Source organism: Borostomias antarcticus (assembly GCF_949987555.1).
Source record: "Borostomias antarcticus genome assembly, chromosome: 28".
NCBI classification, from domain to species: domain Eukaryota; kingdom Metazoa; phylum Chordata; class Actinopteri; order Stomiiformes; family Stomiidae; genus Borostomias; species Borostomias antarcticus.
Window position 1 is genome coordinate 4,848,548 of NC_140261.1, and position 106,399 is coordinate 4,954,946.

Genomic DNA, 106,399 nt, shown 5'->3' on the forward strand with positions numbered 1-106,399 from the left:
AGAACTGCAACAACACAACGTATTGGTTACCAAAATGCCAGAGAATGCTGTTTCAGTCATACTGTGATAAGATCTTCACTCCGAGAGGAACATAACGTTACACTAATCAGTTATCACAATCAAGTATTTCAGAGTGCCATGTAATAAGTTACGTTAGATGCTGTAGTGTGGAGATAGCGTTAGGTCTGGCTATGCAGACTCCAAGAAAGATAACGATAGCTAGTTGGCTAGCTTACCGGTCTAGTAGAAAAGTAACCATGTCACCATGCGACTTTATCCCATGAAACTCCATAAACTCCGTCCAACGAGAAAAAGCTGGCCCGATATTTATCCGACTTTTGCTCCTTCTTCGGTCACTGAGCTTTTGAGATTCATATTGACGGTTCGCCGGGGTTCAGGCGGAGAAGCAGCACGACAAAACTCGACCATTTTACCAAACGTTTAGCTGAAAAGAGTGAGCGGAAGTGGACGGAAAAGCTGCCGTTTTATAGTCGCACACACACTTGATGCTAACCAACATCTATAATGCTGCTAATTCATGGAAGTACGTTTGCTGGCTACTGCTAATCTCACAGTGGTGAAGCTAGAACAGTACCTGGCAACCCAGTGCGCAGTACCAACTCTGTAATACTATTGGCTGGTATGATATCAACAGTGTCATTGTCGGGCCATCAAAATTTCATAATGTAATAATTTCAGACAAAATATAATTTTTTATGGACAAGCAATACTTTTACTCTGCAGCCTTCGCAAAGCCCTATGGATGTATTATTTTTTTATATTTTAATCCACATATTACATATTATACCTTTAAGATATACTGTTAAAAAAGGGGGAGGCACAAATGCAATATACGTAGCTTACTATATAGGCCTACAGAATGTAGTGTGGTGAGTATGGGTGAGTGTGTGTGGCCTACAGTGTGTGTTTAGAGGGTAGTGTGGTGGATGAGCGGTGTTATCTACAGTGTGTGTAGTGTGTGTGGCGTTGAGGTATGTGGAACAATCAGAGGTTGTGCGGAAGTGGCGCAGGGGGTCAGTGTTGCCAACTTCTCTCTAAGGGAAGTAGCTGTTGATAGCACTCCCAAAAGTAGCTAGAAGTATATCTATGGCTAGAAGTACCTGGATGACGTAGGCCTAGTCAACTACTGTAATTAGCATAATATCCAATTCTGAAAAAGGCAAAATGAATAGAAAAGTCTGGCCAGGTAGTTTACAAATCAATTATTTACGTATTTACAAACGTATTTTTGTTGCCATATAACTATAACTTTTGCTTTTTTTCTTTTATTTTTCTTTATAGATATGCAGTGGCCTAATGAATGTAGATCTACAAACTATTTACATATTTGCTGCGGGGCTGCTATCTAGTCAGACCGGTCAGACCATAGCCTACCTCCATGAGTCAGACTGGTCGCTTTGCTGTGTGAGTGGTTACCCACTGAGCAAAGACACGTCTAAAAGACGTCTTTTAGATGTCTTTTTTGACTTTTTCGGACGTCCAAAGACATCCAATTAGGAGCCAGAATGAATGTTTTTTTTACGTTCAGATATTGAACCCGTTTTGCACGTCCACAGACGTCTTAGAGGGGTCCAAGCCAGACGTTTGAATATTGAGGGGTCCAGCAGACGAACACACGGGGTTCAGGACCGACGGACGTTATTAAGACATGATCTGAACGTCTCCCTGACGCAGTCGCGTAGCTGTGGGTGGGCCCGGGTGGGCCTGGGCCCACCCACATGCACGTCTGGCCCACCCACAGCCAATCAGCGCGTCACAGCGATTTTGACTTTCCTGACTGCTCCCGCGCTCCTTCTCAGCCAGTAGGCTACTCATCCGGAAAATAAAAGGTGAATTACATGATCAGCCGGATACATATTATGCTATTCTTGCAGATGAATGTAAAGACCTCTCCAGAGAACTGGTGGCTGTCTGTGTTCGATACGCGGTGGAGTTCCAGGTCTGGTTCAGTCAATAAGGTTTTGAGTCTTTTTGATGCAATATTAGAAACGCTTGCCGAATGTAGTGAGAGCACTGGTCAGACGAAAATCGAGGCTGACTCTCTCTTACAACAAATCCAGAACAAGAAATTTGTATTTCTTCTTGTAACATTTAATCTGTTGTTTGAAATGAGTGACTTCGCCACCAAGGGCCTGCAATCCGCCACTTTATCTATAACAGATTGCATACATCTAATCGAGGGACTTAAGGAGAGCTTCACTGCATGCAGGGATAATTCCAAAAATGACTTGGACAAAGTAATGAAACTGACGGATGATTTGCTGTTGAAATATGACATTATGAACTGGGACGTCACTGCCTCCCGAAAGAGGAAGATGCCAGCCAGGTTGGGTGACTCTCATGTGGAATCGACAATGGGCAAAGCTACCGCTGTGAGGGACAACTCTGATTTGAGAAGATTATATAATGACATCTTGGACAGGCAGATAATGGAGCTAGACACTCGTTTCCAAGCAGACTCATATGGGCTGATGAAAGCCGCAGCGGCCTGCATGCCCAGTTCCGAGACATTTGGCGAGTTGGCAGCAATACAGTCACCCAGTGCCCACTTTGGAATAACAGTGGAGGCTGCAGAACACACTGTTTTTGTACAGCAGCTAAAGAGAAAGGAGAAAGATGGCAGGCTCTTTCCATCACTCATGGAAGTTGTCGACACCTGCCCAAGTGACATATTTCCAAATATGAATTGTCTGCTGAGGGCACTTATATCTACCGATGACCAGTTGCTCTGTGGATAGACTATTTTCTACAGTCAATCGAATCAAGACAGACAACAGAGCATCGACGGTGACTGGCCGTCTGAATAGTTTATCGCTCCTGTCATTTGAAAGGGAACTGGCAGAGTCTTTGCAGCATGACGAGATCATCTCAGTGTTCAATACCAAGCCCCGTCGTCTCCTGCTGTGATCATCAAAAAGGTAGGCTAATTCACATTTCACTAATTTGTAATTGTAATGAAGCCTAGCTATTTGGTGCGTCAATATAATATAAGTGTTTATATTTTTTACTTTTTATTTGGGTGTTATTTGGATTTGACACACAGCTGTTGTCTGCTCGATCATGCCTTTAGATTACAAGTGCTCTGGCCGCCGTTCCAGTCATGTGGATGTCAAGGATAAACCTGAGGCCGCCGAGACTGTGTAGGCTATTCTGTGGCCGCCGAGCCAGTCATGTGGATGTCAGTTTTAAACACATTCTGAGGCCGCCGTGCCGATGTTTTTGTTTTCACTGCTAGCTTATGCTTATGATTAATTAGTGCATTAAAAAATAAATAAAATAATGAATGAAGTTTCAGCTCAGACCCCACGCTTAATGAGTCTCCCCCTGGCCCACCTACATTTCTCCAGGCCCACCCACACAATAATTCCTGGCTACGCCACTGCCCTGACGTTGTGTGTTTGCTGGGATATCACAAATACAGACACAAGACAATACAAAACAAGAATCACACAAAACAAAACGTCATACACATCAACTTTAAAACGAGTAAACCAATTGTTACCTTGGCCTTTGCATTGCTGTCGTGAAGATTGAAGATACTCTTTGAAATATAAAAGCCTATTCACCCCAAAAACAAACTAGCAAATTGTGAATTTGTTCATAATTTGTCATTGCTATTAAATGATTCGCCGAAGGGTTTAGTGCCATGTTGTCCCTTCAGCATGTGATGAGGTGACGTAGGCTACATTGCCACGCCCACTTTGCCCACTCGACCAATCACCTGAGGGGATCCAGTTTAAAAAGGGCCGCGGCGTTCAAACCAAAACACAACAGAGAGAATAAGACGGTAAGTTACGAATCAAAGGCTTCTTACTTAACTTCGCTAGCTAATAATAATGGCCTTCAGAGACCGTGAAGTTGAGCTATATGTTAGGAGAAAGGGAGAGGAATGCTACTGGCCAGAGGGAACTAGTAGGTGATCATCTGTTTGTATGCTAGCAGAGACTAGCTAGCATAGCTAACGTGAGTTAACAATTTCTCCAAGGGGGATTCGCTTTTTTGGTTTCTAGCTCGTCTCCAACAGTGACTGGAATTGGCTTAACAGTGTAATTGTGTCAAGATAACGTTAATGTTTGCACCTAATGTTTCTATTTTTGGCAGGACAAACGTAATGGCTTCTATAATATTTGCTGAGAGAGAGAACGCAAGTCTCCATGCTCCTGCGTTGAAGATGAGAGGGCGGCTGCAGTCTGCTCCAGGTAATTGGCTAGATGCAATACTGCATATGCTCTCCCATAGCTGGGTTAATGGTTTAAATGCAGTGTTCTTACTAACCTGTTCATGCATGCATGCAGAAATGTTGAAGACCCCCATGACTGGCAAGAAGTTACATACCCCAATGCTGTCAAATCGTAAGGCTTTGGGGGCTATCAACAAGATCAACTTGACTCCATCAATTAGTGGGCATGAGAAGAAACTGCCAGAGACACAGGTAAGAAGCTGTGTATCATAGACCTAGTCCCAAACCAACCCGTCTGTGCACTCTGATAGAAGACTGCAGAATTATGTAGTAATGGGATAAGGAATGCAATTCTAAACCAGAGGGCTAAGTTTGAACCATGCTCATGACAATCATAAGTGTAGGTTTTGTACAGACTGATACTCGTGTGTCATCTTCAGCAGGAAACAAAAAGTAAAACTGCTCTCCAGAACAAAGTGGACGAATACCCGGATATTGAGAGGTTTATACCTTATGACCCACTAGGTAATAACTACTTTTTATGTCAGTTTTTCATTCTTTATTCAGGTCTCTGATAACTACTTGCTAACATTTATTTCTTGTTAATATGGTTCTAGAGTTTGAGAACTATGTTGTCCCTGAGGATGTGGTTCGTCTGAGTCACCTTGCTCTGCCAAGGTTGGCATGCTTCCCACCAACACCCTGTCTACCTGAGGAGGAGGATTTCAAAATGATCGAGATGTACCCACTACTGTCTCCAGTGAAGAACCCACAACGTTCAGGTATTTGTCACTCCTATGGAATTGTCTCCTGTGTGTTAGGATTCTAAAATGTGGAATGGGCCATGAGAGGGACAAGACACTGTTGTAAAGATTAGATACTTTTTTGATCCCAAGGGGGAAATTGTTACAGTAGTAAGGAAACCGAAAACTTCATTAAATCATCTGATTTACACATCCTGAAATCAACAAGTGATGTAAAGATGACAAACAAAACTGATTTCACATTTTGTTTCTATCTTTCCCCCCTCAGCAAACGGTTGTGCTTCAGAATTGGACTCCTTCCTTAAAACTATCAATGAGTTGACGGTCGAATTGCCTCCAGAATTTGACAATGACTACTAGTAGGCTACTGCCTTGGATGTGTGTAATTAATGCTGTTTTTATATAAAGTTGAGTTTTACTTTATTAAAAGGTTTTCCCCCCAAAGACGATTGTTATATTGGATGGACTGGATTATATTAGACACTTGGAAGTTTGACAGCAATTTGCAATTAGTACTGTTTTTATGTAAAGTTGAGTTTCTTTATTAAAGGTTTTTCCCCCGAATGACTGGATTATCTGTTTTATTGGATGGACTGGATTATATTAGACACTTGGAAGTTTGACAGCAATTTGCAGACCAAACATTTAATGAGTCACCACGATTTTCATGGAATGTTAATATTCAAAACAAAGTTGCAGTTCACTTGGACCAAGAAGTTGTTTCTCTTGTGACCGAGACGTTAAATCGAGGTGGATTAGGTTATAGGCATGAGTGTGAAGGACCAGTAGAGTCACATGTTAATTTTCTGTTTACTCAGTGATTAGACTTGAACTTTGTATCAGTTACCCAAGTTGAAGCACTGGGGAGGAGACAGGGTGAGAATAGGAAGTGAAAATGAGTCTAGAGGAACTTCAGTTTGTTACGGAAAATGGAGATGGACGTTTGGTGTTGATCTGATGTCTTGGAAAGCCGTTGTGTAAACTAGGTTACTGAGGATATTATAAATTGACAAGCAACTTGTGGTTTTTGGTTTCATCAGGTGCAAGCCGACTGCTACGTGCGCACCTTGGCACACGTAGCCTACCTGGACGGTAGGTGAGGGCGGACAAATGCTAACCACTGTTTGAGCACTGTCGCTATTGCGTTCTTCCAACGTGTGTAGGGAAAAGTGAATTGTGTCACTGACCAATATTGTAATTTACTCTAGTAACTGATGGGATAAACAGCCTACTGTTTTTACAAGGGAAAGGGATCATGTTATATTTTGTTCCTTTTACAGAAATGGGCTACAGAATGATCTCAATACTGCAGGGGTGAGGGAAGATAAGCATTTCCTTGTTTATAACATCCCATTGACATCCCATTGATGTCCAGGGGAGTTGTCTAAGTGGAGGAAACGATAAAAAATAAAAGTTGAAACTCAAGAAAAATGTATGATACCACCAGTGAGCCAGGAGATAACTGTGCTGCTCATTATGAGCCTGCGCGGTGCGGGGGCGCCGGGCTGCCTCAGCAGGACGGGGGCCAGTCTGGCTCTGAACCAGCCTGGAATAATGGAGAGGACGGGTGTCTGTCTGGCTCTGAACCAGCCTGGAATAATGGAGAGGACAGTGGCCAGTCTGGCTCTGAACCAGCTTGTAAGAATGGAGAAGACACCCACGGCTCTGAACCAGCCTGTAATAATGGAGAAGACACCCACGGGACGGGCACGGCTTCTGGGGCGGCGAACTTTGTGGAGCGCTGGTCAAGAAATGGGGTGCGGGCATCACTGCCCACACGCAGGTCCAGGCTGCTCAGACAAGACGCGGGCGACACTGGAAACACATCTCCGAGACTGTCAGATGCTCCAGAGAGAGGTTCTCTCACGCCGGCCAGGCGCAAACGATATTTGAAGGACCTCCTGATGAACAATCCTTCCCATAGTGGACTAAGTAATGTACTGTCTTCCAGCGTCCCCTCAAGGGAGAGTGAGCACGACACTCCAGACTGCACGGATTGGGCTCTGTACCCCATGGAACACGCGTGGATGCTGTCTGCTGTGGATGGGAACTATGAAACTATAATGGACTTTATTTCAGAAGATCCTTATTTGTTAACCAAGAAAGATTTCGTCAGTGGCTATACAGTGCTCCACTGGCTGGCCAAAAGAGGGCGGGATGAGACCCTCATTAAGTTGTTGAAGCACGCAGAGAAGGAGGGGATTCCAGTGGACGTGAACTTGAAAGGCAGTGCGGGCTTCACCCCCCTTCACGTAGCTGCTATGCATAGTCAGTACATGGTGATTAAAATCCTAGTCGGTGCGTTCAGTGCAAATGTCGACGCGATGGACTACAACGGAAGGAGAGCCTGGCAATATCTGAAGGGAAACGCCCCGAGGGAGATAAAGGAACTTCTAGGCGCTTGGGACGATGAGCATCTCAGTGTGGGTGCGCTGAATATGAACAACAGTGCCGCGCTGTGCCCCGCGCCGGTATACGAGGCCAAGCCAGAGGTGGACTCGTTTGATCGGACGCGAAGAGCGGGCAGCTGGCGGTTTGGGTCATTAAAAAAGTTGTTTTCCCCCTTCTCATACTTTGCGAGCAAGACTTGAATGCCAGTACGCCGAAGTATTTGACTATTGCCCAGGGTACATACTCATAGTGTAGATAACAAATACATCTATGTACATTTGGAAGCCTTTTACCCAAAGCAGGCACAAATTTCACCAAGTTGAATTCCATTGTAACAATAAATGTACATTCTCACCATTAAAGTCGTTTCACTCTTTGCATTCTCACCATTAAAGTTGTTTCACTTAAAAACTAAAAAAACGTTGCTTTTCCCAGTTCCAAATTCACTCAATCCTCTATGCATTTGATATCTGAGAGAATGCATGTACTGTAGGTGTGCTACACAACACCTACCAATAAGAGTATTCCCCATCAGTAATTCCCGCTGAAAGGACTAAGACATTTCAACTTGGGAGCTGCTCTGCACATTAAACAGAAGCGATTGCCACATTTCTGGTTTCATCACAAATCTTTTATTGGTCGAACACGAGTATAACCAGAGTATCTGTACAAAAGACTGCTGTTCCAGATAGCATGGCTTCCTCCACAGGTCTGAGCCCTCCAGGTGGACGATGGAGAGGATACTGGAGCGCTGAGGACCCGCACGCTTACAAGCCCAGCTTGGTCCTCCTCCAGTGTCTCCTCTTGGAGTTGTACCTGGAAAGCAGGGAACATAGAACCCGTCTCATTGATGCCAGTTCGAGATACAGCGTTACAAACCCTAGCACAATGAGAAGGATCTACATGGAACCCAGACTAGGGATGAGACGGTATAAGACGTGAACCGCGGTATAAAATGTCCACGGTATTAGAACCGTGACATTCCCTGTGTTTACGGTATTACGTTTACGGTATTACACAATAATGCGCTGCTGAAACTTCACATTTCAAGTTGCTTGCAACAGTTAATGTTGTAATTTAATATAAGCTTGCTATTAATAAACTTAATTACAATAGTGTGCATTTTCCATCATGTGTTGCACTGTAGGGCTCTAGAACTCAGCAATAAAGCTGTTTTCCTTCAAAGTAAAATACTTGTTTTTTTTGTGTGTGTTGGGGAGGTGAAATGCCATACAGTATACCGTGAAATACCGTAAACCGTACAACTAGATACCTTACCGTAATGCAAAAACCCATACCGTCTCACCCCTAACCCAGACCTAAGCATTATTCCTACGCAATAGCTTAGATGAATCCCATCACTTACACTGCAACCTGATTCAAACAAAGTGATAAGGTGGCTCAAAGCCTCATCATGAATGTGAACATTTCCACACCTTCAACATCAAAGTAAAACTTCACAAAAAATTAATGCTTCAATCACAAGACAGCGCACACCCATTACTAATCAATTACTGGGGATGACGCACATCCTATAAGGAATTTATTTGAATTAGAAATTGATACAGGTATAGAAGTCAAACTACAAAGCAGACTCAACTTACATGAGCTTTACAGGCAAAGTTACTGTCTCTACCACAGAGCATCATCACCACCAGTGTGACCAGGTGCAACATACTCCACAGCAGAAGGTTACTCTCAGCAGGATTAATGACAACACTTCCACAACACTGAAGTACTGTAATTGCAGACCTGCTTTACAGACAATATATAGATATTGTAATGCATACTGTCAGCAGTGGACGGGACACTGGGGCACTGTCCCATCTGGGGATCCAAGTAAACATACCTGATCTTATTGCCAGTCTTCATTCTGATCCACTGAGGGATTGGCCTGTTCTGCTTCTGCTTCTTAGCGAGGAAGCGTTTGATCCTGAAAGTCTTGTGGGACGACTGGAATATGAATTCATAAAGGACAACGTGTTACAGTAAGCAAGAGCACCAATGATCCAGCATGCACTTCTGCCCATGCGTAGTAGCTAACGTTAGCTAACAAGCTGGTATAGTTTGAACCATGCAAACGACCACCATTACTGAACATTTCTGAAGTTAACATAAAATCAGCCTGTATTGGCTGGTCTAGGAACAGCGACAGAGTTCTACCAAGCTTTCGCAGTCCAGTAGTTATGAGGACACCGGTTTCTAGCCCGATTTTAAAAAGCATCTTCTACGGGCAAATAAAGCTGACTTCAAGACAATACGCGTATATTCAGTGATTGTTAGTTATGTTTAATCATACGATATAATGACGGATGTAATTCACTGCATTGGGACTAGGATGTTTTACGATTGTAACTTACCATTCTGTCCACAGTCCTGTCACCACAATGGCGGTGGTAGAAGAGAGAGAAGGAAGGGAAGCGGAAGAGATGTGTGTAGGACTATCCAATCAGAGCGCAGCAAACTCTTCGGTTGTTTGTTCACAGCGACACAGGTGGACGTCTGCGTCGTTGCACCAAAATGTACATCCACTGGTTTAATTATTATTAATACATCCATGGGTTTAATCCATTTTCAAACCAATGCACAATATAAAGACAATATAAAGACACCGCCCAAACATCAAGGGAAGCGGAAGAGATGTGTGTAGGACTATCCAATCAGAGCGCAGCAAACTCTTCGGTTGTTTGTTCACAGCGACACAGGTGGACGTCTGCGTCGTTGCACCAAAATGTACATCCACTGGTTTAATTATTATTAATACATCCATGGGTTTAATCCATTTTCAAACCAATGCACAATATAAAGACAATATAAAGACACCGCCCAAACATCGTGTCGTATTAAGGATCACAGTAGCGTATTGCCCGGTAATGCTTTGACAAAACAAATCACACATAAAACCTACTAGTAATAAGTCAATCTTTATTGCTCCTTTTGTGTCTCTAAAGTTTTTTGAAAGGCTACAGACATGAAAAAGAAACGAAACAAATAAACTTTCTACAGCATCCATGTTTATTTCAAATGAGAGTGCCTATGTTAATACAATTGGTAGCGATATCTTGTCATACTGCTATCAATTTTAGTGCAGCATAGTTTAGGTATGGAGGTGAGGTGCATTTCAAATTAGAAGTTAGAAGGCCACAGGATAGGTCATCCACTGAAGGTTGCATGCAGACTCAAATCAAGGCATGGCTCACAGTTCAGTATAGTCAAAGAAATCTCTCCTGAATCACTGTATGGGTGAACAAACAGAACATTGAATTAATCTTTACTTGTTGGAGAAACACAGATTTTTTAAAAAAAAAAGCCCTACAAGGTGCCACAAAGGATTGGAAAATAACCTAAATTGACAGGGTAGCTTCAAACTTCAAACCATTGTCTCCTACAGCAGAAACATGATGATAAAATAGCACATAGTATGTGAAAAGTGTGAACAACCTATCGGAATGGAAAGCCAATTCAATAATGTACACGACACTTTGCAGCTGTTTACCAATACAGAGGTAAGGTCACTTTGAGTTCACGTGGTCCTAGAAAGCTTTGGCTTAAAGGAATATGCTCGTTTTTGACAACCTGGACCTTATTTACGACATATTATAAGAAGTTTGACTCACCCAGATCACTTTTTTGTTGTTCGGAGGCCTGTAGAAGAAATATAAAATCCAGCGCGAGCCAGTATATCCATGTAATGGCGGCGCACGGGGCATAGGGAATGCCGTTTCTCAAAATCCATTTTCGGCCGCTAAACGGTTGTTTTCATCAATCACATTGCATGAATCGACAGTTGATATTCCTCTACGCCAGCCATTTTTGTTTTGGTGCCAAATAAGGGATCTTGATCCTCTGTAACATGGTCTTTATAAGCCGCTCCCCCACTTGCTCCAGCACGCATGCGCACAGGCCAGCGCGCAGACTTGCTATTCTCCGTCTGTAGGCTACACTCGCGGCTCACATTGCAAGTGGGGGAGCGGCTTATAAAGACCATGTTACAGAGGATCAAGATCCCTTATTTGGCACCAAAACAACAATGGCTGGCGTAGAGGAATATCAACTGTCGATTCATGCAATGTGATTGATGAAAACAACCGTTTAGCGGCCGAAAATGGATTTTGAGAAACGGCATTCCCTATGCCCCGTGCGCCGCCATTACATGGATATACTGGCTCGCGCTGGATTTTATATTTCTTCTACAGGCCTCCGAACAACAAAAAAGTGATCTGGGTGAGTCAAACTTCTTATAATATGTCGTAAATAAGGTCCAGGTTGTCAAAAACGAGCATATTCCTTTAACTTGTGCATGCGTACTCTTGAGGTGCAAGCTTCCCCTTGCCTTTCTTCATAAGCAAAACTAAAGAGGGACACATTCAGGCACTAAAAGGCACCCCTGACACCGGCCTGCCTGTGATTGACAGCGGGAGTGCTGGATGTTGTTCTGCTCGAGTAGCTCTCCAAGCTAATTTTCTGGCCCCATGTGCTCCGACCCTAGGACACCTGTCTACCTCTCCTCACCCGACCGATCATCCTATCTGTGGTCGTTTTTTCATTCTTCTCCCTTTTCTTGGGCTCTCTTGGTCTCGTGTTCAGGTTTTCGTTCCGCAGCATGGGTCTCTCCTCCTCCTCCTCCTCCGCCTCCTCCTCCTCCACCTCCTCCGCCTCCTCCTCCTCCTCCTCCGCCGCCTCCCCTACGGCTCCTAGCCCCTGGCTGGTACAGCTGAATGGCAGGTCGATCCTGATGCAAAAGGATGTAAAGTGATTGAAGAAAGATACTCACACAGCTGATAACCAGCTGGTAAATCAATGATAAATCAATAACAGGAATGACAAACTTAGTTTTCACCTTGTTCCTTAGTCTGTCCCTTTTAGCGTTCTCCTCCCTTCTGTTGTCTTTGGAGGACTTTTCAGGCCTGTCGGTATGAATGGACTCTCCGGCGTGCTCGCCCTTCCTCTTCTCCCAGACTCGCTCTTTGTCCTTCTTCGCGTCTTCCTCTCTCTTCCTGTAGGAGTTCTCTCCGTCATGCCTTTCTCTCCTCCTCCGCCGGTCTTCGTCCTGTCGTCTGATCCGATCCTTCTCTTTCTGCCGGCGTTCCCTCTCTCTGTCTCGCTCTCGTTCTCTGTCTCGGTCTCTGTCCAGATCCCGCTCGCGGAAGTCTTTCCGTCCCTCTTCATCGATCCTGTTCACAGCACACACACAATTACATGATGAGGTCACTAGTCTTGTTGTGAAAGATGTAACGTGTCAGTGCGAAATGCAGATGACTTACTTGCGTCCTCTGTCCTCCCTGTTTTCAATGTTCTGGCGTTTCTTCAAGTCAACACCCCCAGGATTTCTGTCATCCTTCATGGGCTTGTCCTTCTCGGGCTTTTTTGTCTTCTCTTTAGTCTTTTCTGAATCAAAGTCATCTCCTCTGTCTGGTTTTCTCAGGAGCTAGACAGACATGGAAAACAACTACAACATGCTGTGCTACATCCTTTGTAAAATGTGTGCCATCATAGTACGCTACATGTGTAATAGTCAAGATGTATAAAAGTAAGGCCAAACAGAAAGTATTTTTCTCTGCTGCCTGTACCTTGATTTTAGGTTCCTCTTTTGCCTGATCCTTCTCTTTCTCCACAGATTTGTCACATTTCTTCATCTTTTCCGCCTCTTTACGTTTCCTCCGGTCCTCCTCCCTCCATTTGCGACGGTCCTCATCCCGCAGGCGCTTGCGCTCGAGCTCTCTTCTTCTCCTCTCCTCTTTCTTCTCCTCCCTGATTCTCTGACCAAACAAATACAGTGCCAGTTAGTTATCTGGTTTCCATACAGACACACTGGCAAGCACGTCATAGAAGCTTCACCTCAAACTATTTCCATGAGGCAACAAAATCTACCTGTTTGTTCTTCAGGAAGTCTAGTAGAGGAGTAGTTTTTTTTGCTAGAGGGAGCAAATGTTACAATTACTTGAACGCACAAATACATTTTAATGCAGGTGCAGATGATTATGAATCTGTTTAACCCAAACATTAACTTAAAAAAAGAACTCCTATATTTACACACCAACTTGTTCCTTTGATTTGGCCTCTATTTCCTCTAGTAGAGTCTCAGGAGTAGATGTGAACTTTTCATCATCTCCATTATAATACTCCAAGAACTTCTTGTATTCAGGATCTAAAAGAACAGATGAGATATTTCAGTACGTTGTACTTCAGAACATGTACGATTAAATCATTTTGTAAACTGCCCCCCTAAATATGAGACAACGTAATATCCTCACCTTCATCTATTGTTCCACTTTTAGCATCCCTTTTTTTACTCCTTTTCTTGGCAATTTTTTGAAATGGTGCAAATTCAACAACCGCTGGATATTCTTGTCCTGTAGTAAAACAATGTAGAGTATTAGAAAACCAGGTCAAATATTTTCATAAATATCCAATTAAGATTATTTAATCAGTTCCTACTCCATGGTCATATTGGAGGTGAGTGGTGTTACTCATAGAAAATTTGGTAGACGCCTACTGTACCAACAGTAATCTCATAGAGATTAGGTAGGCGTCCAGGGGTGAAAATTAACTTTTTGGCTCACGGTGAGTCACCTGCCAAGGGGACTGTAGATGAAAAAATCTACCGGCCAAGTATATATTGTTTTCAGATAGCCTTCCGAAATCTAGTCGCCAATTGGAAATTTTACCTGCATTTGGCCGGTGGCAGGTGTTAATTTTCAGCCCTGTAGGCGTCTGTCTCTCGAGAACTGGGAGGTGTATGAAGTTGACATTCGGCAGGTGTATTTGTCAGGACCATAAGATGTGCAGTGACGCCTGTGAGGTAGTTTGGATCAGCTGTACTCAGTTTGGAGTTGATTAGTGTTGTTATAAGCATGGAGAATAACCATCTATTGACCGCCATCTAGTTGGCTCTCAGAGCGAAATACATTTCCCCATTCCCCAGTTCGATTCCTGTATCTCAGGTTCTGAGGGAGTGACAGGCGTATAATAGCAACTATGGTATGGCAAGTGCATTTTGAACGGGAATAAATCTTAACGCTGAATCTTATCTACAGTCAGATCAATAGTTGGTTGTTCAACAATATTGAAACTGAGTTGTAAGAGTTTCTTAAGTTAGGGGTGCACTTGTTTTTATCTGTGGCATGAAAGAAATACAGTTTGTTTCGGTTTGTGGTGTAAGCTGGAGGTGAGAATTCAGTCTATTTATCTGCCCCTGGTGTTGAGAAACATGGGTTATGGATTTAATCATGAGAATTATGGGTTATGGATTTAATCACTGATTAGATATCCCTGATTAGATAGATAGATAGATAGATAGATAGATAGATAGATAGATAGATAGATAGATAGATAGATAGATAGATAGATAGATATATAGATAGATAGATAGATAGATAAAGCAGAAGAACCATGGCGGGCAGATGGATAGATAAAGCAGAGTAACTAGTAACATACAATGAGCTCTACTTTGAGAAACAAAAAAACATACCTCTACCGTCTATGAACACATATCCATCAAAACGATCTCTGAAGAGGACAATATCTTCCTGATTCTTAAAGTTGATGTATGCTCTTGCAAACAAGTGGGGGTAGAGGCTGCAATACAGAAGGAGAACAAGTGTAAGATAGTTAACCAAGACACGACAGATCACACCACAAAAGACGCTTCTTCCCAACTGCCACCAGCCTCATCAACAAGGCCTGTGTCCCTCTCTGACTCTGTCCCCTCTGCACTGCTGGCACATGACCGGTGACAGTACTGTACATAGCCTCGCACTGCACACGTCACGACGATACACAGTGTATATATAAAACATTGCACACACATTAACACTCTGTACACATACTGTATATACACACACATCGCACACCATTTTGTTTTTGGTTGATTCTGAGTTAGTGATTAGCAAAGGAGTATTTGTCACCTTGTGTCATTGGAGAAAAATTCAAGGTAGTCCACCTCTGGAAGTGGCTGCAATTGCTCTTCCAATTCCTCTTTGGTGAGACTCGGTGGCAAGCGACGGATGACAATCTGAGAAAAATATTATGAGTGAATAATATGAGTATTAATATTAACACACGCACACACACTATTTTTTTTTTTTTTTTTTTACTTTTATTTCATCCAAGTAAAGGTTCTTCACTATCTCTGACTATGACTTGAAAGATAGGTTGTAGCCATGCAGATGTTGGTTGGAGCAGTGAATATGTCACGTTAATAAGGGTTGGAGGAAGGGTTGGAGGAAGTGTGTAACTTCTATATAGGCTAAGCCACTCTAACCAGCTAGCATAGCGTGGAAGCTAATGCGGATCCAGAGCATGGATGTATTAAGGTGCATTCGTTTATAACTGGGAGGTGGCAAATTGCGACTTGCTAGGAATGATTAAATAAAACACCGCATGAACTCACACTTCCTCGTCGCAAATTCGGATATGTTTCTCAGCCCCCAGTTGCTCGAATGCACTAGATATAACTAGATAACTGTGATATAATGGTATATAGATATAACTAGGTAACTGTGATATAATGGTATATAGATATAACTAGGTAACTGTGATATAACTAGGTAACTGTGATATAATGGTATATAGATATAACCAGGTAACTGTGATATAATGGTATATAGATATAACTAGGTAACTGTGATATAATGGTATATAGATATAACTAGGTAACTGTGATATAATGGTATATAGATATAACTAGGTAACTGTGATATAATGGTATATAGATATAACTAGGTAACTGTGATATAATGGTATATAGATATAACTAGGTAACTGTGATATAATGGTATATAGATATAACTAGGTAACTGTGATATAATGGTATATAGATATAACTAGGTAACTGTGATATAATGGTATATAGATATAACTAGGTAACTGTGATATAATGGTATATAGATATAACTAGGTAACTGTGATATAATGGTATATAGATATAACTAGGTAACTGTGATATAATGGTATATAGCTCGAATGCACACAGGTCGGAAGTAGGTATTTTGCCACTTGCGACTTGCCACCTCCGACCACAAACGAACGCACCATATGTCCAGAGATAGCTAGCTAGCTAACGTTAACGTTATACCAAAAACTATTGTTAAGAGATTCCCTGGTGGTTTCATGGTTAGTTTAATTGGATAGCAAGCCACAAACATTGTAAACAAATTCCCAAATGACAAAAAATACTTGTCTACTACTGTGAGCTACCAACTTGGTTACCCGTTAGCTAGCTAGCATTAACGTGAGCTACCCGTCTACCTTCGTCATTGCATCTTTCCTCTCTTTCGGCTTCTCTATCTTTTCTCCATCTTCGCATTTTAGCTCCACTTTCTTCTCCCGCGGACGAGTGTTTTCCTTGTCCTCTTTCATCGTTGATAGCTAAATCAATCGATGTTGATCTCTGTCCCCTGCAGCGAACTTTTCAGCCTGTAGTTATGGTTGAATTGTGGCTTTTCAGTCAACAACAAAACGGTTGTATTTTTTGGGCCGAAGTGAACCTGGAAAGCAGTTGCGTTTAATCACCACACGATGGCGCTGTGATATAAACTGCTCGAACACACGATGCTCTCGGAAGTAAAACACACGACCGTCAACTGTTCTCCAAGAGGACAGTCGACATTTTGCAATTTGGTAGAAAAACAGCTTAATTTTCTGGACTTCCGGGCACTTGTGTGTGTCTTTATTCACGCTGAAACTATGTGGTATGAAATATTACCCGGTCTGGGCATCATGACCGCTTGTCTGATCCTTCCTGGGGTTTTAACGGCTCAAATCCACAAATTCACAAACGGGGGGAAGGTAAAGTGTGTTATTTAACACTAGTTAGCTGAATTAAATTGCTTCAAATCTGAAATGACAATGTACTGTAAATGTGCAACATATTATACATGCATGATTATGTCCTTACTCGATTTTTATTTTTTTTATTTAACCTTTATTTATACAGTTACAGATACAGAGTTCAGATGACTCATTTTCAAGTGTGACCTGTTTACAATCATTCAGCACTCGTTACACTAAGTTACAAACAACAGGACAGAATTACAATAAGACATACAGGACTATGTGTAACAATAACAACAATAAAAGTCGGAAGTCTAAAAAGTGCAAAGTGCATGGGGGATGAGAACAGGGGAGAGTTATCTTAGAGTGCAAGAACATGACATTGGCACACTCACTAAATTCATTTAATCTTGTTCAGGAAAAGAGAATTGTGCGATATCCTTACCAGTGGTACATGATGGAGAGAGACAAACGTGTGTCAGGAGCTGGAGTGTATCACGAATCTAAAGTAAGTATTAATTCACATTTTTCACAAGGCATTGTGTTCCTTATCGCTCATGTCAAGCATTCATTTTCATGGTTTAACTCATATGTTGTGTTCTTTCTCTCACAGGGACTTGAGAACATCCAATGAAGATTCCAGATTTCACATGAAGCTGTATTTCAATGTTGTAAATTAAACTGTGACTTAAAATAGTTGAATCCCTTTATTATTTCTGATTGTATGTGGACCTGCTGAAAGAATGTGGTTTGAGTGTAACTTGGTACCTGGTATCTGACCTGGAGGGTAGATGCATTGTGTCAGCAAGTCAGCTGTGGGTGGGCATGACATGCTGTGTGAACGACCTATTGTATACCATGGGAGAACATCATACTACTACATCTATGATAGCATTTAGTTTCCCCCACTCAATTGATGCAGAAACTCAGACATCACCTCCACAGTCCACATTAATCTATTTTGAACATTGAAATGTTAAGATGAGTACAATGGATTCTATTAAAAGATTTATTTGCTCTTCTACAAATGTAAATTCGAGTGAGGCTACATGCACGTTTCCACAAAAAAATACATCAAAAGGTGGAAGGTTCAGGGATTGAAAGGAGCGGATGTCTAGGTGCACTAATAAACCTCTGAGCACCAGTCAACACATTTGCGCAGATAAGCTGGCATTCCCATGTTCAACTGACTGATTTATATATACTGTATGAACAAACACACTGTATAGTTAATGTGAAGTTCACTGCATTTCTATGCATTTAAATCAACTCCCCCTGTACAAAGAATAAAAATAAAAACAATCTCAAACAATAAGACAATTGTGAGAGGGTAAAGAGTATTGGAATATGTGTGTTAGTCTGGAGACCGATTCATTTTTCATCTTTGCCTTTCGTTTTCCTGTACACCATTTCCCTGAAGCTGGAGAGGATCTTGCTCTCTCTCTTCCTCCTCTCTTCCTGGTTGAAGGATGCAAGGGCTCTCTTTTCATCTGCACTGTAAATCTGGTTTTCCTTTCTCAGACGCACGGCCTCCATACGACGATGTCTGGGGGGGAGGGGGTAGCACAATAGCATTGATAAATAAACACATGAAACTGACGGATCAAAACATGTATACGGGCTAAAAGAAGATCTGTATATACCTGCTACCACTCATCACAAATCCAGATTTCTCAAAGGTTGCGATTTCATCACTGGTAAGACCGATCTCTCCTCTTCTTGGAATACGCTTGCCTGCTTTCACATACTCCGCCATAGCAGCGCCCTCTCCTGGCAACAGCGCATGGCCAAAGCTATGGACAGGGAAGCAAATTAGTATACCATTAAAGGTACCCAACGAAACGTGAATCAAAACAATCCGTTCATTGTTTATTTTCGAAATTCCTCGATTATATGGTTCCTTGTAGTCTAATAAACATGTTGAATCACTTGAATGTCTTTCCTACCTTGTAATTTCTTCACAAAATGATATTTAGCTAATGTTTTGAAAACAACAAAGATGTGTAAAACGTCACTATTATGTGCTCCGCGTATTGACGCAATGACGTAGTACGCTATTTTCGGGGACCACCTTCTCAAATTTGCTCTAGAGCGCATACTAGTGGTCAAAAACTACATTGGGTACCTTTAAGACCGCTGAAAGTTGCTTTGGTAAACTACAGTAAACAGCCTTGGTAATGTCTTACCATCATACTATACTGATTAAAGTATATCAGTATGTCTGTTGTCAAATGTACTCACTCCAGTGGCTTGTCGTCCTGCGACAGGGCGGTGAGCGGAGCCTCGGGACCGACGATGTGTTCGTCCGTGCAGGTTCGCTCCACCCACAGCTCCTCGTTGGCGTCCAGCTCCTCCTCGTCAGACTGCTCACTGCTGGAGTCGCTCGACTGCTTACGGCTCTTCTTTGTCTTCTTCTTCTTGGACTTCTTCCTGAGACAGACAGAAGATGGGATGCAGATTTAATTTGTGTGTGTGTGTGTGTGTGTGTGTGTGTATATATATATATATATATATATATACACACATACATACAGACAGAACTGGACTAAAACCATGTGTGTGTGTGTGTGTGTGTGTGTGCGTTTACTTCTTGCTCTTCTTTTTCTTTTTCTTCTTTTTCACTTCTTCTGAAAGACAGCAAAGTGGGGGTTACATTAGATTAGCCAGGCAAGAAGACGCGTAATTGTGTAACGATGTTAATGACAACAATATACGTCTCACCATCAGAGTCTGACTCCTCTGAGTCTGAATCCTCTGAGTGTTTCTTGTTTTTCTTCTTTTTGGATTTCTTTTTCTTCTTCTTCTTTTTCTTGTCGTCTGTGAATTTGAGAGAGCGTTTAGTATACAGTGCACATGTCACCAACGTCAATACGTCTGCACTCACATTACACTCACCCCCCTAAACTCATTCCATGTACGATAGAGACCCCGGCTGGTCGAGTTGAGCTCAACTGGGTATCCGGGTCACGGCACGAGTGTAACCGATTTCAAATCATGTGTTGTGTTTACTTCGTCCACACTGGGTTTCGAACTCAGGTCTTCTGACTCCCAACTGCCATTCTAACCAGCCACACCACTGAAAAGCTAGCTATTCGCTGAGTCAGATGTTATTTAAATACTAGTGGAGTGAGTTTATCCAACTCAATTGGGTAACACACAAAAGTGACTCAGATTTCATGTTTCCTTGCAAATGTAGATATACATTGACGCACATACTTGAACTGTGATGTAATCAAAGCCAACATACAAATAAAGCTTTGATTGATTGATTGAACATATTTACCCTCTGAACTGGAATCTGAACTGCTGTTTTTCACATCCTCTTCAACTGGTGTATGCTCATCGGAGCTTGTGGAAAAAGTGGAAAAGACAAATTGACACAGATCGCAAACAAAGTACATTGGTTTCTAGCATATGAAATTGTGTCCACAGTTTGGATCTCCTGTAAATTCATAAATGTGTATGGGATTGTTAACTTACTCTGGCTCTCTTACTCTGGGTGAATATCCCCAGACCTCAGGCGAGCCTATTTCACCAATTCTTTCCCTTTCTTGTAGCCGCCTGTAATGGAATTTGCATGAAATCGAGAGAGAAGACCTAGGTCTACAGTACATGTTCAAATGGTTCAAATCATAACCTACTGCATCAAATCAAAACCTACCAATAATCTCATGGTTTAAGAGGGAGAGACGAAGGAAGGGGGTGATACATTAATGCACTTGTTTTTATTTGTGGCATGAAAGAAATACAGTTTGTTTCGGTTTGTGGTGTAAACTGGAGGTGAGAATTCAGTCTATTTATCTGCCCCTGGTGTTGAGAAACATTGGTTATGGATTTAATCATGAGAAATATGGGTTATGGATTTAATCACTGATTAGATATCACTGATTAGATAGATAGATAAAGCAGAACAACCATGACAGGAAGATGGTTAGATAAAGCAGAGTAACTAGTAACAATATACAATAATACAATGAGCTCTACTTTGAGAAACAAAAAACAGGGTGAGGACAGGGAGACGCTAGATTATCCTGTAGTACCTGGCAATGAAAGCCTCTTGTCTCTGTCGCTGAGCATCGTCCCTCTTGTCGTAGTAGTCATTCCTAGACCCATATCGTCCATCTCGCTGGTCAGCCCAGTTGTTGTGTCTCTCTCTGGACCTGGAGCGACTGCGTGAGCTTCCCATGCGAAACCTCCTACCGTTCCTCTCTCGGGTCTCGGACTGTCGAGCCCTTCTCTCATCCTTCAGCGAGATGTCTGCATCGTATTTGGGGCCCTTGGGCATAGGATCGTATTTGGGGCCCTTGGGCATAGGATCGTATTTGGGGCCCTTGGGCAGAGCATCGTATTTGGGGGCCCTGGGCATGGGACTCGAGTCTCTAGATCCGCTGCGACTCCTCCGTCTTGCTCTGCCCGGGCTGGACTGTTCTTCTTGATGATGGACATCTGACCGATCCGGCATAGGCATAGTTGATCGTTTTATATACCCACAAATGTATAGAGATTTTGAATAGTAACGTTAACAAAACAGAAGCGATCTATATTACTCTGCTGTTCCGTGTCATCGTACTGCGTTGTTTGTGCGCCAGCTCTGGACAACTTGGAAACAGGAAGTGTGAGCGGGTGTTACTACAAAATAGGTCCCCGCTCAAAATGTGTAGTTCCCCATTGTCTAACTGAATTGGTTGATATCGGCAAGTTACTAATTCATTATATTTTTTACAGTGGGGGTTTATAGCAGTAACATTTATCTATTTTATTGTAATGACGTTTATTCTAATATCTAATTATTTGGTGGGTAGCAAGACGTTTTGAAATCCCGGTGATTGACACGGAGAGAAGGCGGCGACTCCTGTCGGCCATGGAATAACGAGCCTGACGACAGACAGGGTGACAGTCTTCTTGTTCCTTCCAGCTGGATACTTTGTTTGGGACACAAAACATTATTCTTACGGCGCTGCGTTGCAGGTAATTCATGCTACTTCTGGAAGGGACGGTAGAAAGTTGTCCCCGTCCTGATCGGAGATCAGCTCTTGTCAAAAGGCCGCAGCTGCAGTTGAACCAGGAACTGGAGGTTTAGCTCAGTTAGCTAGTAGCTCAATGCTGTCTCCATATTGTCTCCATTATCAATATCTAACCTGACATTTTCACATCTAAATCCTCATGCTTCATATTCGACTATTCTCTATTATATATAATATAACAATATATATAATTGTAATTCTAATCAGGCGGTTGAGGATCAAGTTCTGTTGATTTTAACTCATGTTGGCTCTGGTGACTGTGAGAGAGGATGCTAGGCTAACTAGCTGGTCTATGGTTTTAAGCTAGCCAGCTAACAGGCCTGCCTGTTGTGACGGGTAGCATGAGAATAGCAGAATAGAATTAGTGAACCTATCTGCATGTCTGTCTACACCTCTATTTCCAACTAAAGACATTTAACGGCATCTCCCATATTTGTGAATGGCATGATTATGCACTTCCTGAAATAATTTTTTTTCAGATTGCTAATCTTTATTTCAAACACTGAAATAAAGGCATCCAACTTGGAGATCCGTGGGGTAACGTTACAGTAGCTGACTCCCAACTGCTCCTCATAAGCTTTATTTATTATTTCTCTGTCAAGTAGCCCACGTTTGGTCGTTCTCTGCCACTAGTATCAGTTCCAATGAAGGGTATTGCTGTATTAATAATGTTAGCCAACTCTTGTATTTTGTATTTGTATTCTGTACTGCTCATTTGCACTGTCCTGTCTTGTCCTGTCCCTGTCCAATGTTGTTTCCATGTTATGCACCATTGACCGGAGCAAATTCCTAGTATGTTAATACTACCTGGAAATAAACAGATTGTGATCTGATTCTCTATTACTGTTTTCTCTCCACAGGGATGGCGACCCTAAAGCTGATCTCTGCAACAGACACACAGTATTCAACAACGGTGCTGAAGTCAATGAATGAGCAACGAAATCATGGATTATTTTGTGACGTCACAATAATCATACAGGAGCGAAAATTTAGAGCTCACAAAACCATTCTGTCTGCCTCAAGTACTTATTTTCACCAGCTCTTTGCAGTGGCCGGAACGGTGATTGAGTTGAATTTTATCAAAGCAGAAATCTTTGAGGAAATCCTGAACTACATCTACAGCTCCAAGATTTTTAGAGTCCGCTCCGACTTGCTGGAGGAACTCATCAGTGCTGGCCAGATACTGGGGGTAAAGTTCATTGCAAACTTGGGTGTACCGCTCTCACAAGTCAAGGGCCTGCCTGGCCTGTCCAAAGATGTCGAAAACTCTTCTGAGAAAAACGATGGGTTGGCGATGCCCATTATTACAGAGTCCTTTTCACTTTCTGCCGTGGAGTTCAATCAGAATGACAAAAGTCAAGAGAAGGGACAAGACTCGGACAGCGACGATGTGCTATTTGTCTCAAAGACGGATCCCCAGACCAGAGCGGCTCAGAAAACAAAGCCGTCAGAGATAATCGATTTAGATGAACGCGACTCGGACGACGACGACTCTGCGACGAAGCAAAACAGCGAGGCTAGTCCGGCGAAAACAAAAGACCAAGAGAGCACACTCAACGCAGTTCCGGCAGACGGAGGCACACCGGCCCTCCTCCATAGCCCCCCTTCATCCCGTGGAGACCCCAGCCCCATGGGGTCACCAGATGCCAGCAGCGCCAATATACCCCCTCTGCCTGACGTCACCTCCTCTAGCGGCACGCAGACGAACACCACCAGCGGTTTCCCTCCAGAGCCCCACAGCACTTCACTACCCTCAGAAAACCACGAGATACTCGGGGTCCAGAAGAAGCAGGTGACCACGCCCGGACAAGGGGCGTTCAAAATAAGGCTCTTAGACGTGAAGTCTCCCGGCAGCAGCAGCACTACAAATGAAATTGGCCTCAACGTTCCCAAAACAGTCGTGGCTGCAAAAAAGACAATAACACTAGATAAGGCCTCGGAGATCGACTCTCTCTCTCCAGGCTGTAAAGTGTACGCCAACATTGGGGAAAACACGTACGACATCGTGCCCATGAAGGAAGACCCAGGGGAGGGGGGCTCTAAAGGAAGGAAAGGGAAAAAGTCTCTCATGTCCACCCCTCTCAAATCCTTCGATGCGGCTCCCGTCTCGCCCCAAGGCGGCCCGAGCAAGAAAGCCAAAACGGAGCAGGAGGATCACTACGAGCTCATCATGGACGGCAAGACCTTCTTCGTGTGCATCGTGTGCAAGCGTCCGTACGTGTGTCTGACCAGCCTCCGGCGTCACTTCAACACCCACTCCTGGGAGAAGAGGTACCCCTGTCACTACTGCAACAAAGTGTTCGCCCTGGCCGAGTACAGAACCAAGCACGAGATCACCCACACGGGAGAGAGGAGGTACCAGTGTCTGATGTGCAACAGCATGTTCATAAACTACCAGCTGCTGTCCACTCACTGCAAACAGGCCCACAACCAGGACCCCTCGGGGAGGAAGGAGAAGGACGACACCAACAACAACCTGTATCGTCTGCTTCCTTGCAAAACCCTGCAGCTGAAGTCCTACTCTTACGCGGCCGACGACCCGGACGGGATTCCCGTCATCAACGAGGAGGGCATGGTGCATCACATTAACCCCAACAGGGGACACCTGGCCGACCAGGGGCTCCAGACCTCCACGCAGGGCAAGATGTTGAACTGGGATGATATCTTTGTAGAGCCCGGTGCCCAAACTCGACCCGGGGGTCACCCCCAACCGGGGTCGCACGCTAACGCCCCTCCCTGCGGCTCAGAGTTTGAGTTTGTCATACCCGAGACGTACTGAGCACTCACTCACTCACTCACTGCGCTGTGATCTGTGCCTTTTCAGAGGGCCCCCCCTCCCCCTTTGAATGGTGTTTTTTTGGGTCCATGACACCTATGCTGTCCTTTATAATATTGTTTAGTTGTTTTTTAGGAGGATCCATTGTGCTCTAATATGTCTAATAACTACCTTTCTAATGTGGTTGTACTTTTGTTATCAGGCTCTTGTCATTATGTACTTTTTTCTCACCTTGCGTGTTAAATATTATGAATATAAAGTGAAGGAGTGCCGATGGATATGTACGCTCAATTGTTATGTACATTGAATGTACATAGGATGTGATTAGAACATATAATGTGATCACTGAGATTAATGTTGCTGGTTGAGAAGCCTGGTGGTCTGGAGGCTGGTGGGTCTGGTAGTCCGCGCCCATATGCTCTGGTAACGTCTACCAGAACAGCCCATGGCCTGGGTGGCTGTAGTCTTTTAGGATATTCCGTGCTTTCCTCAGGCAACGTACGTGGTAGACGCCTTGCGTGGAGGGGAGGTGGAAGCCGGTGGTGCACTCCGCTGTCTTCTACACCCCTCTCTGGAGGGCCTAGTGTGATCTAGATATTACCAGTATCCTCTTTGTGTGTGTTGGTAATCAGAATATATTCCTGTGCATATGCACTATGCAGAGATAAAAGGGATAGTTCACTCAAAATACGTTATTTCCCCTTTACTGTATTTGATCCATTTTGTTTACTTTAGTGTTTTCATGGAAATACATTTTTCTCTTTTTGTATTGCAAGGAATTCATGTTGAAAAACGGTGATGTGTGTACATGACTATTTTTGCAGTGTATGAGAATGAATAATGATTGGATATCCCATCTCTATCATGGTGCAGGGAAATTTTTCCTTAATTATTTGAGATATAAATTAATGACCATTGCAAGTCTTTTAAAATTATATAACATGCCTATTTTGTTTGGACCTTTTTTTTTTTCCTTTCATATGCTGGCCATATTTTATTTCTGCCTTTTTAAAGATAATTTGATCCGTTAAGAAAGCCCACAGCTGCCTTCTTTCTGTACTGAATACGGTTGCCTAGTTAACCATAGGACTCAGTTTATTTCTGGATAGAGATAGCACTTACGGCAGAATATTATTGCATAAAGTTATTTTATATGTTCTCTTTCCATCATATTCGTGTTTTGTTTCAGTATGTAGCCTAGTTACATTGAACTGGACATTAAAGTCATACTCATTATTTTGTACAGATCCATTATGTCTCACATTTAAAGCACATTCAGCTTTAATGTTTAAAGAATTGAATTAACAGTTACTGGTGTATCTTGTATATAATTGTGCTTAAAACCTTTTTGTATTTTAAAGGAGTAACATGGTGGTTGGTCACACTTTCGAGGGTTTTATATGCTATTTGCACAAGGGGGCATTTCCTTCGTTTTGGAGAAGTAGGCGTGGTCGTCTTTTCAACCAGCAAGACCGTACAAATATTTGACGGCACGGTCCAGGCAACCCGTAACTCGTGTTTTTCCGACCTCCTACACGTGAACATGCTCTGGAATGGCAGTCAAACCCGTAACTTCCCACCCGGCAACTGGGAGTACATCGATCTGTACGAGTTCACGAGTGGGAAGTTACGGGTTTGACTGCCATTCCAGAGCATTTTCACGTGTAGGAGGTCGGAAAAACACGAGTTACGGGTTGCCTGGAACGCGGCATAACGTTAGGTTCACTTAGAGGGCCTAATGACTAGACTATTTCTGGTTATATTCCGTTAGCTAGTAGCATGAGTTGAAGTTATTGCTAAAATTAGTTAGCTACTTTGCTTTCATAAAGTTATAGTTTTATCTTTCATCTTGGCTGGCTAGCTAGCAAACATTATTACCTTAGCTATCAATGATACATTGATGCTTGATACTATAATGTTACTATGTTAGCTAGCTTGTGAGAATTCAGTCCCAGGATAATGAGTATGTATAATGGAGTTATGGTAAACAACGTGTGGAAAGTAGGAGCAAGGTTTATCAATCGTAGTTAATTAACCGTTGCCCAGGCTTAGAAAAATACATTTCAAAATACATTTTAATGTCTGAATAATAAATAAATGCACATTTGTTTTGTTTGCCTAAAGACAACTGGCTAGTGTCAACATTCAACCACCATGTTACTCTTTAAACATCTTTTTGACATTTTATTTATTAGGTCTTAGTGCTAGATGAATAAATAAATAAACTCAGTACAAATTGTGGTGGTCTTATTTACAGTAACATGTCCACCCATTTATAAGGGGTTTCCAGTACATCTTTCTCAGATAGCATGCAAGTTAGAATATAGAATATAGCCACGGTTTCCTATGGTTGAAGCAGTGCAACATTGCCTAATAACAAATACAGGCAGCCAAATGCTATTTGCTTCTCGGCACCATTCGTTGCTGCTTTGACTGAGTCAACACTATTGACTATGGAAAGTAAAACTACAGTACCCAAACGTACACAAAATTATTTTTAATGGCAAATAAATCAATAGACACTTCAGCCGCTCTACAGCCCAGAGAAAGTGCTGTTCAGATCCTTTGATAGACACAAAGTAATGAAAGCAGACCTTTTTTTTCTATTTTTTCCAGACGCTGCATCTTACTTTGAGATACATTATGCTTCTGTGACTAAGATAATACTCAACACACCATTAAGTGTATAATATTATATACATCTAAAGAGAGGATATGCGAGTGAGCTCCCTGTGCAGCTTTCAGCAGGACAGAAAATACAGCAAATAAATACTGGGAGTGTTATGGTAGTTTGTGCTGCAGACATCGCTTTTCCAATCAAAAATAACTCCTCAATGACCCTGTTCACATTCTTGATGGACAATGCTACGATCAACAATAATGTGAGGCAAAGATTAAGAGATATACAACCCGTGATCTATGTTTCAAATGCCTTCAGTTTTCATTACACTAAGAGCAATTGTTTCCTTTTACACTATATCATTTTTTTGAAGCCACTACAGATGCCATTGGCTGTAGAGTGATCATGTGATCATGTGCAGTGAATTACAGGCTGTGAACTTTTAGTCCTAAGGGGAAAAACACTATAGGTTGAACTTAGAGGTCTTTGTACAGTTCTTTGCAATCTAGCTGCCCCAAATTAGACACACACGTACACACAAGTAGGCTAACGTACTGTTCATATTAGATGAGGACAGTACCTGTGCGATTCAATCCCAGAAAGACACCTAACCTCCTATCCTCCTTCACACCAGCCATGCCACTTGAGGAAAGGCAATGAAATCAAAACCCTTGAGCCACTTAGGAGAGTAAGCATACTGTACATGCATGTACTAAGTGAGTCAGACAAAGAGAGGCGTGAGACGACAGGAGACTATTTGAGAGATCATCTGTCTGGCTCTGATGACAGACCGGTGGTGCTCTGGAACTCGACAGGTAATTATCGTCCGTCTGTAAACCATCTGTCTTGGGAGTGAGTCCCTCTGTGAGGATGGGGAGAGTGTGTACTGTGTGCCGCAAGCAAGCGATGACACTTGCTAAGGCCGTCCTCGTGGACGGAAGGGAATACAAATATACTAGATGGTGGGATGAATGTGTCCTCAGAGTCCTACGCCTCCTGTCATGAACGAGTCATTGGACTCGTGGCTAGTCACAGCAGTAACTCATGCTGTTTTTCTCTTAGTCCCTTTGTACACAACAACAAAAACAACAACACGGCCCACGAGACGCTGCTCAGTGTTTTGGAGCGCCGGATGCAGCAGTGGAAACGGGTTATTCTCGATCAGATGACGGCCGTGATCGATGTCTGTGCTGCGGCTGCAGCTGGCGATAGAGGGGGGATCCCTCTCAGCCCTACGGACTATATGGGGGGGGCTTCTCGTCGGGGGGGTAGTAGGGGGGAGAGTAGCGCGGGGGGACCATGGTGGGCCACATGTGGCTGGCTCCGGACTGGGACTCGTCGGAGAGGCCTGAAGAGTCGGGGGGGAACACGCTGGAACCCTGGGGACACATGAAGGGACACTCAGGGTTGAATACGACGGGGCCGCAGCGCTCAAACCAACGCGCCATCGACATACAGGAAGTACATTTGAAATGGATGTAGAGGTTTATGTGTCAATAGTAACTGTTGTCGTCGCTGCGTTGTATTTCATAGAATGCAGCATTGTGCTGTTTTAAAGGAGTTTTACCTGCAGGTCATAGGCTGTGTACGGTGGCAGACAGGGGGCAGTGTTGTAGTACGAGCTGAGGGAGGTGCTGGGAGCGGAAGGCTCAGGGCGGACAGGAACCGGAACGGCCTCGGATTCACATGTGTCCGGGGCAGGCGTCTGATGTAAAGCACACACCCAAAAATACTCAACACAGAAAGCTGAGATAAGCATCCCGTTTCACGTTCGGCTCTCGAGTTCTCACTCGACAGACTTCCGACCGGCAGCGTCCCCTTCGCGTCAGCGTTTCTATTCTGTCCGCTGGGGGGAAGCCGGCGGCGTTTGCCCTCACCATGTCCTTGAAGCCGCCCAGCACGGCTGCAGTGATGATGCCCAGGAAGAGAGCCACGATGTTGAGGATGGTGGCGGACCACAGCAGGTGGTAGAGGTGTACCACGTCCTCGCAGCTCCTCACCTCCGTGTACTCATGGTATCCCCCCATCAGCTCCACACGGCTGGCCCAGTGGGCGGGACACGCACACACAGACAAGAGGTTCCGGGGGAAAGAGAGAGAGAGAGACAGAGAGAGAGAGAGAGAGAGAGAGAGAGAATGCAGACGTACAGCAATAAGAACCACCTCATCCGGTTACCGCTAGCTGATTCAGCGTCGTGGATGGACATGCCGGCGAGGTCCGACAGTAGTTGCGCACCTGACACCAAACTAGATTTTTTGAGAACGAAAAAAACAAAACACTGTGGCTTTCAAACAAAGTTGGAATGGAGTGGGGGAGGGAGGACCGGCTACAGCTGCAAGAGAGCGAGCTGGGAGGCTGGGATGAGGCCTGGTCTTCTGTGAGACAAAAGAGCGAGGAGCCAGGGCATGCAGGAAAGATGGCATCCACACATCACCATGGTGGGTAACAGGCAGACAGTCAACACAGCTACAGAACTTCAGTTCATTCAACCACAACAAAAAAGAGACATGGGTTGTTAAATGACTGCCACTAAAAGGGACCTACTTCCAAATCATGGACGTTTTCCTGAACTTTTTCAAAACATCTTTATTCTGAGGTACCATAAAAGGATGGTCTCTGAAACATAAGTAAAACAACACGTTTTTCTTTTCCAGTGCTGTTCACCTTGCAAAAATGAACAAAAACACAGAAAACCCAGAAAAACACAAAGGTAAGAATTTGAATCTAAGAAACAATCAAAGACAACAGAATCAAACTGGTCTGAAGTCTGCGGCCTCTTTGGGACAGATAACAGTACATACTATCTTAGAACAGTACATACTATCTTAGAACAGTACATACTATCTTAGCGTACTCACTTCCCGCAGTTGTAGAGGTCACAGCAGTAACAAGTGTTGCTTTTCACACGCAGGTTACAAGACACGCGCGAGGACGTTTGGCAGGGGACCTGGTATTAAAACAAGCACAAGACTCCGTTACGACAATAGAACATTTTCGGATTCCAACTGAAAAGTAACATTCGAAATAGTGTCTCTCACATCGATTTCCGATGAGGTCTCGCTGGAGTGGTAATAACAGCGACCAGCATTCAAAGGCCTGAGGTCCTGTGGTAGAACAGGTCATCTTAGACACACATACCCACACCATTAAGATGGAAACCATTATGGACTGTGCTCTAAAAGTGCTGTCATTGATTTTTATAGGGAGACTAGCCATTAATTATTTGCCCTTATACAATTACTCTGGCACTTGGCTTAACTGCTCAGTACACATAATAAAGCACATGAATTAATAACACCATGATAGAAATATGTCATGACAATATATCGGTTGGCAGTGCAGATGTGCTTTTGTGAATGTGTTTACTGCTCGGCTCGGGCTGGCTGTGGCGCTGTGATACTCACTATGTGTCTGGCAGCAAAAACCCCATCTACAATGGCACAGCAGAAAGCAGCTACCACTCCGAAACTGATGAACACTATGGAGGCCACCAGCTGGACCGGACATGCGAAGGGACAGGGAATGACAGTGTCAACCTCTTAAAAAACACATTAAACCGTGTCTTGCAACAGCATAAAACATCTTGTGTGTAGGTATCGAAGCATGGGCTCAAAAGTTGCTATCTCAAAACACTGCGACGGTAATAAGTGTGCGTGTGTGTGTGTGTGTGTATGTGTGTGTGTGTGTGTGTACAAATAATATTATGAGACATGGAAAATGCGGTTTCCGGGCGTGGCTGTGATATGAATGTGCCAGGGCGTGTGGGGATGGGGACATTGTGGGCGGGCAGAGGACGGCGGTGATTGAGTCTCTGGTTGTCGGTCTGCTCCGGTGGTGCCCCACCGCTGGCACCGCGCCCGGGTTCTTTTCAGGCACCGCTACCCCCCCTCCTCCTCCTCCTCCTCCTCCTCCTTCCTCCTCGTTTCCTCTCTCAACTCTCTTTCCTTTCACTCTACAACGAACGGCAGCACATATTCTGTTACACATCGCCCCACCCTGTCGAGAGCTGCCTGCCAGGGAGGGGGGGGGCTGTGTCACTGACACAACAGCTAATGCCAACAGGGGATTTGCGCCTGAGTAAAGATTTCCTCTGCAGTGCTCATACAAATGCCAATATGCGTAAACACATAGTTGTTAACGTGCCAACAACAGAAACCAGAATACTCCCAAATTTGAACATAATACTACATAGGCATCTAGTAATTTGCGTGGAAGTTGTGGATACATTGCATATTTGAGGGTGAACCTGTGTGAGTTTAGACAACTCTGTGAGTGCGCATGCCGCAGGGCTAGGAGGATAGAGGGCTTGTTGTGGGGTTATGTGCACCCCTCATCCACGTGGGCGAGGAAGGGTGTCTGACTACAAACATTCTTCGTTTCGTGAGCGGCGCGGCCATGGCGGCTCCCCCCCGTTCTCGTCTGCAGTTCCTCTGGCACATTCCGCCGTGGACATCCGTCCTCCTTCCGTTACAGCCGTCTATTTCTGGACCCGTCTCGCAGGAACCCTAGTACACACCGTCTGATGTCCACCCCAAAACCCTGCCAACAGACTGGGACACTCTGCCACAGGGGACCTGGGCTGCTTCGTGCCAATGTGACGTGAACAACTTAAATGGAGTATTAGACTCTGTGAACGACATAACTGGAGCATTAGACTCTGTTTGTGTGTGAAAGATGGAGGAGCGAAGCAGGTCTAATAGCAGTGCGTTCGCAGAGCCTCGTTGTCCCATGGCGGAGAAACAGATACGAAAAATGGCGTAACATAAACCCTCTTACCATCTGCCTCTTATTCTCTATCAAATGAGCTCCGATGATTCCCAGAAAGGATCCAAAGCCCAACTGAAAAGAGAGAAATGATTGTTGGGACATCCGTCTCATCGAAGTAAATATTTAATTGACAAATAGCCTAATTCTGGGAACTCCTCATCATTTGAATTGACTTTTCCCATCATATTGCAATAATGGTGTTCAAATACATTTAAGCACTCTAACATTAGTACCACTGAGGTTAAGGGAGTTGACTCTTATTAATCTCTTGTTGCAGTATCCTTGCTTATTGTTCTGCAATACCTGGACGATATCCTCATTATATCGTTGTTTCCTTTCTGAAGATAAAGGACCATAGATTATTTGTTCTTAGAGACCTCCCAGACGTTATTCACTTTTGTGCACAAATAAGAACCTCTCTTGGTATGTCCTAAGGTAGACTGCCAGTGTTTGAGGACTGTGAAGCCAGATTCCTGAAGTACTGAACACACGTCTGAGCCCCTAATGACTACAATGCTGAATAATGAATGCTGGGAGAGGGCCGGGGGGGGGGGTCACCCCTCAAGCCTTTGGCAATTAGGCCCTTCACTCTCCACGAACAGGAAAATAAAACAATTTCCATATTCTCAATACGATAGCCTTAGTAGCCTACTCTAAAGTCAACATTTCGGTAAGACATTACGCCACCAGGATTCAGTTTGTTACTCACAATAACTCCTGGGTAGTAGCCACCCACTGTGATGTTCTGAGTCCTGGTGGTGGCAGCCAGTCCAAAGATGAGGATCAGAACAGAAACTATGAGCAGCATCACTGTCACCATGATGGACTTCCTTTTCCTCCTCTTAAATGACCCTGGAAGAAAAGACACAACACCCTCAGCGTGTTCTACTTCTGGTTAAGCGACCTGCCTCCGCTCATGTCCACTGGGGCATGCCAGAGAAAGACACATGCCTATATTTTATACTGATACATCAATCAATAATAAAGCTATTTGTTGAATGCCCTATTCATTGGATATTCATTCTAAAAAAAGGATTTTGATCAATACAGAACTGATCAGATTCGAGGTATTATAATACAGTCAAATATGATGGGAACAGTAGCCTAGGCTACAGGTAGGCCTGCAAAATCCTTTCAGGCATAAGCTTTCACATAGGCTACACTGGTGTAGGAACAAACGGTATTTAACGGAGCTTTGCTTTAGCCTATCTTTGCCACACCTGCAGTGTGTCGGCGGCCATGGAAAGGATGGTGATGTAATGACCGCTTTCCATTTTTTCATCATGATCCCTATTTCACTCCAAACCGTTCACGTCGTTGCCTAGATTCGTTATCCTAATAACCCAATCGATCACCTCATCGAATAATTATCATTGATATGGTAGACTACAAGATAACAACACAGAGAAAACAGGTTACCCGCATAGTCTGGCTTTGATAGACACTTGCACTATACCGACTAAATATGTCACCATCTTACATAGCCTGCTTAAACATCATATCGTGTGGCCATAGTTTATTGAAAGGCTGATATTAGTTAGTATTATAGTTTATATTGCATGCTGCAACCACGTCGCTGACCTTGCGCACACATACCCATAGTAGTGCCGGAGAGAGTTATTCCACTGGGTTGCTGGTTCTGTGCAGGAGGCATTTTGGAAATCGCGGGATGGGCCCCAAGATTATGATTCAAGGTTATAAACTAGATACTTAATAAGAGTAGCAAATTGACGACTGTAAGATACTGCAGAAGCGACCTTTGCTTGCAGTGGCATCCTCTGCTAGCAGACGTCCCACCGCTGCCGTGGCTGTCATAATATGCGTCTATTGACATATCCGCTATGTTCGTCCCTGTCTGGCGATGCGCTCTGCTCCAGCCTGGCAGGGTCGTGGGTTTTGCGCATGCACATGCTGTAGTGTTTGTGGTTCAGTCACACGTTGCACTTTGAATTACCGTTTTATGAATACGAATTACTGAGGTATTCTACATAAAAGCATGTGTAGATTATTATAGGTCCTAAACACACTGTTGATTTGTAAATAAAAAATAAAAAGTGCTCCACTGTGTTTTGCTTGATTGAAAACCACGATTGACCAATAAACCCACATAGCGTCAGAATAGAATAACACAATTATGTGTGAAATCTAATTTCTACAATGATTTCGCAAATGTAATTCATAATAGACATACTGATGTGCTTTCCTATAAAGTCTATATTCTGTGCATGATGATATGTGGATACTATTGTGGGTGTTCGAGCGCCACCTTATGTCACTCTGAAAGCACAAGCAGTCTGGTCGTAGGCTAATAGGGAACTGATGGCCTGATGCTGTTATGATGGTATTGATGGGATATGATGTTCCGCAACAATTGGCTGTACAACAAGAAAGTGACTGTGAGAAATAGAAATGTTGCCAGTCCAGACTCTGTGCGTAAAATGGCCCATTCTGTCATAACAGTTAAGAAGAGGATAACCCAACTTTGCAACAACAACAACAACAATAATAACATTAGCCTATTATTAGTGTTATTGTTGTTGTTATAGGATTATATTGTAATGTAACAGTAATCATAATAATAATAATAATTGCTATTATTAGTAGTAGTAGTAGTAATAGCCTAGTAGTAGTAGTAGTAGTAGTAGTAGTAGTAGTAGTAGTAGTAGTAGTAGTAGCCTATAGGCCTAATGCATTTTATTTATAAAGCACTTTTCATAACAGAAAGTGCATAACAGAAATCATTTATATACAGAAAATAAAGGTATAGGCTATGTATTTAGGTGAGATGTAGGCCTATGTATTCTATACTTTCCAGTAGAGATGCGTATGGTTTATTTATGCTTGTTACCATGAGCGCATCAAAGGGTTTGCCTATTAACCAGAATATAATTAGCTGTCTGATCAGGAGTCCTCTAATAGTGCTCTAATCAATTGTCAGTTCAATGTAGTAGTAGGCCTAAACTCCCTAGAAAGAATTAATCGGAAATGTTCTGATGGTGCGATGCCTAAAGTTATTGGCCAACATGTGTACGTGCGTACAAGAATTACTCAAAATAAGCATAATCTAATGGTGAAGAATAGATTTTTTCCATGACGACATTTCCCCTTTCATTGAAAAAAAAAACCCAGGCTCAGAAAGTCCATGGGCTAACAGGACAGTACGTGACCGGAGTGCAGATAGCGACAAGGATGCGGAGTGCTTGAACTTAGAAGGAACGAATAAGCACAAGCAAGAACATCAAAGCTTGCTTGCAGAGAAGATAGGCTACAATACATTATTTATAAGACCACCATAATTCGGCTACACAACGTAGCAAATGCTAGAATTAACGCAGGAGCACTGGTTAAAATATATTTGAATATTGCCACAATAGCTCTTACGCAAACTTTGATTGACAGGCAAGTTGAAATGATATTGGCCTAAAGATTAATATTCTTTTTGATGCGCCGCGGCTTTACCACAGCGTTAGTTCGGCTCAACAGACAATGGGCCCTTGGTGTGCGTGTGTAGAATGCAGTGCATCAACCTCTGCCGTTGCCAAAAGTTCTTTAGGGATAGAAAAAAAGCAGAGGCTTCGATCCAACCCCCCAGCTCAATCCCACCCCCAGTCCCCCCTTTAGTATGCATTCATTCACTAGGATGCGCGCTTAGCTGAGAGGAGGTCCTCCGCGCCCGGCTCCTGATGCGTGCGTAAAACTTTCTAATGAAATCAAAAACTACTTTTTGACCAGCTTAGAATTCGTTCTACTAGGGTCAAGAGGGCATACAAATATTCACCGACGTTTTCATTGAAAAGAAAACTTCAGGTACGTCAGTTTCGTTGTTTTAAAGTAGTAAATGGTGTATAACCTAATTGTGTACTGAATAATTCCAAATACTTCGCATTGTTATTTAAAATATGTCAGTGTCATATGTGATAAGTGCGATAGAATTGGACAACTTTCTATAGCTGTTAAGGATGTGTCGCTTTAATTCGCTGGGGAGGGTAGATGTGATTGGTTTAACAAGTACCTTTCTCCTCTTTGAAGAACCATGGACCCCAATCCCACTGAGGGGGGGGCTGAAGAGGAGCTCCTTGGAAACTTGTCACCAAATCCAGTAAGTCTACTGAGCTTACAGGGGATGACATGAACAATTCATACAGCATATGCTATTTATTGCTCTTAATTCCACCAACACATGCTGAAAGAGGTTCATAGTGCTTGCTTTATCGCCTCCATGAACACATTATCCAACATGCCATGGGGTTCATTTGACATTGAAGAAATATTGGTGATAATGATGTAATCTATGAATCCATATTAGAATAGACTACATAACATAACACTGTGCTCGGGATGCCGGGGAATGTCACAAAATAGCTTTGCAAAAACCGGGTTACATGAACATAAATGACATTCTGGTGACATTCTGAAAAACCCTGTTGTCCCACTGGGACGGCTGCGGGCCCCTGGAGGACATGTGTCACATCTGGCTGTCAGAGTGACCCTCTAACTCCACTGCAGCTGCTACTCTAAGCAGGAGAGTCCCCTCTGGTGGAGCACTGCTCTCCCAAAGAGGGCCACCAGGGTCACGGGGTCAGTCTGACGCATGGGGGCGGGGCCAGCGCCGTGCACTATTCATTAAAAAAAAAAAAAATCATTTTGAAATATCAACTTGCTTGAAAAACAAAAACAAAACACCAACTAACCCTAAATCAAAGTTGGTGATTGACAAGTGTACTGTATGTCCAAGCGTGAGAGAGGGGATTCTTACTTCCTGTCCCCCTTCCTGTCTGTCCTGCGTCAGCCCGCCGAGGCACCACAGAAGTACGGGTACGAGCTGGAGGAGGAGCAGGACGAGCTGGCGGAGCACCGGCCGCTGGAACAGGAGGACCTGAACTTTGAGAAATGGAAACGCAGGCCCGTCCCCCAGCGGTCGCTCCACGAGAAAATAGACGACTTGAAGACGTACCTGTGGAACGCAGAGACAAACGAGTTCATGGGTCGCTCCGGGAAGAGCTGGGGTAAGTAGAGAGAGAGAGAGAGAGTGAGAGAGAGAGAGACACACACACATTTATGACCTTTCTGTAGACTCATGCCAAGGAAGGAAAACATGTATATTATTTACACATATCATACAAAACCTTCCATCCCCTAAGTCACTTGCTTGAGATCAGAGACGCAGCATCACAAGTTGACACACAAGTTGTTATATCATGGACAGATAACTTTACGAATAATGACAATCAATAACATTGATGACGATTGGTGGCGAAAGGGGTGGTATCATGACTTATAAGCTGATGTGCTGGGGATGGTTGGGGCTGGGGTTGGGAGGGGTGTTGGATATGTGCTGCCCCCCCCCACTCCTTCCCCCAAGTCTAGTCCCTTGCCTCTGCTCACTGGGAGTGTGTGTGTGTGTGTGTGTCCCTGAGTCCGATGTTTACATAGGTGCACAGATGACTTGGAGCGATCCCGGCAAAAACAGGCTGCCTGGGGACCGGTCCCCAGTGGGAGTGCACTGTTCTGGGCCTCGCGCTGGCCAGGAATCACATTCCACATGCTTTCTACCCTGCTTTCCACTGCCTCTTTCCCAAAGCCTCCTCGACCCCGGGGCCCACCCTTGCATGCTCACGGCCCCACAGTTTGCAGGCGAATGTCCACAGATGCGCGAGTGTTTTTCTTTGTCCCTGAGTCCGTTGTGAAATGCAGGCAAAACTTCCTTAGCGTGGGCTTGTTCCTTGAGAGGTGTGTTGAGTCAGTGAAGATAAAGATTCCTCTTGGTCCTCCGGGCTCGTTGTGACGCTGTTCAAGTTCCTTGGGCATAACGTTCGCAGTAGTAAATGAACTGCGTCCAAGGAGAACCTGAGAGAAACCTCTTCCTTGGCAATGGTTCCGTTAATGGCGGAACCTGAAATCAGTTAGCTCCTTCCTTGTAACGCGGAACAAGAGCCGGACTCTGGAGCACATTTCAGACAGACGTAACCACTGTGTGCACACTTGTGAAGGAATGGGGCCCATGTGGCCCCGGGAAGAAAAGCGTCAGTTGAAGCCTTGTGATGTGTGTGTCCTGTGAGGAGCGTGTAAGAGGGGACACAATACCCAGAGTGGGGTGACTGGGGCTCCTTGGAGCTGGCTGGGCCTCTATGGCTGCAAAAGACCATCACTATGATGGCAACCGGAGGTTCGCTGTGTTAGTGAAAGGACAGCTGGGAGAATTCTCACTGAGCTCAAACAGAAAGGCCTTTGTGGCTCCCGGGACGCAAGGCTGGCTGCGACCGGTCCCCCCGTGGAATCGCCCGTGCGGCAAAAGCCATTTAATTTCGGACACGTTTGGTTTGATTGGTTGCTAATGAACAGTTAATTGAAAATTAGAGGACAATGCTTGTTCTCAGAGTTGCTTCTTGTAGGGTTCTCGCATAAGTTCAGTTGGGCGCGTTTTGAGTGATTTCTATTTTCAGACATGGAAAGGGATCCTGCCTTTGTACTAAACCAATTAGTGACAACCCTGAATAAATACAGTAGAGTCAAGACATGGCTGACAGTCGCAACACAGTAACTGGAGATCTCTCATACTTCTTTATTTATGAGGCTACTTGAAAGCTGTTTGCACACTGTTGACATACATTTGCCTGAACCACAATAGCCCATATTTGTGTGGGTGACATTTATACTGTTAAACGTAACAGACTCTCTGTTTCAACCTCCATCCCTGCAGGTCTTATCCTCTTGTTCTACTCAGCACTGTATCTGTTCCTGGCTGCCATGTTCGGTGCCTGTATGTGCTGCCTCATGTGGTCTATCAGCCCCTACCACCCCACCCACAACGACAGGGTGATGCCACCAGGTAAATATGACCTCCGCCCTGTCACACCTGCCCCTCTCTATCCTAACATCCACTTCCCATCCTTCTCCCCGACAGTACCATCCCTTCACCTCTCTCCCTCAATCAATCAATCAATCAATCAATCAATCAATCAATCAATCAATCAATCAATCAATCAATCAATCAATCAATCAATCAATCAATCAATCAATCAATCAATCAATCAATCAATCAATCAATCAATCAATCAATCAAAGCTTTATTTGTATAGCGCATTTCATACCCAGAGGCAACACAATGCGCTTTACAGAGAACAAGGGAGGTGGGCATACGACCCACTCTCTACATATTCCCTCCTCCCATCCCTCCTCCTAATTCCTCCATATTCCACCTATCCATCCCTCAGTCTGTTATATTGACCTGAATCTAGGCACAGTTGACTGTCCGTACGTTTCCTTTGGCAGGTATGACGATGTCCCCACACCTGGAGGGCTTGGACATCGCCTTCAACGCCTCTGACCGGAAATCCTGGAAGAAGTATACCAAATCTATGGAGGAATACCTCAAACGTGAGTCACGACCCAACATAACATGACAGGACTGGCAAAGCTATTCACGGTAGCGCAATGTAGGAATGCATTTTGAAAGTCAGCGTAGGATAGTGTTTTTATTGGCACAAGCTGTTCAGTATTTGGGGAAAGGCTCAAAGTGAGCGTGCACACAGTTAGTTAATCTTCCCCTCTCCCACCTTCCCTACCATTGTCCTTCATCCCAACCGCCACTAGCAGTGCATGCTGGGAAGGGAAAGAGTCTTTGTGAGGAGAGTGCATCCATTGAGAACTCCTGCCTTTTTCTGCGCTCCACTTTTGTCTGGCTGCTTGAATCAGTGGGTCGGGCCGGGCTGCGCCTGGCAAAGCAGCCAGCCGTGGCGTTATGTGGTTATTTATGGGATTCCGTCTCCCCCTCTCTCCCTCTCCCCCTCTCCCCCTCTCCCTCTCCCCCTCTCCCCCTCTCCCTCTCTCCCTCTCCCTCCCCCTCTCCCCCTCTCCCCCTCTCCGTCTCCCCCCTCCCTTCTCTGTCATGTCTCAGCGTACAACGACGTCACACAGGAGAAGAAGAACATCCAGTGTACACAAGACAACAAGTACTTCCACCAGGACGATTTGGAGGAGAGTGCGGAGAGGAAGGCGTGCCAGTTCAAGAGGTCCTGGTTGGAGGAGTGCTCGGGGCTCCAGGACCCCCATTTTGGCTTCTCTCAGGGAAAGCCCTGCGTCCTCCTGAGAATGAACAGGGTGAGGGAGGAGCATGCCCTATAATAGACCTGCAGAACAGGCATGGATAGATAGATAGATAGACAGACAGACAGACAGACAGACAGACAGACAGACAGACAGACAGACAGACAGACAGACAGACAGACGGACGGACGGACAGACAGACAGACAGACAGACAGATAGATAGATAGATAGATAGATAGATAGATAGATAGATAGATAGATAGATAGATAGATAGATAGATAGATAAATCTTTATTTTTGTGTCACTATTTTTGTGGCATGGACGTCAGTGACATCTTGTGGCCGCTGTGAGGGGAAGATAGAATCACTTGCGATGTCATGAACCTACAGTAGCAGTCCTGTAGCAATCCTGTGACAAGTAACTGTACTCGTAACGTCACAAACAACACAGTTGTGTATGATCCCCATTTTGGACGATGCTGTGTGAAACCTATACACTAACGGAACGGGAAACCAGGGTTGTGGTGTTTCTTTCTGTTAGTGTGAGACACACGATTTTAAAGTTCAACCTAAAACCGACCATTATGTTTGTCGCTGTTAAGTATATGCTAATGTAAACATGCACAGCTGCTCTCAGCAGAGATCCCAATGGAAACATTTGGGAAATATCAACAAACAAACATACAAAACAAAGCCAAGTCAACTGTAAATGGTAATATAGCTATGGAGAGAAACAGTCTCTAACAAGGCCAGCCAAAGAATACATTTCATGAGAATATACTGTTGAATTCCATGAAAGTACATTGCATTTTTTTTTTTTTTTTCACGGAAATAAATCGATAAAAATTATATCTCGATGTATTTCTCCTTGTTTCCCCTGCAGATTCTTGGGTATTTACCTGGTCAAGGCACTCCTATAAATGTGACCTGTGGGGTCAAGGTACAGTAAGAGTCAGCAGTTTTACCTCAGACCATAAACTGGCCATAACATTCCATGACATTAAATTTTTTATATTATAGTCATTTAGCAGATGTTTTGATGGCCTTGCACTTTTGCAGAAAGGACCGCCCGAAGCCCTAGGAGAACTTCAGTTCTTCCCCAAAAGCATTTTTGACCTGAAGTACTTTCCATACTATGGCAAGTTGAGACACGTAAGTAAAAAAAAAAGAAAAAAATAGATATTTTAGTATTGTAGTAATTGCCAATAACTGCTATGTAATGTGCTGATGATATTGATGACTTCAACTCTGTGTATTGTCATAGAATCATCCCCACTGAGAATGTCCCTGATCTCCTGTCCTCTAGGTGAACTACTCAGCACCAGTTGTGGCTGTGCGTTTCGTGGGGGTTCACTATGACACTCACATCCAAGTGAAGTGCAACCTCAACGGCAAGGGCATCATCAATGATTCACCCACTGACCGTTACCTAGGCAGCATGACCTTTTCATTAGACGTTGGTGCATAGGTCACCGGTCACACCCCCATTACAATATGGGAAAGATCTCATTCTGTTGAGCCATGGTTTCGCGTTAGCTAGCTTCTCTCTTGTCTTATTCCCTGCTATGCCCTTGTGCCTTCTGCTAAAAAAATGCTATATGTTGATAATGTTAATGGAACACACACTCACACAGTGTACACACACCCATGCACGTGCACACACACACACACACATACACACACACACACACACACACACACACACACACACACACACACACACAAACAAGATACAGTAAGTAGAGTGTTACCGTTGAATTCCTGATATTTAGCTGGATTAATACCACTAGGTTCAGTAGATAGAAAGTGCAACTGAAAGTTTTACACACTGCCCAAATATTAGCCATAGCTATTCCAATAATGGATTTCAAAGTTATTAGCCTAATAGACAGTAATAAATACCAACCATGTACAATAAGGCTAGAAGAGGAACAAGATAAGCACATTTGGTTTGAAATCAAACTGTAACTAATTTCTTTTTAAGATGTATCTTTCAATTTCATGTATATTTCATTGTATAGACTCCAAGATCAACCACACGGACATGGTCAGAAGCAGGGCACTTGTACTGTATTTTTAAAGTCAGTGTTATCTACTAGCTATTATGAACAAGCCCTACACCTCTTTATGTCTTTTGTTCAACCCCTATCAGACGGCCATTGACAGTAAAGTATCTCATACTGTCATTGATCAATACCAGCTGATGAAAGGAAAGGTCTACTGTGAGAAAGAGTTTGCTTTCTTGTCAAACTTGTATACCAGCTTCCTCTTTCCCTTACAGAAATAACACTTTTTTTGATATTTAGAATTAATTGTATCTTTGCTACTGTCTATACTAAACCTGGTATCCATGTTGTATTTATTCTGATAGTTACTATAATAAATACTATGTTCTTATAAGTATGTTTTTTTTCCATGAGAATTTATAATCTACTTAATTGTATAGATGGCCAAATTATACTCTTTTAGATATTATGTGTAATGTGTTTTAGTTCAAAGGAAAAGAAAACAATGAAAACTTTTCTTGGGTATCAATCACATAACAGTATTACACACATGCAAACCAGATGAAGTAGCATGCACACGTTAGCTGTCACTCTCCGAAGGTCTACTTTGCCCGAATGTATGTTGAAAGGATTGCAGAATTATTTATTAATTTTATTCCATAATGTCGACATGGCACTATCAGTAAACAAAACCGCCTTAAGGAATGGGGAGTCAGAAGAAGCAAAGAGAATTATGCCAATTCATACTGTTGAGTGCTATCATAACACTGTAGCAATGTAAACATGAATAAACATGGAACTGAATTAACTAATTGAACAGTGTTTTTGTCCTTATGTGATGCTGCACATCATGTGAGAGAGGTACAGTATGAAACAGGACTGAGCAGTCCTACCAGAGAACATCCTTTGACGCTGTGGCTATAGGATCCATTAAGACCCAGCAACTGTTCAGTGACCGGTGGCATTTACAGTACTAGTGAGCTACTGCTTAGTAACAGCGATGTTTTGAAGCCATTGTGTACTTATTTATATCGGATCAAACCCTTTATATTTGAATGCTTTGGATGGCTTCACAACCTAGAAACCAAAACAAATGTCCAAATGGCCCATCAGAGATTATCTGCATACATATCTATTGTTCCCAGTAATAAAATGAATCTCTCTAGGCCTCGACCCAAAGGATCTTATAAGGTGACCATGCCACATGCCAGTGGAGATTGCATCCATAGCAAAGGGTGACAGTCATGCTCTATGAATGGCATTTGATTATAAAGCCATGTTCCTGACTAAAGTCTAAATCCTAATCCTGGGCATTGCAGTAACTCACAAGACAACCAGTAAGTGTTTTTACAACTGGTACCAGGTTTACAACACAATAAAGCAGAGCACATGACGCACCAAGGGGGTAGAAAACAGGAAAGCAACTTTATTTGAAAATTTCCCAACTGAAGTTCAACAAGCCTAGATCTGCATCATATCCTTCATCTCATGAAGACGGGCTCAATTCATGACCAAAATAGAAGTGCAACAAAAAGGCACAAAACAGTTGGGGGCAAATCATCCTGTGTTCATATGTATTGGTGCAGAACTGAAATACAAGCCAATGACGATCATGATCAAAGAACAGCAAGGAGCCAAACCATAATATCTGGTCCAACAATGACATTTAATTCCCTTCAAAGCCAAGGCTCAGGCCACTTTTGAACTTAAAGAGGGGGTTTCCTCTCCATCCAAGCTTTGGTCATTAAATCAATCTCTATCTGTATTATCTTTGAAACCATCAAGTTCTTTTTTTGAGGAAGACTTCCTCCTAACTTCCCTGAGGGGGGGGGGGGGCTTTTAACATTAATGAAAGGAATATAAACAGCAAAATCACTTTTAACCTCTACTGCTCCAAATGCTGGTTGGACAGTGTCTTGTTAGTGTCCCTGGTTGGACAGTGTCTCGTTAGTGTCCCTGGTTGGACAGTGTCTTGTTAGTGTCCCTTTCATTGTACTACAAAACAAACACCAGTTAGTGCAGGAGAAACATTAACACTGAAGAATCTAAACATTCAATCTGTATAGGGATTATTCTGCAAGTAGTTACAATATCGGATATGGTTATGTGATGGATAACGATGGCTATGGATTTCTTTTAGCTTTCAATACATTCATAGGGTGTAAGTGGATCAAGTCCCTAGTCATCAAACATCAGCTTCAATCATTCTTTACAATAGTAATTTACACATTAACATATATATAACACAACACACAACAGAATAGAGAGAAAATAAATAGCCTCTTGGGAACTTTTCTACCCTCTCTGTGTAGAAAAACAAACAAACAGATGCGTTGTTGACGCCATGATATCCCATGCAATTGACATCCAAACAGACCTGGTGCAATACCACTGACCACTCTGACAGTTTTGTGGCTTGATTTCAGTCATTTGGGTCAAAATAGCAACAGTCAGTTTACAAAATTAGTGTTGGGTAGTTGGTAGTTACCATTCAAACTGTACAAGAAGAACTCAGCTGACCTAACCTCAAGGAGAGGACACCTTGAGACGAAAAGCGATAATTTCGATGCCTTGGAAGCGTTGAGGGGCAGGAAGGTGAGAGAGAGGTGGGTGCGGGTGGTGAGGAGGGTGGTAGGGAGGTCAGTTGGTAGGGGGGGGAGGTCTGAGGGGGTGAGAAGCAGAAGCAGCTGGGCTGGATTATACGGACTGGTAGCCGGTGCGACTCTTCCTCCGGCCAATCAGGTAAGAAATAAGCACAAGGATGATTAGGAAGCTGAGGGCCACGCCCACTGCAATGGGTACCAGAAAGGTGAAATCAGAGTCCAGGAAGCATTCCTCAGCTGACAGAGAGGAGACAAGAGAGAGGCATCAGGTAAGATGTCAGTCAGCAGGAAAAAAAGTGAAGGTTTGGAGTGGAAAGGGGGACGGACAACACGCCTAATGTTACATGATTAAGAGAGAATTAGGAAATCAGAACATATAAAGCCTAGTCCTCTCCATGCAGTGCTGTAGGAACAAATGATTAGATCAGTCGTTGAACTAGTATCATGCGTAAGGCTCTTCCAATGCTAATTCAGGAGCAATCACCTCAACTGGCAAGCAATTTTGACTAAACATCAACTTTGATGCATGAATTCTCTTTAAAATAATCAGCAGTTAATATGTAATACTTAAAATATCATAATTTCACAATAAGAGGCAGACTGAGCATCTTGTGAATTTCACAATTAGGCAAAATAAATTACTGTTAAAATTGATCAGGTGATCTACAACATCCAGTTGAGAATATCGGTAAGGAGGGGCTTAGAATGACTGATAGCCAGAGGCTTGATTTCTCTTTCTTCCAATGATATAGGCCAATAGGACAATGAGAATGAGAACGGCCAGGGCAACTCCGACTGCTATGGGAACTAGGAAGCTCTGAGCGCAGTCCTCCGCTGGAGGGAGGAAAGAGAAGAGAGGTGGTAGGGGGAGGAAAGTCAAACATTAAAATGGTTAATGCATCGCATGGTCAATTACTGTATACTTAGAGAAACACCATCCCCAGAAATAAAATACCAATGCAGTCAAGAACAGCTGGGAGGAAACAAAGAAGCATTTACTCAAGTGTCAAGGACCAGCAACACTTTTATTTCCATCATTTTAAAATATTAAAATGGCCCACAACTCCACATCAATTGCATACACATACTTATTTTCAATCCCATTTATTGCAACTAATAAAAGTGTATAAAATGGAAATCAAATCAACTTTAATGTGTTGACATCAATAAACAGATTTTACTTTTAGGAGGATGGATTTGCAGCAGATTCCCTTTACTAAACTTGAGACTAGGGAGATAGGAGCCAAATTATTGATGTAATTGAGCACAAACAAAGCATTTCTAGGAGCTTCACTGAGCAAGGCACATCGTTGTCATGATTATCAATCACTACTGAAATTGAAAGTAATGGCTGACATTGGATGCAGATAATATCTATGATTTTGTACAGATGCTGCAAAGCTCCAAATCATCATAACACAAACATGATTTTCACTGAAGTTGACAAATTAACAATTGTGCTGAACTGAGAAGAATTAATCATCTTTGACAAGAGAAAAATACATTATTCACATATGCTGCATCTGGGAAAAAAATTAATGGGTTTAAGAATGATTGATCAACTGCAATTCAAGAAGCCAAACAAATGTGTTGGGCTGAGCACTGCACCTCAACAAAGCAATAATACACAGCAAATACCAATTCATCAACTGGCTTCTGACATTACAAAAATATACACATGCACATCCTGAGGGCAGTCACCCCCACTAAAACAGAAATTCTATTGGTGCAAAAAAAAGAGGTTCACCTTCCCCATTCTAACCGGCAGCTTTCCGGACCCTGACTACAGTAAGGCTATACACAGGTGTAAGAAATGCAGTAAAGTTTTAATTCATGTCAAAGTTACAGAGCACTTTAGTGCATTTACATGTAAAGTCCATTCATTTCATCTGGGAAGAACGTACTTTCAATGAAAGTAAACTACACTAAAGGGCTATCCCTTTTTAAACCTAATGCCAACATGGAATAACAAGAAGCTAGTCATTTCTTTCTTTTCTGGTTTGTCTTCAACATACTCAATCTTTCAAATACAAAATAATGTTTCACAAAATGTGTCATTGAGAGTCAGAGGACAAAACAGAGGATACGTCACAGAAAGACTGGTTGCAACCAAACATAAACTGGGCTTGTGACTGAAAGAATCCAATCCTACTAATGACACCTGCACTGCAGGCAGGGAACGAACCTAATGTAGTTCTGACCAAACATTTCAAACACGTTTCCTGGCTGAGATCAAGGAGCGCCATGCAGCACAGTACGCCTGCACCATGCAGCACAGTACGCCTGCACCATGCAGCACAGTACGCCTGCACCATGCAGCACAGTACGCCTGCACCATGCAGCACAGTACGCCTGCACCATGCAGCACAGTACGCCTGCACCATGCAGCACAGTACGCCTGCACCATGCAGCACAGTACGCCTGCACCATGCTTGTTAAGATTAGTTCCTGAGCCAAGTAAGAGAGACTACTCAATCGCATTACTTTTGGCTGGAAAGCAAAAGCGGTTTGTCAATATACTGTGGGGTACTTGGGATAATGAGTAAAAATCAAACCAGAAAAGAATGGCTGAACTAAAAACATTAAATAAAAAATACAAGGGAACACAAAGGGAATGTCTAAGGATCAGAACAAGCGCAGGATCCGTCGTGATGAAGGCGCAGCCTCCTCTCAGGACTACCCACACTACCATCACTATCAAACCTTAAAAAAGGAATCAGCAAAATGCTGAAACGATTGGGAATTGGGAGTGATAGAATGGGTGCTACCACTTTCAGAGATTCGAGAAAATCATTTAAGAACTGTCCAATAGAGGGTGAGAATGGTCCTGCACTTGTTCGTGAACAAAAAGGGAAAGGAAACAAAAACACAAAAGCAATGAAAGAAAATGAAACACAATATCAACAAGGGCTTTCAAGAATGGTCCTGGATCTTTTTTGTGTCTTCCAATTTTACCATGTGCGCCTAAACATCAGGCTGAAATTGCCTGAGTAAAAACACTGAGTCAGACTGTTCCAGTTTAGAGTCAGGTTCCAGTCGACAGATAAAGGACCAGACCTGGAACCCCCAACACAGAAGGATCAACCTTGTACTGGATTCATGGTAAGAGATCACTTTAGAGGGTCTGATATCCCACATAGGTCTTTCTCCGACCAATCACGTAAGCAATCACTACAATGAGAATCAAGCCAGCCAGAGCAGCGCCAACAATGATTGGGATTAAGATGCTGATGTCATCCATTGAACATTCATGGGCTGCAGACAAAGAGAGAATCAATGAACATATGGAACGTCAACATGGTCGGTCGTCTCATGATCAGGCTCATCAGTAATAGCAGCAACGACAATGCAACAAGCATGGCATAGTCACAGGTACCTACCCGTCTCCTATTCCAAAAAGTGAGCATCTATACTTACATAGACACCAAGTCCAACAGACTACTACCTCCTTATAAACTTGAGGGCATTGGGTAGGTACAAGCAATATGGCGATAATCCACCCAGCATCAGAGAGCCAGATTAGAGCAATCGACATGTCACTTACACCTATCCAGTTCTCTCAGGTTTATTGAAGAAGTGCATCTAACAGTGGAGGCTAGGGGTTGGTTTAGGACATGAGACATAAGAGGCTCACCTGTGCTGAATTCGCCTTTGGTGACTTTGAAGGGCTGGACACGCAGCTCGTACGTGTGGAGGGCGAGGGCGTCAGTGATGTTGTAGGACTGCTCCTTGTTGCACATGTAGGAGCTACCTAGAGCAGCCTGCCACAAGGTGAGGTTGGTCTGGGCTGCAGTGAAGGTCACTCCTACACATGGTACAGGGCAAGGGGGAAAAAAAGAGAGAAAGATACATTTTAAGAATGAATAAGTACTTGGTTTTCATTAGTATGTTTTCTGGATTGTACATCACTTTACCAGCGCTGAGTTGGATTGTCACATTCAGAGCGTGCAAGTGGAATTTCTTGACATCCTGCAATATACCAGAGAACAGACAGAGCATGAGGGAAAATTTGACAAAAAATAAACAAGACATTGTTCTGTCAAACTAAGAACTAAATGTAGATGGCCATGATGAATATGGCCTTGGTCTCTTGATGGTGTCTGGCTCACATCGACTTACATTGTTGAAAGTGAACATGATGGTGGTTTTGTCAGACTTCAGGATAAGTACGCTGTTGTTGACCGTACAGAATCCGTCAGCAGTTGTCACGTTGGGGTCCAGGTTGATCTCCTGGTCTTTCTAATAGGGGGAGGTGTAGAGGATAACAACACTTAATAACCAAGACAATTTCTCAAGACTAACTTCTATGCCACATCTAATTTGTCATTGAATAAGTAACTATGCATCAAATGCCAGGTCCTCTATGCTTGTACATACTCCTCCTTGCTTGAAGCCAATCCGCAGACCAAAGTTAGCCATCAGGCAGGCGGTGCTGTTGACGGTTGGACTGACGCTGTACTTCCCAGTGGCAGGAGTGGGCAAAGTAGGTGTGGGAATAGTTGTGGGGACAGGGGCTGGAGTGGTGGCATTGGTGGTCGGTGCCATCGTGGTGGCATTGGTGGTCGGTGCCAATGTGGTGGCATTGGTGGTCGGTGCCATCGTGGTGGCATTGGTGGTCGGTGCCAATGTGGTGGCATTGGTGGCCGGTGCCAACGTGGTGGCATTGGTGGTTGGTGCCAACGTGGTGGCATTGGTGGTTGGTGCCAACGTGGTGGCATTGGTGGTGGGTGCCGCTGTGGGGACAGTGGTGGTGGGTGCCGCTGTAGTAGTGTTGTCCACCGAAGATGGAGCCGTCACAGTGGATGAACCTAGGTCAGCTGCACGCACATTGTCTGTGAATGAAAAACCCAGAGATAAACTTGGAGTGAGAAATGATGTAGGCTGCCTGAAAGTGTAGGATACTACTTGACAGCCTAGTACTCATCCTGGCATATAATATAACATATAGCCAGTCCTCCTAAAGCAAGATCCTAGCAAGTAACAGCTCAAAAGCAGAACCTTAAAGTGACCTCACATTAATCGGTTTACCAATCAGTCGCATCATGGAGCTAAGTGGTAAATCACAACAGTCTAATCCAGACTCTCCCTACTCGGCCTCTCTGCTTGATACAGTTTAAGCAGGCCGTCAGCAAAAAAATCCTCTAGGAATATGAACACATTGAGCAAAAGAGGATAAAATCATTACTACAAAGCAGTCAAGCACTCAGACTGTACTATTAAAATTCCATTGGTAGCCATTGAGCCTACAGCCAGCAGGGCAAGACATACTCATCACGTACGCACTATATACAGGCACAAGATAATGGGATCAATTATCAAATTGCTTCGACCACTAATCATATAGGCATACAGGTGCAGCATTTGTTCATATATATAGGTAATGGTGAACAATGAACGCTGGTTATCTAATACTGGGCCAACACAGAGGGCAAAGGGCAATCAGTCAGTGGCGTCATGGTTAACTTGAAACTAAAGAACAAAGAACCTTGCCTCTGTAAATGGCATGAGAGCAGAAGATATTAATTCCTGATTATGTATATTGCGTATCTAAATCATACATATAGTTTGACTAATGTTTAAATTTTGCTTTCAGAGGGGGGGGGGTAGCCAAGTAACTCGAGCAACAAAGGGTGTGAAGTGCAGCCTCAGCCTCTTGTCACGCAAAGTGCCAGGATGACTCACTGCTGTCACATGCTTTCCGAAATGGGGGGGAATGCTGTGACTAACTGGCTATCTTACGTTACTAGCGTTGTAGAGTTGAAAAAAAACATATAAAAAATAATAAATATTATTAAATAAATAAATATACAACAAAAAAAACAAATATTACCATTATGCCCAGATTAGATGATGGCGAATTGGTTGTTGGTAATTTAACGTAACGTGAGCTCACATTGGCAGCATCGAAATGATGTAACGTAGCTAGCGTACGTTTACTATTCATTACTGTCAAATGGTGGGAATCCTAGCTAGCAAATATAGCAAGAGACTTTGTTCCATGTCAGAGGGGATAATAGTATAAGTATTAGTAATAATATAAGGTTAGTTTGCTGTTGCAGAGTTGAGCTGTAACGATACCTAGCGACCATTTAGCGGCTAGCACTTGCTATCACCAATAAGTACGTAACTAGCTAGCTCGGTTATATCCACATTTCAAAGCAGCTAAACTAACGTACCTTGCGTAAGTTAACTAACGTTAACTAGCTACGTTCATTAACTTTGTCTAGCTAACGTTGGCTGCGTAGCTAGCACTAGTTAACTAACTAGTTACGCAAGAACATGACGGCTACTGGAGACGGCTAGCTAGTGCTAGCTAAGTTAGTGTGCTAAAAACACCGTCGTCATGTCATATTCAACGATAATGTAATGTTGAAAATGCACAGACTGCAGAGGATATTGTGGGACTATGCTGCCAAAGACAAGATAGTACTACCTGGCTTACGTTGGTGGCGTAGCAAACAAATAAACAGCTAAGCTACTAAGCTAAGCTACTAGCTACCAAGGTGGCAGGCCGGTGACGGAGCACCAAACTTCTCTCTCTTTACGTTTCAAAACATGTATGATGTCTATTGACAAACTTATTTTGTTAATTTCAAAATACATACCGTGTCCAAGAGACAGGGACAAAATCAAAAAGGCGAAAAGAAACATTCTAGATGGTTGTTTTGGTGTCCGAATAAATACTTCACAGGGAGGAGACAGGCTTCAAAGTGCACAGGACTGGAGTCTCTCTGATAGTCTGGTCTCTCTTTGGTCTCGTCTGGTCCGGGTTGAGAGGGGAGATATCAGCGAGGAGAGACCGCAGGGAGGAGACAGGCTTCAAAGTACACAGGACTGGAGTCTCTGATAGTCTGGTCCGGGTTGAGTGGGGAGATATCAGCGAGGAGAGACCGTGGGGAGATATCAGCCAGGAGAGACCGCAGCGAGCCAGCTAACCTCAGCAGCAGGAAATAACAGTCATATGACAAGCGTGGGGTTTACTGTCAAATCAGCAGGTAGAGAGACAGGAAATGTATCATATCAACAAAATACATCCCATAGAAGACCTACTACAGCTATTTTACAAGTTAACCATGATAGAAGTATGTTATATAATATATATATAATATATACTGACACGAATAGTAGTAGTGCGACAGGAAATGTATCATATCAACAAAATACATTCCATAGAAGACCTACTACAGCTATTTTACAAGTTAACCATGATAGAAGTATGTTATATAATATATATATAATATATACTGACATGAATAGTAGTAGTGCGACAGGAAATGTATCATATCAACAAAATACATCCCATAGAAGACCTACTACAGCTATTTTACAAGTTAACCATGATAGAAGTATGTTATATAATATATCCTGACATGAATAGTAGTGCGACAGGAAATGTATCATATCAACAAAATACATCCCATAGAAGACCTACTACAGCTATTTTACAAGTTAACCATGATAGAAGTATGTTATATAATATATATATAATATATCCTGACATGAATAGTAGTAGTGCGACAGTAAATGTATCATATCAACAAAATACATCCCATAGAAGACCTACTACAGCTATTTTACAAGTTAACCATGATAGAAGTATGTTATATAATATATATATAATATATACTGACATGAATAGTAGTAGTGCGACAGGAAATGTATCATATCAACAAAATACATTCCATAGAAGACCTACTACAGCTATTTACAAGTTAACCATGATAGAAGTATGTTATATAATATATATATAATATATCCTGACATGAATAGTAGTAGTGCGACAGTAAATGTATCATATCAACAAAATACATCCCATAGAAGACCTACTACAGCTATTTTACAAGTTAACCATGATAGAAGTATGTTATATAATATATCCTGACATGAATAGTAGTAGTGCGACAGGAAATGTATCATATCAACCAAATACATCCCATAGAAGACCTACTACAGCTATTTTACAAGTTAACCATGATAGATGTTATATAATATATCCTGACATGAATAGTAGTAGTGCGACAGGAAATGTATCATATCAACAAAATACATCCCATAGAAGACCTACTACAGCTATTTTACAAGTTAACCATGAGAGAAGTATGTTATATAATATATCCTGACATGAATAGTAGTAGTGCGACAGGAAATGTATCATATCAACAAAATACATCCCATAGAAGACCTACTACAGCTATTTTACAAGTTAACCATGATAGAAGTATGTTATATAATATATCCTGACATGAATAGTAGTAGTGCGACAGGAAATGTATCATATCAACAAAATACATCCCATAGAAGACCTACTACAGCTATTTTACAAGTTAACCATGATAGATGTTATATAATATATCCTGACATGAATAGTAGTAGGCTTTGTCGGCTAGAGAATTCACATTTCTTTCTTTGATTTGTATGCTTATGCATAATTGTAATTCATCATAGAACAGAGCACTGTGTTGTATTGGAGAAAACCTTTGAAACACTGACAATTATTTTATTCTGAAGCAATAAACAAACATACGTATTCAGACACAGAGCAAAAAGTCCAGTCAAGCATGATTTCTCGGTAAACAGCTTATTCATCTGTTGAGATATGCCCCTAGGGCTTACTATGGATAATGCTTGTAATTTATACCATACTTGGGAACATGAGAAAAAACAGGGACTGATGTCGCTGTGCTTTTAGTAGATACTTACTAGGATTAGCAAAATTACCTAAATGTGCCTGTCAAAGTTGGTATTTAAAATGTCTTATATATACAAAAAGGAAAAGAAAAAAAGGGCAAAGTTGAAATGGAAAACAAAATGCATACAGGTATAAGTGTTTGTTTAGCAGCATCAACAAATTCAATGACAAAAGAAGTGCTCTTTTTTGGCACACACTGTCATTACCCCACATCACCAACCAGTCCTCCCACTGATAATGAGCTACATCGCCTCTAGAAATATCAGCTCTGCTGCAGGTCCACACATTTGACACTAAAAATCACACAACAAAATCAAAATCCTACTGTGAATTTTTATCCGTTCTGACATTCATTGAAGAAAAACAAGATTAACTTGATTGTTTTTCCTCTTTTCTCTGTGTGATAAGAGCAATGTTAGGTTTGTGAAAGTTGGCGTGGAATACACAGTGAAAGAAAGAAAAGTGACTTGAAAACAAGGACCAGAGTGGCATAAACAATTGATGGACAAACATCTAAGTTTGAAAATAAATACTTTTCCTCTCAGTAAAAAAAGAGCAAACTGAACAACATTGGGTCTACTTTTTTGTCCAGGGAAGTCCAGTTCTCTCATAGCGGCACGGAGAAACATGGACCATATTCTCTTTTTAATGGGCATGCAGTCCACAGGAAAACAAGACCCCTGACAATGTCCCGTGGAGCAGTATCCATTCACTTGTCGGTCGCTGGGTTGTAGAGGGTATTGGTAACGTCCACTGGAGCAAAGGACTTGAGACCGAGCATTCAAAAGCCTTCAGCCTGACTGGACCACCTGCTACTCTCTCTCTCTCTCTCTCTCTCTCTCTCCCGCCATCGCTCATTCTTCCTCCCTCTCTCTTTAAGCCACATAGTTGTACTGGTTGGGGTTTTCCTTGTCACGTTCCATATAGTCCCTGTCAATGAGAGACTCTATCCTCTTCTTGAGGTCACCAGGCTAGAGACAGAGGGTGGGAGCGTTAATACAGGGATGAACATGAAATCTCACCATCACAGCCAGCTCGTTCCAAAGTCTAATCTGCATGTATGGGTAGAAAACTCACCTTGACGGGGAACTTGAGTTGGTTGTACACTTCAGACACCAAGAGATTATGGCTCAGGGTCTTCCTCATCTTCATGATTCGGACGATGGCGGCGTCTATCTGGTACTGCCTGTCTTGGAAGACTCTTTCTGTGGTGCTGGCTTGCTCCTCCACCTGCCGAGGACAATTCATCCGTTAGAATAAACCCCAAACATCTCATGTTCAGATTGGGACGTCGTGATCAGGTGAGGCAGAGGCTTTACCGTCTCTTTCATCTGGATCTGGTTGATCTTGATCCTGAAGAGCTTGTGTCTGAAGTCGTCGTTGCAAGAGAATTTGTCGCCGTCCTCCACGTCTTTGCTTTTTGGGAGTTTTGTGAGGACTCGCGCCTTACCGCACGCCACAGACTGCATAGTCCGTCTCAGCTCGCTGTCCTCTACACGCACACACACACACACACGCACACACACACACACATCAGTACACCCTTTTCCCAATCTCAGATCATACTAATGTATGAAATTGACGCAAAGTGATCACACAAACCGATTCCTGTCGCCAGCTTAATCTCCTCCAAGGTGAACTCCTCCCCTTCGTTAAACATCAGTAGCACTAGTGTTTGGAATAAGGACACCTGGAGCTCCTTTTTGCCCTTTTTAAAAACCAAGAGGGTAAGAATCGGGGATTACACTGCTGTGCTTAAAAACATGGTCCATTTATGTCATGACAAAGAAGTGGCACTCAATTATGGTGTAAGTTTAAACCATTCAGGTCTACCTCTTTAAATTCAGCTTTCAAAACACAATGGCCTAGCGTTGACTGCCACTGGAGTTTCCTCCCACTATGCTTGCCCAAGTAGAACGTCTTGAAGATCTCCTGCAGTCTCACCATCTGGAAAATGGCAGCAGAGACGTAACTATAATGAGTATAAATGTATTACATGGTGTAAAAAATAACCCACGGTGTAATATTTGTAGAGCACTGACCTCTGCGGGAAGGTGGACCTCCATTGGCACATAGGTCGGCCAGTAACCCATGGTGAGAATATTCACAGTGAGCTCAATGTTACCGGGGATATTTTGACACTGCATATACTAGGAAGAAGAAAACATGTTGACTTTAAAGGTGTTTTGTTTTGTTTCTTGAATGGACAGTACACATTAATCTGTGATTAAAAGTGCCAGATTTGGCCAGCTGTCTGATTTTCGATGGTAAAGTTTGATATAGTCCAGCATAATGATTTTGAATGGTTTTGACGATGGCATGTGAGATCGTTGCTTCTGCTCGTTCCTACTCACAGGGACCGTTACCTGTTTGAACTGCACCATGATGTCTTTTGAAAGCTCCATGTCCTTGAACATGCCTTCCAATTTGCTGGTGAAAGCTGCTCCACATTCTACAAAGACAGACAGGGTTATAACTCGCCGTCATCATCAACTTGGGAATTGTGCATCAGCTGTGTGCAGTCCGTGTACAGAACCACTAACCGTGTTTGAGTTTTGACAACATTGACTTCTCGGCGTCGACAGAGGCACTCTTTCCCACAAGCAACCTCTTGGCCAAGTCCTTCTTATAAAAGGCCTCAAAGACATCTTTCCCTATTCAAAACAAGAACAGAAAGTAACATTATTAATATCCATAATACAAATCAAATGAAAACTATAATGACTTAAAAGGCAACTGTCAAAGGAGTACAGATGGGTTTGGGAGGGTACTACCATAGATGAATCTGAAGATGATCATGATCTTGTCCAGCATCTTCTCCAACTCTTCGTCGGTCGCTTCCTTGTTTCCTGCCCTCAGCTTTGAGTCCACGTGCTTTGCTACAAGGTATTAACATGGTTAGGCTTAAATCCCATTTTTTTCTTACATTAGTTATATTAAAAACTGCATATATAAATTTTATAGCAGTCAACGGAGGGCAAAACACACAAATGTTTTCAAAGAAAGCCAGTGCCAGAATAGCACATGCGTAGAAGTGGGAAGGGGGAGATCAACATGCAGCACCAACCTATGAGCTCGGCGGGTTTATTTGGCCGTTTGTTGATGAAGGTTTCGAAGGCCTCTTTCATGGCGTTGACAAACTTCTCGTTCTTCATGAAGCAGGTGTCAATGATGTGATCTACCTTGTCTTTGAAATCCAGCAGCTCCTGCACCATCGTCTTGTCCTTTTCTGGGTTGATGACGATCGTGCTTCCAAAGGCCTGCAGAGTTGAATAGTCGTCATGACATTAGAGAAAGGACAGTGCTGGTCAAGTGTCTACCATTTCACTTTATAAATCCATGGTTTTCACATTGAAATGAGCCATTTCCACTCATTTCCAGCCTACCTTGATGTACTCAATCCAGTGCTGTAGGAGGACTTGCACACCCCCTCGCACCCGACTGAAGAGCTGATACAGCAGGGACAAGTCCTGGATTCGATTCTCATCCAATAGGTGATTCAAGCCTGGAGGTTTAAAAGAACACAAGATTAACAAAAAAAAAGGTGTCAGTCTATGGTAGTGAAACACAGACACGCAGTATTCCCATTATCATGTGATGGAAGAGATTGTATGCTTCAGTCCAGCGTCATCGCTAATGTACCTTTCTGCAGGGTTGCAGTGAGATGTTCACCCAGCAGCTGCTTTTCCACAGTGGCTATGAGAGGTTTTCTGGGACAAGAGAGGAAGGAAGTGAGAGATGGAGTTTCCAACCTTGTTCCTTAGTTTGGTATAAAAAAACAAACACTTTTGAGGTCCACAAAACAATACTGACTGTGTGCTCTGGTCTAGGTATGTGATGACCCTGTCAGCCTCCTCTTCCAGGCGCTTGTTGACATGATGGAGATACTCTGGCACCTGAAAAGAAAACGTTTACACACCTATAATGGGCTATATGCACAACTCCAGTACTTCCTGAAATTAGACGTGCTTCTCTATTTCCTGTCTTACACTATTAGATGAAATGATTATTCAGGTGTGCCTGATCATTGTGCTGCAGTCAGGCACACCTGATTAATCACTTCATCCAATAGTGTAGGACAGGAAATAGAGAAGCATGTCTAATTTCAGGAAGTACTGGAATTGTGCATAAAGCCTATTCACCTGAATTTATTGCATTTTTCATTAGGTCCGGTTAGTGTTGACACGGTCCTGTGTTGAGCGAGGCAACATTCGTACACAAATGACACGCGGTCGGTACGCATCATTTGTTTACAGTGTGAACACTAACCAGACCTAATGAAAAACAAAATGCAATAAGTAGCAACTTGCTCTTGAATTGGACAAAAAATCCCATTGTCCCGGACAACAATGGAGCAACAGCAGTATTGCGATTACAGCTTTCGTTATTATGATCTGGTGTTCCAACCAAATAAGAACAGTGGAAACACGGTATGTGCACATAATTCAGATGAGACGTCGCTTACAAGAGACACCACAGGAGAAGGAGTGTCTAATGGATGCCTTCAATATGTTCTCTGTGTACTTATTACACAGTAGATGAGTGATGTAGGCTATTTAACATTACATAACGTAACATTAAATAAACAATTAAAACGGCAAAAAGTAGCCAGTGTTTCACGAGTGTCAACATCCGTTTTCAGCGCACAATGCTCTGTATTTGGGTTTGCTTCCTATATTACAGTAGGTCTTCTATTAAGTCTGATTACGTTCTCACCTAAAGCAAACCGAACCATGGTTCACTTGGAACTGGAGTCCCTACTTTTCCGGAGGACCATGGATCGATTGTTTGGTCCAGACCAGAGATTGAATACGTTGTCTCACCTCTCTCAAACAAACTGACTAGATGAGTAAACCATGGTTCGATTAAAATGGACCATACAGGGTTGGTGTGAAAGTGCCCCAATTCAAATAAAATACGAGAAGATCTCTATAAAATAACAGGTATCCCAACTCTACTATCTGTGTGTAAAGTGTCATTACTTTGCCTCAAAAACATTGCAATAGAAAGCCTGACGCAGTCAGTGTGGGTTGGAGCAGACGAGAGACGATGCGCAGGGAAATAAATCACCTCTCTCTCCTGCATCAGCCTCTGTCCCTCGGCAGCGTACAGACGATTAGTCTCCTCCAGAAACCGCTGCTCAAAGGAGTCCTGATAAATCTGTCATTGTAGGGGAGAACATTGGTGTCATTAAAGCCATTTCTCAAGTGGGAGCTGACAGCACATCAACCCCGATGTAGGCGCTGACCACAAATAACCCGGCTGTTAACACTTTTTGTCTATGAGTCTGAGAGCAGAGCAGAGAAGATGACGTCCCTCTGTATGAAGTATTGAACGTACCGAAGATGAATTAATTTGACAACTACAGCATCGTTATCATGAGACGCTCACTGGAACAAATAATGTGTGAGGGGGGCGGGGCCGTACCTGCAGGTCAGAGAGCATGCTCAGTAGGCTCCTCAGCAGGCAGCGGTCGATGGCCTCCCCGTTGCGCTCTCTCTCGATCAGAAGCAGGATCCCGTCGATGGTCTTGCTCTGGACCTTCAGGTCACTGATGATGTAGGACCTGAACAGCTCCAGCCCCATGTCCCTGGGACACAAGAGGCTATGTTAGCTCATCACCTCTGAAGACAACACAGTTGATGTTGGAATTGACTGACACATACTGTAGCGTGCAGTCAACACAGGAAATACTCACCAGATCGATGGCAGCATTGAATTTTGTAAAACATAGGTGCGGTCCAAGAACAGGAATATACTTCTGATCATGATCTGTAATACAAACGAACAGACAGAGACAAATACATGTTTTAAATCATATATTGATGCCATAGGACGATGGTGCAAGGACTGATCTAATCTCAAATTTGGATTTAGCCATACTAGAATTATAAAATGTGAACAGAAAGCATGTAGTGACATACCATTTGTCTGCAGTGATCTTGCCAGCACTTGTCTATTTTCTTCAGGAAAAGCACACTGTCTAATGCATCCGTAAAAATAAAGTTAAGGCAAATCAGATATAACATATTTATATTTAGCATATTAACCAGACAGCATGGTGGCTCCATACAATCAGTTATTTTTGTAAGCTATTCCAGATGGTAAACCAGCCACAGAAAAGGATATTCTCTAAACTGATCGATCTGTGCCTTGATGTGGTCTTCACACACCATCCTCAGCTGTTTGTAGAGCTTGGCAGATATTTTATGGGAGCAAAGGTTCTCAACAGCCTGGAAGACAAGGTAGAAAACATCTCAATTAATCTCCAGACTAATACAGACTGACTGTATAGAATTTCTTATAGCCAAAATAATCTAGAATGTCATCAGTCGCACCAGCAGTCTGTCTCAACAGATGTATGTTTTTAACATAACCCTTCCACTGGCGCCGCTCAACTACAGCGGCGTCAATACGATTCAATCCCCCGATACTATTTTGCAAGGACACTGATTAAAAAACAAGACGATTGTAAATGGTTAAAAGACATACAGCGTTTATTCCCCCTATCTCCGAATGATAATCGGCTGCAGGCCAGCTAGACCGTTCTCCAGCCATGGCGCTGCACCAGACTAAGTGTGGAGAAAGGTCTATGTGAGACTACCACATCAGTAACTCTTAGTCTGCGACATCTTCCAGTTTGAATAAAAGGTCGAGAAAATAACAGGAGAGGCCTTTCTCATCTATAGACCCTTCTCATACTGACTACAACCAGAGGGTATTGGGGTTACCCCTTCTCATACCGACTAGAACCAGAGGGTATTGGGGTTACCCCTTCTCATACCGACTACAACCAGAGGGTATTGGGGTTACCCCTTCTCATACCGACTACAACCAGAGGGTATTGGGGTTACCCCTTCTCATACCGACTACAACCAGAGGGTATTGGGGTTACCCCTTCTCATACCGACTAGAACCAGAGGGTATTGGGGTTACGTTCTGACCTACCTGGTAGAGCTCCTCCAGGTTGTACTTGATTGAAGTGCTGTTCTGGATGGCCTCCACCGCCTCCTTCAGTTTTTGCCAGGTCTCCTGTGTATAGTTCTCAGGCAATTTCGGCTTTTCTGTTCAGAAAATGCAAGATAATCTGTAATCTAGGAAATCTTTTGTCTTGATATTGATATTGAAAAGGACATCTAAATCAAATGACCATAAAGCATGTGATAGGAATCCAAAACTACAAACCCAAGTTACAACAACTAAAAACACATCCCACTTGTTTACCCAGCTTTTGACCATTGTGATCATTTGACAATCAACCCATGACATTGTGCCCATCCCGTTTTGACAGTAAACAGGATAGTGTATAAGACAACTACCTTTGAAGTTCTTGATGACTAGTTTCTTAGCAGCCCCAGGTTTGCTAGTGGAGAAGGTGGTGGAGCCTGCAGCTTTCGTCAGTCCGTTTGCATGGTGTCCAACCCCACCAGTCAGGAACACACTTTTCGTCTTGCTGGAGCACGATGCAGATGAAGACGACTCCTCAGCCATTTTCACATCAAGACCAATGAAATCTACAGAATCTTCGAATCTCAACTTCTTTTGGATGTGTTGCGAAGTGGAAGAGCAGGAGGAAGAAGAGGAAATAATGGTTTTGGGAGATGAAGAGATTGAATCAATGTCTTCCCTCTCTGAACTGTTTAATTTCCTCTTCTTCGAAGACGTGATACTGCTGTCGTTATTGACATCAGAAGCTGGTCTGGCCTCTTGGGTTGGCGGTGGGGGGTTAGGGGAAGGTAAACCTGTTGGAAACATGAAAAAAGGGAATACAAATTCTACTAGCCAGTCTTCTGATCCTCAACCTCCAGGTGTGCCGTGGATGAACGGGACGGGTTCCAAATCTTTGTCGGGCCGGATTCCAAACGTTTCGTCTAGTCTATCATAAGTATGAGACAATAAATTGCAAACTATACAGCTCCACTTGGACCCCTCTCTCTCTTTCTTGTTATTGCTGGCAGAAGAAAGATGGTTGATTACTGCTTCCTCTTAGCCCCTGTCGTCTAACCACGTTGTATAACTGTTATTTACTTGATCAGCGACCAATTTAGACTGGCATTTTTTGATAAAGTCGTCAATATATCAAGTTGTACATGACAATCCAACACTAGTAGAAAAGCCCAGAATCAAGACGCAACTTCATAAAGGGATACTATGACCCACCGGAAGTACTTTAGACCACATGCAAAAGTATCTCGCCAGTTTTTTTTTATTTTTTACATGAGCTTTCTTCAAATACTTGACCTTGCCACCAGATGGCGCAATGCTGAAATACAGACTGGAGATGTATTGAATCTTTTATTCCGATGTTGTACTCTAACATCAGACTAAACAAATCCTGCTAATCCTGTTGTATTTTGTACAATAAATGTCTTTATTTAATAACTAGATATCATGATATGTGGAACTTCATTAGTAATTAATAATGCATTGTCGGTTTAGATAAATGCATATAAAGGCAAAGGATTCAAGCAGGCCTACATCTCTGCCCATTACTAACTCCTCCAAAACGCACGCTGAGAATTAATTCATTGAGATAGAATCAAATAGGTATTACTTGTTATAATAGCACATATGCTATGGGTGCTACATAAAGACAGTTAGACACAAAAACAACAATGAAAGTGATGCATTCCATAACACATTTCTTTCAGTAAACTACTCTATGCCGTCTGTTACCGGACACTGTCGCAAAGATGTCGGAAATCGATGTTTATACCAGCAGCATTCCACTCCAAAAAGTCGTTACCTCCGATACGACCTCGTTTACTCTTTCGGTTTAGATCGGATATTATTTGTTGTCTTGGCAAGTGATATATATAAAATCATCCAAAGTTTATTCTAGCATCTACTTTTTAGTTACAGTTATTTGGTTCTTGTAGATACCGGTATGTGAATCAAGGTACACGCAAAGACAAGGAAGGAGGCAACGATTCAGAATGGAACGTATCCTTGCTATCAACTGCGAGACAAACGTGGAGACCATTGAATTTGTTAGCTTAGATGTGTTGTTTAATTGTTAATATCTAAGGAAAACAAACAATACACAGAATAGTCGTGAGAATAACACACTGAACGCGACAAACGAGGATGTTTAAAAAGTGGGTATTGTCTCATTCATCCTTGCCTAGCTGTCTAATATGAGCTAACTACTAGTGTAGCTAACGTTAGCATGCTAGCTAGGTTAGCTCCTCGTCTTCCTGGTAGACTGACAGATGTCTAGTCATACTGCTATATTATTAAAGTATAGCTACCGTTTACATTACTAAGGCATGAATTGTAAACCAACTGTATGCAATGCAAGCTAACTAGCTACATATTGTTGCTAGACTAGCTAAGTTAATATTCCGCGATATTTATGGTGCGTTCGTTTATAACTGGGAGGTGGTAAATTACGACTTGCTACTAGGAATGATTAAATAAAACACCTCATGAGCTCGCACTTCCTCGTCGCAAATTCGGATATGTTTCTCAGCCCCCAGTTGCTCGAATGCACTAGATATAACTAGGTAACTGTGATATAATGGTATATAGATATAACTAGGTAACTGTGATATAATGGTATATAGATATAACTAGGTAACTGTGATATAATGGTATATAGATATAACTAGGTAACTGTGATATAATGGTATATAGATATAACTAGGTAACTGTGATATAATGGTATATAGATATAACTAGGTAACTGTGATATAATGGTATATAGATATAACTAGGTAACTGATATAATGGTATATAGATATAACTAGGTAACTGTGATATAATGGTATATAGATATAACTAGGTAACTGTGATATAATGGTATATAGCTCGAATGCACACAGGTCGGAGGTGGGTATTTTGCCACTTGCGACTTGCCACCTCCGACCACAAACGAACGCACCATTAACTAACGTTACCAAGTTGAAGTGAGCTAACGTTGGCTACTATCTTGTCAAGTGGTCTGAAATACCTGCAGCTAATTCTGTCTGGAACTGGGGGAATAGTCTTCTGTTTTGAATGAAACGGTACTATGATAAATTGTGTGGATGAATGTGAACCTATAGCCTCCTCTAATGTGGTGTTTTTTTTCTCTCTTTTTCAGATTTGATGAGAAGGAAAATGTTTCCAATTGCATTCAGCTGAAGACTTCAGTAATCAAGGGAATCAAGAACCAACTGTTGGATCAGTTCCCAGATATAGAGTCATGGCTCAACCACATCATGCCCAAAAAGGACCCAGTCAAAATTGTGAGATGGTAATAAACTGTTCTCTCCATTTTCAACAGCGTGTCATACTTGGTGGTATGTCCTGGTAGCCTTGTGAGACCATCCTGATCACATTGTTTCTCTCCGCAGACCAGTTTGGCCTTCCCCCTATCTCAAACCATTATTGTGTGTGGGAGTACTTGCCTTGACAGACTAACTCCTTCTGCCAATCAGCTTAACAAAACTTTTGCCAAATCCAGTCGGAAGAATGGCAAAAACGTTTTTTTTTCCTCTTAGAAACTCATGCATCTTGCATACTCCTGTTTAATTTTAATCATTAAGTCTATTTCTGCAATACTGTACTTATGGCTGTGTTTATTCTATTAATGTTAACGTTACTACTCGTTGCTTCAGGAGACTGTTTTGCTATGGGAACCACTCAGGGGTTACGTTCTACTGGGGCAACGTAACCATCTGGGGCAGAACAGCAGTCAAAACACAGTCCCTGATTGGCCTGGGCTGCGTTTCCCAGAGGCATCGTAGCGCTACGTTCATCGTAAGCTACGGCGTTCATCGTAGCGCTAGTCAAAACAGCCCTGGTCAAAACATAATTGGAGAATCGTTGGAGATGGGGGGAAGTCCAGACTGATCTGCAGAGAGAAACTGAATGTGAGCTCACTAGATTAGGGTGGCCTCACAAGGCTAATATCCTGGTACATGTTGTTTTTTTGCCACCCAACCTGCAGCCATGAACATATTGAAATCCTGACAGTGAATGGAGAACTGCTCTTCTTCAGACAAAGAGAAGGGCCATTCTACCCAACCCTCAGACTACTGCATAAGTGTAAGATGATTACAATTATCTCTTGTCTGAATTCAATCCATGTAGCCTACTGACATATGAATAATTTGCACCTGTAGGTAATCTTTCTCATGCTTGTTTCTCAGATCCATTTATTCTCCCACATCAGCAAGTAGACAAAGGGGCCATCAAGTTTGTCCTAAGCGGAGCCAATATCATGTGTCCTGGTTTGACTTCGCCTGGCGCCAAACTCTACCCAGCTGCCACAGACACAGTAGTCGTATCCTTAAACCCATATGACCTTGCTAATGTATGTTAACCATTCATGTATGTATGCATTTTTGCCATTTTTATTATATACATATTTATCTCGTTGATACACAACTATATTTTTCTATGTACCTGGTTTAAGCGGATTGTTTTCTTAATGACTGACCGCAGGCCATCATGGCAGAGGGCAAGCAACATGCACTTTGTGTCGGGGTTATGAAGATGTCTGCAGAAAGCATGTAAGGATCCAATTCTATTATTTTCACAAAATATGTGTAAAAGGGGACAGTGCATGTGTTGCAGCTATCGCTAATGCTCATTTCCATTTTGTGAACAGAGAGAAGGTCAACAAGGGAATCGGAATCGAAAATGTTCATTATCTCAACGACGGACTGTGGCACATGAAGACGTATAAGTGATGTCGGTACCCCTCTGGACAATGTGGAGCTCTTGACCGTGAGGCCTACCGTAGGCTACCAGTCAGTTGTTTACACTGATGGACTTAGCTGTGTAACTAGCTCAAGGCTTTGAATCAATCCCCAGTTTGTGCACTCATAAAATCCTGCATTAAAGTTGTTTGCTCTGACAACAGAAGCATGTGTATACTCACTGTATGAATGACAGCTGTCCGGTCCGCTCACCCATGTCTATGAAGCCCAACGACAGCACTCGAGTCGAGCACTCATGCAGAATTCTATATTCTGTGAACACTGGGACACACACACCTACATGAGCTCAACTTGACTTCCTCATGAAGTCCATCCCTTCTTTTATTTCCAGATAGTACCTTCTCTCATCCACACCTAAGAGAAAAAAATATAGGCTAAGCTATAGAGGCTCCTTGTACCAACTAGTGGCCATACTGGTTCAGATGTGAACCACCTCTTTCCCCACATTCCTTGTGTGAGTATGTAAAGCTGGACAATATGGAATTCAGGCTATGACATTCAGTATGCAGTTCACACTATTCCCCTGTATTAATATTAGCATTTTATTTATTAAAACATAACTATGTTATTATTCACATTCCATATAGTTATCTTTAACCACACCCAACTGGTAGAGGTTACATTCACACTTCCTTCACATTCACATCTCAAACATATATATCCCTTTGTAAAATCACCCCCAATATGCCAAAAATTACTGTATTTGATGCCATAAAACTTCAAAGTTGGTGAGATAAAAATTCAAATACCCATGAAGACTGATCAAACATAAGATTACTTCATACACACTACAGCCTGTACCTATGAACACAAATGCATATTGATGTGCCGAGTGCAAATTTCCGAGGTAAAAAAATACATAAAATACATTAAAAAAAAATAATAAAACAAGCCCAGCAATCAGTCATTATCTGAGCCCTCAGGGGGTAGGAATATCAGTGAGTCATGGAAGTTGTGCCCATAAGGACGCATTCTGTAAACACCAAACATCATGACTTGCATTTGGGTAGGTGACATCCCGCTAAATGTAACTGCCAAGTCAGAGCAGCAGCCCTCCAACACATCTGAGGGGTTTCTGGACAAGCTCTCTGAAATGAGGGTACCCGCACTCTTGGTGTTGAACAGACCCTTGCCCTGCGCATCCTCTCCGTTCTCCGCAAACACCCCCGTGTACTTCAGACAGACGGCCAGCTGTTTCTCCTCGCTCAACTTCCACAGGGCTCTCCCCCGCTCCGGACACTTCTCCTCATCCTTGAACACCTCCACCAGCCTCTTCAGGGCCTCGTAGCTGAGAACGATCCCACTCTTATACTCCACATACTCCAGCTCTCCTGACTTCATGGCGTGGCCGATGTAGAAAGGTTCGCTGGGATCCTTGGCCAAGACCAGGTATTTCAGGTTCTCAATGATTGCGAAAGTGGTGGGCTGCGCCACAAAGAACCAGCGGAGGTCCCCGGCGTTCTCGAAAGCGTGCACGAGGGCCTTGCGCAGCCTTGCCCACTCGTCTTGTTCGTTGAGGTCCACTGCCTCCAGCGCCTTTGACGATTCAGAGGTGTAGAACACAGCCTGGTCACAATGTTTGCTCCACGTGTCTTTGACAGTGGCCCAGTAAACCAGGACCTTGGGCTGCACTATAATGATGCAATACACCCGCACCTGGTGGGTCAGCTCAACCATCTGGCCCTCTGACAAGCGCTTCAGCTCCTCCTTGCTGGGAGCCATGACGTGGTGGTGGTGGTGGTCCTCAGGGTTGGACTGCGCCACTGGACTGAAACTCCCCAGCAGGGACAACACCAAACAGAAGAGCCCCCCCAGGAGCATACCTTTCATGAAGGAACTGCCTTCTGTTAACATATTTGGGCAGCACTCAACTGTGAAAAGAAGGATCAGATATTTGTTAAAAACTCCTAAAGTAGCCAACAAGTTTTTAGATTTCTTATTGGACTTTATCAACAGGAGAGCTAGTGAGAGTCACAAACTGATACGCACATATTTACATGCCTCCACCGTGTTAGCAAGTTTTGGATTAGATGTACCGAGCTAGTCCTTACTAGATTATAGGACAATCTGACAAACTCCGACTTAATAGCAAGGGAAGTGATCGATAAACTGATTACCAAAATAGAAAGCTGCTGGAGATTTCCTTCTCCCCTGTTGTTGATCCTGCTCGTCTCGGCTAGTGTCAGGTGTGCGGATGTGATGTGGACTATACTGGTTAGGTTAGCTGTGAAGCAGAGCAGCTAAAAACACCAGGAGCTTCCGGGTTGTTATATCACGTGACCAATGGTTATCTCGACAAGAAGCTGAGACGTTCTCTTTTGCAATTTTGCAAAATAAGACATCGAAATGCATTCATATATAATTAGGCTTTATAAAAGCATCAAACACAGAACAAATTAGGCTGGTCTCAGGGTATGTTCAGGTATGTCAACGGACATAAATCATCCCATGAATGTCACCCCAACCTCCGTGGAGAAGCAGGTCAGCTCCAGTCCCTCCTCCACAATCACACCTTCTTTTGACACAAACTGATAGTTACAGCAACTAGACCAGGTTTACGCTCAAACTACCAGACTGGTTTTCATGAAATTCAGTGGAGGGGTGTAGTATGGGTCAACTAATGGTGCATTCGTTTGTGGTCGGAGGTGGCAAGTCGCAAGTGGCAAAATACCTACCTCCGACCTGTGTGCATTCGAGCTATATACCATTATATCACAGTTACCTAGTTATATCTATATACCATTATATCACAGTTACCTAGTTATATCTATATACCATTATATCACAGTTACCTAGTTATATCTAGTGCATTCGAGCAACTGGGGGCTGAGAAACATATCCGAATTTGCGACGAGGAAGTGCGAGTTCATGCGGTGTTTTATTTAATCATTCCTAGTAGCAAGTCGCAATTTGCCACCTCCCAGTTATAAACGAACGCACCATAACAACCCATTCAATTCTGGAGCTTATCCAAATCACAGGGCGGGTCCACAAGCCGCCAAATACGGCCGTGCCGGCCATCACATCCATTCATTTTTTTGGACTAGGGTTACTCAAATATTACCAGACCGCTTTTCATGAAACTGGTGAAGAGGTGTAACATGGACCAGTTTAAAACCCATTCAATTTTGGCACGCACAGAGCCACAAAATGCATTCAGAGGTGGAGGTCTGTGCTCTGAGCACCATTTCTAGTTATAATAGGCCTGTCTTTACTGACAAGGAGCTCACAACACTCAACTCACTAACCCCAGTTAAGTTTGAGCCCCTTCCATGGCAACACACTGTCATTCAAGAATGAGAAGATGATGTACAGGTATGACTGGACTTTTATTTGTCATACCCATTTCAAAAACCTGTTGACACCCTTATCAATCACTTAGAACATTGATGATACTCCTCTCCAGTTTATTAGCTACCTTTCACTTTGACAAAGCGCCCTGCAAGACCTTTAAAACCAAGTGATGGCACATCGCCAGGAAATGCTGCTTTGTTTTGCCCCGTTGTGTTTTTACAAGCAAAAGGGTATTACTGTGCTATATGTCCCTTGTAATTAAAAGTGGTAGAAAATATGCCTAAAACATTGGGGATGTGACATGAATTAGTTTGCAGTGAAAAGACAAATGATACATTAACATTTTCAGTAGCACAGAATCTTATAAAGAAGTAGACATGGGTATTTCTTTATTTTTTGTTAAACCCAGTGATTATGTCCTTTTTGGGGGATATGGAGAAGGACTGATGAAGGGTATCATATGCCAATCCGGTGAGTGATTTGCATGACACTGGTCCAGTGATGGTCACCAAACAGAACAATGTAGACACAGATAGGTTGCGCTACATTTCTAAAGAGCATGTGTGTCCACAAGGGCTGAGATCCGAAGAGTGATACATGTCGCCATGTTGTGTGTGATAGGATGAACAGCCATTGCACAAAAAATGGTGTCAGACATAAAGAATCTGGCTGAGCCACTGATTGCTGCTGAAGAGTAAACATTTGTCAGGTCCGCTCTGTACAAGCAGAGATAGGCTGGGCTTGAATTGACAGGGTCCCCTGAATTGGGTCTATGACGACTTTTGCCATCACGTCAAAACCATTAACACTGAAGACTGACATGATAATGTATTGATCCGGTCATGATGGATAGCCAAGAAAGATATAAAAGTGAAGTTCTCTCTAAGGCCAGGGTAGTTTAGACCTGAGTCTCTGTTGATATTGCCAGTATGCTGCCCTTTGCACTGTTCTACATCTTTGCTGTGTTTTGCTCTGGGAGACGGACGCATGCGTTACCTCTCTACCCAGATTCTAGCTTGGAACCCCAGGCAGGTAGGCAAAAGCCTCCGGGCTCTTCGTTATTAATATTGCATGCTTTTTATGTATTTATTACATTTTTGCTCGCTTGTTGTAATGTGATGCATCATTCTTTGGTGTACTGCAATGCCTAAGAAGGTGCTTCTTTTTCTTTTGCGAATGAAATTATGAATACATTTTTGAAATTAGAAAAGAAAATGTTAAAACTGAGGCAAGAGCTATTGCTTTTATTGCATTGGTTTTTCCTCCTGTTTTTATATTTCTGACTTATTATATTTCTGACTCACCTTCACAGTTAAGGAGATTATGCTTTTATGAGACAGTGCTGTGCGGTACTTCTAACACCACACTGGTGCAGGCTTAACAAAGAGAGCCCTCTTGTCTCCTCAGATCTGATCCAGAAGTTGGTAGCAGAAGTGGAGGATGGAGAAAACGCTGATCTGAGTGAGCAGAGAGAGGTGAAGAATCTGTACCCACTCCTACTGCAGCGAGACAGAGCCCGGGGCACCTGGAGTAAAGGTGAGGAGAATGAGTCGCATGCCATTTTATTTTAATTTATTTTATTATTACCTACGTAAATGATGTGGCACATCTTAAGGTACATCTTTGTTTTCTCCAAGGAGCTAAAGATTCAGCAAAACAGGATAATTTTGTCAACATGGTAAGTGTGTGCGACTGTTCTGTGGTATCTGAACAGTGTGTGTGTTATGGCTGGATGTGTCATTGAAAGTATCTTGGCTGTGCCTATCAGGTGGATGAGCTGAAGGAAGTGGTGTTGAAGCTCGCAGCAGCCGACAAGCTTCGCTCGCAGGGTTTCCTCCGGTCAGAGCAGAGCTTGCCGAAAACCAACAAGAGAGGTGAGTAAGTCTGTTCTGGAGCGAGTGTGTGCCACTCCTATGTTCACAAGATCAGGCGTTTATTCAAAACAATACAATACAAAAAAAAAAGCACATGTCATATGCATCATGGGCATTCGCTTGTATTTGAGCTGGCTTATTTGTAATGCAATGAATTGTTTGCCAATATGAAAGGGATGTTTAACCAAGGATTGGTCCCATTTACAGTAGAATGGGGTTATCATAGTCTAACCGGATAAGAACAGGATGTGATGAAGAAGGGACCAAAGTCTGATGCAGAGAAGCGTGAATATTGTCCCTGTTGTTGGTCTTCTTTCCCTGGACAGCGTGCTTCTGGAAGTACTGTGTGACAAACTAGAGGACCGAGCCGGAGGAGGAGAACCACTTCTGCCTTTCCTGAACCAGATCACCTGCCCGTTATAGCCCTTCTTCATCTTACATCCCCAAGACAATGTGTACATTGTTTTGTACATAGAACCTAGAATAAATTAATAGAAATATATTTTTGAATCCCATTTGAAAGATTATTTGCATTGAGGCTGACAATAAAATGAAAAATGTGGATTGATTGGAATAACTTTGTATTTGACACCAGCAAATTTTCAGATAATACTAAAAACACTATCTACATCCAAAAAAGGCTTTGCATTTGAGACTATTAACATATGAATAAGGGTGCAGTGATAATGGATTTGGGTATTGATTTTCTCCACAAGGGAGCAGCAGTATACTAAACCGTCCTTAAACCACACATGCACAAAAGAACACACCGACCCAGCCAGAATTATGAGATTAACTTTATTTCACATCATAGTTCAAACCACAAGAATATATAAAGGGTCAGCTGACCAGTATTTACACTGTATTTCTTTTGGTGAGAGCATAGTTGTCTGAGTTAGTAAGCAAATGGTAATGTTATGTTTATCCACTATCCATACACTATTTCAGTCACACAATATTTACACTATAGACAGAGCAAATTGCTATATTAAATCACAAGCACACTTGGTTCACTTACTGTGACATACAATACAATTTGGCAGTACAATTAATCGAAATAAATAGTCTATACTTGAAATTATACATAGACTGAAATTTTTTGAAGAAGAACCAATGTACCATAGATGTTATATATTATTTATATAAACATTGGTTCTTCTTCAAAAAGAATATTTCAATAGTCATAATACACTTTACAAATAGAAGGGCCTTCTGTATTAATTCCCAAAATGACTCTTAATGTCGAAGGATCCCAAATATATTGTATGCTGTATTATTGTTTTCATGTTCTGTGCAGCTGTTAATGTATTTGTATGGTAGCTGGTGATACAATAGAAAGTAAGAGGAATTATTCTGGTTTATTTCCTCTTACTGGCCACACCGAGGTAGGCCTTTTCAATCTCCACGCTGGCCGGGCAGGTCTGGCTGAACTCCTCCCTCTCGTAGGCGTTCTGGAGATACCGCCACACGCCTGTGAACTGGGCCGGGATTTCAAAGTCACAGTACTTTTTAGCGGCAGCCTGTAAATGAGGAAAAAGGAAGTGTAAGACTACAATGTCATCACACAGCTTCACACAGGGAGCCAGAGTTAAAAGTGGTCATAGAATGTTTGTTAGCGGTATTTTGTTGTGTCAGTTGTTGTGTCAGTTGTTGTGTCAGTTGTTGTGTCTCGCCTTGATGACGTGCAGTTTTGGCAGCAAGTTGCAGTCTGCTAAGGTGAGGTGATTTCCATCCAGGAACTTCCTCTCGGAGGTGGTGATGTTTTCTGTGGAGTTGTGGTCAATCTCTTCAGGGAGTGGAGCATTCAGGTAGATGTCCAGACGGTTAAACTCCCTCAGCAGGGCTTTCTCATGGACTATGCAGGGAGAAAGAGATGGGTGTCGGTATAATGTGAGTGAGGTACCACTTACAGTATGAGCTTGAAACCTTATTACATAGGCTTGTTATTATTTTTAGTATTTAAGGTCATTCAGACAGAGTGCAGTTCAAGTAAAATGGGCTTTCAGGGTGTCACACACTTGAAGTTATACTTACAAGTGTTGGTCGAGCTGTTTTTGATGAAAGCAGAGAACTTGGCAAAAATGTCAGCTCCCACGTCAAAGGACTCTTTGTTGAGCGGGCTGAGGTGGGGATACCTGAGAAAGAGGGGAACAGAAAAAGAGTGAGAGTGAGTTCTGTCTGAAGAGACTGAGAGTGAGTTCTGTCTGAAGGGACTGAGACTGAGACATTTCACTTTCTCCACTAGATCAACATTCACAATACCTGGGCGGGGCCAGCGTCTGCTCCAGAAACTCCTCGATCTTGATGAAGTCTGTTTTGAGGGTGCCGTTGTAGAGGAGAAAAGGAGGGTTGGTCCCCGGAGCCAAATCCTGCAGCTCCGCTGGCTTCCTGGAGAGGACAGGACAGCGTAGAGAGGTGGAATAAGGGGCGGGGCAAGGAAGTGGATAAGAATGCATCACAATGAAAACAATGATTATCTAGCATGTCAAAATGTATTGCCTTAAGTCTCGATTAGTGATTCCAACAATACCAGTGATTCACTTAGCAAAACATACTAATAGAGGTGGGGCCAATTACACAAGAGGTGCATGTTTGTATTCTTTTCACTCAATTATCATCATCCTTTCAATGTTTCCTGATCTTATTTGATCACCGGTAATGGCCATGAGAAAGTCACACAAGATTTTTTTTTTCTTTTAAGAAAAGAAAAAAGCTGTTTGTTCAATAGTGACACAGAGCTCTTTGTCCATTTGCTCAGCTCCCTACTCCCATAATCACACCCATTGAGAAATAGCCAATTAACAGTTAGAAAGAACTTAGGGTTTTTCGAAAAACATCCTCGTCCCTAGCTCAGCATGGTTGCCCTTTAAACAGATGCTCAGGAACTGTTAAGTGTTAGGGTGGAAAGTAGTTGCGATGGGGGGGGGCAGGGGGGGGCTTACTTCCTCATGTCGACTGTGGTCACTGTGAACTTGACTCCTTTCAGCCACAGAACCATGAAAAGCCTCTGGCAGAAGGGACAATTCCCCACGTTCTCTCCGTCATGGCCAGCCTGAGGAACAAACATCACTGTGAGAACTTCTGCTTTCATTTGTTTTGTCAACCATTATTAAGATAAGCCTCTAATGTGTCCAAACCTGATCTGCTCTGTGTCTTCTATATACTTATCTATTTTCTTGGCAAAAGTACACATAAACAAGACACTTGTAAGTGGTTGGGAGCGGCTTGGGATATTTTAAGGACCTGTCGTCTACTGAGAGGAAAAGCAGGCATTGTGTTGGAGAGGAAGATGGTGTGTCCATGAACATCCACTCCCCTGAGCGAACAGTCACACCATATTACAGCAATGACTGATTATAGCACCACATGTGCGAGAGAGAAATTGACTTGGTGAATGTTTTATTTGTCGATGAGGATTGGAAGAAGTGCATGGTGTAGGATATAGTAGTGTGTCTGTAATTTATCCCTGTTTTGTGTTTTAATGTGAGTGTGTTTAATGTGAGTTTTGAGCATGTGTGTGTGTGAAAATGTGAGTGTGTGCGTCTGGCCCGGGCTAGGGGCTTGTGTGCGCCCTACTTCTCCTGTGCATGTGTTGATAAGGTGACCTCCAGCATCTGCCGTCAGAGTTCACTGATAAGACCCACTCTGACTCTCACTAAGGACACTAGAGGACACACACAAACACACACACAAACACACGCACACACGCGACACACACAACACTCCCATGAACACGCCCATGAGTAGAGAGTAACCCTCGGATTCATGGCGCCCATAATGTAGATCTCTGCCCCTTAACAATGCTGTGGGTTGATAAGTGGACTGTAAATCTTGGTCCAATGCCAGTGTTCAGCCAGCCTCAGTACATTGATATGAGTATCAACCTTTTCTTTACCTGAATAGAATACAGTAGATGTTTGACTCTATCAATGATGCTGTTCATCAAATATTCTCTCTAATGAACTTAAACACTTTCCTTTTGTGTCTTTTTGTTACCTTTACCTTTTTTTCCACAAATTGTTGAAACGAGTGAAGGAAATAACTATTCATAAAAAATGTACATGAAGATACCAGTAATTAAGAACCGGTAATTAAGAACTGACCTTAATGAAGAGCTCGATGCTTGGCTCTTTGTCGGATGCCATGTTGTCTGAAAGCAGGGCTGAAAGTCCAAGTCCTGAAAGTTGTTCCACACAAGTGTCCTGGGACAAATTCACCACAACTCATGTAAATTCCAATCCACAGGGCTGGAGCAGAAGCGGATGGGATGTCCTGGTAGTGTGTGTCCGGGCTGCACAGTGTGTGTGTTTATATGAGGAACTGAGAAGGAGGTGCCGGCTGGGACTGCTGTGTTTGGTCTGAGGGCTCCTGGAAGCTATCGCTCTCAACACGCTTTAACAGTCAGAGGGGGCGGGAAGGAGAAGCCGGTGGGCGTGGTCCCTCATATATAAACACAATGACATTTCAGTGAAGAGCTTAAAATAGATCCCAAGAGATGTCCCTCAATCATACTCGTTGAAACAATGTACTGACATCATCATATGACTGAAAATTTATTGGATATGTGCCGTAGTTGTCTATTGACAGCTGACTTGAGTGATTGTGGTTTAAGTTCACATTATGTGGTAGTACCACTTATGTTTCCATTCTCAGGCTCTTCATACAAAGCATCTACTGTGAACCAGTAACACCTCATCTAATTTAGGGGGCAAAAACACAAGTAGTCCTCAGTTCTCCTCTGTTTGACTAAAGGACTGTTTTGGTTATTGGTATGTAAACAAAGAATGGAAGCCAATTAATTCATCTTGGCTCAAAATGAAATTTTGTGTGAGCATTAGTCCATTTTTTATTATTATTAGACCTTTATTTAACCAGGTAAGCTTATTGAGATAAATAATCTCTTTTTCAAAAGCGACCTGGCCAAGAGGCAGCAAATTACAATACAAAAGGTTACAATACAAATAGCATACATACAATAAATAAAATAAGCTCAAGTTAGTAGTATAACAACTGATTTAAAAGCAGTGACAAACCCCAATGCCTTCAAGTTCCTTATCCTTGAGAATGTCAACAAAGCTGTCAAACAGGATAAGTTCAGGCAATTTTAAGTCAGCTTGCAAGATATTCCATGCAGAGGGAGCAGCATAGAGAAATGCCTTTTCCCCCAGTTCTGTGACACTCGAGGGACAGTCAGTGTAAAGAAGTCAAATTTGGTGTAATAGTTACAGTAAGTTCACCCAGATGCTGGTACCCAGCGTGCCCTTTCCCTTGGCAGATGACACAGTCTCTGATTGAGGTATTGAAAAGCATTTGTACGGGTTGATTTCACTGTATTGTTTGAATAAGCTACTTTCTCTCAAGACGTTCTCATAAACATATAAAATCAAATAGTTCTGTGAAATCACATGAGTGTCTGTGGCTGGTTAGTTACTGCGTCATGATGCTAAAATCCCCAAACGTCAGAAAGAGGAAGGAGGTGAGTCATGCATTCATACGCCAGCTCGTCCAGTGTGGAAGGGTGGAGATAGGGAGTGAGATGTTGTTTGAGCTTGACTGGTTAGCTTTTGCCAGCTAACTATTCATGATGACAGTAATCAGATGTTGGATACTGTAGGTCAGTGTGTGGAGTCTATTATGGAGCTCCCTCCACCATACTAACCAATCAAAGAGTTAGTTAAAGCTGCCATGCTGAAGCTCAGTCAAGCTTAGGGACTGTTACACAGCAATAACCACTGACATCGTCAGTCAGGTGTCCACCAGCGATGAGACAGACCCCATGTTGCTTCTTTAAACACAGCGGTGGCATGATCAAAGCCGGTGGTACAGTAGCAATCATAGACCATCTGCTATGAGAATGTGCATTATGTTTTTAGTTGAGACTTGGCTAAACAGCACTACTACACTGAGAGATGCTTGTCCTCCAAACTATTTTTTATCAGTCAGTCAGACTAAACAGGAAAGGAGGAGAGATTGCAATGCAAAAAAAATAAATACATTTTGAATTGTGCATTTTGTTTCTGATATTGCAGACTGAGCTCTGTTGGTTTGGGGCTAGGTCCTATGGCCATACAGTCATTATATTAAAGGAGGTGAAGGAAGTTATCGTCTGCCTTGGATTAAAAGAAGGGAGGTTAAAAGGGCAAACGAGGGAAGAAAAAAAAGTAGCCGTCTGTGACTTTAGGGACGAGGGAAATGACCATTTGCATTGTGGGAGATGAGGTCAAGTTGGCCAGCCGACTATGACTATAGGATCTGTGCACCAGCTCCACTACTTCCTGAAAGTCACTTGGCATCTTTATTTCCAGTTCTATATGATTGGATTAAGTGATTAATCAGGTGTGTGGCAGACCCAGCGCACACCTGATTAATCACTTAATCCAATCATATTGGACAGGAAATAAAGATGCCAAGTGACTTTCAGGAAGTAGTGGAGCTGGTGCACAGAGCCTATTCGGATGAGGATAATTACCTCAAAGATGAGGAGGATAAGGTAGCATCTAGTATAAGGTATGAAGCCTACCCTCTGCCCGGAGGATCGCTACCTAAAAATACAAACACACAAAACATTATGATTATATTATTTATATAGGCAATTATAATATCTATAAATAGCTCAAGGGATGCTGAAGTTTGCTGAGTATGACAGGTCTGCTGATGAGCATGAAGATGGAGGCTCTGCTTATTGATTATTATTCAGTGGGTTTATTTTCCATTTTATTTTACATCTTATCTATGGCACTCTATCCCTGTATGTTCATTTTATGTCTATTTTTATTTGAAGCACTCGGTGCATGTAATTTCTTTATTGCACTTTGAGCTGTATTTTTGTATGAAAGGTGCTATACAAATACAGTTGTTTATTATTATTATTATTATTATTAACATTATTATTATTAACATTATTATTATTATTATTATTAGTAGTAGTAGTAGTAGTAGTAGTAGTACTATTAGTAGTAGTAATATTATTGTTGTTGTTGTTGTTGTCAGACATATGTAATTTGAACTGATCAACTGAGTCATTTTCAACTCAAGGCCCCCAGACTACCCCTTTTGAGAGTTTTTTTTAAGTTCTCTTTTTTCTCAATGAAGCGTTTCCATGGGAGTATTCTGTTGCAACATAGGGAGGGATTTCGTTTCTGTGTGCAGTGGTGTGTCGTACAATAGTTCCTGTAAATAGGATACGTTTATAACTGTCTGATGATATCATAATGCAATGTGGACACAGCTCATGAAACACGTTCTGTTCTGAACCGCCCCAAAAGGTTAACAGGGATGTCTCTGAGCAGCCCAGCGAAGACCAGCTGAAAGACATGCAGCTCTGCTTGGTGTACCGCTCTCGTTTAGCTGCCCAAGTGGCTGATGGGAATTTCCATCTGAGAGAGAGAAGGAAGGAGGCAAAACAAAATACTTGACATGGAAACTCCCTACAAATGCTTGTAGTTAAATGGACACCAGCACTCTCGAGGAACAGGAAATCGAGTCAAGCTGATTTCGCTCCGGGCAACAAAGCATTCTTCTCCCCTTAGGAACCAGTGGAGACCGCCAGGGAGGTCAGTTATATGAAATACCTCATCCCCTTCCCTCTGACACGCCCCTGCTCCCCCCTACAGCCCCTCCACTCACTCATACCACGCAGAGAATTCCGAGGAAGACTTACTCACTGCTGTTGACATTGTCTGCAGGGAGGTGCTTGGTATTTTCAGTGGTATGCATTTGAAGGGCTTTAGTCATCACATTAGAGACATGGGTGGGCTTTGCCTCTTTCTTAATAGGGTCAATGTGTTCACTTGATAGCCTATGGATTCCTGCCGACTCACTAGCCAACATACGAGAAGAGTGACTCTGAAATTTTGTTTGAACTCTGGGGTCTGGGAAGGGAGGCCTGTAGGGTAGGTTTGTGTGTGCTGATCAAGCTCTAAAAGTGCCATTCAGACATTGAAGACTTCCTCTCTTGTCACGAATAGCCTACTAGCTGCTCTAATCATTTAAAACCTCCCCATCCGTCTTGTCTGGTTAACTTATGTAATAACCCCATGTTGATTAGCCTATACGTAATGAGTTCACTATCAATGTTTGGTTGGTATGACAACATTGTTGTGTATTGAGAAAGAGGGCTAGGCTAACCGCAAAACAAATCTGAAAGCACAGTAACATTTCTACAGTATTACAGGAAAGTGACACTGGAAATGTGTTACTTGCCATTGACCTCTCTCTTCCCCTCCCAGAGAGAAACAGGAAAGCCTTATCTCAAAGATAGATGACCTGTATCCCCGTTAGAAGTTCCTCCACGGAAAACCACTTTATCTCCATAAACAAGACCCTCACTGTTGGTCAGTATCACCATTGATACCGTCATTACAAACACATACGGATCAAGAAATCTGATCACTAGACACACAAAATGTAACCAAGTGAAGCAACAAGCTGCGTCTTTAGTTTGATCTACACCTCAGTAACGATTAACATGAAGGTCACTCACATAGTTTAAACAAACACACACACACACACACACATGCACACACACACACACACACACACACACGCATGCATGCATGCATGCATAAAACCTCAAGCAACATTTACTCTGGCCAAAGTAGTCAGCTGTTTCTTTGACAGTGAACAAGGGGTCTGTTCTCAGGTCAAGACAATGGCGTCATTGACCACTTGCTCACAGTCATTCAATTGCCAAACAACTCAGGGTGACAAAACGCACTGGTCAGTATTATGGGATGTGCACCATGATGTCTCCACGGAGCAGGTCCTGCTGTCTTCTCTCTCTCCTCCTGGCTCTGGGCACACACTGTGCATGGTCTGCTCCGGACTTTACAGGTGAGTGTGCTTTGGCGTTTTTTTTACTGCTTTGACAGAAACGTAGGGGGGCTGTCTCACTCAGCACCATTCCAGGCGATGTCACGGAAACTCCCGGAAGACACTGGCTTTACATTCCCTGATTTATCCCCTGGACATCCTGTGCCGAACAGCTGTAGGGGCACACGCTAGGAACAGGGTTAGCCTGCTGAACCTGCCCGAACCCTAACCCTAACATCCCTGTTTCTCTGCAGACCACTAGGAGAGTGTGTTAGTGTGTTATATGTCAACTCATACTTTAGAAGATTAGAGACTACATTCTGAGTGTGGTCTTTGCAAAGAGGAAATTTGAACGAAATTGAGGTTATTTTGATCAATCTCGGTCTTTTATATATCAAATTATGTCCTCTGGACAATGAAATGCTTGGGGCGAGGCTTCTGTCAACAGCGTAGCGGTTTATACAATACAACTTACTAAGATAAAGAGTGAAAATATAAGCTAAACTTAAAATGTATATATACACATAAGTAAAAAAATAAAATAACTGAAATGGAAAAATAGAGAATTGTGCAAAGGGGAAATAGTGTGAATAGTATGTCTATAAAAGATAGACTGAGGAACTGTGCAGTGATACTGGACTCCAAATGCGCTGTTGATCCCAATTCAAATGTCCACAGTGAAATAAGATATCAGGATGACAACGGAATAAGACGATTGACTGTATGTTTACAGGACAGATAACCAGCCTTTACAGGGGTCAGCAAGGTGCACCACGCAGGCTTGCCTTTGTCCGGGGGGTCGCTCTATATCTGTGTGTCAAACCCTGACAGGGACCTGCATCTGTGTACGGGTGTGAGAGGCCTGAGAATAGCTCATTGTCAGTGAGAGGCTGGTACTGGGAGATCTCTGGGGCTGCCACTGGAGAAACACACAGTAGAGGCCAGGAAGAGTCCAGAGAGAGGCTAGGGAGAAACAGAACAATGAGCGGACAGAATCAACTCACAGTGAACTGAACTCTACTTTACCCAAGGTGTTTACTGGAGCCCAACACTGCCAACGAGAGCTACACCCAGGTGCTCCACTTGCCACCTTCTTTGTAACTCTAGGGTTGGGTGACTGAGTCATAAGTGAGCAAAATAGAGTGAATATTAATGAAATGCAAGGCATTGTAAAATAAGCACTATGCTTCAACTGCCTTAAGAATGATTAATTAACTCTGCCTGAGAACATCTTGTATATAAAAGACACAATAAAACCACTCCTAGAGATTAGATATGACAAGGTGTGGTTTAATCAGTGTCGTATGTACATAACTGCACAGTACACAATTTGGTATGTCTGTGACATCTAAAGACTGAGGTAAGATGTTACTCCTATTACTTTTACGTTTTCCCCTCCACAACAAAACACACGAGTTAGAAAGATCACTGCACAATGTGTGTGGCATGTGAGCCAGATGGGTGTAAGGGCAACATATATTTAATACATATATTTTAAATATTGCTTCATATATTCTAACATATTTTAACAATAATGAACATGGATGTACTGTAGCCTACATATTGTGCCCATATATTGTGCATATATGTACATATATGCAAATATATTTCTTTTTGGAATGGGAAGAAAGATCATTGCACAATGTGTGTGGCATGTGGTCAATTCAAGTATCACATCCTCTTTCAGTCTACCTCCACACCATTCTTAGAAACCACACGTCCCATGCCTGTGATGGGGACACCCTCGCTATCAAGTGTCCCTCCAGAACCTCGGTGGCTGTTCTCTCTGCGTTCTACGGACGACGTGTGCCGAGCAAGAACTTATGTCCCCCGGTGAACACAAACATGGAGGACAGCACTGAGTGCACTTCTTCTGTGGCAATTGAGGTACTGGGCAAGAGTTCAAGCAATGATAAAGTAGGCTATCTTGCTGTTTTCAAGTTGTTCACATGACTTATGCACTGTAGGTCTACACCACTTTTTGAATCATTTCATACAGTCTAAAAAAGGATAGGGCTAAGTTGGCCTCTCGTATATATGTTTTATGTCTCATCCAGACTCTTGTTGTCTCTGCAGAAAGTGGTGTCAGAATGCCAGGACCGGAGGTCCTGTCAGATACCCGTCATTAGTCCAGTGTTTGGACAGGACCCCTGCCCTCTCACTAGCAAGTACCTCATAGTGTCCTACAAGTGCCGTCCAGGTGGGAGCCAATAACAAGATTAAGTTTGTATGAGTGAGGATCACAATATAGGAATACAATGAATAAATCATGCTATATCTTACTTTTTTGTTGTTGTTTATTTTGTTTAATATTGTTCACATGAAATACATCCTGTTTGTTTTCAGAGCACCACCGCACTAGGTTGGTGTGTGAGAATGAGAGACTGAGACTGGTGTGTAAGAATGACACCGTCCTGGCGATCTACTCGGCCACATTTGGACACCTGCTGCACGGGAGTCCCAACTGCCCTCAGGAACCTGCGCCACTGGCAGATATGGGTCTGAACCAGAGAACTACAGCGCCACCCGGTGGTCACATATGATCAGAGTATGAGTTCACCAAAAGGGAGTGAATACACTTTGAAAAAATTGTTCACGTCTGTTTTTCAGAGTGTCTGTCCCCCTCGGCCCTGAGGAAGGTCTCACGAAGGTGTCATGGCCGGGCCAACTGCTCAGTCGTGGCGGACACTCAGAGCTTCGGGGACCCGTGTTTCCCTGGGACCAGGAAGCACCTCCGGGTGTCCTTCACGTGTGGTGAGTGACTGGAGGTGAATAGTCACACAAGTGACAGACTAAGTGGGTCTTCAGTGCACAGTGTGTACCTCTAAACATTTCCAGCCTCTGACAATTCTTATTTATTTTATTTCCCACCAGTTCCTCGATATCTCTTGGAGGATGTGGGCCGTGGGTCAACAGACCCTTTCATGCTATCAGACTATACACACGGTAAGATTCCTCCTCTGTTGTCCTATGAAGTCTACATAATACAAGAACTGTGCTCTGCAGGGCTCGTGTCAGACGACATGACCGTATGCAAACAGCCTCCCGCTGGCTCCTGAGCCAGTCCCCTCCCTCCCTCCCACCTGCAGGCGGATGGTACTCTGGCCCGGGCATCTTCAGGCCTCAAAATGTACTTTTAACCAACTCTCTGGAAATCTTTGACAAAATACTGGGTATGTGTATCGTTTACTGTGCATAGTGAGCTAACTCAGCATGAATGTTTGATTGATTGATTGATTTTATTTATTTTTAAGACAGGGACAAGGTACAGTAGACATTTACCCTATAGAATAGGGAGAGATGCACTGTACAAGGTTATAGCTAAACAGCTAATTTCCACCCGCAGTCCCTGGGCAAATAAATACACAGTCTTCAAATAGTGGGGCAAATAGTACATAGTAGGAGAGTTACATACATAGAAGGAATACAAAAAAGTTATGTAGCAAAGATTTCACTCGTCCCTATACCCACATCCCAACCTCCCCAGACCCTTAAAAAACAAACCCTAAGTACAGCCCCCATACATATGTGCCACACACACACACACACACACACACACACACACACACACACACACACACACACACATAACACGTCTCTCAGCATTCAGGAACTGCACTGTCTCCCTCTCCTACGAACCGTGTCTCCTCAGAACTTCACTGTGCCACCGTACGTGTACGCCCACATGTCTTCCTGAGTCCTACCATGCTAGTTCCCCCCCATACCAATGTGTCCCTCCCCCCTAGGTCTTCCAGAGAGAGTGGCTCTGTACTTTGTCTCTGGGATCTGTGCTGGGCTGGTCTTTCTGCTGTGTCTGTTCGGCCTGCGGTCCACCGTGGTGAGGGACGTCAAGGAGCTGGTGACAGAGCTGAGGTACGAGCTGAAGGCCACCCACAGACGCCGGCGTGAGCTCATGGAGGACCTTTACGACGACGACACCTCGGACGCCTCCTCCTTCCGCCGCCTCACACAGACCTATCGCACGGCGGACATCTTCAGCCCGTCCATGACTGTGGAGATGGTGGAGCGCGTGGGGGAGGATGATAAGGGTCTGCCCAATGGCGACATCTGGCCACACCGGGACACCAGCCCCTATTCTATCCACAAGATCCAGGTCTTCAGTACCTGAGGATACACAGTAGCCTACTGTTATGAATCAACGTCGATACTGTAGCAGTACCAACAGTAGAAACTTTGTATTGATTTGATTGAAAGGCCCGTATCGTAATCTGTATGCTTAGGCCACTTAACCTAGGCTATATTCTTAATCATATTCAAGATCGAGTCAGAGGCGGATTTTGCTGTTTCATACTGCATGTCTGATGTCTCAAAAGAAACAGAGACCAAACTACTAGGTGACCCCTTCAGACATGAAGTCTTTGAGCTATTTAAAAGTAAGTAAATAAATGGTGGGGCGAAAAATAGCAGACAGGTTGCGTTTGGTCGGAGTATAAGCTACTCCATATTCCATTCCATATCCATATGGAATAACGAATGATAACTGGTCAATTAGCATTCGTTTTTCATTAGATTTCTTGATAAGTTCAATGAACTGTCCAGTAGATGGCGCCCTCCTCAAACTCTTTACTGCTTGTTTCAATTTCAGCTAGCCATTCAGGTATCTGACTGAATATATCTAGCCAACATTAAAGTGAATATGTGATATATCTGGACAACAATAAAGTGAATGTGATATTGCCTAAACATGTTTCCTATATTATCCTCATATTGTTTATTGTTAAAACATACACTTCATAAACTGTTCCATTCAGCATCTATTCACTTCGACGTCAAAATAAATCGGTGTCGGCCTATTTAGGAGAGGCGCTCATATTTACAAGTGTCAGATAAACGTGAAACTTCACTTAACTAAGCAAAAGGGTCTATTTAAACAAATGCTGGGTTTTGAAGCCTCGGTGCTACCATTAAATAACTTATTTAGACGCGTTTTGTCCGAGTTAATTTATTTTTCCGAGGTAGTCTTCCCCTACTACAGTAGGCCTACGTAAAGCCGACGGGACACATTGGTCGTATGGCGCGTTCCAGGCAACCCGTAACTCGTGTTTTTCCGACCTCCTACACGTGAAAATGCTCTGGAATGGCAGTCAAACCCGTAACTTCCCACCCGTGAACTCGTACAGATCGATGTACTCCCAGTTGCCGGGTGGGAAGTTACGGGCTCTTCTTTTATTAGGCCTACAACCATGGATGTTTAGGGGTTGTAGGCCACAGGAGGGCAACAGAGGGCCCTTTGCAAGACCTGAATAACACAATCACAAACTAGGCCTATCAGAAGGAGAAAAACACTTTATTAACAAATGATTTACTACTGCAGATTAAAGATGATCATAATTGCACACAAACATTTCATGAAAACACCACAACAGAATTATCTAAGCCTCAGAGGGAGTCTGGGGGTATAACAGGAAGGTGCAGATAGTCAGTGTGGAAACTAAACTACTGCTGGTTTCTAGTGATGTGACGTTCGCGAACGATCCGATTCTTTTGAACGGCTCTTTAAAACGAACGATGGGAACCGATTCGCAGTTGTGCGAGTTCTTTTTGTGTGTTGGCTGTAAGCCGACACACCAAGAAGAGGGAATCCTATTTGTCACTCCTTCCCTCCCTCCCTGTTGTCGTTGTTGACCTGCAGTTCTATTGTTGTTACCACAAGAGGCAGTGGTCCCTGAACATCAAAACAAAAAGACTCCACCGATTTCCCAGGTCAGAGGTGGCCGAGTGGATAGTGTGCTGTTTGTATTATACCTCTGTGCGCTGCCTATCACCGCAAAGGTTGTGAGTTCAATCCTTGGTGTGGACATACCAAGGTACCATGACATATTTTGTCACTGGATGTTATAGAAGTTATGTAACGAGCGTGGGTCATATTTGTTAATTATAGACCCTTTTACAGCCTAGTCAGCACAAGTATGCGCGCGCATTCTTGAAACAGTGGCAGAGGCAGAGGAAGACAGACGAAATCACCATTATTAAGCGTACGGACTGGACTGAGGACATCATCAAAAATGCCCGAGTTTGCGGTGCCCATTTTATATCAGGTAAGTTATTTTGACTACCTGGTTTCACTGGAATGTCTGGTTGGAATGTAGCCCTTCTCAGTCCCGTTGTCGCATTCCGCTCGCTCATGCCAGACAACAGTCCTTTGCTGGTCCATTCACTTTGCCGTCAAAATAAATCGGTGTCGGCCTAGTTAGGAGAGGCGCTCATATTTACAAGTGTCAAATAAACATGAAACTTCACTTACCTAAGCAAAAGGGTCTTTTGGCGTAGCCTACTTAAAAGAACCAGAACCACCCAACAGAGGGAGGAGCTGGTTACTGGGTTCAATAGAGGGAGGAGCTGGTTACTGGGTTCAATAGAGAATTGCGCTGCCACCACCTTTTTTTAACCGGTGGGGTCCGGCGTCAGAACACACACGCACACACAGGCGTTAGAAAAAGGACATGGCTTTATTAATCATTTCATTTCAAATGCACACATCAGCATGGCTCGGGACGCTCCCCAAACCCCCTATAGCTGCCCCATCCCCAGGCGCTCCAGGCTTAAACTATAACACTGCACTCTCACTGCAAAATAATATAAACTGCACTGCAAAAGAATATAACTGCACTCTCACTGCAAACGAAACATGCGCGTGTAAAACCAAAACTCCAAAACAACCGGCCTGCCACACCGTCTGAGATCAGGACACATCACTCTCCCTCTCCGAAAGCTTAGCTTCAGTTAATATAGGATTCACTCATTAACAATGGTTATGGTTAGCCATAGTTTGTGACAGGCTGTTGACATGCGACAGCCCTGAAAATGATGTTGAAGGGCATTCCAAACGAGCGTTATTATGACACTCTACTCCCCATGCCCATTTTACAGCATTGCCACCCAGTGGATATAATCGGAATTACACACTCTATTCAAGGAGGGGAATCAGGACAAAATGAGTTTGGTCGAGTTTTTATTACAGTGATTTGATCACGATTCAAAGACCAACCGTACGGTTACAGTGCCAGCATTGTATATATAAGGAATACATTGATTATTTTGTATGTGGTTTTAAATGTTTAACTATGATTGGTGCATTTCATATATTCTGTAGGCTTAGTTGCCTTAGTCATATTCATTTTGTTATTTTTATAAAAAAATGTTCACAGGTCATAATAAGAATACTTCTTTCTTGACTTGAGTCAGTCATGGCAATTCTAGAATTCATGTTTGGCCATACTGTAACAGATTGTGTCACAATGATATTACATCATAATTGAACACAATGATACTATGACAGCCACATTCTAGTTCATAGTTCCATTTTTCTCTGTCAGTGGTCAGTGACATTTTGAAGTGGTTGGTGTATGCAATGCAATCCAGTGCTCCTAACTTCTCCATGGCCTCCCTGTACGTTGGGAATCTGCACCCCGATGTGACAGAGGCCATGCTGTGTGATTTATTTAGCCCCATGGGGATGATCCATTCTATCCGGGTCTGTAGAGACAGGATCACCAGGCGCTCCTCAAGGTACGCATATGTCAACTTCCAGCAGCCAGCTGACGCCAAACGTGCTCTTGACACCTTGAGCTATGAAACAGTCATGGGCCGACAGCTCCGGATCACGTGGTCTCGACGCGACCGCACCCTGAGGGACAACGGAATTGGGAAGGTCTTCCTGAAGGGTTTGGAGAAGTCCATCGACAGCCAGGCCCTGTATGACACCTTCTCCGCCTTCGGCACCATCCTCTCCTGTAAAGTGGAGAGTGACGAGAACGGCTCCAAGGGCTACGGCTTTGTGCACTTTGAGGCTCCGGAGGACGCTGAGAGGGCCATCAAGAGGATCAATGGCATGCTCCTCAACGGAAAAAAGGTGTTTGTTGGCCCTTTCAAATCCAGAAGAGTACGAGAGGCCGAGCTGGGCGACCAAATCAAACAGTGTACCGGCATCAGTCTCTACATAAAGAACTTGAAGGAAGAGATTGATGAGATGCGACTGAGGAAGGAGTTCTCTCCCTTTGGTACCATCATCAGTGCCAAAGTCGTGATGGAGCGCGGCCGCAGCAAGGGCTTTGGGTTTGTGTGTCTGTCCTCCCCTGAGGAGGCCACCCGGGCCATTGCAGGGATGAACGGACGCATCCTGGCCACCAAGCCCCTGTATGTGGCCCTGGCCCGGCCCAAGAAACAGCCACGGGTGTTTCCAACCAACAGATACAGGCAGCGAATGTCCGTCAGGCATGCCACGCCCAGCATGGAGATCAAACTGCCTGCACAGCCCTCTGGATCCTCCATGGCTGCCATCCCTCACGCGTCCATCCAGTGTGTCTCCGCCCAGACCATGGGCCCTCGTCCAACCTCGGCTCCTACAGCTCCTGCGCGTCCTGCTGTCTACCCGCTGGGCATTCGGGAGCGTGCGAGAGAATGGAGGTCTCGGACGACCTCTGCTCCTACAGCTCCTGCGCGTCCTGCTGTCTACCCGCTGGGCATTCGGGAGCGTGCGAGAGAATGGAGGTCTCGGACGACCTCCATTCTGGCTGCCACTCCACCACAGCAGCGGAAGCAGATGCTGGGTGAGTGTAGTGGTCTGGTTGACTGTTCACTGTTAATTGTCTGGTTCACTGCCAATTGCCTGACCCACACTTAAAGCCCTTGTAAAGACTGTGCCCCCAGTTAATTTCAATTAACTGTCCAATTTTCCCCTCAAGAACACAACATGGAGCCTTGGTCCAGCCCACATGGGACCATGTCGGGTTACAAAAAGGTAAGTAACCCCCCTAAAGGTGTACATTTCATATACCATGTAAGCATAGTTAGTCAACTTTATCTGGTTTTGTACAGTCCTGGACCTACACCCACTCTCTATTGAGACCAGACAACTCTTTAATGTCAGGCCACTATAAAGGTTCTCAGGATCTTGTCATTTCTCAATATCCATACTCAATTTCTATAGCTGAGCTTAAGATGGAGAACCTCAAGCTCAGGATTTACTTACATACCATGAGCAATGAGCAAAGAAATTATTGGATTAGCTTCAATGACTTTCTTTTCATTAAAACAGAAAACTCCACCTCAGATGATCTCCTCAACAATTGAGGATGAGGTCAACTACCTAGCGCTGCAGCTGGAGGCCAAGCTGAGCCCCCCTCGCCCAAGGGAGAGTGGGAAGATGGGATTTTGGCCTTGTGTTGCCCCTGCGCCAACTCCACCTACTGGCCTGGCACTGGAGGCAGAGGGCAGGCCTCTGAGGAAGGACAGAGAGACAGGGCACTCCTGCTCCTACATCCGTGCTCCTGTGAGTGCCCTTAAGCCTGCTCCCCCTGTGATGGCCTCTCCAACACTCGAGGAGGAGGTCAACGACTTGGCACTTCAGCTGGAGGCCAAGCTGAGCCCCCCTCGCCTCAGGGAGAGTGGGAAGACAGGTTTTTGGCCTTGTGTTGCCCCTACATCCACTGCAACAATTGGCCTGGCAATAGAGGCAGAGGGCAGGCCTCTGAGGAAGGACAGACAGACAGGGCACTCCTGCTCCTACATCCGTGCTCCTGTGAGTGCCCTTAAACCTGCTCCACCTGTGATGGCCTCTCCAACACTCGAGGAGGAGGTCAACAACTTGGCACTTCAGATGGAGGCCAAGCTTGTGTTGAGCCGCCCTCTTGTCAGGGAGCAGGCTAGGGCTAACCCTCTGGCTAGGGAGCAGGCTAGGGCTAACCCTCTGGCTAGGGAGCAGGCTAGGGCTAACCCTCTGGTCAGGGAGCAGGCTGGGGCTAACCCTCTGGCTAGGGAGCAGGCTGGGGCTAACCCTCCTCCTGCCAGTGGACCTGCCAGCACAACGCCTCACACCGTTGGTGCCTGTAAACCCACTCCACCTCTGATGGCCTCCCCAACAATCGAGGAGGAGGTCAACGACCTAGCACTGCAGCTGGAGGCCAAGCTGAGCCTCTCTCACCTCAGGGAGAGTGTCGCCCCAGCTGCCTCAACTCCACCGATGGGCCTGGCGCTGAAGGAGGAGGACAAGCCTCTGAGGACGGAGAGACAGACACGACACTCCTGCTCCTCCACCCGTGCTCTGAAAGGCTCTGGACGAACAACTCGTAGACAGGAATGGGGTGAGGTCAAAACAGCCTGGACAGCCATTTGTTGTTTGATGCTTTCCATTTTGCAGGTTAAACAATATTAATTTTGTGATTTCAGATCTGACGGACATTAACGTCCAGCTGAACCCTGCATCAGTGAGCTCGAGCTTCACTATTCAGCTGGGTGTTGACTTTCAGACGAGAAAAAGCTGGTAAAGTCTATCTATCTATCTATCTATCTATCTATCTATCTATCTATCTATCTATCTATCTATCTATCTATCTATCTGTCTATCTGTCTATCTGTCTGTCTGTCTGTCTGTCTGATTACACTGTCAGTGAGGATAATGCACTGAAAATCTTACTATTGTCTGTTTTGACAGATTTGACGGATCCAGTTTCGGATGTTCGCCTGCCTGTGCGGACAGTGCACACATACACACACACACACACACACACACACACACACACACACACACACACACACACACACACAGAACTACACACACACAGAACAACTACACCCCCCCCCCCCACAGACAAACACACACACACACACACAGAACAACAACATACACGTGCACACACACACGCACACATACAAACATTTGTATTCTCATGTTAGCTTTGACACTAGACATTTCTAACATAGCACATTTAAATCAAGGTCCAAGTCAAATTACTTGAGGTACAAACCTGAGGTCATTATTTTGCTAGTACGCTGCGCTACCAAGTGTGCTTCATGTTCTGTTGGAATGTTACCCGAGTTGGTGGAATGTTTTCCAGAGCTCCAGACTTCTGTGTGGAGAGCTGTCCTTCTGGTTCCTGGTTGATAGAAGGTTCTCAAGGGTTCTAGACTTCTGTGTGAAAGGCTCTTCTTCTGGTTCCTGTTTGAAGGTAGGTTCTCCAGGGTTCTAGACTACTGTGTGGACAGCTGTTCTCCTGGCATCGTTCACGTCCGTCCTACTCTCTGGTTGGGTCGTACATCAGCACCACTAATCTCTCCAGCAGTAACATTGACCCTCCACTGTCCACTGGGCATGTAGAAGAGTCCACTGAAAGCAGTGTTGTCCTCTGAGGAACACGTCAAGGTCAAGGTCAACTTTATTTATAAAGCACGTTTAAAATCAACCAAAGTTGCACCAAAGTGCTGTACAATATATAAAATAAACTAAAACAAAAAACAGAATAAAGTGCACATAATCACAGAACAATAAAAGGACAGGACACAAAACAGGACAGGGGATGTAGGCTATCAGGCCTCAAAAGCCAGTGAAAACAAGTGCGTTTTAAGCTGAGACTTAAAGAGCCCTAGGTTCTGTGCGTGTCTAATGTGTGGAGGGAGGCTGTTCCAGAGCTTTGGGCAAGCCACCGCAAAAGCTCGGTCACCCTTGGTCTTAAGTCTCGATCTAGGGACTATTAAAAGAGTCTCGGAGGAGGACCTCAGGGTTCTAGATGTCGCACGAACTTGAATCAGTTCAGCCAGATAGTGGGGGGCCAAACCATGTAGAGCCTTAAAAATAAACATTAAGATTTTAAAATCAATCCTGAAGCGAACAGGAAGCCAGTGGAGGGAGGCCAGCACCGGTGTGATGTGGTCCCGCTTCTTGGTTCCAGTCAGGAGGCGTGCAGCAGCATTCTGGACCAATTGCAGGCGCCTCAGTGACGTCCACGTTGTCCAGGCGTCCTGTCAGACAGTGTCGATGTGTTCCAGCCTGTGAAAGGACTGGGTGGCTCAGACACTGGGTGGCATTCATAGTGGTAAAACATTTGGTGAACAGCTATGTACCGCGGGTGGATGTCTTTTTATTATGGCTTCATTCAGCATACGGCTCCTGATCTAGGTGTCGGCCTCTGGTGTCGGCTCAAACATTTGGTACAGAGCTGTTCAACAAATGTTTTCTGAGTCTCCCAGTCCTTTCACAGGCTGGGACACGTCTGCACTGTCTGACAGAGGAAACAGGACACCTGGGGAATGTGGACGTGTTTCTCAGAGGTCAACGCTGCTTTAATTGATCTCCTCAGCATGTCCAGTGAGGTCAGTAGAGGGTCAATGTTACTGCTGGAGAGATTAGTGGTGCTGATGTACGACCCAACCAGAGAGTAGCACGGATGTGAACGATGCCAGGATGACAGCTCTCCACACAGAAGTCTAGAACCCTGGAGAACCTACTTTCAACCAGGATCCAGAAGATCAGCTCTTTACACAGAAGTCTAGAACCCTTGAGAACCTTCTTTCAACCAGGAACCAGAAGGACAGCTCTCCACACAGAAGTCTGGAGCTCTGGAACATTCCACCAACTCGGGTAACATTCCAGCAGAACATGAAGCACACTTGGTAGCGCAGTGTACTAGCAAAATAATGACCTCAGGTTTTAAAGTAATTTGACTTGAACCTTGATCTAAATGTGCTATGTAAGAAATGTCTAGTGTCAAATTTACGTTACATTTGTTACATCCGTTACATTACTACATACTGCATTTGTTGTACTGAAATAAATATTTTCAACAATATAGACTACATTTGTGTATGTGTTTTTGTGCGTGGCTGTAAGCCAGCGTTAGTATAGTATAGCATTTGTCCGGTTATCACTCCCTCCCTCCGTCACTCTGGACAATGTTGGCCTGCAGTTCTCTGTTGGCACCACAAGAGGCAGTAGTCCCAGCACACCAAAATCAAGAAGGACACCAAAACCACTGCCAATCTCCACTGCACAAATAGAGTAGTGGTGAGAGCATTGGACTCCCACCCTGGAGACTGGGGTTGAAGACCCGGTGGGGATGACTTTATGGGACTTTACCCCAAACCTCCACATGTTCATCCTTTCACTCCAACCTTTACCCCTTGCCTTATAGATCAGATCCTGTCCCAACCCCAACCCATATTCTAACCCCAACCCACATTAGGGACTGGAAGAAGGACACCAAAACCCACCCGCCGATCTCCACTGCACAAGTAGAGTAGTGGTGAGAGCATTGGACTCCCACCCAGGAGACCGGGGTTCCCGGTGGGGATGACTTCATGTTGGGGATGCCGCCCATGTTGGGGATGATGCATTACATCTTAAATGGTGTTGAGAGACTCGCGTTGAGGTATCTGATTAGCGAGAGAACATTTACGCTGAGTTATTAACTATGGCAAATTTTAAACTTTAAAACGTAAATAAAACGTGTAAATAATGTCATGTAATGTAATGCATCATCCCCAACATGGGCGGCAGCAGTGAGTAGGCTAAACAAAGCGGAGAGCGCCGAATCGCCAGTAGAAGAAGACAGTCGATGCGCTGTGGGTATTAGCCATTTAAGTGTACAAATTTGCCTTTTATTTGAAAGGTGGGGGACTACAAACTGTAGCGACCTCGGAGAAAAGGCTTTCATCTTTCCAACGATGTGTTTACTTTGGTGATTAACGAAACGGTTTTGTTTGTAGACTCATTCATGAAGCGCATTCATAGGTAAATTGCATTGAGAGTAACGGAGTTATCTGTAGGATATCTGGACCAGGTCTATGGGGAGTTATCTGTAGGATATCACCTGGACCAGGTCTATGGGGAGCCTACCTACGCCCTAGCAGCACATCTCAATAAAGACTTTTTAACTTTTGGCAGTTGCTTTATTTTGAACGAGAGAATATTATTATAATATTAACGCCAAATCCAGGATACTCGTGAAGGCGCCTGCGTTGTTATGAACGGAACGCTGCTAGAATCGGCTGCTAGAATAAGCCAGCTAATTTATGGCAACAAAGCCTTTATAATAAAGGCTTTATTGAGATATGCCGCTATAGCGTGGGTGGGCTCCCCAGCTCAGTCTTGTTGTTCCGACCACGGTTTAATTTGCAATAGCACCTTCATCACACCTGTCTGAAAGTGCCAATCAAGTGATTTACAGTGATTTTAGACACAAAAGCACACAAAAGTTGGTGGTTTTGTCAAAAGAGCATTTGCGAACCGTGACGTCACAGAGCGCCCTTGTGACGTGGGCCAGGAGGAGTATAAAAGCCAGAGAGCGACAGAGGAAGAGCAGCCAGAGAGAGAGAGGGGGGCGTCTCCCTCTCCCTGACTCTCTCCCAGTGGGCCAGAGAGAGAGAGAGAGAGAGAGAGAGAGAGAGAGAGAGAGAGAGATATCATCTTGACATCTCCTCCTCCTCCTCCCCCCTTTCAGGTTCACAGAGAGATCTTGGTTCTCTCTCAGTGAGCCAGAGAGGGGGGGGGTGGAGATGTCTAGATGGTATCTCCTTCTCCTCTCTCTCTCTCTGGACCACTGAGAGAGAGTCAGGGAGAGAGAGAGAGATGTCCTCTTCTCTCTCTCTCCTCTTCCATGGCTCGGAGGAGGAGGCGGTGGTGGTGGCAAATTATAAAAACTAAATAAAGAATTTTTTTAATAATAAAAACTGATTCTGATTCTAATTGTAAGCTATAGTGATAAGATAAGATATCCATGTTAGCATATAGGAGTACTGTTATAGTTACTGTTAGCACTTCAGACTTCCACTGTGTCATCAGCTGCTGGCCCCTCTTCCCAGAGCAACCGACGGATTTCCAACCGGAGGTTTCGCGTCGCCCTGATTCAACCAGGTGTTATGCGGAATTCTGTGACCATCAGTGACCAGATCCAGATCAGATCCGGTGGTCACTGATTTCCGCATGTTAATACACCGACATCTGTGATCACATTCACACATCTGTGGTCTCACATTCCGGTGCGTTAATACACAGAATACAAAGTGTTAATACACAGAATACAAAGTGTTAATACACAGAATACACAGTGTTAATACACAGAATACAAAGTGTTAATACACAGAATACAAAGTGTTAAAACACAGAATACAAAGTGTTAATACACTTTGAAGCTTCAAAGCACCGCCACCTTTCTGTGGTCTCTCTGAAGCTTCTACTGAAAAGGGCTAGACCACTTCCCAGGCTGCGAGATTACTTTTCGCAGTTTAGCAAGAACACCAGTTTAGGGTTAAGGTTAGGGTCAGGTGTAGGGTTAGGGTTAATGGTAGGGTTAGGGTTAGGGTCAGGTGTAGGGTTAGGGTTAAGGGTAGGGTTAGGTTTAGGGTTAGGGTTAAGGGTTAAGGGTAGGGTTAGGGTTAGGGTTAAGGTTAGGGTCAGGTGTAGGGTTAGGGTTAAGGTTAGGGTTAAGGTTAGGTGTAGGGTTAGGGTTAGGGTTAGGGTTAGGGTTAAGGTTAGGGTTAAGGTTAGGGTCAGGTGTAGGGTTAGGGTTAAGGGTAGGGTTAGGGTCAGGTGTAGGGTCAGGTGTAGGGTTAGGGTTAAGGGTAGGGGTTAGGGTCTTCCTTAACCCTAAACTCAACGGTGCTCTCGCTAAACTGCGTTGCGAAACGCGCAGACGCTCCCAGGCTCCAGTGCAGTGCGCAAATCCTGCGCAACTCCTGTTGAACTCAATGAGAGTGGATAAACTCACCAGCCAAGGGAGGCTGGCGGTAGGGAGTCCATCGCTACCTAGCTAGCCTGAGCATAATATCCTTCTCCAGGCAGGTTGTCCACCCAGTTATCTGTCTAGTGAACCATTACGGAGGAAAGAAGAGAAGACAACTTTTAAAGGTTCTTATAGCATGGTTCTGTAAGTGAGTGGGAGCTGGAGATGAGTCCCAGAGCCAGCTAGCTAGCCGCCATCTTTAATGGTGCGTTCGTTTGTGGTCGGAGGTGGCAAGTCGCAAGTGGCAAAATACCTACCTCCGACCTGTGTGCATTCGAGCTATATACCATTATATCACAGTTACCTAGTTATATCTATATACCATTATATCACAGTTACCTAGTTATATCTATATACCATTATATCACAGTAACCTAGTTATATCTATATACCATTATATCACAGTTACCTAGTTATATCTATATACCATTATATCACAGTTATCTAGTTATATCTATATACCATTATATCACAGTTACCTAGTTATATCTATATACCATTATATCACAGTAACCTAGTTATATCTATATACCATTATATCACAGTTACCTAGTTATATCTATATACCATTATATCACAGTTACCTAGTTATATCTATATACCATTATATCACAGTAACCTAGTTATATCTATATACCATTATATCACAGTTACCTAGTTATATCTATATACCATTATATCACAGTTACCTAGTTATATCTATATACCATTATATCACAGTTACCTAGTTATATCTATATACCATTATATCACTTACCTAGTTATATCTATATACCATTATATCACAGTTACCTAGTTATATCTATATACCATTATATCACAGTTACCTAGTTATATCTATATACCATTATATCACAGTTACCTAGTTATATCTATATACCATTATATCACAGTTACCTAGTTATATCTAGTGCATTCGAGCAGAGAAACATATCCGAATTTGCGACGAGGAAGTGCGAGTTCATGAGGTGTTTTATTTAATCATTCCTAGTAGCAAGTCGCAATTTGCCACCTCCCAGTTATAAACGAACGCACCCTAACTCACACCCGGAAGGCCGGGCACAGGGGTGGGGATTCAACTTTCCTTGTTAAACGTCTGGGAATACAGTCAACAACTAGGCTGCGGTCTAATTCACATATCTGGGTCATGGATTCCTCTTTGGGCTTCGGGATTTGTGATGAGAAATGCTTGGCAATATCCTTTTTTGGTGTGTGTGTGTGTGTGTCATGTACCCCTATTTCTAGCTTGCTAGTAATAGTAACGTTAGCTAGCCGAGCTAGTCTGAAAGTGTTCTTGTCCAACAAAGCTTGTTGAACCTACGTCAATTGCAATACATCTATATGTATCGTTTGTTTAGTGCTACCTATTTTACATAGAACACAGTGACTTAGCATTAGCATGCTAGCTACATCTGTTTGGCCGCTAATCGTAACTAACTAGGTATTTGGCTGTTAGCAAGGCTAGCTATTTTGGTAGCAGTTGGGAGGAAAGCTTGTGTATATCTAATTTAGCTGTGCATTGTAGGCTATATCTATATATCTGTGACCAACTATCAGCCTCCTACCTACTAGTCTTGCTTCTTTTTTCTCATTAAAAAAACAACAACAGTACACTTTACTGACCAGATCTGCATGCATTTATGTCTTCATAAACTGCCACTTAGTACTACTAATATGCATGCATGTTGTTTTGAAGTGCTGGTATATTTTGCAAATGCTACTGTAACTATTAACACCATCACCATCATCATCAGGTAGGATCAGCTTTTCTACCAGTCTTTAGCGAGCTGAGGTGGCATTGTCAACATGAATCTTAAAACAGTGGTCAAGTCACAATTCACTCATTGCTTTGACCAGTGTAGCCTACTCTCCCCGTCTTTACTGATGATTCCTTGATGGAGATGCCCACACGGTGAGAGGACAGGAGCTGAGGTCTGGTCAGAAGGAGCCCAGGCTGCTGTCGCTGATCGAGCGCTCTGGAGAGTTTGTGTAAGTATCATTCGGACAATTCAGTGACTGGAAAAATCATAAGCTGCTTCTCTCATTCCAGCTGAAGCTAGATACACATGGTCTTTGAGTTGTCAAGGTTTCTTTTTGTCCTCAGGCATATTGCAGCTTGTGGTTACACATTTAAATCACACAATCTCTTCTTTTTTGCTCCTCTGGAAGTCTTTGCCAGACTGCCTGTAGATAGTTGACTATTCTTCCTGTATTGTTGACTTGGGGCACTACTTTTCTAATGCCCTGGTGCTGCATAAGCCAAACAGACAAGACTAGTGCATCATGTCAGAATCAGTCATTGCATTGTGCCCTGTGGCCATTATTTGGGCAAACACATATAGGCCCACCATTGAAAAGGTACATAATGGTTGTCATGCCAGATTCCCTCCAGACAGGCTCTCCAGACATGCTGCTGCATGCTTGGCTAGCAGTACACAGGTCAATCAAATGCAGTGGTGCTATCTGCTAGCTTGACATAGACGTGTTACAAAAAAGGCATACTTTTACCAACCCACTCGGGAGACCTAGCTGTGTCATTGTCACTGGCCTCGCGCTCCTAATATCACATCTGCCCCTTTTCCGGTGCGTATCTGATGTCAGACGTAAGTGACGCGCCAGAAACACAACGGAAAGGCCTACTTGTCCACTGGTAATGTGAAAGGTGTCAATCGCCTATTAGTCCTGTGTTTGTTCCTGGTAGTCCCAGCCTTACTGATGCTAATTTGGATATAAAACAGCTATTGGATGCAATAGGACCTAAAGTCCTAAAAAGCTCTGCTTGGTTTTGTCTCAGGAGAATAAGTTACTAGGAGGAATGGCTAGAGCATCATTCACCAGGTTCCTCTGCTACCATTGGACAGTCTTCACATTGACACTGAGACCATTTTTAGTCAGCTGCCTGAGCACATGGTTCGCTTACAATGTTTGATGTTGCTATTGTAAGGCCAGGATGATGTCTTCACTCATTTACTGAGCAGCCAGCTGTGTGTGTGTGTGTGTGTGTGTGTGTGTGTGTGTGTGTGTGTGTGTGTGTGTGTGTGTGTGTGTGTGTGTGTGTGTGTGTGTGTGTGTGTGTGTGTGTGTGTGTGTGTGTGTGTGTGTGTATGTATATATATATATATGTGTGTGTGTGTGTGTGTGTGTGTGTGTGTGTGAGAGAGAGGGTGCGCGTGCTGCATATGCCACATATGCCAGGGAGATAGATTAGCCTCTGCCAGCCAGCATGCTGTCCATTATCCCCACATTCCACCACCATGTCCTAGACTAACGAGATTCACATGAACACACAAACTCCTGGCCAACTAACTCCATTTAAACTATCTGCTCTTGTCTGCGGCGGGTGTGCTATACTCTCAGGTCAAGTCACAGGCATTACATACAGCCGTTTCTCCTGGAGCGCATTGTGTTGCCTCTGTGTATGAAATGCGCTATACAAATAAAGTTTCATTCGATTTGGAGGGTAAAAATGTTCTTATTGCAATGACTGAGTAAAGATGATGCCAGGTTTTCACTCAGGCAGTAGTAAGCTGATTGATATTCAAACTCGGCTAGCCTATATCACAGTTATGACATACATTTACCAAATGTGTCCAGCTGTTTGTTTGCTGCTGAATATTTTTTATGATTATTTTATTAGGACTTAGAGTAATTACAGGGGAATGTCTGAATGGTTTAATGAGAATGGAAGTTGAGGTGTCCTGTGGGCTTCATTGGCCTAAATGGTGCTTGTTCAGAGGTAACCAGCTATCTCCATTTCTAATCCTGTTGAACAATGAGACAAATCCAGTCAAGCGAGGTTAAATCATTTTCCACCACTCAACAGTAATCCTATTTCCTGTTGTGTCGAAAATAAATGTGTAAAATGTTGTGTAGAACACGACGCCCCGACCGCAGCACAGTCATTGTTGGGGAATGAAATATGACCCACATTAACCCACATCACAGTTCTACCACCCATTTGAATTAAGCCCAGACAGTAATTACTCCATGTTAAGCTCTTGCATCTGCATGTCTTTTAGAAGAATGTCTTCATAAAAGCTGCGGTAATGTTTGAGGGCTTGGTCTTCTTGTTTGGACACCAGTGCATAACTCGCGACCTCAAATATCCTATAATTTCATGTGCTTTAACATTTGAGTGCACGAAACGTCCATCGTGTTTGTGCAGTATGAATTAATTCAAGAGAGAATACGTTTCTTTTTAGAGAAGTGGTCTGTGAAATGGCTATTACAACACCTAATTTCTTGCTAACTTCTCAAAACCAAAGCAAGTTGTATCATCACCTGATTAATGTGAAACCAAACGTAATGTAACCGATATAATGTATGTACAGATCATTGACTCTATTCCTCTTGTTCAGGTTGGGGGTGTTGGCTAACCCCGACGCTGTAGTGTCCAGTCCAGTGCCTCAGTTGTCCATCCCCATTAATAGTCACTTCCATTTAGTCAAAGGTAAGTTCCAATAGGACTCCTTCTGCTCTCCAAGGTTACTAATGCCTGGGAAATGTGAATTGACCTCTTAGAGACCAGGCTGCTTCCACGTGGTTGTATAAGGGTGCTATGGGCCTCGTTGTGATTCCAGTCACCATAGACATTAGTCTAGAGCCCTCGTCTCCTAAGCCTGTGGGCATTTTACTTCACATTCCTTCTCTCCCATCCATGGCAGCAGTGGTATTTACTCAAGGATATTGTGGGTCGCTAAAAGCTAAAAGTACTTTCACTTTTACCAACACAATATCAGCAGCCAATGACAGTTAGCTACAGTATATGGAACTCGCGGTCAAAATATGTTGACACCCACTAGGAGCAGACCTTTGAACGGCAAATTGAGTTTCCTGTTCTTCTGTACCTTGTTGTTTCAGAGGCTGAGGAAGCTCTACTCATCGACATACCAGTTGATGGTAAGTTGTCTTTCATATTTCTCCTGCTTTAGTTTCTTAATAAGAATTGTTCTGCCTTCTGCCTCAATATGAATTGTTTCTGGTATGGTTGTAATAATAAATAAATGATAATTATAGCAGGATAATAACAAATGTATACACACAACATTGCTGTTTGACCAAGTTGTGGTTTTCAAATTAAGGGGAGAAAAAAAAGAAAATACATCTTGAATCCAACCAGCTAGACTCCAAAAAATTAATTCGCACTGGATAGACAAATGTTTGCAAATGCGACCCATTTAGTCACTCTCTGGAGCTCTGGGAGAGACGCTTATGTCTGCATGGTCTGTGGAATGGGATTTAATGATGTCTTTTCTGTGTGTGTGTGTGTGTGTGTGTGTGTGTTTGCGTGCGTGTGTGTGTGTGTGCGTGCGTGCGTGCGTTGGTTCCCTCTCCCAGCCTGCGTGCGGATACGAGTGTGGGGGGAGAGGGCCCCCGAGCTGCTGCTGGAGCTGCAGGACGATGAGCGAAGCCACGCGTTCTTCTCCCAGGTGAAGAGGGCCAAGCAGCAAGGTGAGGCTCTGCCCGGCCGCTCCTCCCCGCTCCCCCCCCCGGGGCATTCATTATTCAGCGACTCATCCAACATTCATTCACCCAGACTGCCTTACACTGCTTGCCGATGTCCTTTTGTCCTCTCTCACCCATGCACCCTGTCTGGTGAGATTTCCCAATCACCTATGAGGTCAAGTGCACCTGTGAAGGTGACCGCCACACCTTAACAACCAGAGTATGTACCCACAGACCTCTGGCGCTGTGCTTTGACTGTTAGCTAGGTTAGCCTATAGTCTCCTGTCGTTCTGTGGTATTGAAATAGATGCGATGGTTGATGAGCCCCTCAATTCATTGAACACGGTTATGATATGGATTTCTATGGTGTTCAGTCCATGTGACCACGTTATCTGTTGTGGTTGAGGCTAAAATATTGAGTGGGTCATCATGTTGTAACAAGTGTGTTTCGTAGCTCGTTAAGCTAAAGATGATACAAATAACCTCTTTGTCTTTTGTCGGGTAGCTCTATAGTTGGCTCATAATGTTCACTCTCTAGGCGCAATCCTTGAACGACGAAACCGAGAAAAGATGTGTTTCAAACATGGCTCCTGAGCCGCCCTAAGACCTGCAACGGTCGCGGAGCAGAAGGACCTGTCATTCTGGCGGTTCGTTGGTTAATGATTGAGAAAGCGTGTAGCAATGAGCTCACGGTTCATTTGAAATATAACAACACCGCCCCTCACAGTACGTCACGCCTGTTCCTGCTCGTCCGCTCCCGCCCCTCCACGCTCTCCCCCGGCAGATACGTCTGTCTGGGTGTCACCCGGGCCGTTATCTGTGCTGGTGTTTGCTTTGGGAAAGGTCGGTCAATAGAAACGGGATGCGGAGATGCGTAGGGAACGGCTGGGATCGTTGAAGGGACTAGGCAGCGCCATCATTTACTGTGTTGCTTCTTAGACCAGCTACAAACAACGGTGTGCTACTTGATTTCAAGGGTCAATGTTTGCTAATGTCTCGTAATTGTTTTAGGGTCACAGCAAAGCCGCGCCCCTGTTTTTCTCGTGACTGTCCGCTCCCGCGCCACGCTTTTGACATATGAATGATTTTACAGAAAACTGAAACGATACTTGTTTGTTATTTGTTTTAAAACAATGAATGAAACAATTTACTAAACGAAAAGGCCCGTTATTAAAGGATTGAAATGTTTTATTAGAACGAAATAGCCTGTATGATGTGTGTCGTGGTGGTCACACTGACACACTGACTGATTTTGTAATTCCATTTTCCCTGTAAATACATAATTTAAAAACAACAGATGTCTATGCATGCCCATGCATTAGATAGGCTATTTCCGAATAACCTTGGTGTCTCTTGTGTCGGCAAATATCAGCATATAGCCTACTTGGAGTGACTCACAGCAATAGCCTACCATAAATTTCAACAAATCAGGGGCTTTCACAGATATCAAATATCTAATATTATCTAATATTATTATTTAATAAGTAAAACAGAATTATAATTAGTTCGATTTTTTTGCCTTTGGCAAAGGAAGTCAATTTCCAGCGTCTGTTTATGAAAACAACGGTTTTGCAGAAATAACCACCAAGGGAATTGCTGGGTTCGTTCTAATAACTTTTGAGAAGTGCACAGATCATCAGAATATAACCTACATGGAGCAGAAAATTGGCATTCTCTTTATTCCTTCAAATATTCTCGACTCTTACAATAGGAAACAAAGTGAGTTATACGAAGGCACATTGTGTTATTAGAGTCAATGTAGTTTTTCAGCATGAGGTAGGATACTCAATGCTGCAGGTTGAAGGAATAAGTAATAATTATAATAATATATAATTGGATAATAATAATACAATTTACAGGACTATCCAACGTTCATTTGATATGAACTCAAGGCTGGAATTTGGATTGGATTAATGCATCTCTGTACTGTAAACTGTGAAAGGAATTCGGCTATTTCAATGTCATTAACACACATTTGAAGTAGTATTTACAGGATTATATGACTGATTATGAGCTATCCAATATATCCAACGTGCCAAGCAATCGAAATTGAATTGCAACAATAGCCTGGCGGGGCTCTGGAAAGGGCGCGGCTTTGGGGGGGGAGACCCTCGCCGTTCAGTGTGCCGATTGAGCTTTTGTTTTGGTTTCCGTTCTGACAAAAGGTTGTCGGATTTCATTTTCAGTCGAGTCCAAGGTCAAGTTACCCCGAGCGATGGAGCCCGTGCCGGCTCCCCGCAAGGCCTCGGCCCCCGTCCCCCCCCAGCGAGGGCAGCACAAGACTGGCAACTCCCTGGCAACCAACCCCCCCAAACCTCCCAGCACGCTGCCTCCCAAGCTCAACAGCAACGCTTCACTCAACCACTCGGGCGCAGGTACGCAGTCATCTGTGCCGCCCAGAGTTATAGCACGCATGGCGGTTAGCAGAACGGCCCAGTGGATCATTAGCAGGTTCTTCCTGTGTGAAAATCCCTTTGTGTTTCTCAGCAGACAGGGCCGACCCGGCTCTCTCCCTGGCCACGGACTTCGGCTTCGAGGACAGCTTCCACAACTCTCTCAAGGTGGAGGAGAAGAAGAACCAGCAGAATCGCATCGTGGCCCCCAGGGAGCCTCCCCCCGTTCCTCCCCTCCCTCCCCGCAAAGCCGCCTTCACCCCCTCCAACCCCCCCCCGCCCGTCCCCAAAGACAGGGTCTCCTCCTCGCAGGGCAAAGACAGCTCCTTCATCACGCCTTCCAGACCGGAGTAAGTGTCCACAACCGTAGGACTGCGCCGTAGTACGCTTATCCAGTAGGACTGCGCCGTAGTACGCTTATCCAGTAGGACTGCGCCGTAGTACGCTTATCCAGTAGGACTGCGCCGTAGAACGCTTATCCAGTAGGACTGCACCGTAGTACGCTTATCCAGTAGGACTGCGCCGTAGTACGCTTATCCAGTAGGACTGCGCCGTAGTACGCTTATCCAGTAGGACTGCGCCGTAGTACGCTTATCCAGTAGGACTGCGCCGTAGTACGCTTATCCTAACGATGATCTCTGTGAATGAATTTCAAGTCTCAACAAAGTGTTCTGTTTTCCTACTTGACTGTTGTTCTAAATTTGTAGTTCGTTCTCATAGATCAGTCTGTTAAAACTACAAATTCTTCCCTGTGTGACATCACTTCCCTGTCCTCTTCATCCTGAAACTATGTCACTTCCTTTTTCACTATATAACCTATCGACCTCGTCCACATCTGACTCACTCTGCCTGGATTCACTTCCTGTGCTAGAGTCTGACTCTGCAGAATCGTAACAGAATAAAACTATTGCCTTTGTTTAAAACCAGCTTGACCGACCACTCGCGTGCTCTTATTTTTAAACCAAGTATAAAAATACTTTAACATCTCCCCCACGCTCATCCGCTAGAACATCTCTTCACCGCACTTATCTTGTCCTCCTATCCGTCCGTCTAAGTGCGCGGTCTGAGCAGACCCATGTTGACGTGCAGTAGAAGCGCGGTCCCTGACGCTGTCCGTTGTCCATTCAGCCTGAGGCCGGGCGACAGGCCGTCATCGTGGAGCGACAGCCCCACCACGCAGAGCATGAGGCAGGCCATGTTCTCCAGCCCGGCCAGCCAGCGAGAGTACCTCATTAAGCACTACCTGAGCAAGAAGGAGAAGGAGTACGTGGACATCCACGAGTTCAGGTGAGCACCGGTGGAAGAAAGTGCCTCCATTTTGGATCTTTATTTTCTTCCTGCAGGCCGTAGTCCCGTCAATGTTCCGGTTACTAGAATCAGAGAAACGGTTCTTTTTGAACGGCTTTCGTATTCTGGCTATGCTCCGCCATCTTGCGCGTTCATACCTTTGCGCTGTGTTCTGTGTTCCAGGTTCTTTACAGGAACGTGGAACGTGAACGGCCAGGCCCCAGACAGTAGTCTAGAGCCCTGGCTGTGTTGTGACCCGGAGCCGCCCGATGTTTACGCTCTGGGGTCAGTTTGGTCTCTCTTTCTCCAAATGAAACCTGTGTCGTGCTCTTTCTACCCTTGATGGTTATTGAAGGTCTACTCTTTTTCATGCACTGTAACCAAACCTCTAACCAAAACCAAAAACTCTTTGTGCTGTTTTTAGGCAGTGTACACACACACACACACACACACACGCACACACACACACACACACCGTACTAACTAGTGTGTGATGTCATGTGGCCCTGTAGTTTTCAGGAGCTCGACCTCAGCACAGAGGCCTTCTTCTACCTGGACTCTTCCAAGGAGCAGCTGTGGGTGGAGGCTGTGGAGAGAAGTCTGCACCGCAAAGCCAAATACAAGAAGGTGAGAGAGGAGAGAGAGAGAGAGGGGGGGAGGGAGGGAGGGAGGGTGAGAGAGAGAGAGAGGGTGAGAGAGAGAGACAGAGAGAGATACAGACAGAGAGAGAGAGACAGACAGACAGACAGAGACAGAGAAAGAGAGAGACAGAGAGAGATACAGACAGAGACAGAGGGAGAGAGACAGACGGAGAGAGACAGAGAGAGATACAGACAGACAGAGAGAGAGAGACAGACGGAGAGACAGATACAGACAGAGAGAGAGAGAAAGAGAGAGACAGACAGAGACAGATACAGACAGAGAGAGAGAGAGAGAGAGAGAGAGAGACAGACGGAGAGAGACAAAGATACAAACAGAGACCGAGACGGAGAGAAAGAGAGAGACAGACAGAAACAGAGAGAGAGACAGAGAGAGAGACAGAGAGAGAGACAGAGAGAGAGACAGAGAGAGAGAGACAGAGAGAGAGACAGAGAGAGAGAGAAAGAGAGAGAGAGAGAGAGAGACAGAGAGAGAGAGAAAGAGAGAGACAGATACAGACAGAGAGCTCAGCTCCCCTTAGGGGTCTAAAAATGATCTTGACCAAATTCTCAGGCAGCGTTAATGTCCCCAATATCCTGATACCAGCATCTTCCAACACACACAGGCATAGAGGCTCGTAGTAGAACATGACTCAGAAGGACTGGGATGTGGATAAGAAGCCTTTCAGAGGGACCGGATGTCTTGTGTTCGCAGGTCCGGATCATCCGACTAGTGGGCATGATGCTGGTGGTGTTCGTCAACAAGGTGCACAAGAATCACATCAAGGAGGTGGCGGCGGAGCACGTGGGAACTGGCATCATGGGAAAAATGGTACGAACCCAAAAGAGGAGGGTATCTTCCCTCTTCGCTTTGAGATTCATTATCATCCGGTCGCCATTTGCATTGAACATTGTCATGGCAGATGTATTGTGAAGGACTGTCATTTCAATGCCACCGTCATGGACCGCTGCTCACGTCCTCGCAGGGGAACAAAGGCGGCGTGGCGGTGAGGTTCGTGTTCCACAACACCAGCTTCTGCTTCGTCAACTCCCACCTGGCGGCGCACGTGGAGGACTTTGAGCGCCGTAACCAGGACTACAAGGACATCTGCGCCCGCATGAGCTTCCACCTGCCGGACTATCCTCCTCTCAACATCGTCAAGCACGAGTCAGTCCCTCCCTCTCACAGCCCCCCCCCCACGCACCCTTCAGGAAGTCTCTCTCTCTCTCTCTCTCTCTCTCTCTCTGTCTCTCTCTCTGTTTCTGTCTGTCTCTCTCTTTCTCTGTTTCTGTCTGTCTCTCTCTTTCTCTCTCTCTCTGTCTGTTTGTATCTCTGTCTCTCTCCGTCTGTCTCTCTCCGTCTGTCTCTGTCTGTCTCTCTCTGTCTCTGTCTATCTGTTTGTATCTCTTGTCTCCGTCTGTCTCTCTCTCTTTTCCTGTCTCTCTCTGTCTGTATCTCTCTCTGTCTCTGTCTCTCTCTCTCTCTGTCTGTCTGTCTGTCTCTGTCTCTGTCTCTCTCTCTCTCTCTCTCTCTCTCTCTCTCTCTCTCTCTGTCTCTCTCTCTCTCTCTCTCTCTCTCTCTCTCTCTCTCTCTCTCTCTGTCTCCCCATCTCAGTGATAGTAAACCCCACTACTGAAGCCTGCTGATCATAATAAATCCCTGATCCCTCGTGTTCCTGGGTCCTGTGTTCCAGTGTAGTGATCTGGCTGGGAGACCTGAACTACCGCCTGTTTGTGTACGACGCCGCCGAGGTGAAGCGCCTCATCACCCA

The 106,399-nt window shown here is 43.7% G+C and overlaps 16 protein-coding genes across 23 annotated transcripts in view; 8 read left to right on the top strand and 8 right to left on the bottom strand.

Annotated features, from left to right (window-relative positions):
* Nucleotides 1–4,132: 4,132 nt before the first annotated feature.
* Nucleotides 4,133–5,360, top strand: pttg1 (PTTG1 regulator of sister chromatid separation, securin; the record flags this gene model as incomplete). Its single annotated transcript, XM_084459641.1, has 5 exons — nt 4,133–4,220; nt 4,317–4,453; nt 4,642–4,726; nt 4,819–4,983; nt 5,234–5,360. 5 exons carry the CDS (start codon nt 4,133–4,135, stop codon nt 5,323–5,325), a joined length of 567 nt encoding a protein of 188 aa, XP_084315767.1. The 3' UTR covers nt 5,326–5,360.
* Nucleotides 5,361–5,854: 494 nt separating this feature from the next.
* Nucleotides 5,855–7,635, top strand: sowahd (sosondowah ankyrin repeat domain family d). The gene is made up of 2 exons (XM_084459492.1): nt 5,855–6,057; nt 6,246–7,635. The coding sequence occupies exon 2, from the start codon at nt 6,396–6,398 to the stop codon at nt 7,554–7,556; it is 1,161 nt and encodes a 386-aa protein (XP_084315618.1). The 5' UTR covers nt 5,855–6,057; nt 6,246–6,395; the 3' UTR covers nt 7,557–7,635.
* Nucleotides 7,636–7,965: 330 nt separating this feature from the next.
* rpl39 (ribosomal protein L39) lies at nt 7,966–9,766 on the bottom strand. The gene is made up of 3 exons (XM_084459437.1): nt 9,717–9,766; nt 9,206–9,309; nt 7,966–8,172 (listed from the first exon to the last, which is right to left on the bottom strand). The coding sequence occupies exons 1-3, from the start codon at nt 9,717–9,719 to the stop codon at nt 8,124–8,126; spliced, it is 156 nt and encodes a 51-aa protein (XP_084315563.1). The 5' UTR covers nt 9,720–9,766; the 3' UTR covers nt 7,966–8,123.
* Nucleotides 9,767–11,899: 2,133 nt separating this feature from the next.
* Nucleotides 11,900–16,784, bottom strand: upf3b (UPF3B regulator of nonsense mediated mRNA decay; the record flags this gene model as incomplete). Its single annotated transcript, XM_084459586.1, has 10 exons — nt 16,606–16,784; nt 15,264–15,370; nt 14,828–14,934; nt 13,611–13,709; nt 13,394–13,504; nt 13,228–13,271; nt 12,927–13,115; nt 12,621–12,784; nt 12,197–12,530; nt 11,900–12,088 (listed from the first exon to the last, which is right to left on the bottom strand). The coding sequence occupies exons 1-10, from the start codon at nt 16,714–16,716 to the stop codon at nt 11,900–11,902; spliced, it is 1,455 nt and encodes a 484-aa protein (XP_084315712.1). The 5' UTR covers nt 16,717–16,784.
* A 1,363-nt stretch (nt 16,785–18,147) lies between these two features.
* Nucleotides 18,148–21,724, bottom strand: nkap (NFKB activating protein). 2 transcript variants are annotated; one of them, XM_084459517.1, is made up of 8 exons: nt 21,171–21,724; nt 20,611–20,691; nt 20,414–20,478; nt 19,852–19,947; nt 19,718–19,754; nt 19,372–19,560; nt 18,774–18,923; nt 18,148–18,676 (listed from the first exon to the last, which is right to left on the bottom strand). In XM_084459517.1, the coding sequence occupies exons 1-8, from the start codon at nt 21,596–21,598 to the stop codon at nt 18,502–18,504; spliced, it is 1,221 nt and encodes a 406-aa protein (XP_084315643.1). In that variant the 5' UTR covers nt 21,599–21,724; the 3' UTR covers nt 18,148–18,501. The 2 variants fall into 2 exon arrangements, with proteins under 2 accessions (XP_084315643.1, XP_084315642.1); XM_084459516.1 differs by having other exon boundaries at nt 19,718–19,757.
* Nucleotides 21,725–21,985: 261 nt separating this feature from the next.
* On the top strand, nt 21,986–25,198 carry zbtb33 (zinc finger and BTB domain containing 33). Its single transcript, XM_084459405.1, has 2 exons — nt 21,986–22,098; nt 23,015–25,198. Exon 2 carries the CDS (start codon nt 23,017–23,019, stop codon nt 24,931–24,933), a length of 1,917 nt encoding a protein of 638 aa, XP_084315531.1. The 5' UTR covers nt 21,986–22,098; nt 23,015–23,016; the 3' UTR covers nt 24,934–25,198.
* Nucleotides 25,199–28,782: 3,584 nt separating this feature from the next.
* tmem255a (transmembrane protein 255A) lies at nt 28,783–33,971 on the bottom strand (the record flags this gene model as incomplete). Its single annotated transcript, XM_084459624.1, has 10 exons — nt 28,783–28,929; nt 29,118–29,255; nt 29,428–29,590; nt 30,095–30,166; nt 30,409–30,497; nt 30,589–30,654; nt 30,955–31,044; nt 32,327–32,389; nt 33,027–33,169; nt 33,914–33,971. 10 exons carry the CDS (start codon nt 33,969–33,971, stop codon nt 28,783–28,785), a joined length of 1,029 nt encoding a protein of 342 aa, XP_084315750.1.
* Nucleotides 33,972–35,998: 2,027 nt separating this feature from the next.
* Nucleotides 35,999–41,832, top strand: atp1b4 (ATPase Na+/K+ transporting subunit beta 4; the record flags this gene model as incomplete). The annotated part of the gene is made up of 9 exons (XM_084459429.1): nt 35,999–36,124; nt 36,347–36,416; nt 37,107–37,323; nt 39,018–39,146; nt 39,590–39,694; nt 40,215–40,417; nt 41,248–41,304; nt 41,424–41,516; nt 41,671–41,832. The coding sequence occupies exons 2-9, from the start codon at nt 36,351–36,353 to the stop codon at nt 41,830–41,832; spliced, it is 1,032 nt and encodes a 343-aa protein (XP_084315555.1). The 5' UTR covers nt 35,999–36,124; nt 36,347–36,350.
* Nucleotides 41,833–45,066: 3,234 nt separating this feature from the next.
* Nucleotides 45,067–51,860, bottom strand: lamp2 (lysosomal-associated membrane protein 2). 3 transcript variants are annotated; one of them, XR_014631070.1, is made up of 7 exons: nt 51,579–51,860; nt 49,351–49,805; nt 49,093–49,212; nt 48,888–48,942; nt 48,608–48,778; nt 47,326–48,228; nt 45,980–47,233 (listed from the first exon to the last, which is right to left on the bottom strand). XR_014631070.1 is itself a non-coding variant. In XM_084459501.1 (6 exons), exons 1-6 carry the CDS (start codon nt 51,622–51,624, stop codon nt 45,674–45,676), a joined length of 981 nt encoding a protein of 326 aa, XP_084315627.1. In that variant the 5' UTR covers nt 51,625–51,860; the 3' UTR covers nt 45,067–45,673. The 3 variants fall into 3 exon arrangements, 2 of the variants coding, with proteins under 2 accessions (XP_084315627.1, XP_084315626.1); XM_084459501.1 differs by lacking the exons at nt 45,980–47,233; nt 47,326–48,228 and adding an exon at nt 45,067–45,807; XM_084459500.1 differs by having other exon boundaries at nt 45,980–48,228.
* Nucleotides 51,861–53,537: 1,677 nt separating this feature from the next.
* Nucleotides 53,538–61,676, bottom strand: cul4b (cullin 4B). 3 transcript variants are annotated; one of them, XM_084459384.1, is made up of 20 exons: nt 60,982–61,676; nt 60,611–60,726; nt 59,792–59,895; nt 59,587–59,656; nt 59,361–59,434; nt 59,090–59,252; nt 58,733–58,822; nt 57,476–57,558; nt 57,305–57,372; nt 57,049–57,167; nt 56,730–56,922; nt 56,437–56,541; nt 56,206–56,316; nt 56,029–56,114; nt 55,705–55,803; nt 55,496–55,609; nt 55,265–55,370; nt 54,982–55,154; nt 54,740–54,892; nt 53,538–54,633 (listed from the first exon to the last, which is right to left on the bottom strand). In XM_084459384.1, the coding sequence occupies exons 1-20, from the start codon at nt 61,415–61,417 to the stop codon at nt 54,538–54,540; spliced, it is 2,559 nt and encodes an 852-aa protein (XP_084315510.1). In that variant the 5' UTR covers nt 61,418–61,676; the 3' UTR covers nt 53,538–54,537. The 3 variants fall into 3 exon arrangements, with proteins under 3 accessions (XP_084315510.1, XP_084315509.1, XP_084315508.1); XM_084459383.1 differs by having other exon boundaries at nt 55,705–55,812; XM_084459382.1 differs by having other exon boundaries at nt 55,705–55,812; nt 56,017–56,114.
* A 939-nt stretch (nt 61,677–62,615) lies between these two features.
* On the top strand, nt 62,616–65,482 carry mcts1 (MCTS1 re-initiation and release factor). The gene is made up of 6 exons (XM_084459625.1): nt 62,616–62,760; nt 63,747–63,899; nt 64,596–64,693; nt 64,798–64,931; nt 65,093–65,160; nt 65,259–65,482. Exons 1-6 carry the CDS (start codon nt 62,750–62,752, stop codon nt 65,338–65,340), a joined length of 546 nt encoding a protein of 181 aa, XP_084315751.1. The 5' UTR covers nt 62,616–62,749; the 3' UTR covers nt 65,341–65,482.
* A 422-nt stretch (nt 65,483–65,904) lies between these two features.
* On the bottom strand, nt 65,905–67,565 carry c1galt1c1 (C1GALT1-specific chaperone 1). The gene is made up of 2 exons (XM_084459406.1): nt 67,488–67,565; nt 65,905–67,241 (listed from the first exon to the last, which is right to left on the bottom strand). Exon 2 carries the CDS (start codon nt 67,222–67,224, stop codon nt 66,271–66,273), a length of 954 nt encoding a protein of 317 aa, XP_084315532.1. The 5' UTR covers nt 67,225–67,241; nt 67,488–67,565; the 3' UTR covers nt 65,905–66,270.
* Nucleotides 67,566–69,593: 2,028 nt separating this feature from the next.
* urp1 (urotensin-related peptide 1) lies at nt 69,594–70,896 on the top strand (the record flags this gene model as incomplete). Its single annotated transcript, XM_084459587.1, has 5 exons — nt 69,594–69,696; nt 70,072–70,200; nt 70,302–70,342; nt 70,433–70,538; nt 70,865–70,896. 5 exons carry the CDS (start codon nt 69,594–69,596, stop codon nt 70,894–70,896), a joined length of 411 nt encoding a protein of 136 aa, XP_084315713.1.
* Nucleotides 70,897–71,877: 981 nt separating this feature from the next.
* On the bottom strand, nt 71,878–74,772 carry clic2 (chloride intracellular channel 2). The gene is made up of 6 exons (XM_084459446.1): nt 74,642–74,772; nt 73,481–73,590; nt 72,801–72,926; nt 72,573–72,673; nt 72,212–72,393; nt 71,878–72,058 (listed from the first exon to the last, which is right to left on the bottom strand). The coding sequence occupies exons 1-6, from the start codon at nt 74,681–74,683 to the stop codon at nt 71,897–71,899; spliced, it is 723 nt and encodes a 240-aa protein (XP_084315572.1). The 5' UTR covers nt 74,684–74,772; the 3' UTR covers nt 71,878–71,896.
* Nucleotides 74,773–79,279: 4,507 nt separating this feature from the next.
* On the top strand, nt 79,280–83,478 carry LOC311326652 (protein eva-1 homolog C; the record flags this gene model as incomplete). The annotated part of the gene is made up of 8 exons (XM_084459588.1): nt 79,280–79,370; nt 81,037–81,236; nt 81,426–81,549; nt 81,696–81,848; nt 81,960–82,103; nt 82,224–82,295; nt 82,439–82,522; nt 83,096–83,478. 8 exons carry the CDS (start codon nt 79,280–79,282, stop codon nt 83,476–83,478), a joined length of 1,251 nt encoding a protein of 416 aa, XP_084315714.1.
* Nucleotides 83,479–100,208: 16,730 nt separating this feature from the next.
* Nucleotides 100,209–106,399, top strand: part of ocrl (OCRL inositol polyphosphate-5-phosphatase) — a 16,881-nt gene continuing 10,690 nt past the window's right edge. For 2 of the 3 annotated variants that reach the window (XM_084459642.1, XM_084459644.1), the window contains exons 1-9: nt 100,209–100,315; nt 102,496–102,684; nt 102,797–103,052; nt 103,831–103,989; nt 104,173–104,274; nt 104,502–104,616; nt 105,343–105,459; nt 105,614–105,795; nt 106,322–106,399. The exon at nt 106,322–106,399 is cut by the window's right edge and continues 34 nt beyond it. In XM_084459642.1, the coding sequence (XP_084315768.1) occupies nt 102,525–102,684; nt 102,797–103,052; nt 103,831–103,989; nt 104,173–104,274; nt 104,502–104,616; nt 105,343–105,459; nt 105,614–105,795; nt 106,322–106,399 (1,169 nt within the window). In that variant the 5' untranslated portion in view covers nt 100,209–100,315; nt 102,496–102,524. The remainder of the gene's footprint in view (nt 100,316–102,495; nt 102,685–102,796; nt 103,053–103,830; nt 103,990–104,172; nt 104,275–104,501; nt 104,617–105,342; nt 105,460–105,613; nt 105,796–106,321) is intronic. The other variant, XM_084459643.1, reaches the window with a different exon arrangement.

Bases quoted from the DNA above. Each gene is read 5' to 3' on its own strand.
- sowahd (XM_084459492.1), top strand. From the start codon at position 6,396: ATGTATGATACCACCAGTGAGCCAGGAGATAACTGTGCTGCTCATTAT.
- lamp2 (XM_084459500.1), bottom strand. From the start codon at position 51,624: ATGTTTCTTTTCGCCTTTTTGATTTTGTCCCTGTCTCTTGGACACG. The intron at 48,779-48,887 runs GTAAAGTGATGT...TACCATGTGTAG, and splicing joins GACAATCCAACTCAGCGCTG to GAGTGACCTTCACTGCAGCC. The intron at 48,229-48,607 runs GTGAGCCTCTTA...CTTTGTCTGCAG, and splicing joins CAAAGGCGAATTCAGCACAG to CCCATGAATGTTCAATGGAT.
- mcts1 (XM_084459625.1), top strand. The intron at 63,900-64,595 runs GTAATAAACTGT...CCCAACCTGCAG, and splicing joins CCAGTCAAAATTGTGAGATG to CCATGAACATATTGAAATCC. The intron at 64,694-64,797 runs GTAAGATGATTA...CTTGTTTCTCAG, and splicing joins CCTCAGACTACTGCATAAGT to ATCCATTTATTCTCCCACAT.
- zbtb33 (XM_084459405.1), top strand. From the start codon at position 23,017: ATGGCGACCCTAAAGCTGATCTCTGCAACAGACACACAGTATTCAACA.
- c1galt1c1 (XM_084459406.1), bottom strand. From the start codon at position 67,224: ATGTTAACAGAAGGCAGTTCCTTCATGAAAGGTATGCTCCTGGGGGGG.
- cul4b (XM_084459382.1), bottom strand. From the start codon at position 61,417: ATGTTTCCAACAGGTTTACCTTCCCCTAACCCCCCACCGCCAACCCAA. The intron at 59,253-59,360 runs GTGAGTATTTCC...CTTGTGTCCCAG, and splicing joins TCAATGCTGCCATCGATCTG to GGACATGGGGCTGGAGCTGT. The intron at 55,155-55,264 runs GTTTGTGTGATC...GTGTGCGTGTAG, and splicing joins TAAGCTGGCGACAGGAATCG to AGGACAGCGAGCTGAGACGG.
- clic2 (XM_084459446.1), bottom strand. From the start codon at position 74,683: ATGGCATCCGACAAAGAGCCAAGCATCGAGCTCTTCATTAAG. The intron at 72,674-72,800 runs GTATTGTGAATG...CCTCTTTCTCAG, and splicing joins CAGACGCTGGCCCCGCCCAG to GTATCCCCACCTCAGCCCGC. The intron at 72,394-72,572 runs GTAAGTATAACT...CTCCCTGCATAG, and splicing joins AAACAGCTCGACCAACACTT to TCCATGAGAAAGCCCTGCTG.
- nkap (XM_084459516.1), bottom strand. From the start codon at position 21,598: ATGCCTATGCCGGATCGGTCAGATGTCCATCATCAAGAAGAACAGTCC. The intron at 19,948-20,413 runs GTAAATATGTTC...TCAAATTCACAG, and splicing joins TTCAGATTCCAGTTCAGAGG to ACGACAAGAAAAAGAAGAAG. The intron at 19,561-19,717 runs GTAAACGCACAC...TGTCTGTCTCAG, and splicing joins AAGAAAAAGAAGAGCAAGAA to GAAGAAGTCCAAGAAGAAGA.
- rpl39 (XM_084459437.1), bottom strand. The intron at 8,173-9,205 runs GTATGTTTACTT...CCTGCTTTCCAG, and splicing joins AAGACTGGCAATAAGATCAG to GTACAACTCCAAGAGGAGAC.